Consider the following 144,179-nt stretch of genomic DNA (forward strand, 5'->3'; position numbering starts at 1 on the left):
GCTTGTGCCATAGACATAGCCTGTTTTGGATTTTCAACTTCAGCTTTTTTACAGATGGTGTTATGTTTGCATCAAGAATTTGTTGAAATTTCAATTAATCCATTCTTCCCTCTACCCGTGAAATGTTGGCTACAAGATAACCCTAAAGCATGATTGATCCAACCCCATGCTTAATGGTTGGTGACATGTCCTTTTCCTGCAATTCTGTGCCCTTTTTCCTCCAGCCATACCTTTTGATGATTGTGGCAAAAGAGTTCTATTTTAACCGCATCGATCTACAGGACTGGTTTTGATGTTCTTTTGCATACTTCTGACGATGAATTTTATGGTGAAGATGCAGGGGAGGTTTTCTTCCATGAAGGCCATATATGTGTAAAGGTACTGTCACACTAAGCGATATCGCTAGCAATATCACTATAACTTGTGACGTTATAGCGATATTGCTAGCAACATCGCTGTGTCTGATACATACCTACGACCCGCTCCCCCGCTGGTTATCGCTGATCGCACGAGAACGTCCTGGGCCGTTTCTCGTCGTCAGCTTCCTGTGGAGAGAAGGAGCGTGGACGCGGGCGGGAGGACGTCAGGATCGCCTAGTGTGACAGGTAAGTAGTGACCCCCGTCCCCAGCGGTCGCTGGTGAGATCTGCCTGTGTGGCAGCTCACTAGCGACCACTTAGCGCTGTACCAGCGATCCTGACCACGTCATATCGCTGGTCAGGATCGCTGGTACATTGCTAAGTGTGACAGTACCTTAAGTGTCTCTTAACATTAGAACAACGTACCACAACTCCAGAGTCAGCTAAATCTTTCTGAAGGTCTTTTACAGCCAAGCGGGGGTTTTGATGTGCCTCTCTAGCAATCCTACAAGAAGCGCTCACTGAAATTTTCCTGTTAACTGCCATTTCTTTATTACATTTCGAACGGAGGAAAGGGCAACTTGATAACACTGTGCTAACTTCTTATAGCCTTCTCCCACTTTGTGGGCCCTCCACCATTTTCAGAGAGCTAGGCAGCTTTTTCACAAGAACCCATCGCAGCTGTTAGAGGCTGCTTTTTATAAAGATGAGAAATTTGCATCACCTGACCTTTCCTAACAAGCTAATTAAAGTCTAAAACCACCATGGTTACTTACCGGTAGCCGGTTTTTCCGGAACCCATGACAGCACACCTGAGAGGGATCCGCCCCGCCAGGAACCTACTGAGACATAAGGGGCGGCACCTCTCCCCCGCTTCAGTTGGGTTACAGAGCATTGAGAGGATTTCCCGGTTAGTTACATGTTTAATCCAACACCACATCACTCAAAAGCACCCTACTAATTGTGCACACCCATACGGTGAAAAGGGGGGGTGGGGGGGAATACGGGTGCTGTCCTGGGTTCCGGAAAAAACGGCTACTAGTAAGTAACCATGGTGGTTTTCCCTTCACCCATGACAGCACACCTGAGAAATTTTTGGAGACTTCGAAACACCTTAGGGAGGGACCACCGCTTGCAGCACCCTTCTACCAAAGGTTAAGTCAGCAGAGGAGGATAGATTTAATCTATAGTGCTTAAAGAAGGTTGAAGGTGAGGCCCAGGTAGCGGCCTTACAAGTCTGTTCAATCGATACCTCTGCCTTTTCAACACAAGAGGTCGCCATGGCTCTGGTGGAATGAGCCTTGATGCCGTCAGGAATCGGGATAGCACTAGCTGAGTAGGCTACACTAATGGCCTCCCTAATCCATCTTGCAATAGTCCCTTTCGAAACCCCATAGCATTTCCTGGCACCCTGAAAAGCTACGAATAGGGACTGGGACCTCCTCCACTGGCTAGTGACAGATATGTATTCTAATAGAGCTCTCTTATCATCCAAACTATGGAATTTTTCCTCCCCAAAATTTTTTGGATTCTCGCTGAAGGATGGGAGGACAATCTCTTGACCCCAATGGAAATCTGATGCTACCTTAGCAAGGTCTGTTCTTAACACCACCCTATCCTGAAAAACTTGTGTATAAGGTGGATTTACCGAGAAAGCCTGTAAGTCGCTTATTCTGCGGGCCGACGTAAGGGTCACTAAAATTGTCTTTAGGGTCAGAAACTTTAGGGGTAGCTGGTGTAACGGCTCATACAGTTCCTTTGTAAGGGCCTCTAGCACTAGGTTTAAATCCCAGGGGGCTATTCTGGGTATTGGGATAGGCCTAGCTCTATGGCAGGATTTAATGAATCTGGCTACCCATGTATTTGATGCCAAGTTGCAGTTGTAGAGCGCCCCCAGTGCAGACACCTGAACTTTAAGTGTGTTCACCACTAACCCCAGCTGCAACCCTGATTGTAAAAACTCCAAGATGGCACTAATTGGGGGTTCTTTTTCTAACGACTTACCTAGGAACTGTAGGAACTTATTCCATGTTCTGCCGTAGATGTTAGTCGTCACCGGTTTCCTACTCTTTAGCAGGGTGGCCACCAACCCGGGGGAGAACCCTCTATCCATTAAAAGCGACCTTTCAAATTCCACGCCGTCAGATGGAATCCTTTGACCTGCGCGTGGAATATTGGGTCTTCAGCTAGTAGGTCCGGGATTTCTGGCAGAACCCATGGATCGCAGAGGGACATTCTTTGTAGTAGAGAAAACCAGGCCCTTTTCAGCCAAAATGGGGCTATTAGAATCACCCTGGCTTGATCGTTTCTGATCTTCTTGACAACTGTTGGGATCAGAGCCACTGGGGGGGGGAACGTACAGTGCCTACAAGTAGTATTCAACCCCCTGCAGATTTAGCAGGTTTACACATTCGGAATTAACTTGGCATTGTGACACTTGGACTGTAGATCAGCCTGGAAGTGTGAAATGCACTGCAGCAAAAAAGAATGTTATTTCTTTTTGTTTAATTTTTTTTTTAAATTGTGAAAAGTTTATTCAGGGGGTCATTTATTATTCAACCCCTCAAACCACCAGAATTCTGGTTCCCCTAAAGTATTAAGAAGTATTTCAGGCACAAAGAACAATGAGCTTCACATGTTTGGATTAATTATCTCTTTTTCCAGCCTTTTCTGACTATTTAAGACCCTCCCCAAACTTGTGAACAGCACTCATACATGGTCAACATGGGAAAGACAAAGGAGCATTCCAAGGCCATCAGAGACAAGATCGTGGAGGGTCACAAGGCTGGCAAGGGGTACAAAACCCTTTCCAAGGAGTTAGGCCTACTTGTCTCCACTGTTGGGAGCATCATCCGGCAGTGGAAGGCTTATGGAACTACTGTTAGCCTTCCACGGCCTGGACCGCCTTTGAAAGTTTCCTCCCGTGCCGAGGCCAGGCTTGTCCGAAGAGTCAAGGCTAACCCAAGGACAACAAGGAAGGAGCTCCGGGAAGATCTCATGGCAGTGGGGACATTGGTTTCAGTCAATACCATAAGTAACGTACTCCACCGCAATGGTCTCCGTTCCAGACGAGCCCGTAAGGTACCTTTACTTTCAAAGCGTCATGTCAAGGCTCGTCTACAGTTTGCTCATGATCACTTGGAGGACTGAGACAGACTGGTTCAAGGTTCTCTGGTCTGATGAGACCAAGATCGAGATCTTTGGTGCCAACCACACACGTGATGTTTGGAGACTGGATGGCACTGCATACGACCCCAAGAATACCATCCCTACAGTCAAGCATGGTGGTGGCAGCATCATACTGTGGGGCTGTTTCTCAGCCAAGGGGCCTGGCCATCTGGTCCACATCCATGGGAAGATGGATAGCACGGCCTACCTGGAGATTTTGGCCAAGAACCTCCGCTCCTCCATCAAGGATCTTAAGATGGGTCGTCATTTCATCTTCCAACAAGACAACGACCCAAAGCACACAGCCAAGAAAACCAAGGCCTGGTTCAAGAGGCAAAAAATCAAGGTGTTGGAGTGGCCTAGTCAGTCTCCTGACCTTAACCCAATTGAAAACTTGTGGAAGGAGCTCAAGATTAAAGTCCACATGAGACACCCAAAGAACCTAGATAACTTGGAGAAGATCTGCATGGAGGAGTGGGCCAAGATAACTCCAGAGACCTGTGCCGACCTGATCAGGTCTTATAAAAGACGATTATTAGCTGTAATTGCAAACAAGGGTTATTCCACAAAATATTAAACCTAGGGGTTGAATAATAATTGACCCACACTTATGTTTAAAATTTAACTGAGCAACATAACTTTTTGGTTTGTAAGATTTATGCATCTGTTAATAAATCCTGCTCTTGTGTGAAGTTTGAAGGCTCTAACTTATTTGCATCTTATCAAACCTGCGAAATCTGCAGGGGGTTGAATACTACTTGTAGGCACTGTATAAGCTAGCCTGAAGTTCCACTGAATGTGCAATGAGTCCACTGCCCATGGTTTTTCCCTCGGGTTTAGAGAGCAAAACCTTTGTTTGCCTGTTGCGCTTGTTGGCAAAGAGGTCTATTACTGGTTTCCCCAAAGCTGCGTTATTTTTTGAAAAATGGACCGATTCAACGCCCATTCTCCTTGCCTCAGGGTATTGTGGCTCAGAAAATCTGCTTCTATGTTTTCTGCCCCTTTTATGTGTAAGGCCGTCAAGGAGTGTAGGTGTTGCTCTGCTCTGCTCAGAATGTCGCTCACCACTTTCATTAGGGAGTGTGATCTTGTCCCTCCTTGGTGGTTGATGTACGCCACTGTTACCTTGTTTTTCCGACATGATGCGTACATTGCGACCCTTGAGTAGCGGAATGAAGTGGCTTAGGACCTTGTTCACTGCCCACAGTTCTCTTAGGTTGGAAGATGCCCCCATTTCTTGAGGTGTCCAGGAGCCCTGGCCTACGAGCCCCCTTAGGTGTGCCCCCCACCCTGAGGAGCTTGCATCTGTTAAAATCACATCTGTCGTCTGTCTGTCCCAAGGTAATCCTGAGGTCAGATTTGTACCATCCAACCACCAGTTGAGAGAGTCTCTGGTTTTTAAGGAAAGCTCCAGCTTTCCTTCTAAACGCCCTCTTAGCGATCTTTGTGCTGATAATATCTCCCTGGAGTTGTCGGGTGTGAAATTGAGCCCACCTGACCGCCAGAATACAGGACGTTAGGGTACCTAGTAGGGACATCACCTTTCTCAATGTCATACATGGTTGATTTCGGGCTGCCAAGGCCAGATTCTGTACTTTCTCTATTTTGGTCTCTGGGAGCAGACACGCCTGCTGTTCCGAATCTAGTATAAATCCCAGGAAGGTCTGTTTTTTTAGGGGTTGTAGTTATGATTTTTTGAAATGATCTACCCTAATTCTTGCAAGGTGTTGGTCACCAGGCTCAACTGTGCCGTGCAGTGGTCCTCTGAGCTGCCCACTATAAGGAAATCGTCCAAGTATGGTATTATGACCGTATCGTGAATCCGGAGAAAGGCTGTCACCTCCGCTATGACCTTGTGAAAACCCTCGGGGCTATGGATATGCCAAATGGAAGAGCTCTGAATTGGAAATGCCTCAGTACGCCTTGGAAATAAAGCACTACTCAAGTATTTTTGGTAATCTGGATGGATAGGGATGTGATAATATGCATCCTTTAAAATAGACTACGGCTATAAAACAATCTTGATGTAGTAGCTTTACGGCCATAGCCACTGACTCCATCTTGAAGGTCTGGTTTCTTATCCACCGATTGAGCCGTCTGAGGTTTATAATCGTCCTGAATGATTGATCCGGTTTATCAGAAAAAGGGGTGAATAGAACCCCCTTCCTTCCTGTGTGTTTGTGACTTCGTAAAGTACCCGCTATCAGGCTCAGGATCTCCGCTTCTAAGGCCAACTGTTCTTCGGTCACCTTCCTGATGGGTGTAATGACAAATACAGGTTTTGGCTGGCGAACAAAGGGGATTCTCAGGCCTTCTCTTAAGATGCCCAGGATCCAGGTATTGGAGATCTTTTCCCAGGCCTAGGAAAAGAGTGCCAATCCCCCCCCCCACTGGAATACTGGCGTCATTTGGCGATTTCGTTGAGGTGGAGGTGCCTCCACCAAACATAAATCCCTACTCTTTTTTTCCTTTTATCCTCCCATCTTCTCCTGTCGGCCGGAGGACGCCCTCTATTGAATCTTCCCCTCCGAAATAGCAGTCTTCTCTGTTCCGTCGGGAACCTGGGGAAGCCTTTTTTCCTATCGCTTGCCTTCTCCAGGATATCGTCCAAGTTCTTGCCGAATAAGAACCGACCATCGCAGGGGAGAGAGCACAATTTAGCTTTAGACTGTAGGTCACCCTGGCAGCCCTTAAGCCATAATGCGCATCTGGCAGCATTTGATAGTCCCACTGCCCTAGCTGTCAACCTCAGAGTCCGCCGAGGTATCTGCCAAAAAAGCTGCTGCCCCGTGCAAGAGATACATATCTGCTAATATCTTCTCTCTTGGGACCTCTGATGCTAGCTTCTCTTCTAACTGCTGCAGCCAGATCATGAGGGAGCGTGGCATGCAGGTGCCCGCTATCGCCGGCTTTAGTCCTCCTGCTGTCGCTTTCCACGCGTGCCTCAAATATGAGTCCGCCTTTTTGTCCAGCCGACTTTTTAGAAGACCTGGATACTGCTGCGTCTATTTTTGGGACTTTGTCCCATATCTCCGCATCCTTGTGCTCAAAGGGGTATAGTCTCTTAGAGGTGGACGGAAGGGCCCCTGATTTTTCGGGTTTCCTCCACTCTCTCTCAAGCGCCTGGACCTTCTCGTTCACTGGAAAGGTCCGTTTTTTCCTCTTGATGCCCCCCAAACATGACATCCTCTAGGATTTTAGCCGCCTTCTCTTCCTGTAGGCCCATTGTGGTTCTAATGGCCTTTAGGAGAGCATCCGTGTCTTCTACAGGGAAACATGGCTAACCCCGTGTCACTGTCTGAGGAGGATGCCTGTTCCGCATGAGACGAGGCTGATGAGGAATCAGAGAGAACTAGGGGGATTCTTCCTACTTTTCTTCCCTTTTTTCAATAGGGTCTTAATTGAACCCTCCATTTCTGACCTGAGGGCGGATATCAAATTGGCTGCGAAACTAGGAGCTTCCTCTGCCATGGTCCGCTGAATGCAAGAGGCGCAGAGATCTTTCTGCCAGTCTCTTGCTAGGGGAGTTTTACATATAGCACAGTCCCTATAATTCTTCTTGCTTCCTGCTTTTTTGGGCCTTTCCTACAGGGTAAAGCATACAACAGAGAATCCCTATTAACATAAATGCTAGCATTCACGAAGATCACTCACCACCCGTAATCAAGGGTACCGGACTCGTGCTCCGACGCAGCCTCCGTGACCTGTGCTCTCTGGACATTGAGGATTCTCCCGATCTGCGGCTGGGGCGGCTGCTGCTTGAGCGGCTTCCATGTTTGCCTGAGGGTTGTGAGGGAGGCAGAGACAGCAATCTCTCCTGCTCCGACTCCATTTTCCACCGTCTACCCCGCCGCTGGTCCTTGATTATATGCAGCCTCTGCCGGTGGTGTCTCCCCGCGACCGACCGCTTCAGAAAAGCCAGCCGGCGTCGCACCCGGCGCCATGACACCGTCGCCCTGTGCTGACGTCAGCCGGCGCACCCACAATCCGTAGCACCGCTGACGTCAGCAGCCGGAAGAAGCCTGCGTCTCTCCCCTGCCACGGGGATAGAGATGCGGCGCGCGCGAGGTGAGGGCGGCGCGGTGGGAGCTCCCCGGAGCCACCGGGATCCCACCCGCGCCCACACGAACCCGGAGCCCAGAGGAACACCGGGGACTGTGCTTCTAGGACCCGACGGCCGGCGCTACAGGTAAGTTACCTGTTCTTCCCGCGCCGGGACGGACCTGGGTCTCTTTTTTTTTTTTTCCTCTTTTTCTTTTCACCTATGACAGGCACCGCCACAGTGGGATTCCTTCCAGGACAGGAACCCAACTGAAGCGGGGGAGAGGTGCCGCCCCTTATGTCTCAGTAGGTTCCTGTCCTGGCGGGGCGGATCCCCCTCTCAGGTGTGCTGTCATGGGTGAAGGGAAAACCTTGGTCAAAGTTATCTGTGCACACAAATCTCCAAGGGTGCGTTGGCCCATTTTCCTTTTTTTAAATTTTAAAATTGAAAAAAAGTTTTTTTTCCTAAAATACAAAAGAAATGTGTCATCTTTAACTTTAGGCATTTGAGGGATCATGTAATCTTGCTTAACTGTTCACAATAACAGTAATTTTGACAACGGGTGCCAAAACTATTACATGCCACTGTCTGTACATGTATGTCATTGGTTTTGATGGCCTTATGAGTCCAGGCTGACAGCCATTTCTGTAATCTTGTTTATATAGATATTGCTGTCAGGCAATCACCCTTTTTGAAGCTTGCATATAGAATTATTTGCTAACAGTGTATTTCTGTGCTAATCAAAAATTACACATTACACTGTAGTCGCCAGATACATTCATAATCCTGCAGACTTCTGAGATTAAAGACAGACCCTGGGATATTTTTACGCTATTTGGGCATACAAAAGATAGAATTGTTCAAATAGTCATACCTATATGCCTCATATCTGGGGTCTTGTTGAGAAATCATCTTTTAATCCTGTATGTTCACATGCAGAGTCTGGAAGAAAACTCTGCCTCCGATGTTCATTTCATCTCCTCCAATCAGTGTCCCAGTGCCCTGTGACGTGTACCGGTGGCCCCGGGAATCCCGCACCTGCAGCCTGCAATAGCGCCATTGTACGTACGTATTCTCCCCTTCTATGGGCATTGGCTTCATTGCTCTTCTGCGCAGGCAAGTCACTACCATTGAAGTAAAGTAGTAAAGTAGCAGTGAATTGCCGATGCCTGCACAGAAAAACAATGAAGTCAATGACCATAGAAGGGCCGAATAGGCATGTATAATCACGCTATTACAGGGCGCAGGATTCTAGGACCAGCAGTACACTTCACAGGACACTGAGGGGAGGAGTGGTTTTACGCCAATGGACACTGGAAGCAGAGTTTTGTTCCAGGCACCACACTGTTTACATGTGGGCGGGAAAAAAAAAAAAAAAAAAAAAAAAAAAAAGAGAGCCAGACTAGGGATAGGTCATCAATATGTTATTCTCATACAACCCCTTTGGCTCTCCCAGCATTCCTTGTGACTGCATTGCTCACCTAGAATAGAAGCAGTAATTTAGGATCAGTAGAGAAAAAATAAAGCAATGCATTTATGGAATTCCTCATTTTTGTATAAAGTGTAAAAAAAAAACTGTGCTCAAAATATGAACATACGATTTAATTAGACATCTGGTAAAATCGCATGCTTTACAAATATAATCCAAATAGAAAAAAAAAAAAACTTGGTTTAAAATTAAACAGTATTAAATATAAACTGTAAAGTCATGATGTGTGCAACAGCATGAAACGCAGGGGCCCATGAGTCTTCCATCTTCTTTGAAGAAATCAAATAAAAGGGAAAAAAAATAATCTTCCATTGGAGGAAGAGGAATCAGATTGCAGGATATCAGTTCACAAATCCAAGACAATAGATTCATTTCTTTTTCTTTTTTTTCTTCTTGTCCGAGTCCATCAGTTTCTGTTTCACTTCCTCTGGGAGGGCACCAAGTTTCCTGCTTTTAGCTTTTTTTACCTTTTCTTTAATGGCATTTACATCAATCTTCGTGGAAGTCGCAACTAAAATATCACATTCATTATATTAGTTACTTGGATTCTCATATAAAGAAGCGCAATATGCAGCACATATCTCATCTAAGTGTGTATGCAGGGCAGGTGGTCAGTCAAGGCGCCCCCAAGATTGAAGAGATTGACAGTGTAAGGGATAGAACAGCATTGTGTGTCTACTGTCTCACAAGTGTAAAACAGAATTACCTACACATTATCCCCATTACAATTTTTTTCTCCCCTTTTTGCTTACCCCCCTTAGGCCGGAGTCACACTACCGTAGAATACGGCCGAATATTATGCGAGAAAACATCGCATAGCACTCGACCCAGTGTTAATCTATGGGGCAACTCACATGAGCGTTTATTCTCTCAGGTGCAATCGGCGTGCATGTAAAATCGCAGCAAGCTGCGATTGGCACCGAGACTCGGCCGTGACTCGCCAAAGCAAGCCTATGGGTGCGAGAAAAATAAATAATCGCACAGCACTCAGACCATGCAAGTGCTGTCCAATTTATTGGCACTGATGTTTTTATGGAAAAGCCAGCAATATATATTTACATAGTAAGATAGAAGAAAAGTCGGCAATTGCATCCGCAGTGTAAAATCACAGCAGGAGCCAACAGCATACAAGAGATGGATTACATACAGTAAATACACACAGAATAGGTAAACAGATGTCTGTGACAACTACAATTAGTACAGTGTGTGCAGCTTACTGTACATGTATTTAATAAAAGACTTTCTGAAAAAAATTACGAGGGCTTCCGCATAATTTCCTTAATCAGCAGAGGGAAAGTCAACGGCTGGGGGCAGATATTTATAGCCTGGGAAGGGGAAAATACCCATGTCTGCATAGCCTTTGCTTGTTATTACGGTAATTATAGGGGGACCCTGTGTCTTTTTTACGGTCCCCCATTTTAATAGCCCGTAAAGGATAATGATACAATTATCCAGGCTATAATCATCTGCCCCCAGCTGTTGGCTTTCCCTCTGCTGGTTAAGAAAATTATGCAGGAGCCCACGCCATTTTTTTCAGAAAAATAATCTTTTATTAAATACATGTACAGTATGCGGCATGCACACTGTACTAATTGTATTAGTCACAGACATCTGTTTATATGTATTTACTGTATGTAATCCATCTCTTCTATCCTGTCGGCTCCTGTTCGTGTGTGTTTTGAAGAATATTTCCTTTGAAAACAATGTGTAAAAGGCTTAGAGAATTGCTCCATGTAAAAGCTCATGTTAAAATCGCACTGCATTCAGATGTAAAAGGTGTGAAAAATAGGAATGTACTCACATGACACCTGTATTACACTCATGCAACTCTCGACAGGGAGACTCGCACCAATTTTTCATACATTTAGTGTGACTCCAGCCTTACTGACATTCACAGTACATGTATGACACAAGTCATGAGTGGGTGACTGAAGCAGACTCATGGCGTGTGCCCACCTATACACGGCAGATAATGGCTGTGGCACACAGCCACGATTTGCCCATGACTCATCCTGTTAAGAAAAACATTCTTGATCTTGGACAGCAACTTTCATAGCGCACCGGCATTGGTGCAAGTCAATTTATGTGTTGGCTGCACCGCAACGTATTTGCCGGGTGCGGATTAGTTGTTGTGATAGGCGGAGTCTGTCGAAAGACCTCCATGAATGTCATCACGGAGCACTACCACTTATGGCTGGGCTTCAAGGAAAACTGTGATTTTTGCTATATACAACAACACTTTTGCATTGCTGTATACAGTACAAGCGGTCAGGTGATCGCAGATTCAAGTACAAATACAGTGAAAAAAAATGTAAAACATTATAAAGAATATGAAAAAAAGTACGAATCACCTCCGTTTTCATTCAATTATCAAGATATTAAAAAAATACACATATCCCTGCATTCATAAAAGCCTGAGCTTATTAAAATATAAAATTAACACGGTCTGTAAAAAGAAAAAAATACTAATAGGGACACAAAAAGATAAACCGAGCTCTACGATACATGCCGGTAAAGACAGAGACAACACGTTATGCTCCACTGACAGCAAAATAAATAGAGACCCCATATTGCCAATTTACCTTCCTTTCGTTCTTTAAACGGTTTCTCCTCAGGAGGGATAAATGCTTTGTTTCGCTCTTCTTGCCTCTTAGAAACTGCTTCAGCTTGTTTTATCTGGAAACAAAACAAGAAGAGCCCGAGTCAAAAATCCATATGGCTTGGCAAACCATGCAGCGAACACTGACAGTAACATATACCTTCACATCTTGTAGTTGCTTCTTTCTCAGCTCACTTTTTCTCAGAAAGTATTCTCCACTTTCAATCTCCTTATCAATCTGTAAGCAGTTGAAAATTATCATTAATATAATAAAAGTGATCAACACCACAATTTTTATACAGTATTATATGCTGCCATCTCCTCATTATCGGCCATAGATACAGCAGCTATCCACTGCAGCTACATCATGTCAGCGAGAGAACAATGACGTCTGTTTTTAGTAGGACAGATGCTCCCCGTTAACAGATTTTTTTATGGCAAATAAGCAACCCCTTGCTAATCCTCATGCATATTTGGGAGTTGTTCAGTCACGTGGATCCATTGTAGGCTATTCAGTGTCCAAGTCAAGAAGGTTCAAAATACTTGTGTGAATGAGGTCTTCTCTTAGTCTATCTTCAGGGGTCCACCTCTCTAGAGATGAGCGAATTTGTTCGGATTTGGTTCCAAATACGATCGGATTCAAAAATTGTGTTTGCAATATTTGTTGAACACAGCCGAACAACTAGGCTAATTTTTTAGAATTCTGACACTGTCACTTTATGAGGTCATAACTCTGGAACGCTTCAACGGATCCTGGCGATTCGGAGACTATTTACTCGTGACATATTGTACTTTATGATAGTGGTAAAATGTCTTTGATATGACTTGTGTTTATTTGCGAAAAAATGGAAATTTGGTGAAAATTTTTCAATTTTCAAACTTAATTTTTATGCCCTTAAATCAGAGAGTCATAACGCAAAAACAGTTAAAAAAAAAAATAACATTTCCCACATGTCTGATTTACATCAAAATTTTGGAAACAATTTTTTTTTTTTTTTTTTTTTTTTAGGAAGTTATAAAGGTTATTAAGGGTTAAAAGTTCTTCCACCAAAATTTTCCTTTAGACCTAATTTTTTTTTACTTTCGCAAGGGTAACAGGAGAAAATGGACCATACATTTTGTTGTTTAATTTCTCCTGAGCATGCAGATATCCCATATGTACGGGAAGTCTACTGTTTGGGCGCACGGCAGGCCTCGGAAGGGAAGGAGCGCCATTTGACTTTTTGAATGTAAAATATATGGAATAATTGGCGGTTGCCATGTCGTGTTTGGAAAGCACCTGATGTGTCTAAACAGTGGAAACCCCCAACAAATGATACTATTTTGGAATCTAGACCCCTTAGGGAACTTATCTAGATGTGTATTGAGCACCCTGAACCCACAGGTGCTTCACAGAAGTTTATAACCATGGAGAAGAAAAAAAAAAAGAAAAAAAAAACACATTTTTCCCACAAAAGACTTTAGCTACAAATTTTGTATTTTCACAAAGGAAAAGGAGAAAATGGACCCCAAATTTGTGCAATTTCTCCTGAGTTCACAGATACCCCATAGGTTGTTGAAAACTACTTTTCAGGCACAGTGCAAAGCTCAGAAGGGAAGTAGCGCCATATTACAGTGCAGATTTTACTGCACTTGTTTGAGGTTGCAATGTTACATTGGCAGAGCCCGAGGTGCCAGAACAGTAGAACCACGCATAAGTGACCCCATTTTACCAATTAAACCTCACAATGAATTCATCGAGGGAACAGTGATTATATTGTCACCACAGGTGTGTCACAAACTTTTATACCATTGGGCAGTGAAAAAAAAATAATTTACCGTACATTTTTACCACCAAGATTGTGTGTTAGCCCCAAGTTTTACATTTTCACACTGGGAAATGGATAAAAGTGGCACCAGAATTTGTCCCATAATTTCTGCTGAATGTAGAAATACCCCATATGTGGCTGTACAGTACTACTGTGCCATACAGTGACAAAACATTAATTGCCTCCTGGAGCGCAGATTTTCCTAGACTAGTTTGCAGATTCCATATGAAGAGCCCCTAAGTGGTACAAAAGTAGAATCCCCCTCAAGTGACCCCATTTTGAAAATTAAAACCCTTTGGGAATTTATCTACAGGTGTAGTGACGATTTTGACATCATAGGTGTTTTCCAGAAATAGGCAGCAGTGGATGTTGCTGAGTGACAATTACAATCTGCCGTTGTAGTGACCAATATGCTGTAGGGACCAGTACATTATGCCCAGGATGTGCTTCTGGAGACACGCACCTGTAAATTAGTCAGGCTCTCATCACTACAGAAATGCCAAACATGTGGGCACTAAATGTAGTTTAGGCACACTGAGGCTCAGAAGGGAGGGGGGCATTTGCTGAATTTCTGTTGGCGGTGAGGACCCATTTCGCTTTTCTAGAGCCTTTGTATTACCAGTAACGTGGAAGCCCCCTATATTTCCGTTAACAGATGACAGACCTGAGTGGGGACATGCTTTTTTGTGGATTTAGTTGAAGCTTTTATTGGGAACATTTTACATAATGTTTCGGATCACAGGTATCTGTCACTCTACGCTGACCACTTACTTTGGGGTTTCCATCTAAATCTCTGAGTGACGTGATTCAGGTGAAACCGCTGAGGGATCTATTCACTATAATGAGGCAGCAGAGGAACTCTGGACTCCGTCTGGCCTCTGTTCAGAAGTGTCCTTTTCAGAAGTGCACAAAACTGTGGCAGACGGCACTTTTATGCGATCCAAAAAGACGGACACCCCCGGATCACAGGTGTTATGGTGCCCACAGTGCCTCTTTATATGGAATGTTCCGCCAAAGGTTCTGTCTGAATCACGTATTTCAGAGATGTACACGGAAACCCCGGTGTAAGCGCTCAGCGCAGAGCGCAGGATAAATATGCGCCAAACCTTACTGCGATCTTTGGGAGGCAGAATGAAAATATAAACAGCATGTGAAGAATTGGTTTATTTTATTTTTTACGCCGTTCCTCGTGTGGTATAAGTGATTAGGCGACTTTATTCTTTGGGTCGGTGCGATTACAGCGATACCAGATTTATATTGGGTTTTTATGTTTGGCTTCTGTCACACACTAAAAGAATCTTTTTATTGTGAAAACTAGTTTTTGCGTCACCATATTTTGAGAGCTATAAATTTTTCATATTTCAGCCAACAGTCGTGAGGTCTTGTTTTTTGCGGGATGAGTTGGCGTTTTTATTGGTACCATTTTCGGGCACATGACATTTTTTGATCGCTTTCTATTCCGATTTTTGGAAGACAGAATTAACAAAAACCAGCAATTCAGGTTTTTTTTTTTTTTTTAAATACCGTTCCTTGTGTGGTAAAATTGATAAAGCAGTTTTATTCTTTGGGTCAGTACGATTACAGCAATACCTCATTTATGTTTTTTTCTATGTTTTGGCGCTCTGACAAAATTATTTTTGCATTGCTTTATTCTGAGACCTATAACTTTTTATTTTTCTGATGGAGATGTATGGCGGCTTGTTTTTTTGCGGGACAAGATGATGTTTTCAGCGGTACCATTTTTATTTACATACATCTTTATCACGTGTTATTGCACTTTTTGTTCAGCGGTATGATGATAAAGCATTGTTTTTTGCCTCATTTTTCATTTTTGTTTTTTTACAGTGTTCACTGAAGGGGTTAACTAGTGGGACAGTTTTATAGAGCGGGTTGCAACAGAGGCAGCGATACCAAATGTGTGAACTTTTATTGTTTTTTTTAATTTAGTTACGTTTACTTCTGTATTTATTTGTAAAATATACATTTTTTTATTTATTTGGGGATTTTTTTTTTAAAGATATTCGTACATATAATATTTATTTTTTTTTACTTTATTACATTGTCCCAGTATGGGACATTACTAAATAACATCAGATCGCTGATCTGACACTGCACAGCAGAATATCAGATCAGCGATCTGACAGGCAAGGAAGGAGGCATGCCGGCGCCTGCTCTCAGCCATCTTCCCTCCAGGACCCCGTGGCCATCTTGGAGCCAGGGGTCTCCACGGAAACCATCAGAACAACACGATCGCGTCGTGTTGTTCTGGTGGGAGTACGCAGGGAGTCCCCCTCCCTGCGCGATGCTACTCTATGCCGCTGTCACTACTGACAGCTGCATCAGAGGGGTTAAATGCCTATGATCGGTGGAAGCACCGATCGCGGGCATTGCTGCGGGGTGTGAGCTGTCACTCGCACCTGATCGCCGCAGCGCTCAGTGTGAGGCCGCTGTCATCTTGGTACCGTACTAGTGCTGTTCTGGGCACAATCGCACCTCCCGCAGAGCAGTACTAGTACAGCGCATTTCGCTAAGGGGGTTAAAGAAGAACTCCCATCAAAATTTTTATCGGCTGTCTTAATATATTGCAGTAATAATATTATTTCACTGTTTTTACAATTGCTCATTTTGCCTTTCTAGTCAGTTAATGCTTCTCTTTATTAGGTCTATGACACAATTAAAAACTGACTAGCTGAATCCTTCTAAGCTCTATACTGAAACAGTCAGTTTTCCCTGCATGACTCATGAGTCACTGCAAAAGTCCCTGACAGGGAAAGGAGGGAGCAGCTGGCTCAGGTGTTAAGAAATCATAAATGTAGGGAAAGAGATGTCCTGATTCTACATAGAGCAGAGAAAAGAGAAGAAATAGCTGGGTAGAAAAGTAAAATTAGCAATTGTAAGTACACAGTGCTATGATTGCAATATATTAAAAGGGGTTGTCTGGTCCAACATGATAAGTCTGAAGTCACTCTGTGTGACTGCAGCCATGTGAATCCCCCACCCGGATTCGCCAGTCTCTCAGCACAGACCGGAGGTTATGTATGCATTACACTTATACATACTCCTGACCAGAGTCAGTACAGTGGCAGAGCCTCAACCCACGCAAATGTATAGAATGGGGCCACGCCCACTAGTCGGGTTCTGGCCGGGTGTATGTATAACGCACACCCTACGGTCTGTGCTCAGAAACCGGCGAAACCCCGCAGCGCACAGTGCGCGCGCAGGGGGGAGGAATCACAAGGCTGCAGTCACAGCACCAATGCTACAAGCAAAGATAGCTTTAACTCTACAGCCTTTGAGTGGCACAGAAGCTGACTGAATGTAGCAATCCAACCAGCTTCAGAGTAGCACTTACAAGCTCTATAGCAAAAGCTTGCAAGTACGGTAACCTCTGATCAACTACAGTAATGGAGAGTAATTTAGGCAACGAGAAGGGCACTATAAACAAAAATCCCTCCTTTATTGAAAATGAAGAGCATTTTATAATAAGGAAATTTCCAAGTGGCTTATTTTACAAGCATTTTCCAAATTTACCCATTGAAGAATAAGAAATGAACCATTTAACCCCTTTCTGCCATCTGACATACTATCCCGTCCATGGGACCCAGGCCCCTATGCCCATGGATGGGATAGTACGGCTAGCACAATCAGCGGCGCTCACGGGGGGGGATGGGGGAGTGCCGCTGATTGCGGCCGGTGGTCAGCTGATTATCACAGTGATGTCCCCCCTGGGACAGTATAATAAAGTAAAAAAAAAAAAAAAGTAAAAATTTATAAAAAAAGAAAAAAAAAAAAATTCCATAATAAATTCATTTTTTTGGAAAAAAACAAAACAAAATAAAAGTACATACATTTAGTATCGCCGCGTCCGTAACGACCCGCCCTATAAAACTGTCCCACTAGTTAACCACTTTAGCGAACCCCTTAAAAAATAAAAAACAAAACAAAAAATAATGCTTTTTTATCATACCGCCGAACAAAAAGTGCAATAACGCGCGATCAAAAACACGGATATAAATAACCAAAGTACCGCTGAAAACGTCATCTTGTCCCGCAAAAAAGGAGCTACTACACAGCATCATCAGCGAAAAAATAAAAAAAAGTTATAGCTCGCAGAATAAAGCGATGCAAAAATTATTTTTTATATAAAATTGTTTTCAGTGCATAAAAGCGCCAAAACATAAAAAAATGAGATAAATGAGGTATCGCTGTAATTGTACTGACCCGAAGAATAAAACCGCCTTATCAGTTTAACCGCACGTAGAACGGTGTAAACGCACCCCCCAAAAGAAATTCTTGAAATGCTGGTTTTTGTTCATTCTGCCTCCCAAAAATCGGAATAAAAAGCGATCAAAAAATGTCACGTGCCCGAAAATGGTACCAATAAAAACGTCAACTCGTCCCGCAAAACATAAGACCTCACATGACTCAGTGGGTCAAAATATGGAAAAATTATAGCTCTCAATATGTGGTGATTCAAAATCTTTTTACAATAATAAGCGTCTTTTAGCATGCGACAGCTGCCAAACATAAAAACCGCCATAAATAGTAAATCAAACCCCCCGTTATCACCCCCTTAGTTAGCGAAAAATAATAAAATTAAAAAAATGTATTTATTTCCATTTTCCCGTTAGGTCTAGGGTTAGGACTGAGATTAAGGTTAGGGGTGTGTTGGAGTTAGAATTGGGGGGTTTCCACTGTTTAGGCACATAAGGCGCTCTCCAAACACAACATGGCGTCTGATCTCAATTCCAGCCAATTCTGCGTTGAAAAAAAGTCAAATGGTGCTCCTTCCCTTCCAAGCTCTGCAATGCGCCCAAACAGTGTTTTACCCCCACATATCAGGTATCAGTCTACTCAGGACAAATCGCAAAACAACTTTTGGGGTCCAATTTCTCCTGTTACCCTTAGGAAAATAAAAATTTGGGGGCAAAAATATCATTTTTGTGGACAAAAAATAATATGATTTTTTAATTTCACGCCCGGGCGTTATAAACTTCTGTGGAGCACTGTGGAGTTCAAAGTGCTCACCACACATCTAGATAAGTTCCTTAGGGGGTCTAGTTTCCAAAATGGGGTCACTTGTGGGGGGTTTCCAAAGGCAACATGACACCCGCAGACCATTCCATCAAAGTCTGCATTCCAAAACGTCACCACTTCCCTTCCGAGCCTCGACGTGTTCCCATACAGTAGTTTTCTCCCCCATATGGGGCATCAGCGTACTCAGGATAAATTGGACAACAACTTTTTGGGTCCATTTTCTCCCGTTACCCTTGGGAAAATAAAAAAATTGGGGACTAAAAGATCATGTTTGTGGAAAAAATATGATTTTTTTTATTTTCACGCCCGGGCGTTATAAACTTCTGTGAAGCCCTTGGGGGTTCAAAGTTCTCACCACACATCTAGATAAGTTCCTTGGGGGGGGGGGGGGTCTAGTTTCCAAAATGGTGTCATTTGAGGGGGGTTTCCACTGTTTTGGCACATCAGGGGCTTTCCAAACGCGACATGGTGTCCGATCTCAATTCCAGCCAAAAAGTCAAATGGCGCTGCTTTCCCTTCCGAGCTCTGCAATGCACCCAAATAGTCTTTTACACTCACATATGGGGTATCAGCGTACTCAGGACAAATTGCACAATAACTTTAAAGGTCCTGTTACCCTTGGGAAAATAAAAATTGGGGGTGAAAAGATCATTTTTGTGAAAAAAAATTATGATTTTTTAATTGTACGGCTGTACGTTATAAACTTTTATGAAGCCCTTGTGGGTTCAAAGTTCTCACCACATATCTAGATAAGTTCCTTGGGGGGGTCTAGTTTCCAAAATGGGGTCACTTGTGGGGGGTTTCCACTGTTTAGGCATATCAGGGGCTCTCCAAACGTGACATGGCGTCCGATCAGAATTCCATCCAATTACTCTGTCGCCTCATTGGGGGACACAGAACCATGGTGTTATGCTGCTGTCCACTAGGAGGCGACACTATGCATAATCTGAAAAAGATTAACTATGGCTCCTCCTCTGCAGTATACACCCCTGGACGGCGTCAGCCTTCTCCAGTTTTTGCTTAGTGTCGCAATGAGGCACACCGAACCGGTTCTTCCTCTCTGTTCCACCAAAACCGCCAGACAAGGCTCGTGCCTTCCACCAAGCGGTCTCCTTTCTTCTTCAAGCAGGAGTCGTGGTACCGGTTCCCGTGAACGAACGCTTCAGAGGGTTCTACTCCAATCTATTCGTAGTCCCCAAAAAAGGAGGCAGCGTCCGGCCCATACTAGACCTAAAACAGCTCAACCAATATGTACGGGTTCGTAATTTCCGCATGGAGTCCTTTCGGTCCATTACTGCGTCCATGGAGCAGGGAGAATATCTCGCCTCCATAGATATACAAGACGCATACCTCCACATACCAATTGCTTCCGCCCATCAACGGTTTCTCAGGTTCGCGATCAACCAGGACCACTACCAGTTCGTAGCTCTCCCGTTCGGGCTTGACAGCTCCAAGAACGTTTTTTTTTAATCAGATCTTTTTTATTAAACATTCAGGAATCAATACAGAAAGAATATGACATCTTATATAGCTAGTAAAAATTACATTGAGAGCAGATATTATTTAAAGGGTAAAACTCTTCCTGTGTAAGAATAAATAAAAAGAAGAAATCTCAAAACACAGATATTTGCATAAAATTGAGCCTATAAACAACATGGCTCCACAAATAAACAAAAATCAAAATTATACATCAGTGCCTCATTTCAGCGGGAAAACCATCCCCGCCAGCCGCGCCACTCCGCATCATATTTCGCCCCCCCCGCATATCAGGTCCAATCCACCCCAGCCCCCTCCCACCGCGCCACTCAAAATCTACTTCGCCACAAAGGGCACTAGACTTTATTTTCACCCCCCAAGCATCCCCTCATCGCAAGCACAACAGCAACTGGTCCAACATCGCATCCCGTACCAGAGCGCCCGAGGGGAGACCCGGTGACTCCATCCATGGCTGCCAAATTTTGTAAAACTTTCTTAATGCATTTCTTTTTAAATAAGCCCCCCTTTCCAATCTGATGACATTTAGTTTATTTTTAAGCTCTGACAATGTTGGTGGCATAGGATCCAACCAATGATATGCAAGTATCTTTCTTGCCTGATACAGGATGCGTGCTATTCCCAGAGCCACTGCAGAGTCCGGGTCAACCCCCTCCTCCCACAAATTCAACAAACATAGACAAGGTGACGGTTGTATTGTAATATGGTATACCTGGGCTATGAGTCCCAGGGTCTGCCTCCAGAAATCCCCAATGTGCCCGCACTCCCACATAACATGCATCAAGTGGGCATCATCCTGCCCACACCTAACACATTGTGTATTGGGCCTAAGTCCCATTTTAAATAATAAGCTGGGTGTTTTATATACCCTGTGAATGAGATATATTTGCGAAAGCCGCTGGCACTCAGAAACCGCCATTTTAGGGACCTGTTCTAGAATATCGGACCACTGGTCCTCCGTCAGGGGGCCAACGTCCCGTTCCCACTTATTCTTAGCAGCAGTCAGTGGATATGTCTCCAGATGGGCAGGCAATAATCTTTTATATAATTCAGAGATAAGTCCCCTAGAAGACTCAGATGTAAGTAGCATATGTAGTGTTTGATTATGTGTCACTATCACCGGATTTGTCCTTCTCTGTTTTTCCAATGCATGTCTTAGCTGTAAGTACTGATAAAAGAAGACGTGCGGGAGGTGAAATTCTGTTCTCAATTGTTCAAAACTCTTAAGAGTATTATTTTGCAAAATTTGTGACACCAGATAAATCCCTTTATCTTCCCATCTTCCGAACCCCACCAGCTTTTGGATCTCTTGCAAATCCGGATTTCGCCACAATGGCCACAATTCCGTAGGCCCATTTATCTTCAAAAGAGACTTACCCCTATCCCACACCCTGAAAATCATAGCCAACGTGGGGTATCGTGCCCCATTTATCTGTCGTCTTCCCACCTCCAACCGGCACCCTGGATATTTCCATACCGATCCTTCCCTCACAATATCACCACCATTGTCACACGCCCCGTCTCTACCCCAACCCTTAAGATGTTGCATCTGGGAGGCCATAAAGTATATGAATGGGTTTGGCACCGCCAATCCTCCCTCCTCCTTCCCTCGCTGCAGTATCTCCAAGCGAATCCTAGCCTGTTTTTTCTTCCAAATTAATTCCCGGAATAATGTATTTATTTTTGCAAAAAAGTCCCTACAGATCCACACCGGAGAATTATGTATCAAATATAATAATTGTGGCATCATTACCATTTTGATTAAGTTAGATCTACCAATATTCGACAACGGCAGGCGACACCAAGTATGTACTTTTGCTCTAAATCGCTGCAACAGGGGCTCCAGATTCAGAGCCCGAAAATCCTTCGGGGCAGGACTAACAATTATACCCAGATACTTAAACCTCCGAACTACAGGGACCGGTATCTTCAAATCTGAGAAATCCGCCCTGGGAGAGGGTCTATCGGCATTAAAGCTGATTTGGACCAATTAATCCGAAGACCAGACCTCAGCCCAAATTCTCGAATGACCTCCATTGCCGGCAAAATCGAGGAATGTACCTTATCTAAATATAGAAGTAAATCATTCGCGTACAATGATATCCTCAACTCCACAGTTCCACATCTGAATCCCATTATTTTTCTGGACTTCCGAATTGCAACTGCCAATGGCTCCACCGCAGTAGCAAATAGCAAGGGCGAGAGCGGGCACCCCTGTCTAGTACCTCTCCCAAGAGGAAAAGACTCAGAGACCCCGCCATTAGCCCCAACCTTCGCCACCGGCGAGCCATATAACAGCCTCACCCAATTTATAAATCTGTGTCCAAAGCCCATTTTCCAAAGTACCGCCCACAAAAAACCCCACTCCAGACTATCGAACGCCTTAGCGGCGTCTAAGGACAAAATTGCTCTCCCCCCCCCCCCCCAACTCCCCAGAACTATGTTGAATCCCCAAGTATAGTTTCCTAAGGTTCATAGATGTGGCTCTGCCTGGGATAAATCCAGTCTGATCCTTCTGAATAACAGATGAGATAACTCGGGACATCCTATTGGCGAGTACCTTGGCCAATAATTTAACATCTGTTGATAATAGGGAAATCGGGCGATATGAATCCGGAACCTCTGGATCCTTTCCGGGCTTTAATATTAAAACTATCAAAGCTTCCCTCATAGATGGCGGGAGGACCCTCTGCCTTTCAGCCTCTTCAAATACCTTAAGTAGCTTAGGTAGCAGTAAGGGTGCATAGGTTTTGTAAAACTCGCCAGGCAGGCCATCCATTCCTGGAGCCTTTTCATTTTGCATCTGACCAAGCGCCTCCTCCAACTCCTCCAACAGGATGTCCCGATCCAATGAATCCCTATCGCTATCAGCCAATGCAGGGAGAGAGAGAGCATCCAGGTACTGCTCAATCTCAGTCTCCGTGAGACTGCAATCTGATGTGTATAGTCGCATATAATACCTCCTTATCTCACTCACTATGTCCGCACTGTCTGTCACAAGACCACCCGAGTCAGTTTTTAGCCTATTGATATATGAAGATCCGTCCTGTGCTCTAATGACCGTGGCCAATAAATGTCCTACTCCCTCCCCCTCTATAAAATATTTTTGTTTGAGGAAATAACGTTTATTTGCTGCCGCCGACATGAGGTTTTCCCTGAGCGACCCCTGTGCCTTCTCCAAAACTTTTTTAGTTTCCTCTGTCGGGTTGAGTATCACCGCAGCCTCCGCAACAGACACCTCCTGGATCAGACTCTGGGTGTAGCGTCTATTTTGGCTTTTCCGTGTGCATATTTCTCTAATATATAAGCCCCTGACATAGGCTTTCATGGAATCCCAGACTATGTGTGATGATGCAGAGTACTCATTAAGTTGAAAATATTCTAGAATGGCATCATGCAAAGATCCCCCTATAAGCTGGATCCAGAAGGGATTAAGCTTCCAGATAGGTCTCGATAGGGTGAGGGGTGTCCCCATGAAAGTGTGACATGTAGCGGCGAGTGATCAGATACACTTCTAGGCAGGTAGGCCACCCCTCGTTCATATGGGGTCATGAGTGTATTCCCAATGGCCAGGTCTATCCGTGACATAGCGTGGTGGGAGCTAGAGTAGCAGGAAAACTGTCTGGCTGTGGGGTTTCGGACACGCCAAAGATCTACCATACCCAGCTCCACTAACGTTCTAGCAAATGAGGTTGAGGCTGCATCTTCTGATATGTTTCCCGAATGCAACTTATCCAAATAGAGATGCAAATATGTATTAAAATCTCCTATTAGAAGAGTCGGCGCAGGGGGAAAGGAACCCAAAATAGACAAGATTCTTTTTACTGGTTCGACTGAATAGGGCGGGGGGGATGTACATGGCAACCAAAATAAATTGTATACCGTATAACGTGCAAAGCAAACATACAAATCTGCCCCCAGGGTCAACCACTGATTTAGTACATGAGAAGGGGATGGACCTGTGCACCAGCACACTGACACCCCGCGCATGGGTCGAGTACGTGGAATGATATTCATGTGAAACCCATCCCTTTCTTATCCAATGAATATTATCTTTCACCATGTGGGTCTCAGACATACACAGGATAGCCGGGAGAAATTTCTGCATATTAGTAAATATAGCACATCTCTTATTTGCATCCCCGAGCCCCCTAACATTCCACGCTACAATATTAAGTGATATCGCCATAAGAGCAGACTAAAAAATGAGAAATCGGAGCATACTCCACTCCCGAGGGAGAGAGGCAATCTCCACCATCCCTCAGTACAATGAATTGGGTGACACGGCTGACGCACATCACATCCCACAGAACAATTAGGGAATACAACAACAAACGAAAAAAACAAAGGAGGGAGAGGGAGCACTGCACACCAGTGCACAGCGCCCCTACCCCCAAACACAAGTGTAACTTGCACATTTCTCTCAAAGAGAGAATCAGGGCTAGAAAACTCGCCCAGAGTCCATGCAGGGAGAGGGGTCCACAGCTTGTCACTGTAACGAGTGTCCACAGCAATCCGGTCAGCTCCCGCCCTGAATCCGAAATGGAATGAACAGTAGTAATTATACCAGCATAGCGTCCTAGACAAAAAGGAGTAACAACACCTGGTGGCGAAAAAAGGGAGAACTTCAAGTATTCTTCCTCCTCATGGACCTCTCATTAATATCCAGCCAGGACAGCGCCATTCCCGCCGTATCAAAAAAGTGCGTTTCTCCATTCACATCAATCCGCAGTCTAGCAGGGTACATCATGGAATAGGTCACCTGTAAGTCACGTAGGCGTTTTTTAATCTCAATAAATTGCGCCCTTTTACGCTGCACCTCCAGGGAAAAATCAGGGAAAATGGAGACTTTCCTCCCATTAATAGCAAGTTCCTTAATGTCTCTGGATCTGCGCAGGATAGCATCTCTATCTTTAAAGTGTAGGAGCTTGAGCAAGATGGGACGCGGGGGTGCTCCAGGCGGGGGGGCACGCGTAGGGACCCTGTGTGCTCTCTCAATAGTAAAGAATGGGGACAAAACATCTTTACCAAAGGTGTCCATTAGCCATTTTTCAAAAAAGCCCAGTGAGTCAGTCCCCTCCGTCCTCTCCGGAACCCCCACCAGTCGCAGATTACTTCTACGGGAGCGGTTCTCTAAATCATCCACCTTGTTCAGCAGTATTGTAATATTTTGCGTGGCTTTTCCCAGCTTCCGTGTTATTGGTGGCAATTTATCCTCCGTCGCACCAACACGTTCCTCCAGTTCCCCCACCCTGGCAGTCACCCCCCGCAGCTCTTGTTTAATACAGGCCATGTCCTTGGTGACAATCTCCATTTGATTACTTAGAGTGGCCAGTGTGGTATTGCAGGAGTTAATTGCTGCGAGGATTTCTCCCAGCGTGGGCTCAGCAGTCACAGACTCCGGCTGCTCCCCATCCCCCACTCCCTCCTCCAGCACAGGCCCCTGTGTCTGCACGTGTCGGGCTGAAGGGGGGCCCAGTTTACTCACTGTTCCCTCCCTGGAGAGATGATCCTCCAGCTCCATGCTGCAGCCAGCGTCTGCCTCAGTCTGTGCACTGGGCGATCGAGCAGCAGCAGGAGGCACCCTTGCATATCCTTCCAGCCTTCCAGCTCCCATCGCTCCACTACCGGCCGACTTGTTGTTTGCTGGCGCCATCTTGGATGCAGCAGAGACGCGCCCCGGCGTCTCCTTATCTTTTTTACTGCTGCGGTTCGACATGGCCCAAGGATCCTCCGCTGTCTAGACGCCCAGGGAGATATTGCAGCCCTCCAGGTCAGTGGGACTCGTCAGCAGTGCCGGTAATCAGGATTTATTGTCGGATCCGGGCAGGAGCTCTCTCACTCCACGTCCTCCCTACATGAGGTCCAGGCCACGCCCCCCCAGCTCCAAGAACGTTTACCAAGGTCATGGCAGCTACCATGGACGTTCTACACTCCAGAGGCATTGTAGTCGTTCCATACCTGGACGACCTTCTCACCAAGGCTCCCACCTTCAAGGACTGCGAGGACAGTGTCTCTATCACAATCGACACTCTTGAGTCGCCTGGGCCGGTTAGTCAACCTACAGAAGTCATCGACTACACCGAGTCAGGCCCTGACATTCCTAGGGATGCTACTCAACACTTCCAGGGGACTGGTGCTCCTACCCAGGGACAAGACACTGGCTCTCTGTCTGGGAGTTCACATACTCCTCCGCAACCCTCCTCGATCCCTCCGGTTTGCCATGAGAGTCCTCGGCAGGATGGCAGCAGCAATGGAGGCGGTACCATTTGCCCAGTTTCACCTCAGGCCTCTCCAACTCGCCATCCTCAAATCTTGGGACAGGAACCCCTTCTCCCTCGACAGGGAATTCCGGTTGACATCGTCAACCAGGAGGTCCCTACAATGGTGGCTCAAGCCAACTTCGCTTGCAAGTGGAAAATCGTTTCTCTCAGGTCACTGGAAGGTCCTGACCACCGATACAAGCCTGACAGGTTGGGGTGCGGTACACCTACATCACAGGGCACAAGGCAAGTGGTCACCAGCGGAAATGACTTTGCCCATCAATATTCTAGAAATTCGGGCCATCTTCCTGGCACTGAGAGCCTTTCATCGCTTGCTGACAGCCTCTCACATAAGGATACAGTCGGACAATGCCACGGCGGTGGCATATGTGAATCACCAAGGCGGGACCCGCAGTGCCCAGGCGATGAGAGAAGTAGCACATAAAGAAGTCCCACTCCGAATACTGTCACAAAAAGTGTTTTTTCTGGTGGCAATCACCTCGCTGCGCAAGGTGTCTGAATTGTCAGCACTCTCCTGCAAACGGCCTTTCCTAGCTTTTCACCAGGACAAGGTGGTTCTCCGCACAGTACCATCCTTCCTTCCGAAGGTTGTGTCCACCTTCCACCTCAATGAAGAAATTTCACTGCCATCCCTTTGCCCGGTTCCGGTTCATAGAGTGGAGAAGGCTCTGCATACGCTTGATCTCGTCAGGGAAGTCTGATTCCCTTTTCCTTCTTCTGGAGGGCGTTCGCAAGGGTCTGCCGGCTTCTAACGCTACCCTTGCCAGGTGGATCAAGTCCACCATACAAGAGGCTTACAGACTTAACAATTCCCCTCTTCCGGCCGGTATCACGGCGCACTCTACGCGGGTAGTAGGGGCCTCCTGGGCCATTTGGCACCAGGCTTCGGCACAACAAGTGTGTAAAGCGGCCACTTGGACTAGCCTACACACGTTTACAAAACACTACAGTGTTCATACCCAGTCCTCAGCGGATGCGAGCCTGGGTAGACGGGTTCTGCAGGCGGCAGTGCCCCAAGTTTAGGGACCTGCTAGCACAATATTCGTCCATTGCTTCCCACCCTGGGACTGCTTTGGGACGTCCCATGGTTCTGGGTCCCCCAATGAGGCGACAGAGTAAAGGAGATTTTTGTGTACTCACCGTAAAATCTCTTTCTCTTAGCCTCTAATTGGGGGACACAGCTCCCATCCTGTTGTTACGGTTGAGTTCTCATATTGTTCTTTGAGCTCGTACATAGTAGCCTTCTTACAGGCATGATTATGTTATTTCTGTTACATTCCTCCTAATGCTTTTGCACAAAACTGGAGAAGGCTGATGCCATCCAGGGGTGTATACTGCAGAGGAGGAGCTATAGTTAATCTTTTTCAGATTATGCATAGTGTCGCCTCCTAGTGGACAGCAGCATAACACCATGGTTCTGTGTCCCCCACCAATTAGAGGCTAAGAGAAAGATTTTACGGCGAGTACAAAAAAATCTCCTTTTTGCATCGAAAAAGTCAAACGGCGCTCCTTCCCTTCTGAGCTCTGCCATGCGCCGAAACAGTGGTTCCCCCCCACATATCAGGTATCAGCGTACTCAGGAGAAATTGCACAATAACTTTTGCAGTCTAATTTTTCCTGTTACACTTAGTAAAAAAAAATTGGACCTGAAGTAATTTTTTTATGAAAAAAAGTAAAATGTTCATTTTTTTAAACATTCAAAAAATTCCTGTGAAGCACCTGAAGGGTTAATAAACTTCTTGAATGTGGTTTTGAGAACCTTGAGAGGTGCAGTTTTTAGAATGGTGTCACTTTTGGGTATTTTCTATCATATAGACCCCTCAAAGTGACTTCAAATGTGATGTGGTCCATAAAAATAAAATGGTGTTGCAAAAATGAGAAATCGCTGGTCAGCTTTTAACCCTTATAACTTCCTAACAAAAAAAAAAATTTTGGTTCCAAAATTGTGCTGATGTAAAGTAAACATGTGAAATGTTACCTTTTAAGTTTTTTGTGTGCCATATCTGTGTGATTTAAGGGCAAAAAAATTCGAAGTTGAAATATTGCGAAATTTTCAAAATTTTCGCCAAAATTTCCTTTTTTTTCACAAATAAACGCAAGTCATTTGAATGAAATTTCACCACTAACATGAAGTACTATATGTCACGAGAAAACATGTCAGAATCACCGGGATCCATGGAAGCATTTCAGAGTTATTACCTCATAAAGGGACAGTGGTCAGAATTGTAAAAATTGGCCCAGTCATGAACGTGCTAACCACCCTTGGGGGTAAAGGGGTTAAGGGATTGTCAACTCTCTGGGCATGTCTGTTTTAATAAATTATTGTATTCCACATGAACAAACAATTCTCAAATTTTTTTTCTGAGTGTCACCACTTGGTGATGTGACCCTAAACACAATGACACTGTCTGATCAGTGGTGCTGAAGTACATCTCTGTAGACACACCATTTTGACAAGGTATTAGTCCATATCTAGGAGGAATAACAGAAACAGCACAATCCAGTTTAAGATAAGATGCTTCAGAATTGTTATTTCATTGGCAATACAAGTACTTCCTAAACGGACTTGAAAATACAGCTGAAAGGTCTCTTAAGGGCCCCGTCACACCAAATGATGCACCAGCGATCCTGACAATGATACAACCTGGTCAGGATAGCTGGTGCATTGCTACATGATCGCTGGTAAGCTGCCAAACAGGCAGACACACCAGCGATCAGGACCAGCGAGGACGCTGGTATCCAAGGTAAATATCTGGTAACTAAACGCGCGCGTCGCTTAGTTACCCGCTGTGTACCTTGGATACCAATGAGTCCAAAAAACGGTCTCTAACTCTCGCCCTTCTTAAATAACAAATACCCAAAAAGCAAAGAATAAGGCGCATCACAATAGAAATAAATGCAATAAATTTTTATTAAGCTCATATAGCATATACAAAGAGAAGAAACAAACAGGTGTGACCACCACCCTGTGGGTATACACAAATACACATATGTATGGGCAACATGAAGGAGACACAATTAAGGTATAGATACTAAATATAGCCCATCAGTATCAATGTGAAATATAAGCGCAAGTTCGCAAACAGCGGCTGTAAATCTCAAGAGAGAGAGAAAATAGGCCAAAAAGTGTCAAAACTATAAATAATATATGCAAAGTTGCAGCTATAACCTCTCCCAAATTGAGACAAAACAGCCACTATAATGATGGACTACAAAAAATATAAGGTAAAGTGCCATGTGCAGTAGAATATATAGTGCATAATCATCTTCATCCCAATATAGCAGCAAAGAATAAAATACAATTATATAGCAGCCATCCAAAGCATATGTATGTGCACAAAATGGCTATGGAGGAATAGATGCACACATATATAAAAACAGTTGGTATCTGATAAGATTGCACATATAGATAAGATTGCACATATAGCTATGATTGCATCAATGCCCACGTATAAGGTGAAGTCACCCATGACCGCATATTTAGCTGCTAATATGGAGGCCCATGATCAAAAAATATAAATGGCAAACTGCCATGTGCATACCTGGGGTGGAGAAGTGCCCCGACGCGCGTTTCGCGTCAGCTTCCTCGGGGTGCAGTGTGAAAGCGGAGAAAGTATGGCCGTTAAATAGTTCCCCTGCCACTCGAAATAGGTTGCGGTGTGGCGGCGCTTCCGGTACTCGCGCCTCATACCGGAAGTCACCGGAAGATAATAGTATTTGATCTTCAGTCCTGTTCAGTCGGATATGTATATATGTGATGAAAAATAGATGAGGATTGTCTCTGATACAGGATTGTGACGTTTGTATACATCCAATCTGATTAATACAGATACAATGTTTATGCATGTTCTCTAGAAAAATCTATTTTTTTTTTTTTCTACATGATTTTTTATGTAGAAACATCACACATCTGATTGGCAAACGTCTAGTACAACTATTATCTTTCACAGCTCAAATAACAGCTTTATATATTTTTGCATCTCTTCCCTAAGATATAGGCAGGTATATTTGATTGATTCATATGGACACTCGGGTTGATCTCTGCGGGGAGCGCTTCCGGATGCTTGGCTTCTTCCTGGTTGTCATGGATGCGCGCACATCCAGCGTCACGGGTCCTGCCTCTCAGCTGACGCGTCGCTGTTTGGCCAGCCCCTGTGACGTGGGACGCGCACTCCGTGACTTCCGGTATGAGGCGCGAGTACCGGAAGCGCCGCCACACCGCAACCTATTCCGAGTGGCAGGGGAACTATTTAACGGCCATACTTTCTCCGCTTTCACACTGCCCCCCGAGGAAGCGGACGCGAAACACGAGTCGGGGCACTTCTCCACCCCAGGTATGCACATGGCAGTTTGCCATTTATATTTTTTGATCATAGGCCTCCATATTAGCGGCTAAATATGCGGTCATGGGTGACTTCACCTTATACATGGGCATTGATGCAATCATATCTATATGTGCAATCTTATCAGATACCAACTGTTTTTATATATGTGTGCATCTATTCCTCCATAGCCATTTTGTGCACATACATATGCTTTGGATGGCTGCTATATAATATGTATTTTATTCTTTGCTGCTATATTGGGATGAAGATGATTATGCACTATATATTCTACTGCACATGGCACTTTACCTTATATTTTTTGTAGTCCATCATTATAGTGGCTGTTTTGTCTCAATTTGGGAGAGGTTATAGCTGCAACTTTGCATATATTATTTATAGTGTTTACACTTTTTGGCCTATTTTCTCTCTCTCTTGAGATTTACAGCCGCTGTTTGCGAACTTGCGCTTATATTTCACATTGATACTGATGGGCTATATTTAGTATCTATACCTTAATTGTGTCTCCTTCATGTTGCCCATACATATGTGTATTTGTGTATACCCACAGGGTGGTGGTCACACCTGTTTGTTTCTTCTCTTTGTATATGCTATATGAGCTTAATAAAAATTTATTGCATTTATTTCTATTGTGATGCGCCTTATTCTTTGCTTTTTGGGTATTTGTTATTTAAGCTTAGGGTGCGCCGATCGTGCGCAGGTCGTGCGCTAGTTGCGCTTTGACCTGCGCTGCGCACTTTTGACGGTGCGCCGTGCGCGCCAAAATCGAACTTTTCGGATTTTGGCGCCCACGGCGCACCGTCATAAGTGCAAGGGGCAAGGGGCGGGCACGCCGGGCAGAGAGCCGGATCGGGGGCGGAGCTACCCCCGGCCGTGCGCGCGCTGAAAAAGCGCTAGTGTGAAACCGGCCTTATTCTGGAGTTTTGAATTTTTTCTCGCTACGCCATATAGCAATCGGGTTAATCCTTTTTTTTTTTTTATTGATAGATCGGGCGATTCTGAACGCAGCGATACCAAATGTGTGTGTTTTTTTTATTGTTTTATTTCAATTGTGGCGATTTAAAACTTAGTTTTTTTATTTTTTTAATTTTTAAACACTTTTTTTTTTATGCTTATGGCATGCTTCAATAGCCTCCATAGGAGGCTAGAAGCATGCCAAGCTTGATCGACTCTGCTACATATAGGCGATACTCCGATCGCCCATACGTAGCAGACCTACTGCATTGCTATGAGCGCCGACCACCGGGTGGCGCTCATAGCAATGTGCCGGCAACAACCATAGAGGTCTCTGAGACCTCTAGTTGTCAGGCCAACGCATCGCTGACCCCCGATCACATGACGGGGTTTGGCGATGCGCTTATTTCCGGCCGGGCGCCGGAAGTACTAGTTAAATGCCCGCTGTCCGCGTTTTACAGCTAGATTTAACTAGTTAATAGTCGCGGGTGGATCGCGATTCTGCTCGCGCCTATTGCGGGCACATTTCAGCTGTTTATAACAGCTGACATGTCGTGGCTTTGAGGTGGGCTAACCGCCAGAGCCTGCCTCAAAGCAGGGGATACTTACTGATGACGCAATAGTACGTCATCTGTAAGCAAGGGCTTAATAGATCTTGGAATAAAAATAATTTCCACAATTGGATGTGTTAAAATAAATGTTCCTATGCTGAGATAATCATATAAATGTGCCCCTGCTGTGTACTGTGTAATGGCCATGTCTGACCGTGCAGGAACATGGTCTGATCATACCACAGCTCCTGGGCAGGGGAGGACACAAAACACATTAAATTGTGAAACTTATTCAAAGATCTATCAATAAAAATGTTGATTAAAATTAACTTTGTGAGGAAACCCCTTTAATTACTGACAACTGCTTAGGATGTGCAGCGTGTTGTACCTTGCTCTCAGGCTGCGGTGGTGGGAATGGAGTATATTCTTTCTTGATCCTTTTTTTCTTTGGTTCTTTCCTCTTGCTCACATTCTTGTGCTTGAACTTAGGCAGAAACCGATCCCAGCTCTTAGATCTCAATTCGGGGTCTTTAGCCAACTCTCTTTTGATCATTAAAGCCTGAAGACATGACATAAGATGAATTATCTTTGCTGAAGAATCCTGGCAAACTGTGTGTTAAACAGGTTGTCCAATCTCAAATATACAGTAGTTAACCCAAAGGCTCAGACGTAGAAAATAAGCTGAGCTTTTATTTACCCTTACTGTGTACAGTGCTGACTCTTAACTACTGCTCCATTCTTTGTGGACAGGATAAAACAGTGAGGGTATGTGCACACGTTGCAGAAAATTTCTGCACAAAAACCTGAATCCCTTCCCAGAAACCGCACCTATTTTTCCGCGGCGGTTTGTGTGCGTTTTTTGCGCGGTTTTGATGCGTTTTTTACCGCAGCGGTTTCTAAAAGCATGGGAGAAGCCTAAACCGCGGAAAAAAACTCAAAATTAATGTGCATGCTGCGGTTTTTACCGCGATGCGGTTTTTTCGCGGTAAAAAAACGCATCAATGTGCACAAAAAGTGCAAAATGCATAGAAATGACTGTGCACCTTATTTTTAGCGGCATTTTATAGTTTTATAGTGAAAACCGCGGTAAAAACCGCTAAAAAAACGCTGTGTGTGAACACAGCCTGACAGTGCTGCAGTCAATCACTGAGCTCAGCGAAGGTAGATCAAGTTAAGTTCAATGACTGGCTGCAGACATGACATCATCACTGCAGCCCATTGCTGAACTCAGCGGCTCATGCCATCTACAATCACGAAATTAGTGATGACTTCCGTTGCTGTCGACATGATGTCACTACTTCCATCTAAGAACAACAGTCGAAGCAGCAGAGGGGCATCACTGGTCCTGGAAAGAATGAGTAAAGCCACCGTTTATTTTATGTCTGAGATAATGTACTAATATTTGAAACAGATAGTGAGTGTGACTGCACAGCACTGAAAAACTACCATCCATTTGGGCCTAGCCATATATATCATCAGTCAAAAAGTTTGACGCCTGTTTGTGCATTTGCTTTCCTTGTCCTTTTTTTTTTTTTTTTTTAGAGAGTGCACATTGTAGATTAAGACTGAAGGCATTAAAACCACAAAACTACACATATTGAAGAAACACACATGAAACAAACCAGAATGTGTTAAACCTTAGATTCCTCAAAGTAACCCCTCTTAGGGCGCAGTCAGATGGCTGTATAAAATCGGCCAGAGATCAGAACACAGAGCAAGGACTGGCTAGCTCTCCTGACCGGAGCACGACAGCTGCATATAAATACATGAAGTTGTCACATTGACCAATTTATACAGCAGTCTAGACTAGGCATACCAGTTCATTGGAAATCATTCCAGGTGACACCAGATAAGTATGCTTGACCGAATGCCTAGGGTGCGTAAGGCTGTTATCAGAGTAGAAGCGGGTACACATTGAGAAATCTAAGGTTTAACACACATCATGGTTTGGTATACATGAGGTTCTGTCTGTCTTGTTTCCTTATATGTTAATTTGTAGTTTTCCTGCCTTCAGTTTGAATCAGTGTAGATACACTGTGCACATTGCAACAAGAAAAAAAGAAAACATGGTATGAACAAGGGTGTCCTAACTTTTATCTAGTACAGTAGGTTGAGCTCACTTTTACATTACTAATGCTCAGTTTGCATTAAGAAGATTGGAAGGGTTTGGATACAGTCCTAGGAGACCTTAGAGAGCTATATACATCTCCTAAGGGCAAATGCAATCTTACTGGGCTGAAAGTTCATAAGCTCGCAAATTTGAATGTCAAAAGATTCAATCATTTCTTTTGAAAATCTATATGGAGAGTTTTATTTTAAATGTCTTCAATTCTCAGAACTGTTCCATATGATTTCAGTGTTCATTCAACGTAGTTGCTTTCAGTAAAGGGAATCAAAGTAGATTTACCTTTATGTTGTAAATGGGATGAATGTTCTTCATAGTATCCAGAACTACTTTCCTAACCTACAATAAGATTTAATTAAATTTATTAATGAACATAAGCAGAGGCAAAAAGGAGCAGACTCCAAGATCCAAACTAAAAGATACATTTATGACTTTATAGAAAATAATGGACCATCTGGATTCTACAGCCTTTATGTACAACAGTGCATAGCAAATTACAGACTGAGGTAATAGATTCATCAGTGACCTTGTCAGATAACAGAGTCTATAAACCTTAGCTTTTCCCTCCAGAACATCTACTAAGCTCATTTATCATCAGTTGAAAGTTGAACTATGATGTGGGCAGAAATCAGATTAGAACAGACCTGGGCAAAGTGCAGCCTGCGGATCACATCTGGCCCATGGACAGACAGCCAAGAGGCTGAAACAGTAGCCCACGGGCCACACCATGACCTCCCCTCCCACCGTCCATGCACCACCGCTATCTGCATCCTCAGGAGGCAGACAATGGTCAATACATTGGGGGAGTGGGGACCACCGGCCCCTTTTTCAACCAATGAGCATGTGAGAAAAATATAGTCATTGCGTCAGCTGTGCACTGGGGAGAGGCCAATGCACTGGAGACAGGAGCAAAGAAAGGGCGCTGGGGGAATGGAGCGAGGCAATTATGTGGCTTTTTTTTTTCTCCTATGGCGTATGGGATGTTTGACTGTACATAGGAGGCTATGCAGTGTCTCATATGTTATATAGGGGGGCTGTGTGAGGGCTCATATACGGTATATAGGGGGATGCCAGCATACTTAATTCTGCTCAATATTAAGTGATACTATTAATATAAAATTATAATACGAGGGGCGATCCAAAAGTAATGATAATCGGTTATTTCTATTGCACACAGAAATTAAAATAAAATGTTTTCTTCTCTCTTAGGTACCCACTAGTCGAGGAAAAAAAAATCACTTAAATAGGCCACGATTCCCGGGAGCTACATTCATTTGAATATGAACTGCCAAGGAGTGAACATCAAAATGGAAAAAAACTAGCTCAGAGCTGTCATCAAATACCTCTGCTTGAAAAAAATGTCTACCAAAGACATACACAGCGACTTGGTGGAAACATTGGGGGACTCTTCTCCTCCATATTCCACAGTTGCACGCGGTGCCAAGGAATTTAAGCTGGGAAGAACATCGACGGAAGATGAACATCGCGAAGGACGCCAATCCACGTCCCTCAATAGAGAAAACGTGAAAAAAAGTTGAAGAAGTTGTGTTGGCAGATCGAAGAGTGACTATCAGGCATGTAGCTGAGGTCACAGGGATCTCATATGGCAGTATTCAAAAAATCCTTGCAAAAGAATTGCATACGAGAAAGGTCTCCACGCGTGTTGGGTGCCAAAAATGTTAACCGACGAGCAAAAGAAGAAACGAGTTGACATTTCAATAGCAAATCTCAAAAAGTTCCAAGCAGACAAGGAGAATTTTTTGTCACTTTTTTGACCATGGATGAGACCTGGATCCACCACTTTGATCCCGAAACTAAACAACAATCGATGACATGGAAACGAGCCGACGAACCGACGCTGAAGAAATTCAAAGTGTCAAGCTCAGCAGGGAAGGTTATGGCGTCCGTTTTTTGGGACGCTGAAGGAATTATTATGGTGGACTATTTGGAGAAGGGAGCCACTATTACGGGCTCCTACTACGCAGAACAAATAAGAAGATTGCGGGAGGCTATCAAGGAGAAAAGGCGCGGCAAACTGCGGGCTGGAGTGCTGTTTCACCAAGATAACGCACCGGCTCACAAAGCTGCAGATGCCATGGCTACCATTCAAGAAGCGGGCTTTGAACTGGTGGAACACCCCCCCCTATTCGCCAGATCTAGCCCCCAGTGACTTCTTTCTCTTTCCTCGGCTCAAGGAACACCTCCGGGGCAAGAAATTTGACGACAATAGCGACGTGATAACCACTGTAGGGGAGTTTTTTGAGGGTCAAGATCAAGAATTTTTTTCGAAGGGAATTCTAAGTTTAGAAAAGAGATGGACTAAATGTATAGACTTGTTAGGAGACTGTAGAAAAAAACAGAATTTTTTGGGTTGCTTACCGTAAAATCTGTTTCTCGGAGCCTTCATTGGGGGACACAGAGACCATGGGTGTATGCTGCTGCCACTAGGAGGCTGACACTATGCACAAAAAAAGGTTAGCTCCTCCTCCGCAGTGTACACCCCACCGACCGGCAGGAAGTTCCTCAGTTAGTGAGAAAGCAGTAGGAGAAGTAACAGAATAGATTGAAAGCAGAACAAACAACTCAACTGTAACAAACCGACAAACATAAGAACAGGAGTTGTAGAACATGGGAGGGTGCTGTGTCCCCCAATGAAGGCTCCGAGAAACAGATTTTACGGTAAGCAACCCAAAAAATCCTGTTTTCTCGTTCGCCTTATTGGGGGACACAGAGACCATGGGACGTCCCAAAGCAGTCCCTGGGGTGGGAAACAAACTTCCATCAGGCCAGTGGACTCGCCACCGCAGCCTGCAGAATCCTTCTACATAGGCTGGCGTCCGCCGAAGCGTAGGTGTGGACCCTGTAGAATTTCAAAGGTGTGAACCGATGACCACGTTGCAGCATTGCAAAGCTGCAGCGCGGAAGCTCTGTGGCGCACCGCCCAGGAGGCACCCACCGCCCGGGTAGAGTGCGCTCTGATCCCTGGAGGGGCCACTCGATGCTTACCCCGGTATGCCTCCAAAATTGTCGATCTGATCCAGCGCGCAATAGTGGCCTTTGAGGCTGGGTGATGAACAGAGAGTCTGACTTCCGCAAGGAAGTCGTCCGGGCTAGATAGACTCTCAATGCCCTGACTAGGTCCAGCTTGTCCAAAGACCGCTCCCGAGGGTGAGCTGGGCTCGGGCAGAAGGATGGCAGAACAATGTCCTCATTGAGGTGAAACGAAGATACCACCTTCGGAAGAAAAGAGGGCGGAGGCCGCAGAACTACCTTGTCCTGATGAAGGACCAAAAAAAGGAGAGCGGCAAGAAAGTACCGCTAATTCCGACACGCGCCGGATGGAGGTAATGGCCACTAGAAAGGCCACTTTCCAAGAAAGGAGGGAAAGGGAAACGTCCCTGAGAGGTTCAAAAGGAGGACCCTGCAGAACCTGAAGAACCAAATTAAGATCCCAAGGATCCACGGGAGCTCGGTACGGAGGAACCGTGTGAGCCACACCCTGGAGGAAGGTTTTGACCTGGGGCCGGGAGGCCAGCGTTTTCTGAAATAAAATGGACAGTGCCGAAACTTGACCCTTCAAGGAACTGAGAGCAAGCCCCGCATCCAGCCCTGCCTGAAGAAACGCCAGAATAGAAGGGAGCGAAAAAACCAAGGGCGCGATGTCATTGGCCTCACACCAGGAGAAATAGGCTTTCCAAGTACGGTAATAGATCTTCGAAGAAGAAGGCTTTCTGGCGCGGATCATGGTATGAATTACCCGATCAGAGAATCCTGCCCGTCTCAAAACCTCGGTCTCAACAGCCACGCCGTTAAATTGAGCGACCGAGAATTGGGGTGGCAAATCGGGCCTTGAGACAGCAGATCTGCCCGTCAGGAAGCTTCCAGGGGGCGTCCGCGAATCAAGACCTTCTGGGCCAATTCGGGGCGATGAGGATGACTGGAATCCCCTCTGCTTTGATTTTCTTCAACAACTTGGGAAGAAGAGGCAGAGGAGGGAACAGGTAGGGGAGCACGAACTGTGACCAAGGGACGGCCAGAGCGTCGGCGCCCACTGCCAGAGGGTCCCGAGACCTGGACACGAATTGTGGTACTTTCCTGTTGAGGCGAGATGCCATGAGGTCTACATCCGGGGTTCCCCACCGACGGCAGAGCAGATGAAACACCTCCGGATGTAGGGACCATTACCCTGCCGCGAGACCCTCGCGGCTGAGGAAATCGGCGGCCCAGTTGTCCACGCCGGGAATGTGAACCGCGGAAATCGTTGGAACAAAGGTCTCTGCCCATTGAAGAATTCTGGACACTTCCGCCAGGGCTGAGACACTCCGTGTCCCCCCTTGGCGGTTGATATACGCCACCGCTGTGGCATTGTCTGTCTGAATCCTGACAGGCAGGCCCTTGAGGCGCCTTTCCCAGTGGACGAGAGCTAGATGGATCGCCCGTATCTCTAGGACATTGATCTGCAGAGCTGATTCCTGAGTCGACCATCGACCCTGAACAGTGTGATTGCGGAACACTGCACCCCAGCCGATGAGGCTGGCGTCCGTAGTGACAATCTGCCAGTGAACGGGAAAAGACCGCCCCAAGAGAATGAGGGGAGACGTCAACCACCAGTTGAGAGACCGCCTGATCCGGCAGGAAAGGCGAACCAGACGATCCAGAGACAGAGCCGACCTGTTCCACCTGGACAAAATGGCCTGCTGGAGTGGCCTGGCGTTAAATTGGGCAAAGGGAACTGCCTCTATCGCCGCCACCATCTTCCCCAGGACCCTCATGGCTGACCTGAGGGATGGAAATCGTGTGATCTGTAATGATCGCACGCCCTGCTGCAGGGAAAGAATCTTGTCTTGTGGGAGAAATACCCTTGACCGACGAGTGTCGAACAGAAGGCCCAGAAACACAAGGCGTTGAGTAGGGACCAGACAGGACTTTTCCCGGTTGACGATCCACCCAAAACTGGACAGGGTGTTTAGAACGATCGCCACACTTAGGCGGGCCTGTTGAAAGGAGGGGGCCTTGATCAGGATATCGTCGAGGTAAGGAAAAAGAACGAGACCTCTGATCCTCAAGAAGGCCATCAACGCCGCCATAATCTTCGTGAAGACTCTGGGAGCGGCGGCGAGCCCGAAAGGAAGCGCGACGAACTGGTAATGTTCGTGAAGAATCGCAAACCGCAGGAACTTCTGATGTCCGGGAAATATGGGCACATGTAGATAGGCATCTTGGATGTCTATGGAACCCATGAATTCCTGTTCCTCCATGGAAGCAATTACCGAGCGAACTGACTCCATCCGGAAGTGGCGAAGGCGAACTCTCTTGTTGAGTAACTTGAGATCCAAGATGGGTCGAACTGTCCCGTCCTTTTTCGGCACCACAAACAGGTTTGAATAAAACCCTGTGAAGCGTTCTGATTCGGGAACCGGCACAATCACCCTGGAACTGAGAAGAGAGGCGATGGCCGAACCGAACCCCGGGACCAAGGCCGGATCCCTCGGCGGACGGGATTGTAAGAAACGATCCCGTGGAAGAGAAATGAACTCTATTTTGTATCCTGTTGATACAACCTCTCTGACCCAAGCGTCCTCTACTGAGGCGAGCCAGATGTCGCTGAAGAAGAGAAGTCGACCTCCCAATTGGAAGGGACCCACGGGAGACCGATGGTAGTCATGCGGACGTAGACCGTCCAGATCTAGATCTGGACGGTCTTCCCTGGGAAGAGTGGGACCGCCAGGACGGAGTGGGCCTGAAGGAAACCTTCTTTCTTTCCTGACGTGCCTGTGGCCTTTGCTGGTTGGAAGGGTTTTCCGCCGTATTGAAACGGCGGAAAGTCCGACAGGGACGAAACTGACGCCTTGGAGGAGGTCTGCGAGGCTTGGAGGGGAGAAGAGAACTCGTACCTCCAGTAGCGTCCTTAATAATCTGATCCAATTGTGATCCGAAGAGACGCACTCCCTGAAAAGGCAGATTGGTCAGAGACTTTTTAGAGGACAAGTCCGCCTGCCAGGCCTTGAGCCAAATTGTACGTCGGATTGCCACGATGTTACTTGACGCCTGAACTGCGCAAGATGCGGCATCCAAGGAGGCAGAAAGCAGATAATCCCCCGCATGGGAAATCTGATTGGCGAGATCGGCCAAATGCTCTGGTCGTGCCTTATCCAGAATGCCCTGCCGAAGGTCATCTGCCCAAGTGGATATGGCCTTTGCTGCCCAAGAAGAAACAAAGACTGGACATACCGCTGCTAATGCCGCTTCGAAGGCAGATTTTGCTAGAGATTCTATGATCCTATCATTAGAATCTTTTAGCGACGCCACACCTGACAGCGGAAGGACCGTATTATTAGAAAGTCTGGACACGGGAGGGTCCACCGAGGGAGAAGCGGCCCAGTTGTCCGTGAGCTCTTTAGCAAACGGGTACAGCACGCCGAGACGCTTTCCTCTTTGAAAGCGTCTGGTCGGATCTTCTCTCTCCTTTGTAAAAATCTTTCCAAACTCAGAATGGAAGGGAAACACCCTGGATGGTGTTTCCGCCCGTCTGGACGAAACCTCCTGATCTGAGGATTTCGCAGGGGCGTCAGCGATGTCAAAGGTATGGTGAATCGCGGCAATGAGGTTTTGCACCGTAACCTTCATGTTCGCATCCTGGTCCGAATCCAGCTCTAAGACCCCTTCCGATTCCGAAAGCGCTTCGCCTGACTCGGGGGAGGAGGCCCGAGAGGGAGACTGCTGGGGACTATGGGGTGAGGTAGGACGAGGGGAGGACTCCGCCTGGAGGTCCTGCCTGGGCCTCTTGCGACTGCCGCTGGCTGGGTCAGATGGGACGTCCTGAGACGTGCTGGGTCCCGCCGAAGCTCCCAAGGGCAACTTGTCCAGAACGGCTACTAGGGACTGAGACACCTTGGTGAGGTCTGCCACTGACTGTGATTAAGAGGAGGCCCAACCCGGCATGGGGGGCTCACTCGCCCCTGGGGCTATGGATGGCTCCTGAGCGGCGTCGGGCTGGACACAGAGCGGGTACGATCAGACTTAGCGTTGGACATAGTGAAAAGAGAGGCAGTGCCGGCCGGTTGGGGGACAGAAGGCAGAGAAGGGTGTCAGTCTGCAGGTGCAGAGCTACTCACGGTCCGGTGTCCCCAAGGGCGACGCTCTCTGATCTGGCTGCAGGATGAGGCCAGGCCAATCCGGCTGAAAAAAGGCCCAGCGACCGAAATCCGGCATGGAATGAGGTCCGGCTGGCAGGCTGAGAAGATGGCGACCACCAGGGAAAGGGCGCGCTGCCAGAGGGAGAAGGGCGGAGCTCGCCGCAGAGATCCCCTTAGCACCGCCCGCTGTCCAATAGCAGGCTGGTGTGAGGCAAGGGGGCTGGGAAGGCCTAGGACGGGCGGGAGAGAAGCCCGCTTAGAAGAAAGGGGCAGGGGGCGTGGCCGCGACGCAGCGGTAGGCCCGAGATGAAGCCGGGGCCTAAATTAATAGCGCCGGCCGCCTGTCAGCAGGGGGTCGGCGCGGAAGATGCGCCGCAACACCGGGCCGCAACCCCGGGCCGCGTCCCTGCTTCCCACAGCCCGACCCGCGTCCCTGCTTCCCACAGCCCGACCCCTGTATACAACTGCCGGGATGAAGAAGAAACGGGGGGGGGCGCAGAACAAGGCCCGAAAGAAAAGGGGCCTTCATGGATGCGGCGACCGTGGGGAGAAGCGGGCGCGCAGGCCCTACCGTGGTCCCCTGGCGACCGCCTTAGGATGAAAACGCCGGGGGACCGCTAGACCGCATACTCACCCAGGCCGGGGGCCACAATAAAGGTACCTGAGAATCCCACGCTGTCTGTCGTCTTTATGGAATCCACGCCTCGTCCAACCGTCAGGCTCTGGTAGGCGAGATGGTGGGAGGCGGGGGGCAAGGACCGTCCGTATAGCTGGCACGCACCTGTGCGAGGCTCCTGGTCCTGCCGCGGAGACCTATGAGGATACGGGGTGGCAGTACACGCCGTACTCCTAGTCTCTTTGTGGGAGTACGGATGTGACTGTTCACTCCGTATCCCTCCGAAACCTGTAAAGGAACGACGCACGACGAGGTAGATAGGGGTCTAATAAAAGACCCGTGTCCACCTCCTACTGACACTAAGCTAAACTGAGGAACTTCCTGCCGGTCGGTGGGGTGTACACTGCGGAGGAGGAGCTAACCTTTTTTTGTGCATAGTGTCAGCCTCCTAGTGGCAGCAGCATACACCCATGGTCTCTGTGTCCCCCAATATGGCGAACGAGAAATAAAAATTTTTGACTATATTCATTGTGTTTATTATTGATTATCATTACTTTTGGATCGCCCCTCGTATATTAAGAGAATTAATTTCAGCTTATTGGTTTGGCCCTTCACAACAGTTACGGTCTCTCATGTGGCCCCTTGGGAAAATTAATTACCCACCCCTGGTTTAGATCGTCCAGGAAAAGACAGTGGTTATAAACCCCGTCATCACACAACTTTACTAACAGATTCATTATTATTTCATTCTGTCTCCTGCCAAATACAGCAATACAGAGACTGTAGAAGTCAAAAGGTTAAAACAGAAACTATTGCAAACATTTTCAACTCAAAATGCAAGCAGTTAAGTAAAAACATTGGCCTAAGGCTGTCTATATCTTTTAACACTTAGTATTATAATGAAAATTATCACTAAATTTTGCTGTTTGCACTTATCCAGCCCTCTTACAGTTGTTAATCAGCAGTCATCTCATTATCACAGGCATTGGCTAATAACCATTAACAAAAAAAAAAAAAAAAAAATATGTTTACCTCTTTAAGGCCATTAAAGGGCCCAAGAGCAGAGACTGTATTCCCTTGGACCATAATGTAGCAGTCTGTGAGCAGCTCCAGAGCCTGAGTAATAAAGAAAAATGAAAAGGTGTACATGAGCGGCCTCACAGCAAAAGCTGACTTTTTCTTAGGGTATGTGCCCACGATTCGTAGTTGCATACTTATGCAGTGTCAAACCTGCAGCGGCCAGCTGTTACAGGATAGTGGATGGGATTTCAAGAAATTCCATGCCCACTATGTGTCCACAGACCACCAGATGTCAACTTCTCTTGTGGACACACTAGTCTCCGCAAGATAAATTTCACCCAAACAATGTATTGGACAGAGCGATTCTACACGGTTCAGTGAACACATGCAGATTCACCTGCGTTCTATAGCCGGCAGCTGTTTGAACACAGCAAACAAGTGCTGTGTACAAAGCGCTGGCACTCCTGGATCGTGTGCACCCGGCCTTACATGTGTACACTTTAAAATTACCTTTAGAGTTGATCCCTTTGGTCCCAGAAGCCGCTGTCTCCTCTTAATAAATCTCTCCCTGTTTTGAACCAATGTTCCAATTTTAATTATATCACATGCCATGTCATCTTGGAGGATTCTCACAGCCTGAGAAAAGAGAAACGAGGAATGAGCACATCTGTATGCAGCCCACAATGCCCAGACTAACCATGAGACTCCAGATCTGAACACCTAGGAGGCTGTAAGTTTGAGTCAGTCCAGCCACTGTGAACCAGACCTTAAAATTATTGCAATAGTCAATAGAAATAAATAAAATAGATTCATCTACTTCAGCAGGACAGAACTGATCAGTTCTGCCATCGCATGTTTAGTGTCCTAGTAATCACTGTTCTTGATGTTACTGATCAAGTACAAAAAAAAAAAAATTTGAAAATGGCGCCCGCGCAGTAGCAGCTATTGGTGTGTATAGGAGATCCGATAGCTGCTATTGCGCAGGTGCCGCCAAAATCCTCCAAGATTTGTTACTATGTTACTAAGATGGCGCCGTCAGCGCAATAGCAGCTATCGGATCTCTACACACCGATAGCTGCTACTGCGCAGGCACCATTTTCAAATTGTTTTGTTTGTTTGTTTTGTTTTTGTACTTGATCAGTAACATGAAGAACAGTGATTACTAGGACACTAAGGCTGTGTGCACACGCTGCGGATTCCGCTGCGTTTCCGCAGCGGTTTTGGCCGCTGCGGACACGCAGCAGTTTTAGCTGCGGTGTACAGTACCATTCATTTGAATGGGAAAAAAAAAACGCTGTGCTGACGCTGCGGAAAAAACCGCGCGGATTTGCTGCGGTTTTGAATCCGCAGAAAGAATTGCATGTCAATTCTTTCTGCGGAAACCAATGCGGGTTCCTATCTCCACCATTGTGGAGATAGTGAATCCGCAGGACCAAACCGCAGGCAAAACCGCAGATAATCCGCAGGTCTTTGGACCTGCGGATTATCTGCGGTTTTTGCAAAATCCGTGCGGATTAATCCGCAGCGGATTCCGCAGCGTGTGCACGTACCCTAAACATGCGATTATGCTGCAGAGCAGGTGCCATGGCTGGCACTTGTCTGAAGAAGTGTTTTCTTTTTTCTTCAGTATGTGCAGATATTCATTATGTAAGCTAGGGGGCAGGTCAGTGCGGGATCAGTGACCTGTCATAAGCCATCAGTATGAATACCTAATCAGGGCACCACATGAAGACCCCCCACAGGCCACCCCAGAGCACGAGCATATCATTAACTCACAATGGAAAATAAAGATTTAACAACCACAAGACTGATTTCATTAACACAGGTATCGTTTTAATCAGTATAACAGCCAACACTGTCTGTAGGTTACTGTGAACAATCCTGCTGACAGGTTCCCTTTAACCCCTTCACGACCAATGACGCCACATAGGCGTCATGAAACCTGGTTCAAATCTGACCAGTGACGCCTATGTGGCGTCATGACTTCAAAGTCCCCCTGCGGGTCGGGTGACCGGGGTCACTGAAAGGTCACCCGACCCGCAGATACAGGGGGCTTTGTAATTCACCACAGGGGGCGTGGCTTCGCCCCCACGTGGCTACGATCGCTCTGATTGGCTGTTAAAAGTGAAACAGCCAATCAGAGCGATAGTAATATTTCATCAATGAAAATTGAGGAAATATTACAATCCAGCCATGTCCGACGCTGCTGTAGCATCGGACATGGCTGGAGACACCGATTCCACCCCCCCCCCCACCGGCGATCGCCCCCCCGCAACTGAATGACAGCGGCGATCTGCCGCCGCTGTCATCATCTGCCCCCCTCCAATTCCCTCTGCTCCCCGCCAGCCTCCGATCCCCCCCTCACCCCCCCCGGTACCTCCGGTGTCCCCCCGTCCCTCCCGGTGTCCCTCGGGTCCGGATGATGGGCGCCGCCATCTTTGAAAATGGCGGGCGCATGCGCAGTGCGCCCGCCCGAATCTGCCGGCTGCAGATTCCATTCTTTCATTTTGATCACTCTCACAGTGATCAAAATGAAAGAAAAAGTAAACAAACCCCCCGATTATCACCCCCATAGGTAGGCAGAACTAATAAAATAAAGATAATATTTTTATTTATTTTTTTCCATTAGGGTTAGGGTTGAAAAGAGGGTTAGGGTTAGGGTTGAAAAGAGGGTTAGGGTTGGGGTTGAAAAGAGGGTTAGGGTTGGGGTTGGAAAGAGGGTTAGGGTTGGGGTTGGAAAGAGGGTTAGGGTTGGGGTTGGAAAGAGGGTTAGGGTTGGAAAGAGGGTTAGGGTTGGAAAGAGGGTTAGGGTTGGAAAGAGGGTTAGGGTTGGAAAGAGGGTTAGGGTTGGAAAGAGGGTTAGGGTTGGAAAGAGGGTTAGGGTTGGAAAGAGGGTTAGGGTTGGAAAGAGGGTTAGGGTTGGAAAGAGGGTTAGGGTTGGAAAGAGGGTTAGGGTTGGAAAGAGGGTTAGGGTTGGAAAGAGGGTTAGGGTTGGAAAGAGGGTTAGGGTTGGAAAGAGGGTTAGGGTTGGAAAGAGGGTTAGGGTTGGAAAGAGGGTTAGGGTTGGAAAGAGGGTTAGGGTTGGAAAGAGGGTTAGGGTTGGAAAGAGGGTTAGGGTTGGAAAGAGGGTTAGGGTTGGAAAGAGGGTTATGGTTAGGGTTGGGATTAGGGTTCGGGGTCTGTTGGGGTTAGGGTTATGGTTAGGGTTAGGGATGTGTTGGGGTTAGGGGTGTGTTGGGGTTAGGGCTGGAGTTAGAATTGAGGGGTTTCCACTGTTTAGGCACATCAGGGGGTCACCAAACGCGATATGGTGCAACCATTGATTCCAGCCAATTTTGCGTTCAAAAAGTTAAACGGTGCTTCCTCCCTTCCAAGCCCCGACGTGTGCCCAAACAGTGGTTTACCCCAACATATGCGGTATCAGCGTACTCAGGAAAAATTGCACAACAACTTTGGGGGTCTAATTTCTCCTGGTACCCTTGGGAAAATAAAAAATTGGGGGCTAAAAAAATATTTTTGTGGAAAATTTTTTTTTTTTTTAATTTTCACGTCTCTGCGTTATAAACTTCTGTGAAGCACTTGGGGGTCCAAAGTGCTCACCATGCATCTAGATAAGTTACTTGGGAGGTCTAGTTTCCAAAATGGGGTCACTTGTGGGGGGTTTCTATTGTTTAGGCACATCAGGGGCTCTGCAAACGTAATGACGACCGCAGACCATTCCATCAAAGTCTGCATTTCAAAACGCCACTACTTCCATTCCGAGCCCTTACGTGTGCCCAAACAATAGTTCCCCCCCATATATGGGGCACCAGCGTACTCAGGACAAACTGTACAACAACTTTTGGGGTCCAATTTATCCTGCTACCCTTGTGAAAAAAAAAATTGCTGGCTAAAAATCATTTTTTTGAGGAAAAAAAAATATATTTTTTATTTTCACGTCTCTGCGTTATAAACTTCTGTGAAGCACTTGGGGGTTCAAGGTGCTTACCACACATCTAGATAATTTCCTTAGTGGGTCTAGTTTCCAAAATGGGGTCACTTGTGGGGGGGTTCCACAGTTTAGGTACATCAGGGGTTCTGCAAATGTAACATGATGCCCGCAGACCATTCCATCAAAGTCAGCATTTCATAATGTCACTACTTCCCTTCCGAGCCCTGACGTGTACCCAAACAGTGGTCCCCACCCACATATGAGGTATCAGCGTACTCAGGACAAACTGGACAACAACTTTTGAGGCCAATTTATCCTGCTACCCCTGTGAAAAAAAAATTGCTGGCTAAAAATCATTTTTTTTTTGTGGAAAAAAATTTTTTTTTTATTTTCACGGCTCTGCGTTATAAACTTCTGTGAAGCGCTTGGGGGTTCAAGGTGCTCACCACACATCTAGATAAGTTCCTTGGGGGGTCTAGTCTCCAAAATGGGGTCACTTGTGGGGGGGTTCCACAGTTTAGGTACATCAGGGGTTCTGCAAATGTAACATGATGCCCGCAGACCATTCCATCAAAGTCAGCATTTCATAATGTCACTACTTCCCTTCCGAGCCCCGACGTGTACCCAAACAGTGGTCCCCACCCACATATGAGGTATCAGCGTACTCAGGACAAACTGGACAACAACTTTTGAGGCCAATTTATCCTGCTACCCCTGTGAAAAAAAAATTGCTGGCTAAAAATCATTTTTTTTTTGTGGAAAAAATTTTTTTTTTTATTTTCACGGCTCTGCGTTATAAACTTCTGTGAAGCGCTTGGGGGTTCAAGGTGCTCACCACACATCTAGATAAGTTCCTTGGGGGGTCTAGTCTCCAAAATGGGGTCACTTGTGGGGGGGTTCCACAGTTTAGGTACATCAGGGGCTCTGCAAATGTAACATGACACCCGCAGACCATTCCATCAAAGTCAGCATTTCAAAATGTCACTACTTCCCTTCCGAGCCCCGACGTGTGCCCAAACAGTGGTTCCCCCCCACATGTGGGGTACCAGCGTACTCAGGACATACTGGACAACAAATTTTGGGGTCTAATTTATCCTGGTACCCTTGTGAAAATAAAAAATTGCGCACTAAAAAATAATTTTTTGAGGGAAAAAATTTTTTTTTTTTTTATTTTCACGGCTCTGCATCATAAACTTTTGTGAAGCACTTGAGGGTTCAAGGTGCTCACTACACATCTAGATAAGTTCCTTAGGGGGTCTAGTTTCCAAAATAGGGTCATTTGTGGGGGAGCTCCAATGTTTAGGCACACAGGGGCTCTCCAAACACAACATGGTGTCCGCTAACGATTGGAAGTAATTTGCATTTCAAAAAGTCAAATGGTGCTCCTTCCCTTCTGAGCCCTGCCGTGTGCCCAAACAGTGGTTCCCCCCCACATATGGGGTACCAGCGTACTCAGGACAAACTGGACAACAAGATTTGTGGTCCAATTTCTCCTGTTAGCCTTGTGAAAATTAAAAATAGTGTGCTAAAAATCATTTTTGAGGAGAAAAAATTATTTTTTATTTTTACTGCTCTGTGTTATAAACTTTTGTGAAGCACTTGGGGGTTCAAAGTGCTCCCTACACGTCTAGATAAGTTCCTTAGGGGGTCTAGTTTCCAAAATGGGGTCACTTGTGGGGGAGCTCCAATGTTTAGGTGCACAGGGGCTCTCCAAATGCGACATGGTGTCCGATAACGATTGGAGCTAATTTTCCATTCAAAAAGTCAAATGGTGCTCCTTGCCTTCCGGGCCATGCCGTGCACCCAAACAGTGGTTTATGACCACATATGAGGTATCTGTGCACTCAGGAGAAATTGCTCAACAAATTTTAGGATCCATTTTATCCTGTTGCCCATGTGAAAATGAAAAAACTGAGGCTAAAAGAAAATTTTTGTGAAAAAAAAGTATTTTTTTTTTTTTTACAGATCAATTTGTGAAGTACCTGGGGGTTCAAAGTGATCACTATGCATCTAGATAAGTTCCTTGGGGGGTCTAGTTTCCAAAATGGGGTCACTTGTGGAGGAGCTCCAATGTTTATGCACACAGGGGCTCTCCAAACACGACATGGCAACCGCTAAATATTCCAGCATATTTTCCATTCAAAAAGTCAAATGGCGCTCCTTCCCTTCTGAGCCGTGCCGTGCGCCCAAACAGTGGTTTATGACCACATATGAGGTATCGTTGTACTCCGGAGAAATTGCCCAACAAATTTTAGCATCCATTTTATCCTGTTTCCCATGGGAAAATGAAAAAATTGATGCGAAAAGAAAATTTTTGTTGGAAAAATTAAAATGTCCATTTTTTCTTTCCACATTGCTTTAGTTCCTGTGAAACACCTGAAGGGTTAATAATCTTCTTGAATGTAGTTTTGAGTAGCTTGAGGGGTGCAGTTTTTAGAATGGTGTAACTTTTGGGTATTTTCTGCCATATAGACCCCTCAAAGTGACTTCAAATGTGAGGTGGTCCCTAAAAAAATGGTTTTGTAAATTTTATTGTAAAAATGAGAAATCGCTGGTCAACTTTTAACCCTTAAACTTCCTAACAAAAAAATATTTTGTTTCCAAAATTGTGCTGATGTAAAGTAGACATATGGGAAATGTTATTTATTAACTATTTTGTGTCACATAACTCTCTGGTTTAACAGAATAAAAATTCAAAATTTGAAAATTGCAAAATTTTCTAAATTTTCACCAAATTTCTGATTTTTTGACAAATAAACGCAAAAATTATCAACCTATATTTACCACTAACATGAAGCCCAATATGTCACGAAAAAACAATCTCAGAATCGCTAGGATCCGTTGAAGCGTTCCTGAGTTATTACCTCATAAAGGGACACTGGTCAGAATTGCAAAAAATGGCCTGGTCATTAAGGTCAAAATAGGCTTGGTCATGAAGGGGTTAATGGTGGTGCAGCCTCAGTGGCCTTTCAGAAAAGGTGTGTATATACTGACAGACCATGTGACACAGATTGCTCACAAGTTTACTTCCTTTCACTAAACATGTGACTTAAGGCAATTGCTTGCACCACAAATGTTTAGGGCCTTCATAGCAAAAGGGTTGAATACATATGCACATGTCAATATTTATTTAGTTGATCACAAATTTAATTTATGCCTATATTTTTCTCGCTTCACCAACTTTAGACTATTTAGTGCTGATGCATCACAAAATCAATTACAAAATTATATCCCATCCCACCTCCTCCCCAACCTCACTACCACACTTACCCCATCCCTAACCCACCTCTTCAACCCATCACTAACTTCTGGTACCTTCCCTTCTGCTTTCAAACATGCCACGCTGAACTTTCCTTGCACCTCTCAACTAACTTGCTCTTTGACAATCTACAATCTGGTTTCCGCCCCATCACTCCACTGAGACAGCCCTGATCAAAAATACTAACAACTTACTTACAGCCAAAGCCAACAGACAATACTCTATACTCCTCCTTCTAAACCTGTCCTCTGCTTTCGACACAGTTGACCACTGCCTCCTACTACAGATCTTCTCTTTTGGCATCAAAGACCTCGCCCTACCCTGGATCTCCTCATACCTTTCCAACAGCTCATTCAGCATCTCCCACACTACCTCCTCATCCCACCATCTCTCTGCTGGAGTCCACCAAGTTTCTGTTCTAGGACCCCTACTCTTCTTAATCTATACACTTGGCATGCGGCAACTCATGAAGTCCCATGGATTCCAGTACCACCTGTAAGCTGATGACACTCAGATCTACTTCTCTGGCCAGACGTCACCTCTCTGCTGTCCAAAATCCCAGAGTGTCTATCAAGCCATATCCTCCTTCTCCTCCCGCTTCCTCAAACTCAATGTGGACAAATCTGAACTCATCATCTTTCTTCCGTCTCACAGATCTCCCTTACCTGATCTATCACAATTAACAACATCACGCTTTCCCCTGTATCGGAAGTCCACTGCCTCGGAGTAACTTTTGACTCTGCCCTGTCCTTCAAACTGCACATCCAAGCTTTTTCCACCTCCTGTCTTTTCCAGCTCAAAAATATTTCCAGAATCAATCCTTTCCTCAACCCTAATTTACTAAAATGCTTGTGCATGCCCTCATCTCCCGCCTCGACTATTGCAACATCCTTTTCTGTGGCCTCCCTGCTAACACCATCGCACCTCTCCAGTCCAACCTTAACTCTGGGAATCCATGCAAAGAGAAAAGGTCGCACTCATCGAGATGGAAATTTCACTGATTTATTGACATATCATGAACATGTCAAGTCGGGGGAGTGACCTAAGGAGTGCAAAGAAGGCTGACAACGGCCGTTTCGCGCTGCTCGAGCGCTTCAACGGGACCCGTTGAAGCGCTCGAGCAGCGTGAAACGGCCGTTGTCAGCCTTCTTTGCACTCCTTAAGTCACTCCCCCGACTTGACATGTTCATGATATGTCAATAAATCAGTGAAATTTCCATCTCGATGAGTGCGACCTTTTCTCTTTGCATGGATTCCCAGGATTGACTGTTTCCAGGTCTGGCACCCGAGATTCCCAGCTGCTGGGCTTCTGTATGCCGCACATCATTTGAAGTTACACGGTAACAGCGGTGCCGTCCGCTTTTTATCTTGAGTTTTGTGATCCAACCTTAACTCTGCTGCCCGACTAATCTCTCTCCTCGCTACTCCCCTCTGCAAATCTCTTCACTGGCTCCCCATTCTCTCAGGGTATCCAGTTCAAATTACTAATACTGATCTATAAAGCCATCAAAAACCTGTCTGCTCCATATATTTCCAAACTAATCTCCCGATATCTTCCCTCACAAGACCTCCTTCTCTCCTCCACACTTATTTGCGCTCCTCACCTAACTGCCTCCAAGACATCAGACTATTAACCACATTCGGATCCTTCAGACGGAACCTGAAAACCAACCTTTTCAAGAAAGCTTACAGCATGCAATGACCCCGCTGCCTCCTCACCGCTACCGCCTCACAATCTCCGGACCTGCTGCAACCCCCCAACCTACTGTCTCCTTCCCCACCATTCTGAAGAATGTAAGCTTGCAAAGGCAGGGTCCTCTCCCCTCTGTATCAGTCTGTCATTGTTAGTTTGTTTACTTTAAGTGATATCTGTAATTTGTATGTAAAGGGGGTTTTACACATAGCGATATCGCTAGCAATATTGCTAAAGCATCACCAATTTGGTGACGCAGCAGCGATATCGCTATGTGTGATACTTACCTCCGACCGGCTCCCCCGCTGTGTCGCTGATCGCGCAGCTCCATTTCTCGTCGGGCGATTCCTGCTGGCGCCCACGAGCAACGCGTGGAAGCGGGCGGGAAGACGTCAGGATCGCCGCATCTGAAAGGTAAGTAACGACCGCTGTATTGCTGCTGCATCGCTGTGAGATCTGCCTGTGTGGCAGCTCACTAGCGACCATTTAGCGATGCACCAGCGATCCTGACCAGGTCGTATCGTGGTCGGGATCGCTGGTGCATCGCTAAATGTAAAGGGGCCTTGACCCCTTCTCATGTACAGCACCGTGAAATAAATAGTGCTATATAAATAATAATTTAAACAAAGGCTGTATTGTAACAAAATAGGTAAATGCCAAGGAGAGTGAATACTTTCAAGAGCCATTGTTTATGGAATTAACTTGCTATCAATATTGGGTCCATGTCTTTTTGTATACCTTTTCATATACATATATATCTTTTTTTTTTTTTTTTTTCACGCTGTGATGCCCATGCTTACCATCTGGATTTCCAGCAGACTGCTCTGAAACATACAAGTTGCCATAGAGGATCCTCTGAATGGGTGAGAAGAAAAAAATTTTTTTTCTCCTCTTTTGCTACATAGAAATCTATTGGGGCCGCAAAAACAGCCCAAAAAAACAAGGCAAGTGTAAAAGCATCCTAATGCCACCTATTTCCTATAGGTGGCATTAGGCTGCTTTTACACTTGCCTTGTTTTTTCGGGCTGTTTTTGCAATCCTAAAAGTCAATGTCGACCCTTTAACGAGCCTTGTCGCATGACTTGGAATAAAAGTCATACCAGGTATCACACTTTGCAATGACAAAGGGCAGTACCCCGAAAAACAGTGTCTGCAAATTGAGATTTCAGTTTTGGCTTTTATTCCAAGTCATGTGACAAGGCTCATTTAAAGAGTCGATAATGACTTTGAGGATCACTACTTCCTATAGGTGGCACTAGAGTTCTAGTCCTCTTCCTATCTGAAGAGAATTTACTTTTTTGTGGAACTTTTATCATACTTATTGTGCCATCTGTTTGCTAGTATGGCATTTTTATTGTGTCTTCTGTGTTTTTTTTTTGTTATAAAAACTGACTTACTGGCGGTCATGACTTTTCAGTCTTTATAGAGCACATTATCTGAAGTCCTCTCCGTTATAAATTATATTCTTTGTCTGGAATATAATTATTCTTACAATGAGCACCATGCATAAAAACAAACAGTCTTAATACTATTGTAAATTTTACCCAGAGGAGAAAAATACTGACTGTCAACTTTCATTTTTCTAGAGCCGAATTGGAACCAAAACTGGCAATTTTACCAGTTGCCAACTTAATTTCTCTGAACAGCATTTATTAACCAGACAAAAGCTTCTTCCGGAGGTGCCCCAGAAGAAGCTGGTGGCGAAATGCGCGTCGAGGTAAAGGAACACCAGAGCACACCTCCAATGGTAGGCTCTTACCACACAGGTAAAAATTATCTTGCATAATTTACATTCCAACAAGCTCCGTAGCTGGCTGAAAATATTGCATTATTTTTGTAAGCATTTACCTTTTGATTCAGCCTTTTCTTGTCTATGTTAGGAGGTATATAACAGATCCTATTATCCTCCTGTCTCACTGTTATTAGATTTATAGATTTGCCTGCAAGTCTGCCACAGTAGTGAGGGCTCTTTGAGTGGATTTATATTTTTATATTATGGTTTGCTATTTGGCTAGGAGGAGTCAATGTACTATTATTTACCCCCTTCTTTTACACAATATATCCTTATATCCCCTTTTTGCTCTGCATCACTTAATGGCATTTCTGTCTCTGCTTTTTTATATTGTGGCTTTAATAAAATGTAATAAAAATAATCATTTTACTGCATTGTTTGGATCTCTTCTTGTTCCCCCATATCTACTTTACGTGTGGGGTTTTGTTGTTTCACAATGTGCCTTTTGCCAGAAGTACCACATAGAAGGTACTAAGACATACTATTCTCTAACTTACAGAAAAAAAGAGCCCTTATAATCATTGGAAAAAGTATCACAGCATGCAGCCAAATGTTTTCTGCTACAAAAGCCAGACTCTTAGTAATCTGTTGAATGCTGGGGTGGATTCCTTCTATACAGGGGTTGTCATGTTGGGACTACGCATTTATTACCTTCCTATAGAAGAGAGTCCATTGTTTAAGAATTATTTGTATGGGATTGCAGATTTTTTTCCTTTAATCACTAGAAAGTGTGAACAAATGATGAAGAAATGACTCACCTGTTCAAAGGGCACACTCCTGGCTAGTAATTTTATTAAGTCTCTCGCTCGTACAATAATATAAGGATCATATGTCTTTTTGGTAGTGGTAACAGTCATGCTGCCTTCAATCAAATCCAAATCTGCTTTCACAAACTGAAAACAAAGAAAATCACTTATTATTCAATGGTTGTGAAATACATATAGACTGGTGCTATTCAGACCTTTTTAAATCCTACATTATCAACTCCATTCATTGTAGGATCAGTACATTTTATAGCTCAATTGTAGATACTCTGCTTGGTGCAAATCCAGTGTCTAATTGGGATTCCCTGGGAACAACTGAGGAAATTCTGAAAGCCCAGTCTCCATCTTTACAGAATATTTGCATGTCAATTTCATCTTAAACTCTTATCATCACATATGCAAATAAGTAATTTCTAAATAAACCTTCCCAAAAAATATAGACCCTTTTGCCAAATGATCTCCAAATATGAAGCTCTAAATGCTCAAGAAATTTGTTTGAAACCTTTCATTGTTTTTTAGGTTTTTAACCCCTTCCCGACCTTTGACATACCCACTATGTCATGGTTGGGAAATACTTGGCTATTGCCGCCAGGTGTCCAGTTGCTATTACAGCTGACACCCGGCACTTACTGCCAGGAGCGGTGCGGGGGGGGGGGGGGGGAGCGAAGTCATCCCAGGAGGTCGACCGTTGCCATGATGACCCGATGTTACAATTACATCATCCGTGCTACAGAAAACCCTTTAGACCATACTTAAAGCTGGAGTCACACATAGCGACTTACCAGCGATCCAGACGTGTCAGGATCGCTGGTAAGTCGCTATGTGATCGCTGGTGAGCTGTCAAACAGACAGCTTCACCAGCGATCAGCACAGCAATGCCGAGCGCACGGCATCGCTGTCTTCGTTAGCGCTGATGCCATATCCCTGTAAAAAAATAGAATTAAAATAAAAAAATATTGTTATTCTCACCTTCCGACGTCCCACGCAGCCATCCTGCCTCTCTCCACGCTCCGGTCCCAGTAATCCTTTGCGAGAATGACCGCGAGAATGTCACGGTCTCGCGGCAGCGCGACGTCTCGCGGTCATTCGTGCAAAGGATCACTGGGACCGGGAGCATGGAGAGGCGGGATGGCTGCGTGGGACGTCGGAAGGTGAGAATAACAATATTTTTTTTTATTATTTTTTACAGCTGATCGCTGGTCTCCCGCCTGTCACACGCAGCGATGCGTGCTGGCCAACGGGAGACCAGCGACGAAAAATATGTCCAGAGGTTTCTTGCAGTGATCAGCGATACCAGCAGGGGGGCCGGTCGCTGATCGCTGTCACACACAGCGATCTCGCTGGTGAGATTGCTATTGTGTCACAAAAGTTGTGACTCAGCAGCGATCTCGCTAGCGAGATTGCTATGTGACTCCCGCTTAACAGCATGGCCTTAAAGGCTTGTGTCACTGCAGAATTGACAGCTTGTGTATTGCAATGGTTCATGACAGTGATCAGACTGCAAAAAAAAAAAAAAAAAAAAATGAAATTTCCAATAAAAAAAAAAAGGAACAAAAAAAAAATTACACACACTATTATATATAAAATTTGTACCCATAGATTTGTATTTTATGTAAAAAAAAAAATTGCTTGTTTTTGTTCGGTGAACCCGAAAAGTCCGTACCGAGCACCTATTGTTCAAGAATGGACACCGAACACAGACTTCACCAGGAAGTACGTTTTACTGTTCGGGTTCGGCTGCCCGAACACAGGGTGTTTGTCGTACCGTCATGTGCATGGCAGCGTGGTAAACACCGCTTCTTATCGGCGGTGAAATCACCCCGCCGGTCAGAGAGCTGCGGTTCCCACGCTGTCAAAAGACAGCGTGAGCACTCAGCTGTGATCGGAGGTATAAAGTTTACCTCCGAACACTGATGGGACTACAGCTCCCATCATCCGACACCTGCTGATGCTAATAACAGTGAGAGCAGGAGCGGCGGATGGGAGTATTCATCAGCCACTCTTGCACTGTAAATAATTAAAAAAAAAAAAAAACGGCTTGGTTCCCCTGTATTTTTGATAGCCAGCCAGGCAGAACTCACAGCTGGGGGATGCAACCCTTAGCTGTCAGCTTCGACAAGGCTACAGGGGACCCCACGCTTTTTTTTTTTTCTTTAAATTATTTAAATGACCGTGGGAATGCACTCCAATATATCTGCAAACAGGAAATCACTTTTTCCTTCCAACAGTCAACTTTCAATTAGCTTTATTTCAATTAAAAAAAACACATGCAATGAAAAAACGCATAAAAAACGCAGGTGACCCGCCAGTGACCTCAGATGCAAGATTTCACCTGCATCAAATCCTGAGCAAATACTGAGCCATTCATACCCTTAGAAATAAAACAAGACACAGTTTTACTTTTTTATTTAAAAATAAACATTGTGATGCTCCTCAAACGCCTAATTCCACCGAAGCCCTAGTTCTCATGTAATAAACCAAAAATAAAAAACAACAGTATACCATACCTGTTTGTTATTCTGTCTCACTCCATAATCCATGTCTGTGGAATAAACAGTTTTCAGCCTGGAAGGTGCCAAGATGCAACCGTCCAGGCTGAGAACCACTGGTGACTGAACTGCTGCAAGTGCAGCCTCAGTGACCAGTGGTGACGTCATTGATGTTACGTCCGGTCACTGAGGGCTCCATTTGCAGCCGGTCTGAACTGAGGTCAAGGCAGTTCAGCCTGGCTGGGAACGGAGCAAGTGGGATGAACTAGGTAAAGTGCCAGAATTGACACATCTTATAGATGTGCCTTTTCTGGGCAGCTGCAGGCTGCTATTCTTAGGCTAGGGGGGCAATATCCATGGCCCCATACAAGCTTGAGAATACCAGCCCCCAGCTGTCTGCAAGGCTGGTTGTCAAAAATGGGGGGACCCCACGCAGTTTTTTTAAATTAATTGAAAAAAAAAAAAAAAAACAGCGTGGGGACCCCTCTATTCTTGATAACCAGCCTTGGGAGGGTATGTACGAGTTATACATACTCCCGGTCAGAGCCCGTCCAGTGGGCGTAGCTTCGCGTCATACACTTGTATTGAGCAAGGCTGCACTCCGACTAGTGACACAGCCGTAAAGTGGGCGTGGCCGACTATAGAGGGAGCAGCCTCACCCCATACAAGTGCATGGAGAGAGGCCCAGCCCACTTAATGGGCTCTGGTCAGCAATATGTAAACATACCCGCCAATCCCGGCTCAGAAAGCATCGAATCCCTGCAGTGCACAGTGCATGCGCTGGGGGCATTCATAAGTCTGACTGCAGACTTATTGATTTGGACCAGACAAACCCTTTAATGCACATTTTGATAACCCATACATGCAAAACTCACAGGCAATTATACCATGGCAGCCGCTATGTCATTATAAAGTGCTGAAGAAACCTCCTCCTCAACTCCTTGATCCTGACGCTTCCCGTATAAGAGCGGTGACACTACAACCCTGCCATCAGTATGTAGATCTGTATTTCTGCAGTTACTTACATACTCATTCAGTGCTTTCTGGACTAGGGGCCAACACTCCTTGAGGTAAGCTTCTTTATATTTGGGGAACAGAGTGGCAAAGCTGCTCTCCTCCAGCAGCCCCTTTGGATTATCTTCTTTACTGAAAGGCTCTTCTTTCCAGCCATCAGGAACTGTAAGTAGTTCAGATTCATTCACAGCTGCGGAAAATTAAAAAAAAAAGAAATACCAGGTTACTGCTTTATGCAAGGTACATTAAAATAACAACGCAAGTAGGGTTCACCACAGACACAGGAACACAACAGATTTCCTGCTATGGAGTCTTGTGCCTATTACAAAAGTACCAATGCGAATGAAATCTCATTTACATGTGGCAGAAAAAAAATCAGCAAGGAAAATGAGAAACGCTGGACGTTACTGCGGATTGAAATGTGCAATAATTAGACATTTGCCACTGTGGATTTCACTGCAGATTTTCCATAGCGCCATACGGCGAATGGGAACGTAACTTTCCATTGCAGCCAGCAGAAACATTGTAAACCAACTCCACGCGAAACTGTGTCCAAAAGCGACAGGTCAAGCCGTAGCGGCAGCGACAGGTCGGCCGAACCGCAGGCCAAGCCGTAGCGGCAGCGACAGGTCGGCCGCATCGCAGGCCAAGCCGTAGCGGCAGCGACAGGTCGGCCGCACCGCAGGCCAAGCCGTAGCGGCAGCGACAGGTCAGCCGCACCGCAGGCCAAGCTGTAGCGGCAGCGACAGGTCGGCCGCACCGCAGGCCAAGCCGTAGCGGCAGCGACAGGTCGGCCGCACCGCAGGCCAAGCCGTACCGGCAGCGACAGGTCGGCCGAACCGCAGGCCAAGCCGTACCGGCAGCGACAGGTCGGCCGCCCCGAACCCCAGGCCAAGTCGTACCGGCAGCGACAGGTCAGCCGCCCCAAACCGCAGGCCAAGTTATACAGGCAGCGACAGGTCGAGTTGCTCTGGACTTATTTAGACACAGCGGACCCTGGGCCTGCTAATGACCCCACACATTACAGCCTACGACCATGGGGGGAGGCAAATGTGCTATATCATTGGGCCCTGTGTCCAGCACACCTGTGTGCAGTGGCAGCTCACTAGGAACCAACACTGCAGTAAATAAATGCCACGTCCGTTCACTGGCAGCACAGGGCAGGCAGTCGGGGGGCACTTGCCTGGCTTAGTTTCCCGTGGACGTTTCCTGCCGCCACCCGGCTGCGGGTGAGTAGCATCCTCCGCCATGCTGCTGAGCGCCGGCTACAACGAGCACGTGACCTAAACACGCAGGGCAGGAAGCAGCATCCAGATGTCACCGGAAGGGGCGTGGCCTCCCGCCTCCAGTTGTGGCTAAGTCCAGCAGCAACATCCACGTATCAGTGCCCCCAACCTGTCAGCCCGTCATTGTAATCGCTTCACAGCCTCAGCACAACACGGCCTCCTAGTGTCACGTTTGCAGGGGGTGAAAAGCGCCCGCCTCTTCTGGTGACATCAGATCACATGGGTGTGACGTAAACAGAGGTCCTCTACCCTATACAGCGCACGGAGAAGGCAGAGGAACTAGGACCTTTAGCCGAACACGCAGCACCTGTGCACCATGTAAATCCGTCCGCCATGTCAGGCAACAGCAGGTCAGGAACAATGGGTTCCGGACTAGAATGAAAATACATCCCTGGCACACAACCCTCAGCAGCCACATATAACGATGCTTCACCATTTCTTCTATCAGCCCTCATCACTGACAGCCACATAAATATGCAAGACCAGCTTCAAAAGGCTGAGTCAGAAGAAATGTATCCTGCAGACCAGAGCGATTCAGACATTTCTAGGAGGATAAATAGAGTAAAGGGTGACTCCAATTAATCCCTTAACCCCCGAGCCATTTTCCGTTTTTCTATTTTCGTTTTTTGCTTCCCTTCTTCCCAGAGCAATAACTTTTTTATTTTTCCGTCAATATGGCCATGTGAGGCTAGTTTCACACTTGCTTTTTTTTGCAGCGCGTTTTTCCCGCAAAAAAACGCATTGAAAAAACGCATACAAAAGCATACAACTGCTGCGTTTTTTTCAAGCATTTTTATGAGCATGCATGAAAAAAACGCAGCGTTTTTATGCGTTTGTATGCGTTTTTAGTGCGTTTTTACCGCGTTTGCGTTTTTTTCCAACATTAGGTGGCCCCTCACACTAACCCAAACCATGACTTTACTAACCCTGACCCTAACCCTAACCCTGACCCTAACCCTTAACCAAACCATACTTAACCCTAACCCAAACCCTAAACCCTAACTAACCCTGACCCTAACCCTGACCCTAACCCTTAACCAAACCATAATTAACCCTAACCCAAACCCTAAACCCTAACTAACCCTGACCCTAACCATACTTAACCCAAACCCTAACTAACCCTAACCCTTAACCAAACCATACTTAACCCTAACCCAAACCCTAACTAACCCTAACCCTGACCCTAACCCTAACCATAACCCTGACCCTAACCCTTAACCAAACCATACTTAACCCTAACCCAAACCCTAAACCCTAACTAACCCTGACCCTAACCCCAACCCTAACCCTAAACCCCCTTAACTAACCCTAACTCTAACCCAAACCCCTAAATTCCATGGTTAACAAAAAAAAACACATGTGCAAAAAAACGCATACATAAGCATGCCAATGCGCACATATGCGCACCCATAGACTTATATTGGGTGTCTTGCTGTAAAAAAACGCATTGCGCGCTCATGCGTTTTTTTGAGGCAAGTCGGATGCACAAAAAATGCAACAGGTTGCATTTTGTGCGCCCGAGCGCATACCGCAAAAAAACGCATGCGCGGTAAAACGCGTACAAACGCATGTGTATGCGCACATAAGCGCATCCCATGCAAAGTATAGGAAAAAAAACCGCATGCGCTATTTAGCGCTAAATTACCGCAAAAAAAAAGCAAATGTGAAACCAGCCTGAGCGCTTGTTTTTTGTGGGACGAGTTGTACTTTTGAAAGACACCAATGCAGTGAAATTGCAAAAAAAAGTGCAATCCCTCACTTGTTTTTTGTTTGGCTTTTCTGCTAGGTTCACTAAATGCTAAAACTGACCTGCCATTATGATTCTCCAGATCATTACGTGTTCATAGACACCAAGCATGTCTATCTGGTTTAGTTGCCTCTGGAAAAGCATCCGACCCGTCTGTACTGCTCCCTGTGAAGCTACAGCATCTTTCTGTTCTGCAGCCCGTCCGACTCGGGCCCTAAAAGCGTCCGCCCAAGCGATGAGTCGCCACATATTAGCTGCTGTTCTGGCTCACTGTACTAATGCCCAATAGCTGTGGATAAATGGGACCTTTGCTGATTAACGTTACGTGGCTGCCAAACCGTCCTGGGCCTATAGCCCATGTGGACACTTCGGGCACCCTGGCCCCATCTGAACTAACTTCCTTCTAACCTAGCCTTAACTCCCGGCAGCCCCTCCTACACTTAACCCTAACTTGCTAAGAACATACTAAAGTGCCCCCATCTAGTGTCCAAAGGGTGCACTGCACTTTCCCTATCTAAAATACAATATACCATAACATATTTACAAGAAATGGTAACACAGATAAAAGTGTGGCAATACGATTAATTCTGGGTGGTTGTACATGGCAGCATGTAGCAGTACCACCGGATTATAATAAATACACAGTAGAAAACATTAAGAATGACTACAGAAGGAAGAGCAAGGTATTATTATTATTTCACCTCCTTACATAGCGGCAATCAAATAAGCGGAATTCTGGCGTTTAAAATTTTTTTCTAGCTGCGCCATTTAGCGACCGGGTTAATTCTTTTTTTATATTGATAGAGCGGGCGATTCTGAACGCGGTGATACCAAATATGTGTATATTTGCTTTTTTATTATTTTATTTTGAAAGGGGGGTGATTTGAACTTTTTAAATTTTTTTTTTTACTTTTTACATGTTTCAATAGTATCCATGCGAGACTAGAAGCTACGGTACTTTGATCAGCTCTGCTACATACAAGCGATGATCAGATCGCCTGTGTGTAGCAGAAATGCTCACCTGCTATGAGCGCCGACCACGGGTTGGCGCTCTTAGCAATCGAGCAATGAAAACCACAGAAGTCTGCTGCAGACCTCTAGTTGCCATGCCAACCCATCGGTGCCGACGATCATATGACGGGGTCACAGATGGGCGGAGCCAGTGATGCGCTTTCTGTTAGCGCAAGTTAAATGCCACCGTCAGAGAATGACAGCAGAATTGAACTAGTTAACAGGATGGTGGATCGCGATTCTACCAGCGGCTGTTGCAGGTACATGTCAGCTGTATAGCTCAGCTGTCATGTGCCCGGAAAGGTACAGGCTCAGCGCCGGGGGCAACACCAAACAGGGATTCCAACATGTGCATATTATTATGGCACATCTCGGAAAGGGATTAATATAAAACCAGTTGGTAATCACCTCCTGCAATGGCACCATGGCAATGATGTTGGCGCAGCTATTCTCGGGATAGTGACATGACCTTTTGTGAAGGGGTGTACGGGCCCCATTGCTGTGGGCCATAAAAGAGTTCTCTTCGCCCTGTGAGGTAGCGCTGTCGTTCGGGTAGGGGATACTCACTTGGCAGCCAATAAATCACATCCGGCACAGGTTTTCCATAAAACCGAAACAGTCCATGCGGTTTATTCACACCTCATAAACCACAGCAGCAACATAAAGTTCATATACTCAGCATAGCGTTCATGACAGAGCTTCCCTCTGTTAGCAATGTCTAGTACTCAGGCTCTTCAGCCTCATCATTATCTCACCCACGTCAGGGTTTCCTCATGGCTGTTGCTCCACGCTGCAGACATCCACTCTCTCCTCTGGGACTCTCAGATGCTGGCAGCCATTACACACAGCCACTCCACAGGCTGTTAGCCAGGAGATGCTTCTCCTAGCGGGACCTTCCACACTGGACCAACCAGGTCCCTGCATTCACCCCTTGTGACTCACCCTGGCCACATTATATCGTTCATAGCCACGCCTACTGGGTCGCATGACTCTGACCTCATCACAGGTCCTTCAGGCATTTTCACACTCTTTACAACAGTGCTTTAAACACACTAGTGATGGGCAGTCCGGCTCTTTTTGGTGATCCAGCTCTCACGGCTCCGCTCACCAAAAAGAGCCGGCTCTTTTTCCACTCCTTTTGGATCCTAAATGGATCCCTATTGTATATGTGTTATGGCGTCCTAAACTCCACCCACCTACCGCATAAACCCCGCCCATTCACTAGAAACCAATTAGATTGCTTAGTGGGTGAAGTTTTGTTCCGGTGGGCGGAGTTACGTCTGCTGAACACTGGGATTTTAGGCCCAGTGAGAGCCATTCAAGGATTTTAGTGGCTCTCACTGGGGTGCCGGCTCCCATCATTCACCGCGGGGAGCCGGCTCTTTGTGTCGGATCATTCGCGACCGACACATTATTAAAACACACCCCCTGGGTGGGTTTGTAGGTAACCAGGCCTGCCCATCTCTCTAGTTACCTGGAGACTTCTCCCTTACACGTAGAAACGAAACCACAGCAGTATTACTGCTGGTCAATACATACATCAGTCTCCATCTCAAGGCCACCCACCTTGAGATACATAACGGTCCTTCATGGTTCTGCCATTCATCCTTTCTCCTAGGACATCCGCACAGCGCCCCCTAGCGGACACAGTGGTTATTACACCACAGCCTGAAACCTCTCTTTTAAACAGGAATCTGCATATGTATGGTGCTTAGAACGAGAATGTGGAAAACCACAAAAGAACTTTGCGACCAAAGATCCCATATCATTTTGTATTAATGTATCATCTTTATTAGAAAAAGGACAGAACTGGACAAATGGGGAGCATGTGCAATCAGCAAACAAAGTGCAGCAGTGCTAAACGCGCAGGACTAGCCACAGTCAGGCAAAGAACTATTGTTAAGATATTCCAATCTAATTCTAAAAGAGGCATATAATGTGTTAAATGTGCTCACAAAGACAGGTTGACAATTGTGGACTGTGACCAACAATGGAACACCAAAGCAGCTCACACTGCATATACAGTGATCATGACACTAAGTAGACATGTGCCTACCAAGTATAATCCACATGTGCTCTATGTCATATTAATCGGCTTCAATGCCAGTAACTATTATGTGCTGCTGCCACAAGGTCAACAAATTATACCAGTGAGTACATAAGACCACGGGGAGATTTTTATCTCTCCCATTGGGGAACCTATATGCTGCCCACCCAGAAGGGGTTAATACCCCAAAACAACATTACCTCCAATGATGCCTTCAGGAGACCGGGCGGTCCGCACGTTACTCCGACGCACGTTTCGGAGCGCTAGGCTCCTTCCTCAGGGGGCATAGATGGAAGGCACATAGTGCACATATTTGTATGTGCCAACCGGAAGTGCCGCGGACGCGCGCCCGCATGTCCCACTGCAGGTGGAGCCTCCTACCCGTGACGCGACCGGAAATACGTAATACGTAATCCAGCACCCGACAAGGGCGGGACTCCACACACAGAGGGAAACAGCAGGCACGCATGCGCAGCACTTGTGATGCATCGGCGGCCATATTTAGAAAGGGCAAACAACAGGGTAACCATATACAAACATATACAAATTAAAAATAGACAGAGCCAACTGTTCCAGACATTACAAGATGTAAGTGCACAAAGGTGCATAAAGAAATTTCACTACTGGGGGCATAAAATAGAGAGAGTGTAATATGCCTGTATAATGGCCGCCTTATCTCCGAGGCATGCATGTATACAAGAGTGTTGTATACATATACACTTAGTCCCCTTATCGCAAAAGACATCAATATATCACAGAAAAGGAATAGAAAGGGGGACAAAATTTCAATATACCATCAAACTTCTATGATATACCCCAGCAAAAAACAATCAATGCCCCAACAACACTGGACTATTTCCGTGCAAATGAGATAAAAACATGACTATCACCTTAATCCAACAGTCAATGACCATAAGGCCTATACAAAAACATATACATATATGCCTCTCTCTATCCACCATATCACAAACAATACATGGAATGCATGTTAAAGCAAGAGAATATATTTATTTCCCAATGTCTTCTATATCTATATATGAGCCTATGGGGCTAAAAATAAAAATAAAAAACACCATACCCCACACTAATACATATAAAGGGGGGGTGTGTGGGTAGACGGAAGAGTCCATAAAAACTGGCATCCATGGAGATTTTCGTGGCAGAACCACCTCAGCCACAGTCCGATGTCCGACCTTCTTCATTAGCCATATATAGATCACACCAGGCGCCAGGCCTAATACATCATGAAACTTCTCCCCCACTTCTTCCATGGATGATGAAAGATGACCTGGAATTCTTCCGCCAAAAAGACAAGAGTAGTGGATGTAGATGTCTAAGAGCGGCTCCAATCAATAAACACTAATAACAAACTAAGACAAAAAGCCAAAATTAAAACCAATAAAAACAAAAAACCCGCCACACACATGTGTGCCCAGGCATAGTCCCAAAGCGGACGAGCGTGTTCACAGGAATGGAATATATGACAAACTTTAATTTAACCCATTGGGATGCACCGTATTTAAAGTCCAAATCCACCGCGTCTCTTTCTAAGCTTGGCGTTGGGATATTCTCCCACCCCGGATCCCCATGTCTACCACATCAATACCCTTAACCTTCAGGCCACTGCAGTCACAGTTATGATGTATCTTGAAATGCCTGGGTAGTGTTTTAAGTAGATGCACCTCTTCTTCATTGGCTGCGGCTTGTATGCCTAAAACATGCTCTCTGATCCTGACCATCAATTGTCGGGTGGTGAACCCTATATAGATCAAGGAACAGGGGCATGTGGCATAGTATATGACATTAAGGGACATACAATTGATGTTTTTGACAATCTTAAATTGTTTCTGTCCCGAAGAGTCCAAAAAGGTGTCGTCTTTGATCATATTCACACATGCCACACAGTGGCCACAAGCCGCACTATCACCCCTTCTATTCCGGGCCAGATCATCCAAAAAAGTTTTAGGGGGGTCCCCAATATAGTGACTACGTACTAGGTGGTCTCGTAAATTCCTAGCCCTTCTAAAGGTAATTTGGGGTTTATCCGGGATAATCCAAGCTAAAATAGGTGCAGCCACGTTGATCAACTGTGTGCCCCGACCCTGCACCCGGGGACCAAAAACACTTACACATTTTACGCATTACTTTAAGTCTGTAACTTACGTCTATAAGCAGGAAGATTTGCTACAAGAAGAAGATATTCTACTGTACCTCTGGAAAGACTCTAGTAGTTGTGGGGTTTTTTGAGTTATGAAGAACTGATAAGTTTTCCTGTTACAGTGAAACCAAGGTTTTTGTTATAAAGTTTATTGTTGCACTAAAATGCATGTTTATCGGATGTTACAATACTTTCATGATTATTTAGTGCCCGAGGTTTGTACAGGGGGCAGGGAGAATAGTACTCTATTTCTGGTACCTCAACATCTACCCCGGTACATATTTTGCAGTCATTCGGGTTTCCACCGATATATTTACTGGTCTGCCAATTTACCTTTGATGGAAGTCTATCTTGGAGTTCCGATGTGACCTATGGGGGGAAGTGTTGTATGGACCCCATAGATTTGCTATAGACATTGGGTTCTTCCCTCACTTAGCGCCCCACTGCAACTTACATGTTGCTCAGTTACCAGTCTACACCCCGTACTGGGGAGGTGTAGACGCTGGTGTCACACCCCGCTGTTTGGGAATTGTGACTATAAAAGCACTTTGTTTCAAACTAGACTTTGACCTGTATTATTTTATAAAATATATATGGTGGCAAACGCCGGGGACGGCTCTGTTTAAACCAGGGGGTATATGTAGTGACCAGAAAAACCATTACTAATATATGATTGCATTTGTGTCAACGGTTTTCTGTTTTGCCTTGGGAGGAGGTAAATTACTTATTATGCTGCCCACTCCTGCCTTGTTTTGGTATTACAACTTGTAGTACTATGCTGCCCTCTTCTGCCTTAGTTTGGCATTAGAACTTGTTTTTCTGATTGGAAAATAAGTGGCAGATGAAGGTGGTGTGGGAGACTGAAAACGTGTAGTTACCTGCGGTCTTGGTGGTGAGAGGAGGCAGGAAATTGAGGCTCCTCGTCTAGGACAAGCAGTTAATAAAAAGCACCTTTTTCTTGGAGTGTCCCGCGTTTACAGCAACAAAGTGCTGAGACAAGCGAAGGAGCTGCAGAGCTGCGCAGCAGATTATCTGGATACTCCAATCCTATTAAGGTCAGCTAATTCTCCCCCTTCACGCAGCACAGTGAGTTATATCAAAAGTTACTACCATCCTCCCAAGGCCGGGACCAAGAAAAGGCGTTTACTAACACAATGTTTAAGGAAAATTGTATCTATTATCCATGACTGTTTTATGGAAAAACATAAGAATTGTTTCAAGCCTTCAGTAAAATTCATCTTTCAAGTTTGCACGGGATCTCTGGTGTATGGTTCTTTCCTCCGCGGCCTTATACCTTGCAGGCATCAACATAACCCTCAGTCTCATATATCCATAAACTCACCATTTTATAATTGCCATCTAACCTGGGGATTGTTAGAGCCAACGGAGTCACCGTGACTGTACCACCCTCAGAGGTACTAGACCCTGCATCCCACAAGGCGGTGCGACAATTAAAATGGCGTCCACGAACAGGATTTACCTTCTGTGCCTGCATGTAGTCTAATTGTTTACTAAGACTGTGTTGACAGAGCTCACTACTCTAAAAGTAACACTCAAAATGGCAGATGAAAGTAAAAATGAGCATCTCATTTTTTCTTTTCTGATAAAGCCTCCACTGCATTTATGCCTCTCACCATGCCATATTATTTGGGAGCTCCCTGGATGCCACATTATAATGGGGAAACCAACACATTACAAGACTTTAGAGAAAAAAATGACTGCATTGTTTCACCTGTACCCCATTATCAACAACCAAAAAGTGGAAATCCTAAGTGGCTAACTTCAAGGTGCAGCTTTAAGAGAAATCAAGTCATGGCCCAAAGTGCAGAAAAGGACTATAGAACAAATCCTGGAACGGTTAGAAAGCATATTTGAGGTTCGCTCCGCAGCAGAGTTAAAAATGCATTTTTTTTTTAAAAAACAAGACGTTAATGAGTCACTAAGAGACTATGCTTTATCCTTGCAAGAAGCTTGGAGGGCTATAATACATGTGGAGGCCCGGGTTACAGATGAAGTCTTGAAAGAGCAGTTTATTGAACGGGCTGCCATGGAAACCCTACGCAGTCAGCTAAAAATGTTAGCGCTCCAGCATGCAGATAGCTCCCTCCAGGAATTCAAAGAACTTGCTATTCGGATTTTAGGGAGAGAATTTCTCCCAGTGGCTAAAAAACTTGAACTATCTACCTTTGCCAGTGATACAACAGTTCAATTGTCGCATAATTTTCCAAGAAGTAATGTCCTGCTGTCGCAAGCCACCCAAATGCAGGGACCAAATACTAATGCTATGGTAGAATTAAAGAAACAGATGGTGGAGTTAGCTAGCGGACTAGCCGAGGTCTGCAAGAAGATAGACAAGCTAGAGAGCCCACGACTAGAATCTACGCCAAGAACCCAAATGGAATTCCCTGCTGACCGCACTAGCCAGGTATATCAAACCCCATCAGGGAAAAGATCCACCGACTGCTTTGACAAGCAGAGTGGACCAATCTGCAGATATTGTCATCGAGCTGGACATTTGGAACGTCAATGTTGGCGCTTAAAAGAGCAACCCCCGAGGAGGACAGACGGTAGGTCCCGAAAATGTTACTTGTTTCTCCAGATATGTTGGACCCCGTCCAGAAGTGACCATTCGCATTAATGGAGTTCCATTTACCGCACTGTTAGACACTGGTTCTCAGGTCACCACCACAACCAAATACACCTTTGAAAGACATTGGGACCCTAACCTACTTATGCAACCTCCAGATCAGTGGTTAGATATCATAGCCACTAATGCACAGTCTGTATCTATAACAGGGTATTGTGAACCTACCATTTGTGCAGTAGAAACCCAACTTCCACAACAGGGAATTCTGGTTGTAAATGTCCCAGAAAAGCCAGACACATCTGTAATTCTAGGCATTAACGCTCTGTGCAACTGTTATGGCGAAATGTTAGAGGCTTTTCACAAATCAGTACCTACTGCTTCACAAGAACAGCAAAGAGCTTTGTAGAGAACTATCAAAGTGTTGTCAGCAAAGCAGCAGTTCAGTAATCCTAAAGGTGAGATCTGCCGTGCCCGTATATGTGATGTACGTTGTTATGATTGGGTCACCGAGGAGGAAAGCAAGACCAAGCTAAGCCACAGAAAACCAGAGAGGTTGTTAACTAAGCGGACTGCAGACCCCTGATCCTATCACAACAACTAGCAGTAGCCGTGGAGCGTACCTACGATGATCCTAGACGCCTCGACACAGCCATAGAACTAAATAAGCCTAAAGCAAGAAAGGAGAAATCTAAACTGCCCCAGAGCAGACCCCAAAGGAATAGATAGCCCCCCAAACAAAATATTGTCGGTGAGACAAGATGAAAATATAAACGCGGGTAGGAAAATAGACTGAGCAAACGATGGGGCTCACACTACTTAGACAGGACAGGAAAGGAAAGACTCTGTCTGCAATCACGTAAAAACCCTGCAAAAAATGCCCAACACGTCTGATAGAAAAATACTGAAGTCACTAGACTTCGCCCACTATATCAGCACTCTGGTATATTCTGAAAACAGAGCAAAAAGAGGCCAATCTAATAAGGGACAAAAAGCAAACTGGCACAATCAGTAACATAAGGATGGAAATTCAGCACAGCCCCAGCCGGAGCTGGCTGACCACACAAAACTGAAATAGACAAAACCAGATCAAATGTAAACAATAGCAAAAGAACACTTAGCTGAGCATGCAGGGACTGAGCTGGAAACTAAGACCTCAGGAGGTAGGAAAGATCACCAGCAGGGATAGAGGGAGTCGGCTGTCTTAAATCCAGTCAGAAACTCCAGATCTCCAGTCATCCTCCTCATTATAAGGTGGCAGGCCTCTGTTAATTAGATCAGCTCCATTACCTCCAGTAACCACCAGAGGGAGCCCAGAAAGAGAACCCGTGACCCCTCTGTCAATATAACCAGCTCCACCACCTTCACTAGTAACCAGAGGTAGGCCAGAAAGCGAATTTACAACAGTACGTCCTGTCATTTTGCAACCCAACACTGAAACTATGCTGTGGTGTCATGCTCGACAGGGGATCCAAGGTCAAGACTATCATGCCCTAGTTGAATCCCTACCCATGGCAGAGCATCTTATGCTTATGACCGCAAGGAGTCTTGTTACGGTATCTGCAGGAAAAGTACCAAATCGTATGTTAAACCTAGGTGACACTGCAGTGGAACTGAGAAGGTACTATCCTGTAGCTAAATTATCCATCATTTCCTACTAGGATGTAGTGAGTCCAACTCAAAACAAAGCTCAACAGGCGACTCAAGTAGTAGAGGGGGACAGTGTAGCTCCATAAGCCCCGTGGTGATATGACATACATATAGGAGAGGTAACCACCCCATCTAAACAAATCGATGAAGTACTGAAGCTTGCTCGAGACTTCCATCAAGCTTTTAGCAAACATCCTATGGATTATGGTAAAGCGCGGGAGATAAAGCATACCATCCCCACGGGTTCTCATCCTCCCTTTAAAGAGCGGTACCGACCCATTCCACCGGCCATGTATCAGCCTGTCAAAATAATGATGCAAGAAATGAAAGATGCTCGAGTAATTCGCGAAAGTCACAGTCCCTGGGCTGCACCTTTAGTTTTGGTGAAGAAAAAAATAAGTCAGTATCCGATTCTGCGTGGACTACCGCAAGATAAACAGCATTACCCATAAAGACGCATATCCATTACCGCGCATCGAAGAGTCACTAACAGCTCTGGGGTCTGCTGCATATTTCTCCACCTTAGATTTAACAAGTGGGTACTGGCAAGTGCCTATGTCGGAGGAAGATCGTGAGAAAACAGCGTTTACCTCCCCAATGGGCCTCTTTGAATTCAATGACGTGCCTTTTGGACTCTGCAATGCCCCAGGAACTTTTCAAAGGCTAATGGAACGTTGTATGGGCCACAAAAACTTTGAAACTGTTTTGCTTTATCTAGACGATGTCAAAATCTTATGAGGATCACTTACAGCACCTGGCAGAAGTTCTCTAGATTCTCATCAAACACGGCCTCAAAGTCAAACCTTCAAAGTGTCACTTACTGTGTTGTGGTAGGCCTGGAAATATCCTGCACATCTTTTGGCAATGTTCCAAAATTGTTCCTTTTTGGAGAAATGTTTCAAACCTTATTGATCTTATCCTAGGAACACAACTTATTTTGTCTCCTCGTCTGGCCCTTCTCTCCCTGGACGCTGATACAATTTATCCTATTAACAGACTATTGATTATGCATATTTTATTAGTCTCTAAATACAATATCGCTTTCCTTTGGAAAAACCCAAAACCCCCGCAAATTAATGACATTATAGACAAAATTAGTCTTCATCATTCCTTTGAACTAAAATTTGCAAATATGCATGATCAATTTGCCAAATATGCCAGGAAATGGTCCAGATGGCTGGAGTTGTTTACTTAAGGCTGCAACCGGAGTGCACCTGCCTAAAGGCCCCGTCACACTAATAATAATAATAATCTTTATTTATATAGCACCAACATATTCCTCAGTGCTTTACAGTTTAACAGTTTCAAAACACAAGTCATAAGTAACAACATTAACAATACAATAATTAAATCAAAATAAGACGAAATAAGATGACCCTTCTCGTGAGAGCTTACAATCTACAATGAGGTGGGGGAGATACAGAGGACAGGGGTGTATTTACAATGGTGTATTTATAGTGATGATCCAGCCATCTTGAGGGAGTGAAAGATGGATGGAGATAGTGAATGGGCTACACACGCACCCTAACACATAGAATGACTTTGATTAGTGAACGTGATAAGCCGCTCTGAACAAATGTGTTTTGAGGGAGCGCCTAAAACTGTGCAAATTGTGGTTAGTCCTAATTTCTTGGGGTAGAGCATTCCAGAGGATAGGAGCTGCACGGGAGAAGTCTTGGAGTCGGAAGTGGGAGGTACGGATTAGTGCAGAGGTTAGTCGAAAGTCGTTTGCAGAGTGCAGCGATCGGCTAGGCCGATAGACAGAAATGAGGGAGGAGATGTAGGGGGGTGCCGCACCGTGGAGAGCTTTGCGGGTGAAAACAAGTACTTTGAAGTGGATCCTATAATGAATGGGCAGCCAGTTTAATGACTGACGAAGAGCGGACACGTCCGAGTACCGATTAGCCAGATGGACAACCCTGGCTGCTGCATTAAGTATGGACTGGAGAGGGGATAGTCGAGTGATGGGGAGGCCAATTAATAGAGCGTTGCAGTAATCCAGCCGGGAGTGGATCAATGCTACAGTGAGGGTTTTTGTCGTCTCCATGGTGAGAAAAGGGCGGTGTTGTGAACTCATTTTCTGCTCCACCAGTTGAGAGTTCTCCTTCCATTCTCCCTCTGGTGGTGACAGGAGGTAGTGAGGTTGGTTTAATTGGTAGTGATCTGCCATCTGATGAGGAGGATAACGATTGGATCTCTGGAGTATCAGACTGGATATAAGACAGCCGACGCCCTATCCTGGTGCTGGTGATTCAGTCTGCTTCTCAGGTCTTGGACTTCAGCTCTGTTCCAGTCTTCTCAAGTTAAGTTTGTTTTTGCTATTGTTCACACTTGCTCTTGTTGGTCAATTCAGTTTTTTGTGGTCAGCCAGCCCCTGCTGGGGTTGTGCTGAATTTCCACTCCTATTTATCTGTATTTGCCTTTTGGTCCCTTATTAGATTGGCCTCTTTTTGCTCTGTCTCAGAATATTTCAGAGTGCTGATATAGTGGAAGAAGTCTAGTGACTTCAGGGTTAATTTTGCTATCAGAAGTGTTGGACATTATTTTGGTAGGGTTTTTGGCAGATTGCAGACAGTGTCTTTCCTTTCCTGTCCTTTCTAGTTAGTCGGGCCCCATCGTTTGCTCAGCCTATTTTTCTGCCTTTGTTTGTGTTTTCATCTTGTTTCACCATCAATACATGTGGGGCTGTCTTTCCTTTGGGGTCTGCTCTGGGGCAGTTAGTTTTTCTCTTTTCCTGCTTTAGGCTTATGTAGCTCTCCGGTTGTGACGAGGTGTCTAGGATCATCGTAGGTACGCTCCACGACTGCTGCTAGTTGTGTGGTAAGATCAGGGATCTGCAATCTGCATAGTTACCAACCACTCTGGTTTTCTGAGACTTGGCTTGTGCTGTTTTTTCCTCCTCGGTGACCCATTCATAACAGGCAGATTCTAGAGATGTTCTTTAGGTGTAAGCGGCAAGAGCGGGCAAGAGATTGTATATGGGATATGAAGGAGAGATTGGTGTGAAACATAACACCCAGACAGCGCGCCTGCGGCCGGGGTGTTATTGTGGTGCCACTCACGGAGAGGGAAATGTCAGATTTAGGGAGGTTAGTAGACGGCGGGAGCAGAAGAAGTTCGCTAGCAATATCGCTATTACGTCACTGGTTTTGTGACGCAGCAGTGATATCGCTAGCGATATCGCTATGTGTGATACTTACCTCCGAACGGCTCCCCCGCTGGTTATCGCTGGTCGCACGAGAACGGCCTGGGCCGTTTCTCATTGTCAGCTTCCTGCTGGGATTCCTGCTGTGGAGACGAGCGACGAGTGGACATGGGCGGGAGGACATCAGGATCGTCTGACAGGTAAGTAGCGACCCCCGACCGCTGCTATGTCGCTGGTGAGATCCGCCTGTGTGGCAGCTCACTAGCAACCACTTAGCGATGCACCAGCGATCCATATCGTTGTCGGGATCGCTGGTGCATCGCTAAGTGTGACAGTACCTTAAGACCCCTTGGGTCTGGGTCTTTTGGTTGGTATAGATTTAATAGGTTATATGCTTATATACCTACCTTTGCTAGAGTTCATTTTACAATGTGTTTCTACATTAACATGTTTCAGTCTCATGTTATCTTTACATTTGGACTTTGTTTTCCTTCATTTTTTCCTTCCTTCCCTTTACCTCTCACCTCCCCCCCCTTAACCCCCTTCTTTCCTCCCCCTTATTTTCCCAATTTATTGAAAAACCAATAAAAGTTTTGAAAACAAAGTGTCACTTACTGCAGACCCAAGTACGCTATCTAGGACATAATGTGAGTGCTGAAGGAGTGAGACCTGATCCGGCCAAGACTGCTGTGGTCATGGATTGGCCCACACCTACTATCTTGAAGGAAGTCCAGAGTTTCTTAGGATTTACGGGCTACTATAGACGCTTTATTCGTAACTATGCTCAAATTGTTGCACCATTGCAAGAACTTTTACGTGGTCACCCAAAAAAGGAAGGAAAAAGATCTTTTATCAGTCATTGGACGGAAGAGCAGGAAGTTGCCTTCCAGCATCTCAAGAAAAAGCTTACCACTCCACCTATTCTAGCTTACACGGATTATAATAAGCCTTTCCGTCTTTACACCAATGCCAGTCTAAAGGGGCTAGGAGCAGTCCTAAGCCAGATGCAAGATGGAAAAGAGCGAGTAATCGCTTTTGCTAGCAGATCTCTTAAAGGAGCGGAACGGAATGATCAAAATTACAATTCTTTTAAACTAGAGTTTCTTGCTCTCGTGTGGGCCGTTACGGTGCGATTCAAGAACTATCTAGCTGCCTCTCCATTTATCGCCTACACTGACAACAATCCTCTTGCTCATTTGAGCACAGCTAGATTGGGAGCTTTAGAGCAGAGATGGGCCTCAAGACTAGCTAACTATGATTTTATCATCAAGTATCGTTCTGGGAAGTTCAATGAAAATGCCGATGACTTGTCCTGATTACCAATCGCTTCAGATCCCCTGCCAGATGAAGATCACTGGGAGGAAGTGGAGATGCTGAACTTTTATGCCCGATTTGCTCAACAAAATGTGGCCAGTGCCCTTTGGTAGGAGACTTCCGCCTCCCAATCCTAGGGAGCTAGTTCAGACCCTCCGCTAGAGGAAACTAGATGGATACAAGTACAGACTGAATGTAGAGTTATTGCAGAAATTTTGGAATTCCTAATCACTGGAAAACCTCCCGGGAGAATTCGCAGAGGCGATGCTGATCCTGAATTGATTCGTCTGTGGAGACAGCGAAAGCGGTTCTTTGTGAAGAAAGGGTTGCTGTATCGCAGTAGCGTGGATCCCATCACAGGTAGTCGTCTCCATCAAATTGTGATCCCAAGGAGAGATGTAGACATGGTTCTCACTGCCTATCATGATCAGTCTGGTCACTTTGGAGAGCAAAAGACAGAAGCCACAGTCCGTAGACGATTCTATTGGATTGGCATGAGGGGAGACATTGAAAAATGGTGCCAAGAATGTCACACATGTGTGACTAGGAAAGCTGTGAAAGCTGATTAGAAAGCACCACTGCGTCCGATTGTGAGTCAACGTCCATTAGAAATGGTAGCCATTGATCATCTGAAGGTAGAACCCAGCAGGACAGGCCATAGCTATGTCTTAACCATCATTGATCACTTCACCAAATTTGTAGTGGCCATCCCTGTGAAGGATTTAACTGCCCAGACTACCGGTGCTATCCTCTGGAAAGCCTTCTGGCTACCTTATGGATGCCCGGAGAAGATTTTGACCGATCTAGGTCCCGCCTTTGAATCACAACTCTTCCAAGAATTGTGCAAGTACTACAATTGTAAGAAGCTCAGGACTACAGCATACCACTCGCAGTGCAATGGGCTTTGCGAGAAGATGAATCAAACCATCCCGAACTTGCTAAGAGCTATTCCAGCTCACAGAAAGGCTGACTGGCCAACACTACTCCCAGAGCTCATCTATGTGTATAATCATACCCCGCAATGTTCTACGGGTTACACCCTTTATTATCTGATGTTTGGACGCCAAGGTAAACTACCCGCTGACCTTGCTCTAGGAGTGACTGTCTCCGATGAAATTAATCCTCTGTCTCCTACTGAGTGGGTGAGCAATCATCAAAGACGCCTAGTGGAAGCCTAAGAAATTGTGGATACCCGTATGGAAAAAGCTCGCAAAAGACAGCAACATGATTTTGATAAACAAGTGAAAGCTACACCTTTACATGTAGGTGATAAGATCTGGTTGAGAAACTATCATCGTACAGGAAAGCTTGATACACAATGGGAGAGGCAGCCTTACATCATCCAAGATATCCCATACCCGGGGAATGACCTTTAATTGTATCCAGCGAGATACTCATCAACCCAAGGTTGTTCACAGAAATCGACTAAAATTCTGTAAGTCAGAATACCTCCATCCTGATTCAACACCTGAGGACGAGTTATTTGAGTGCGAACCTTTTCCGGAGTCCAAAAGATTTCACAGTTCATCTTTTCCAGAATTCGATATCAATGATCCGTTATCTTGGTGTTTTGGTTCTGTGATGCCTACCTTTGGACAAAGACAGACGACTCCTAATCAAGAGTTGCCCCTTGCAAGAACAACTAACCTCAGAACTGACCCTGCAGAGATATATCCTGACTCTATGGAGGAATTCACTCTGGTTCGACGCTCTCAAAGGGTCAACAAAGGTCAGTTACCAGCTAGATATCTGGACTAAAATTGTAGAATGAACTGCACGCTTTTTTTCCCACTATTTCTAGAAAAGACTACATTCTTCCCCTGTTAAGCACAGAGACATTACTGTGACTTTTCCTCAGTTTGTTAGAGAATTTTTAGTAAATTTTTGTTGGTTCTAACATGTTATGCCCCTTCTTATTGAAACACCGGGACTACTTTATGCTTAAAAAAAAAAAAAGGTGCAGCCACGTTGATCAACTGTGTGCCCCGACCCTGCACCCGGGGACCAAAAACACTTACACATTTTACGCATTACTTTAAGTCTGTTACTTACGTCTATAAGCAGGAAGATTTGCTACAAGAAGAAGATATTCTACTGTACCTCTGGAAAGACTCTAGCAGTTGTGGGGTTTTTTGAGTTATGAAGAACTGATAAGTTTTCCTGTTACAGTGAAACCAAGGTTTTTGTTATAAATAGTGTTGAGCATTCCGATACCGCAAATATCGGGTATCGGCCGATACTTGCTGTATCGGAATTCCGATACCGACTTCCGATATTTTTTCAATATCGGAATTCGGCATCGGAATCGGAAGTTCAAAGTTGATTGACGGCCTGACATCATCATGATGCGCGGTGTGTGCGCATCATGATGCGCCGTCATTTCGGGCCTTCCGGGGGTCTCTGCCGGCCTGCCGGGGGGCTGTGTGGACTGCCCGGGGTCGGTACCGGCCTGCCGGGGGGCTGTGCTGGCCTGCCGGTGGTCTGTGCACCCTGTGGGGGTCCGTACCGGCCTGCCGGGGGGCTGTGCCGGCCTGCCGGTGGTCTGTGCACCCTGTGGGGGTCTGTACCGGCCTGCCGGGGGGCTGTGCCGGCCTGCCGGGGGGCTGTGCTGATGTCCGGGGGTCTGTGCAAGCATCGTCCGATGGGACTACAAGTCCCATCTGGCGATGCCTGCTACCATGACAGTGATTGACACATTAGCCAATGATGGGACAGTAGTAGTCCCATCATCCGGCTAATGTGTTAAATGTTAAAAAAAAAAAATACTACCTACATGCTACATACATACTACATGCTACATACATACTACATATATACTACATGCATGCTACATACATACTACATGCTACATACATACTACATATATACTACATGCATGCTACATACATACTACATGCTACATACATACTACATGCTACATACTACATACATGCTACATACATGCTACATACATACTGCATGCTACATACATACTACATACATACTGCATGCTACATACATACTACATACATACTACATACATACTACATGCATGCTACATGCATGCTACATACATACTGCATGCTACATACATACTACATACATACTACATACATACTACATGCATGCTACATACATACTACATGCTACATACATACCACATACATACTACATGCATACTACATGCATACTACATACATACTACATGCATGCTACATACATACTACATGCTACATACATACCACATACATACTACATACATACTACATGCTACATACATACTACATATATACTACATGCATGCTACATACATACTACATACATACCACATACATGCTACATGCTACATACATACTACATATATACTACATGCATGCTACATACATACTGCATGCTACATGCATGCTACATACATACTACATACATACTACATACAATACATTCATACAATACATACATAGACATACAGTACATATAACATAGAGTAACATACTTACCAATACTTGTCACATTGTTCCCCGAAGCCATTGTCTTTTCCGGAATAAATATTAACATAACAAACCACAAAAATACTCACCCACGATCCGAAGCAGTCCACGAGTGTGTCCCACGACGATCTTGGGTAGAGAACTGCAGCATCAGATGATGCTGCCGTTCTCTACGGGCTGCAGGAATCCAATGACGGAAGGTAGGTATCCTTCCGCACTGTATTCCTCCGCCACTTAAAAAAAAAAAAAGTCCCTAGTCTCACTTTATGCCATTGCTGTGTGGGAATTTCCCACGCAGCAATGGCATAAAGTGAGACTAGGGACTTTTTTTTTTTTAAGTGGCGGAGGAATACAGTGCGGAAGGATACCTACCTTCCGTCATTGGATTCCTGCAGCCCGTAGAGAACGGCAGCATCATCTGATGCTGCAGTTCTCTACCCAAGATCGTCGTGGGACACACTCGTGGACTGCTTCGGATCGTGGGTGAGTATTTTTGTGGTTTGTTATGTTAATATTTATTCCGGAAAAGACAATGGCTTCGGGGAACAATGTGACAAGTATTGGTAAGTATGTTACTCTATGTTATATGTACTGTATGTCTATGTATGTATTGTATGAATGTATTGTATGTATGTAGTATATATGTGGTATGTATGTAGCATGTAGTATGTATGTAGTATGTATGTAGCATGCATGTAGCATGCAGTATGTATGTAGCATGCATGTAGTATATATGTAGTATGTATGTAGCATGTAGCATGTATGTAGTATGTATGTGGTATGTATGTAGCATGTAGTATGTATGTAGCATGCATGTAGTATATATGTAGTATGTATGTAGCATGTAGTATGTATGTAGCATGCATGTAGCATGCATGTAGCATGCATGTAGCATGCATGTAGCATGCATGTAGTATGTATGTAGTATGTATGTAGCATGCATGTAGTATGTATGTAGTATGTATGTAGTATGTATGTAGTATGTATGTGGTATGTATGTTGCATGTAGCATGTATGTAGCATGCATGTAGTATGTATGTAGTATGTATGTAGTATGTATGTAGCATGCAGTATGTATGTAGCATGCATGTAGCATGCATGTAGTATGTATGTAGTATGTATGTAGCATGCAGTATGTATGTAGTATGTATGTAGCATGCAGTATGTATGTAGCATGTATGTAGTATGTAGCATGTAGTATGTAGCATGTAGTATGTATGTAGCATGCATGTAGTATATATGTAGTATGTATGTAGCATGTAGTATGTATGTAGCATGTAGTATGTATGTAGCATGCATGTAGTATATATGTAGTATGTATGTAGCATGTAGCATGTATGTAGTATGTATGTGGTATGTATGTAGCATGTAGTATGTATGTAGCATGCATGTAGTATATATGTAGTATGTATGTAGCATGTAGTATGTATGTAGTATGTATGTGGTATGTATGTAGCATGTAGTATGTATGTAGCATGCATGTAGCATGCATGTAGTATGTATGTAGCATGCATGTAGTATGTATGTAAAATGTATGTAGTATGTATGTAGCATGCATGTAGTATGTATGTAGTATGTATGTGGTATGTATGTAGCATGTAGCATGCATGTAGCATGCATGTAGCATGCATGTAGTATGTATGTAGTATGTATGTAGTATGTATGTAGCATGCAGTATGTATGTAGCATGCATGTAGTATGTATGTAGTATGTATGTAGCATGCAGTATGTATGTAGTATGTATGTAGCATGCAGTATGTATGTAGCATGTATGTAGCATGTATGTAGTATGTAGCATGTAGTATGTATGTAGCATGCATGTAGTATATATGTAGTATGTATGTAGCATGTAGTATGTATGTAGCATGTAGTATGTATGTAGCATGCATGTAGTATGTATGTAGTATTTTTTTTTTTTTTTTTTTTTTTTAACATTTAACACATTAGCCGGATGATGGGACTACTACTGTCCCATCATTGGCTAATGTGTCAATCACTGTCATGGTAGCAGGCATCGCCCGATGGGACTTGTAGTCCCATCGGACGATGCCTGCACAGACCCCCGAAGCCTGCACAGACCACCGGCAGGCCGGCACAGCCCCCCGGAGCCTGCACAGACCACCGGCAGGCCGGCACAGCCCCCCGGCAGGCCGGCACAGACCACCGGCAGGCCGGCACAGACCACCGGCAGGCCGGCACAGACCACCGGAGCCTGCACAGACCCCCTGGCAGGCCGGCACAGCCCCCCGAAAGGCCCGTACAGACCCCAGAGAGGCTGTACAAGGCAAAAACAGGGTTTTTCTTATTCCGATACCGGAAGTCCCATAGACTTGAATGGGACTTCCGGTATCGGAATCGGCGATACCGATACTTTTTTTAAAGATCGGCCGATCCATTCCGATCCGATACTTTGAAGTATCGGACGGTATCGCTCAACTCTAGTTATAAAGTTTATTGTTGCACTAAAATGCATGTTTATCGGATGTTACAATACTTTCATGATTATTTAGTGCCCCAGGTTTGTACAGGGGGCAGGGAGAATAGTACTCTATTTCTGGTACCTCAACATCTACCTCGGTACATATTTTGCAGTCATTCGGGTTTCCACCGATATATTTACAGGTCTGCCAATTTACCTTTGATGGAAGTCTATCTTGGAGTTCCGATGTGACCTATGGGGGGAAGTATTGTATGGACCCCATAGATTTGCTATAGACATTGGGTTCTTCCCTCACTTAGCGCCCCACTGCAACTTACATGTTGCTCAGTTACCAGTCTACACCCCGTACTGGGGAGGTGTAGACGCTGGTGTCACACCCCGCTGTTTGGGAATTGTGACTATAAAAGCACTTTGTTTCAAACTAGACTTTGACCTGTATTATTTTATAAAATATATATGGTGGCAAACGCCGGGGACGGCTCTGTTTAAACGAGGGGGTATATGTAGTGACCAGAAAAACCATTACTAATATATGATTACATTTGTGTCAGCGGTTTTCTGTTTTGCCTTGGGAGGAGGTAAATTACTTATTATGCTGCCCACTCCTGCCTTGTTTTGGTATTACAACTTGTAGTACTATGCTGCCCTCTTCTGCCTTAGTTTGGCATTAGAACTTGTTTTTCTGATTGGAAAATAAGTGGCAGTTGAAGGTGGTGTGGGAGACAGAAAACGTGTAGTTACCTGCGGTCTTGGTGGTGAGAGGAGGCAGGAAATTGAGGCTCCTCGTCTAGGACAAGCAGTTAATAAAAAAGCACCTTTTTCTTGGAGTGTCCCGCGTTTACAGCAACAAAGTGCTGAGACAAGCGAAGGAGCTGCGCAGCAGATTATCTGGATACTCCAATCCGATTAAGGTCAGCTAATTCTCCCCCTTCACGCAGCACAGTGAGTTATATCAAAAGTTACTACCATCCTCCCAAGGCCGGGACCGAAAAAAAGTGTTTACTAACACAATGTTTAAGGAAAATTGTATCTGTTATCCATGACTGTTTTAACTGTTTTTTGGAAAAACATAAGAATTGTTTCAAGCCTTCAGTAAAATTCATCGTTCAAGTTTGCACGGGACCTCCAGTGTATGCTTCTTTCCTCCGTGGCCTCATACCTTGCAGGCATCAACATAACCCTCAGTCTCATATATCTGTAAACTCCCCCTTTTATAATTGCCACCTAACCTAGGGATTGTTAGAGCCAGCGTAGTCACCATGACTGAACCACCCTCCGAGGTACTAGGCCCTGCATCCCACAAGGCGGTGCAACAGTAATACCAATGCAAGCCCCCAGCCAATCAGAGGCCTGCACTTGACATCTGCATGCTGGCGCATGACACTGCTGTATCTAGGTTTTCTGGCACCCGGGGCAAGAACTCAGTTTGGCTCTCACTCCCCCACCCCCCAAGCACATATGGCAAGTGTACACGTGCCAATGAGCTGCTCTTCCTAATTCAATGTTCACTGTAAAACAGAGAAGCAGGAAGAGAAGCTCGTTGTCACATGACCGTAAGTATGAAAATCGCATGAGTGATGCGACCATGCGATTACTGCTGGAACCTGCAGAGCTGAATCCTGACAGTGAGAATATTACATGCTGTTAGGATTGTTATGCTAAAGAGCTTCTTTTTATAATTAAAGGGCTTGTCCAGGTTGGAGATGAAAGTCTTCAGTCACTATAAGCCACTGCAGCTTCTGATTTCTCACAGCGCATGCACTGCACACTTTTAGAATTCTCCCTTGCACAAATATCTGATTTGTATACTTCTGTCCATATTCTATCTAGATGTGTTTAGCCTCGCTCAATTTATTTTCATTGAGTGAGGCCACACATGTCTAGTCGGCACGTGACTGTATGTATGCAAATGGCCAGCACGAGAGAATCCTGACAGCGTGCTGTGATCACTGTGAAAATTCAGAAGTCTGCAGTCACATAGAATGCTGCAGGCTCAGCACAAACTTGGACAACCCCTTTAATGCTACTAATAAATAAAAATATGAGAATTAGTCTGTGGCACCCCTGAGGCTCAGTCGTCACAGAGGTACTGCACCTCCTCCTGAGACATGGTACCCCACCATCCAGGTAAGGTGGAGACTCCCAACCACGCTCCAACACCTGCACCCCACACCTCAGAGTAGTGTAGCAAAGCACCATCGGCAGCTCCCTGCTTGGAGTGTAGCAAAGCACCCATTGGTGGCTCCCTGCTTGGAACACGAAACGTGCTGGGAGGTGGGTGGAGTTAGTTTATATTACAAAGAGCGGGAAGAGTTTAGGGATTCAGTCATTCAGTCACTGGGAGTGAGTGAGGATGCAGAAGGACAGAGAGTGAGACAGAGAAGATCCCCGGGAGCGGGATGGATGAAGGAAGTGCTGCTGCAGGCCACAGTGACCTGGGTTTGCTGGCACAGGAAAGAGACATAGAAAGGAAACCTGATTGTTCCATAGAAAGAAAGGATTAGTACGGAACATGAGGAGTAAAGGAGAACAGAGGACGTGGGTTAGAGGAGAATCCTTCCTAGAAGTTCTAAACGCAAGGCCGGGGCCCGGTCCCCGAGGTTGTATGGATACTAATGATCCTGCAGCAGACACCGGAGGAGTAGAAGTTAACAATACTTTATTCCCACATCAGATTTGGGGGCACAACAGCAACTGAATAGTGAGCCGGGACTAGGAAGCAAGGAGTCCCCGAAGCAGGCTACAGCTGTCTGCCGTACAAGGAAAGTTCATAAGAACATTGGACAGGAGGAACTCCAGTGTAACTTAGTACTGGGAGTACTTCATATATAGGCGCTATAAGAGGAGACGTTCAGAAAGGCACATGTTGGCGGAGTGTTGGAAAGGAGTATTCCATCTGGCCTGGAGGTTGACTGAGTCCCTGACCCGGAGGACACAGCACGGAGGCAGGCATCGGTTTGCACAACAGACTGTGAGTAAAGCTTTGGAACTACATGCTTTGGTGTCCTCTACTTATTCCTGCGCCAACACGCCCGGCACTGCTACATCCTGGTGCCCGACATTGCCTCACCTACGCCTTCCCTTTGCTTCTATATCTACACTGCCCTGGGACTACAGCTCCACCTGTGGTGAGCTATAACATCTTTGCTGCGTCATACCACCAGTCCCAGAGGATCTGCATGCAGCGTCGGCTTAACATCTCCCTTGCCGAACACCACAGGTGGCGTCACGAACTATTCATTTAATCCACTACATTGCACCATTCAAATCCCCCTTTTTACATTGGGTGCCCAGGGCCACGGACCGGGTCACCGCTGCTGTGACATTCCCATCTGAGAGACCGGCCCGGTACCGAGTACCCCGCAGCCCTGGGGGGGGTGTCCCATGTCAGTCTCACAAAAAAATTTAACATGCAGGAACCTTATAGATGACTTTGTCTCTGGAGTCATTCTCTTTCTTTTCTTCTTCATCTTGTCCAGCACGGTCATTATAATGCTCCTGAATGAAAATATTTCTCTTTCTTTTCTTCTTTATCTTGTCCAGCAGTGTCATTATAATGCTCCTGAATGAAAATATTTGCTCTACACTGAGCCCCTGAATAAATAATTGGCTTGTTACACTAAATACCGCCATCGCAGTAAATCTCCAGGCTAATTACACTAAATACCCCATCACAGTAAATCTCCCCCAGGCCCGTTACACTAAATACCCCATCACAGTAAGTCTCCTCCCAGGCCCGTTACACTAAATAACTTATCACAGTAAATCTCCCCAAGGCCTGATACACTAAATACCTCCCGTTACACTAAATCTTCCCCAGGCCCATTACACTAAATACCTTCCGTTTCACTAAATCTTCCCCAGGCCCGTTACACTAAATACGTCCCGTTACACTAAATCTTCCCCAGGCCCATTACACTAAATACCTTCTGTTTCAGTTAATCTTCCCCAGGCCTGTTACTTTAAATACCTCCCATTACCCTAAATCTTCCTCAGGCCCATTACACTAAATACCTTCCGTTTCACTAAATCTTCCCCAGGCCCGTTACACTAAATACCCCATCACAGTAAGTCTCCTCCCAGGTCCGTTACACTAAATACCCTATCACAGTAAATCTCCCCAAGGCCTGTTACACTAAATACCTCCCGTTACACTAAATCTTCCCCAGGCCCGTTACACTAAATACCTCCCGTTACACTAAATATTCCCCAGGCCCGTTACACTAAATACCCCATCACAGTAAGTCTCCTCCCAGGTCCGTTACACTAAATACCCTATCACAGTAAATCTCCCCAAGGCCTGTTACACTAAATACCTCCCGTTACACTAAATCTTCCCCAGCCCCGTTACACTAAATATCTCCCGTTGCACTAAATCTTCCCCAGGACCGTTACACTAAATACCCCATCATAGTAAATCTCCCCCAGGTCCATTACACTAAATATCCCCATCACAGTAAATCCCCCCTGGCCCGTTACACTAAATACCTCCCGTTACACTAAATCTTCCCTAAGCCCATTACACTAAATACCCCCATCACAGTAAATCTTCCACAGGCCCGTTACAGTAAATCTCCCCCCCACACAGTAAATACCTCCCAGGCAGTAAATACCACCAAGGCAGTAAATACCTCCCCCACACACAGAGTAAATACGCCCGACACAGTAAATACCTCCCCCCATGGCAGTAAATACCTCACCCACACAGTAAATGCTTCCCCCCACAGTAAATACTTCATCTCACAGTAAATAACTCACCCACACAAAAAATACCACCCCCACGACAGGTAAATACCTTCATACACATGGTAAATACACCCACATTAAATACCTACACACACAGTAATACCCCGCACAGTAAATACCCCCCACACACAGTAATCACACCTACCTCCCCAATCTTCGGTGTCTTCAGCTCTTGAGCACTTACCACTAGAGTTGAGCATTCCGATACCGCAAGTATCGGGTATCGGCCAATACTTGCTGTATCGGAATTCCGATACCGACATCCGATATTTTTTCAATATCGGGCATCGGAATCGGAAGTTCAAAGTTGATTGACAGCCGAAATTACATCATCATGATGCGCGGTGTGTGCGCATCATGATGCGCCGTCATTTCGGGCCTTCCGGGGGTCTCTGCCGGCCTGCCGGGGGGCTGTGCCGGCCTGCCGGTGGGCTGTGCGGACTGCCTGGGGTCTGTACCGGCCTGCCGGGGGGCTGTGCCGGCCTGCCGGTGGTCTGTGCACCCTGTGGGGGTCTGTACCGGCCTGCCGGGGGGCTGTGCCGGCCTGCCGGGGGGCTGTGCACCCTGTGGGGGTCTGTACCGGCCTGCCGGGGGGCTGTGCTGATGTCCGGGGGTCTGTGCAGGTATCGTCCGATGGGACTACAAGTCCCATCGGGCGATGCCTGCTACCATGACAGTGATTGACACATTAGCCAATGATGGGACAGTAGTAGTCCCATCATCCGGCTAATGTGTTAAATGTTAAAAAAAAAAAAAATACTACATACATACTACATGCATGCTACATACATACCACATATATACTACATGCATGCTACATACATACTACATGCTACATACATACTACATGCTACATACATACTACATACACTCACTGGCCACTTTATTAGGTACACCTGTCCAACTGTGTGTTAAGACTTAATTTCTAATCAGCCAATCACATGGCGGCAACTCAGTGCATTTAGGCATGTAGACATGGTCAAGACAATCTCCTGCAGTTCAAACCGAGCATCAGTATGGGGAAGAAAGGTGATTTGAGTGCCTTTGAACGTGGCATGATTGTTGGTGCCAGAAGGGCTGGTCTGAGAATTTCAGAAACTGCTGATCTACTGGGATTTTCACGCACAACCATCTCTAGGGTTTACAGAGAATGGTCCGAAAAAGAAAAAAAATCCAGTGAGCGGCAGTTCTGTGGCCGGAAATGCCATGTTGATGCCAGAGGTCAGAGGAGAATGGGCAGACTGTTTCGAGCTGATAGAAAGGCAACAGTGACTCAAATTGCCACCCGTTACAACCAAGGTAGGCAGAAGAGCATCTCTGAACGCACAGTGCGTCGAACTTTGAGGCAGATGGGCTACAGCAGCAGAAGACCACACTGGGTACCACTCCTCTCAGCTAAGAACAGGAAACTGAGGCTACAATTTGCACAAGCTCATCGAAATTGGACAGTAGAAGATTGGAAAAACGTTGCCTGGTCTGATGAGTCTCGATTTCTGCTGCGACATTCGGATGGTAGGGTCAGAATTTGGCGTAAACAACATGAAAGCATGGATCCATTCTGCCTTGTATCAACGGTTCAGGCTGGTGGTGGTGGTGTCATGGTGTGGGGAATTTTTTCTGGGCACTCTTTGGGCCCCTTGGTACCAATTGAGCATCGTTGCAACGCCACAGCCTACCTGAGTATTGTTGCTGACCATGTCCATCCCTTTATGACCACAATGTACCCAACATCTGATGGCTACTTTCAGCAGGATAATGCGCCATGTCATAAAGCTCGAATCATCTCAGATTGGTTTCTTGAACATGACAATGAGTTTACTGTACTCAAATGGCCTCCTCAGTCACCAGATCTCAATCCAATAGAGCATCTTTGGGATGTGGTGGAACGGGAGATTCGCATCAGGGATGTGCAGCCGACAAATCTGCGCCAACTGTGTGATGCCATCATGTCAATATGGTCCAAAATCTCTGAGGAATGCTTCCAGCACCTTGTTGAATCTCTGCCACGAAGAATTGAGGCAGTTCTGAAGGCAAAAGGGGGTCCAACCCCTTACTAGCATGGTGTACCTAATAAAGTGGCCAGTGAGTGTATATGCTACATGCATGCTACATGCATGCTACATATAACATAGAGTAACATACTTACCAATACTTGTCACATTGTTCCCCGAAGCCATTGTCTTTTACAGAATAAATATTAACATAACAAACCACAAAAATACTCACCCACGATCCGAAGCAGTCCACGAGTGTGTCCCACGACGATCTTGGGTAGAGAACTGCAGCATCAGCTGATGCTGCCGCTCTCTACGGGCTGCAGGAATCCAATGACGGAAGGTAGGTATCCTTCCGCACTGTATTCCTCCGCCACTTAAAAAAAAAAAAAAGTCCCTAGTCTCACTTTATGGTAAAATTCCCACACAGCTTTTACCATAAAGTGAGACTAGGGACTTTTTTTTTTTTAAGTGGCGGAGGAATACAGTGCGGAAGGACTGCTTCGGATCGTGGGTGAGTATTTTTGTGGTTTGTTATGTTAATATTTATTCCGTAAAAGACAATGGCTTCGGGGAACAATGTGACAAGTATTGGTAAGTATGTTACTCTATGTTATATGTACTGTATGTCTATGTATGTCTTGTATGAATGTATTGTATGTAGCATGCATGTAGTATGTATGTAGTATGTATGTAGCATGTATGTAGTATGTATGTAGCATGTAGTATGTATGTAGCATGTATGTAGTATGTATGTAGCATGTAGTATGTATGTAGCATGCAAGTAGTATATATGTAGTATGTATGTAGCATGTATGTATGTAGTATGTATGTAGCATGCATGCAGTATGTATGTAGCATGCATGTAGTATATATGTAGTATGTATGTAGTATGTATGTAGCATGTAGTATGTATGATGCATATATGTAGTATGTATGTAGCATGTAGTATGTATGATGCATATATGTAGTATGTATGTAGCATGTAGTATGTATGATGCATATATGTAGTATGTATGTAGCATGTAGTATGTATGTAGTATGTATGTAGCATGTATGTAGTATGTATGTAGCATGTAGTATGTATGTAGCATGCATGTAGTATATATGTAGTATGTATGTAGCATGTAGTATGTATGTAGCATGCATGTAGTATGTATGTATGTAGTATTTTTTTTTTTTTTTTTACATTTAACACATTAGCCGGATGATGGGACTACTACTGTCCCATCATTGGCTAATGTGTCAATCACTGTCATGGTAGCAGGCATCGCCCGATGGGACTTGTAGTCCCATCGGACGATGCCTGCACAGACTCCCGGACATCAGCACAGCCCCCCGGCAGGCCGGCACAGCCCCCCGGCAGGCCGGTACAGACCCCCACAGGCTGCACAGACCACGGCAGGCCGGCACAGACCCCGGGCAGTCCGCACAGCCCACCGGCAGGCCGGCACAGCCCCCCGGCAGGCCGGCAGAGACCCCCGGAAGGCCCGTACAGACCCCCGAGAGGCTGTACAAGGGCAGGAAAGGGTTTTTCCAATTCCGATACCGGAAGTCTCATAGACTTGAATGGGACTTCCGGTATCGGCATCGGCGATACCGATACTTTTTTTAAAGATCGGCCGATCCATTCCGATCCGATATTTTGAAGTATCGGACGGTATCGCTCAACTCTACTTACCACCAATGTGCGCCTCTGAGCGCCGGCAAGTGATGTCAGCAGCATGATCATATGACCTGATCACGCTGCTGTAGTCACTCTGACCTGGAGGTCAGAGCTTCAGTTGTACTCATGTCTGAAAGCTAGGCAAAACTGACAACTGTGGGCTGCAACCCTAAGCTGTCAGCTTCAGCAAGGCTAGTTATCAAGAATAGAGCAGTCACCACTCTGTTTTGTAATTATTTAAATAAATAATTTTAAAAAAGGTCGGGGGTTTCCCCATTTTTGCCAACCAGCCTTGCTAAAGCAGACAGCTAGGCGTTGGTATTTTCAGGCTGGGGCCATAGATATTGCACCCCCACCTAAAAGTAGCAGCCCGCAGCCGCCTAGAAAAGGCAAATTTATTAGATGTGCCAATTCTGGTGCTTTGGCTGGATTGTTCCACTTGCCCTGTGGTGGTGGAAAGTGGGGTTCATATTTGTGGGGGTTGATGTCACCTTTGTATTGTCTTGTGGCATCAAGCCCACAGTTCTGTAATGGAGAGGCGTCTATAAGACACCTATCCATTACTAATCCTATAGTTGTATGGTAAATAAAGACACAGCCAGAATAAAGTATTTTATTAGAAATAAAACAAAACACACTTTTTAATTTTTATTTAAAAATAACAAACAGTTCTTTTCACCTAATGCCCATTCCATTGAATTCCTCGTCTATTGTAATAAAACAGGTTATCAAAAATCCAGGAGAACTCACGCTGTCTTTTTTATGTATTTATAGCACAGGCCACGGCTGATGAATTGTCCCATCAGATATTGCCTGCTCTCACTGTTATCAGTTTGGTATCATTCATATGTCATCAGTGTGCAAGTGTGCAGGACGTTTTGCGGCCCATGCTGCTGTTAAAAACCGGACATGTTAGCCGCTAGCGTGTTTTGCCCACAGACACACACACACGGTCCATGGAAACACACTGAGACCCCCAGACCCGATGAGAGTGGGGGAGCTGAGAACCCAGTTGTTCAGTCATATACAAGGGAAAGGGGAGACGGTCACCCAGTACATGAACGTCCTTCAGGAATTATAAACGACCATCGAGCGGAAGGACGGAGTAGGTGTGGGACCCATTGACATCACCCTACGTGACCTTTTAGCGACCGGCTCTCCTACTATAAAGAATACTGCCCCCGCGGCTACTATGCCGTGGCGGTCATCGCGTACCTTGAAGGACATGACCCCCCATAAAGGGGAAGAGGACTCCTGGGTCCCGGGCATCCAGGATACTCGGGGCCCAGGGCCAGTTAAAGCATCTCAGGGGATTTCCCAGCTGTGGAGTTCCTTGCTGTTGGCGGAAACATTGGCCGTCAGGAGATGTCCCAGAGCACCACTGGAGAAACGGACAACCAGGACTGCTGTGTGCCATTGCACAGCTTGGGGACTGTTCTACGTCCCCTCGGGGTAAAATATCCCTACTCCTGACATGGCGGGGGTGCATGGGGGGTGCTTTCCTCAAAGGAAGGGGGAGCGCTAATGTTTATGCTTTGGTTTAAAAATGTTGAGAGTGGAAAAAAAAGTTTAAAATGTTATACGTATTAAAAAGTAGTATGTGTTGAAAGAATGTATAGTTATTGTAAAATGTTAAAAATAAGAGAATGTTCAACAGGTCCCGGGTACTGGAGTAAGAAAAAATGCTTACCATGACTGATCTGAGCTGAAGGTGCAAGAAAGTGTAGAGAATTGAAACAGACCGTGGTCCATAGATCAGATCCTGAGTATCAAAAATACCCCAAAATGAAAGAGGGAAGTTTGCGGTGATCTGGTAGGCCTGAGCCTCGGTCGTGGCACTCCAAATTTAAAAAATGGTGTTGAAATTGAGAAACGTGGGAGGAACATGCCCATTGAGAAGTTCGGGTGGTCCTATCCCAACCAGAAGGAATTGTTATAGAGGCATACGCGCCAGCGAGTAGCCATAAACTACTCGGAGCATGATTGCTCCTGGTTCTGTTTGGCTCCCCGTGTATCATGGGCTTTGCATAACGACCAGTCAGACAACAGAAAGTGGGGAAGCTTGAGAAGGGAAAAGTAAGGTCAAGAGATTGTCAAGGACGACAATGGTAAAAGGAAGGGAGTATGTAGGGAAGGGGACTGACCTATGGACCTGTCTGCAGCAGGAAGAGACAGAGAGGAAGAACTCCGGGAAAGACTGGAAGGAAAAACAGTCAGGAGGGTGTCCCTGACAGGAGAGCTGCAGGACAGAGGAAGCCTGGGGGTACCAGACGTATGGACTCAGACAGGTCAAGCGCTGTGGTGGTGGGCCTAAGGCAGCCACAGTGAGTCACGAGGGACATCACTGTAAAGGACAGAGAAGAATGTGAAAGGTACCTGGGCGTAGAAGCTGTTGTGCTGCTGTTCTGCTGCTGTGGTCATCGGGAGGACAGCCAATAAAGAGGACCTGTTGAACGCACATCGGTTTCTGTCTCCGGTTTGTTCGCGGCGAAAAAGGGACCACCGCCCAGTCGGCACACGTACCTACACGAATACGGGAAATTTTATAACAGTAGTGCAGAGAACTGTGAGAAACTTTCTATAGAAGATTGATATTCCTATATATACCAGTGTGAGTGGCATTGCTATATAACAGTTTATAAGGACTGTAAACAAGTTGATTCTCATTCATGACATTTTTTACACATTTCCAATCATGCCAATGTGAACTTGAATTCCTGGAGACATTTTTATTCTATTTATTTTTATTTATTTATTTTACTCATTTATATAGCGCCATTAATTCCACAGCGCTTTACAGACATTATTGGCACTGTCCCCGATGGGGCTCACAATCTAAAACCCCTATCAGTATGTCTTTGGAATGTGGGAGGAAACCGGAGTACCCAGAGGAAACCCACGCAAACACGAGGAGAACATACAAACTCCTTGCAGATGTTGTCCTTGATGGGATTTGAACCCAGGAGTCTCTATGTTCTCATGTTTGCGTGGGTTTCCTCCGGGTACTCAGGTTTCCGCCCACATTCCAAAGACATACTGATAGGGAATTTAGATTGTGAGCCCCATCAGGTACAGTGCCAAAGCTGCAGTGCTAACCACTGAGCCTCTATCATGAGTGAACTAATAATAGTTAGTAGGGAATTACTGGCTGAAGTTTTTGCTTTCATTTCTATGTAAATACTTTTATGCCCAAAAAGTCAAAAGTATTGTAAGAGGGACATCTTTATTGGTTAACCAGAAAACGTATATTGCCAAGCCTTCATAGCACAGAGGCTCCTTCATCAGGCAAGTCTATTTGACAAAGGAGCCTCTGTGCCCTGAAGGCTTGGCAATATAATTTTTCTGGCTAACCAATAAAGATATCACTCCTAGAATACCTTTGTCTTTTTGGCTATAAAAGTATTTCCATAGGTACCACAATATAATAATGTTGTATTTTCATTTCTTAATGTTATTTCACTAGAATTACCACTAGATGGAGCCATACCCATTCTTGTAGCATTCACACTAAATATTTTTTCTAAAGAGCAAGAGTATTCCTCATTTTATGGAGTATTTTTTAGCCAATTAATAGTAAATTAACTGTAAGCAGGTAAAGGTAATATTAAAAACTCAGAATTACATTTTATGGCTAATGACGCTTTGGGATCCAATCACACATTCATGTCTTAATGTACAGGTGACATAAATCTGTTTGTATGCGATGCTCTATTAATCAAAATCATTTGTTTCATCATCACCGCATTCCAAAGGCCATTATATGTCCATTAAAATGCAAAGTAAGTTTGAATAAAATCACTAACATCACATAGTATATCATTTCACTTGCTGCCCTGCAGTAATGAATAGGAAGACTTAAGGGAAAAGCAGGCACATCCACTTATAAAAATGGTGTCCTTTATTGTAGATCCATTAAAATCAGTTCTGTTGGCTCATAAAGACATTTCTGACGCGTTTCTGGTGCTTCAAAATGCCCTTAGTCATAGAGATATTGTCAATGCTATGTCAGAAACAAAACCACGATCAACCAGTCAGAAAGAATCAGGCATAATATATTCCATTATCATATACCATACTTCATCTTATATACATATCATTAATGTAATTGCATTGTGGCTTTTTGGGAATTCCTTCTGTTTGGCTGTATGTATTCGTTGTAAGGATCCAATACATTTCTCTTACGAACACCTTCTGTTGCCCGTCTCCACCCCAGGACAAGTGACCTTTTCAATCCCATAACAATTACCTTTATGTATTTCTGTAAAATGTTTTGGTCACTCACGAATATGTGCTGTTATTTTTATTAATATTATACTAGCTTGGCCCGTGCGAAATTTTCGCACATTGGTCGTCGGGGGCGCAGGCAATTTCAAAAAAAGCAAGCTGGTCAAATGTAAATATATTTCATGAGATGATGAACACAGACAGGTATTTATATATGTAGATTGGTAATACAATAAATTGGTTTGATAAGTAGAGGCCAAAAAATGTCTTCCAGTTGAGGTGCCACCTGCAGGTCATTGTTTCTTTCTGCAGGTTTATGAAAATGAATGTTTAAACTGTATTTTGTGATCAAATCATGGATGTGTGGTTTGTTTGTCTATTTTCTTGCTGAAGGGGCAAGTTTACCTTTCAAATGGTGTATCATGTGTGTGGGGCGAAGTAATCAGCGAAAAAGCAGTGCATGTTTGCAAATGTGTTTGCACATATGACTCACCATTTGTGTGTGTGGGGCGAAGTAATCACCGAAAAAGCAGTGCATATATACAAATGTGTTTGCATATGTGACTCACCTGTAGTGAAGTGTGCAATCCTTCAATGTGCCTGAAAGAGGCTGGGCAAGCACTTAAGCAAGCTGGAAAGACCCCAAGGCAAATATTTGGATTTGTTTGTGATGTCTGTAAGCAGCTTTGTGGCAGTGTGCTTTGAGGTAGTGTGGTGCCACCTGCAGGTCATTTTTCCTTACTGCAGGTTTATGAACATTATTGTTTAAACTGTATTTTGTGATCAAATCGTGGATGTGCGGATTCTTTAGCTATTTTCTTGCTGAAGGGGGCAAGTTTACCTTTCAAATGGTGTATCATTTGTGTGTCTGGGTGGAGTATGAATGGAGATACAAAGTAATCACTGAAAACAGTGATTAGAAATAATAGAATAGATACAGTATGTGTGCAGATATTCTTTTCTTTAATCTCCTTGTTGTGCATCCAATATAGCATAAATTACATTCTGTGCATTCCATGCAATAAACAATGTGATCAGAATCGCAATTCCTAAACACCCTTATGTCATATTCCCTACCATCTGACAGGGCTATAGATTTCTTCTTTTTAATAAATGGTTATATACTGTATTTTTTCTACGCAAGTGTGAAAACCTTTTTGTGATAGCCAGGTGCGCTTGTCATTTTTACATTCTGTGTGTAAACTAGGGAGAATTATATTTCCCAAGGCATTACCTTTCCTAGCCACTATTCTATACCCATCTTCCAAAATTTTAGTAATAAAGTGTCTTGATATAAAATGAGAATGTATTTATTAACAATTCTTTTTATAACTTTATATTTTTAACTAAATAGGGTACTGAAAGTAGATATTGCATTGTCATCTAAATTAATTTTTTGGGGATTTTTGGCATCCCTGAGTAAATGTTCTCGTTTTTTATCCATAAGTTTTTTTTTAAAGAATTGCAAATTGTAATATCCCTATTTTTATAAGATCTATTATTTAATCTTTTTTAACCCCTTCACGACTATAGATGTATTTATGCGTCATGGAAGGGAAGAAGTTCCCGAACGATGAAGTATTGGTGCGTCATAGGGTTTAGTTCACTTCTGAGCAGCCAATCACAGCTATTTCAGTGTGTCAGGCAATGAAATTGTCTGAAAAACTGAATTCCAGCTATGATCAGTGCTATAACTGCAGGTGCCAGGGAACTGCGGTGTCAGCAGCTCCACCTGATGTCTGATTGCACCAATCAGTGGGCAGTTTGACCCCACAGTGCACTTCCTCATTCTAACTTGGAGATGTTGCAGAGCGGTCACTTTTTTTCTGCTGTGTATCTGCTGGGCCTTGTAGTGCAACAGACTCCTGGAAGCATGTGCCATGACTGCTGCTGCTGCTGTTGCTGAAAGAAGAGAGATGTTCCTGATCCATTCTTGTCCCCTGCTTTTTCCTAATCCACTCCTTCCCCCCCCCCCATCTGCCACTGAGCCCTAATCAGTACTTGATTACTCAGTTTTTGGCAGTAATTTTCTTGTGCGTGCGTCCTGCAGCCACCGAGCACTGATCAGTAGAGTTGAGCGAAACGGGTCGAACAATTTCAAAAGTCGCCGACTTTTGGCAAAGTCGGGTTTCATGAAACGAAACCCGACCCTAGGATGAGGTCGGCCACGAGGTCGGCGACTTACGCGCCAAAGTCGCGTTTCAAAAGTATGTTTAGCGCTCTTTTTCAGCCAATCAGAATCCACAGACACTGTGGGCAACGTGATGACATAGGCAGGGGTCGCCACCATCTTTGAGAAGGGCATGCAAGTGATTGGCTTGCTTTGGTGGGCATCACAGGGGTTATAAAAGGGCGTGCACGCCGACCGCCATCTTACTTTTGCCGATCTTAGCATAGGGAGAGGTTGCTGAGTCTGTAGGGAGAGCGTTAGGCAGGGAAGAAGACAAAAAAACTGCTTCTGCTGCTAGCGATTTTGCCTGTGCAACACACCAGTCACTGTGTGTGTAGTGCAAGGGGAGGCTAGATTGTGGTGGATCAGCGGTGTTGGTTGTTAGGCTGCCTTCTAAGGCTTCCTGACAGCTGCATTGCTGTTTCCCCACTGCTCTGCAAACTGCTTTTTTAAAAGCAATCCCAATTTTTTTTTTGTCCTGCTAAGGTACTGAGCGTGCATTTATTCACACCATACAGCGGTGTACGCTCCTCACACAGTACCGTGTAACGGCTGTTATCACAGCCACAGTGAAGCTATCTGTGTGTCACTGTGGAAGGATAAGTGGAGGACTTGTTCCGTTCTTACAGACCTACACTCTAGGGAGATTCCTATTCTGCCCAATTCTACAATTCACTTTTTTCACACCTGTGCCATCGAGCCTGTGACATAGCGCTCTGATATTCAGTGGGCCTCACACAATCCAAAAGTGTCCAGTGTCCACAAGTGTCTGCAGAAATTTAAAATCTCCCTTATCCTTTAGTCACTTTTTTCACACCTGCTGCATCGAGCCTGTGACATAGCGCTCTGATATTCATTGGGCCTCACACAATCCAAAAGTGTCCAGTGTCCACAAGTGTCTGCAGAAATTCAAAATCTCCCTTATCCTGTAGTCACTTTTTTCACACCTGTGCCATCGAGCCTGTGACATAGCGCTGTGATATTCAGTGGGCCTCACACAATCCAAGTGTCCAGTGTCCACAAGTGTCTGCAGAAATTTAAAATCTCCCTTATCCTGTAGTCACTTTTTTCACACCTGTGCCATCGAGCCTGTGACATAGCGCTGTGATATTCAGTGGGCCTCACACAATCCAAGTGTCCAGTGTCCACAAGTGTCTGCAGAAATTCAAAATCTCCCAGAAATTCAAAATCTCCCTTATCCTGTAGTCACTTTTTTCACACCTGTGCCATCGAGCCTGTGACATAACACTGTGATATTCAGTGGGCCTCACACAATCCAAGTGTCCAGTGTCCACAAATGTCTGCAGAAATTCAAAATCTCCCTTATCCTGTAGTCACTTTTTTCACACCTGTGCCATTGAGCCTGTGACATAACGCTGTGATATTCAGTGGGCCTCACACAATCCAAGTGTCCACAAGTGTCTGCAGAAAATCTAACTCTCCCTTGTCCTGTAGTCACTTTTTTCACACCTGTGCCATCGAGCCTGTGACATAGCACTGTGATATTCAGTGGGCCTCACACAATCCAAGTGTCCAGTGTCCACAAGTGTCTGCAGAAATTCAAAATCTCCCAGAAATTCAAAATCTCCCTTATCCTGTAGTCACTTTTTTCACATCTGTGCCATCGAGCCTGTGACATAGCGCTGTGATATTCAGTGGGCCTCACACAATCCAAGTGTCCACAAGTGTCTGCAGAAATTCAAAATCTCCCTTATCCTGTAGTCACTTTTTTCACACCTGTGCCATCGAGCCTGTGACATAGCACTGTGATATTCAGTGGGCCTCACACAATCCAAGTGTCCAGTGTCCACAAGTGTCTGCAGAAATTCAAAATCTCCCAGAAATTCAAAATCTCCCTTATCCTGTAGTCACTTTTTTCACACCTGTGCCATCGAGCCTGTGACATAGCGCTGTGATATTCAGTGGGCCTCACACAATCCAAGTGTCCAGTGTCCACAAGTGTCTGCAGAAAATCTAAATCTCCCCTGTCCTATAGACACCTTGTACCTTGTTTTACATTACTATATAGTTTGTAGGATTTTGTCTACATTTCTACCAAAAATGAGGAAGGCTGGTGGAAGAGGCCGTGGAATTGGGCGGGGGTTGGCAGCTGGTAATGATGGTGTTGGTGGTGGATCTGATGGTAGTGGCAAAAGCAAAATAGGACCGAATGCAGGAGGTGTTGAGCCTGCGTCATCGTCTGGCTCCATAAGGCTTCGAAGGATTAGTTGTCTAGGAGTTGGCAAACCGCTTTTAACGCCAGAGCATCAGGAAAAAGTTTTTTCTTACATTGCTGACTCAGCCTCCAGCTCTATCGCCTCCTCTTCTGAAGTTGTAAAAAGTAAAAGCACTGAGCCGTCATTGGAGGCTCATGTTCATGAACCACACCTTTCCTTGTGTCCTTCACCACAACCAAGATTGAAGGATGACGTAGGCCATACTACTGATTACTCCATGGAGCTGTTTTCACATACCATGCCTGGATTATCAAATGAAATGGTGAATTACCCAGGCCAAGATGAATCTGACATGGAGTGCACTGATGCACAGCCGCTGATAGATGATTCTGCTGGTACATTCACTCCTTGCACTACATTGTCCTCGCAGTGTACAGAGCCAGATTCTGACCCTGATGAGACTCAGGTGCCCCTTCCCGCACACTATACCACCATACACGGTGACACAGAGGAAGGTGCACATGACATTGAAGAGGAGGTGATGGATGACCCAGTTGTTGACCCAGTTTGGCATCCATTGGGGGAAGAGGGTGCTGCTTCCAATAGCTCAGATGAGGAGCATCCACAGCAGACATCAACATCGCAACAGCTGTTATCTGGCAGGCCCGGAGCACTCCAAAGACAGGTTCCAAAAATCAAAAGAGTTGCTGGACAGCTTGTCCAGAGGGTCAAAAGATCACAGCGTGCTAGGCCGCAAAATGTCTGCTAAAGTAGGAAGAGTGCAGTGTGGCACTTTTTTGAACAAAATCCTCATGATCAGGCCAAGGTTATCTGTAAGAAGTGCGCAAAGACCTTTAGCCGAGGGAAAAATCTGAAAAATTTGAATACCAGTTGCATGCTTAGACATTTAATCAGCATGCACTTGCAAGCGTGGACACAACACCAAACCTCAAGTGCCACATGTGCAACTGATCACAAAGAAGGTAGTCAGCAACGCTACATTGTTTCCCCCACTGTAAGCCCACCGGTTAGCACAGCAGCAAATGTTGAGGTGTCGTTGCAAGGCCACAGCAGTCAGGGAATCCCACTGTTATATCAACGAAATACTGAATCTAGGCCATCAGAAAGAACACCAACTCCATCACCATCATCAACCCTCTCTCAGTCCGCCCTGTCCACCGCTACTTCCACCATATGCAGCTCTCAAGTCCAGCTCACCCTCCCAGACACTATGAGTAGGTCAAGAAAGTACTCAGTCTCTCATCCGCGTACACTGGGTTTGAACGCCCACATTGCCAAACTAATCTCGTTTGAGATGATGCCCTATCAGTTGGTGGAAAGCGCAGCTTTCCACGAACTCATGGCCTATGCAGTACCACGCTATGACCTACCCAGTCGCCACTTCTCTCGCAAAGCCATCCCAGCCCTCCACCATCATGTGAAAGACCGCATTGTCCATGCACTCAAGCAGTCAGTGAGTGGAAAGGTGCACCTCACAACTGATGCATGGTCCAGTCGGCATGGCCAGGGCCGTTACGTGTCCATCACTGCGCACTGGGTTAATGTGGTGGATGCAGGGTCCACAGGGGACAGCGGTGGTGGGACAGTGCTGCCTAGCACACGGTATAGGAAACAGTTGGCTGTAGGCGTTCCACCCTCCTCCTCCTCCTCCTCCAGAAGCGAAAGCTCGTCCACAGAGCGCAGTCGTACGAGCACTCCATCTGCAGCTGCCACTGTTGCACACGAGGTGTCCCCCTATCGAGCAGCTAGTGGAAAGCGTCAGCAGGCTGTGTTGCAGATGATGTGTTTGGGCGACAGACAGGCAAGGTAGTTAGTGATAACGGCCGGAATTTTGTGGCAGCCATAGCCCTTTCAAAACTCAGACACATACCTTGCTTGGCTCACACCTTGTACCTGGTGGTGCAGTGCTTCCTCAAAAATTATCCGGAGTTAACAGCCCTGCTCCATAAGGTGCGAAGACTGTGCGCGCACATCCGCCGGTTGCCTTTACACTCCGTTCGTATGCAGAAGCTGCAGCGATTGCTCCACCTTCCCAACCACCGCCTCATTATCGACATTGCAACAAGGTGGAACTCCACCCTGCACATGGTGGAGCGGCTGTGCGAGCAGAGGCAGGCCATAATGCATTTGTGGGAGGATACACGGCCAGGCACTTTGAGAGCAGACATGGAGTTGACAGGTGTGCAGTGGTCGAAGCTGAAAGACCTGTGTTTTGAGGAATGCACACGGCTGGTAAGCGCAGACGACGCCATCCTAAGCATGAGCATCCCACTTATGCGTCTGCTCATGCAAACTTTGACGCACCTTAAGGAGCAGGCATCTGCAGCCAATGTTGATGAGGAGGAAGAGGTGGAGGGAATCCTTGATGACATTCAGCCATTGTCTGCTCAGGGACCTCTCCTGGACGAGTTGGAGGAAGAAGAGGAGGAGGATGATGATGGGGATGATTACTTAGGGGAGGAGGATGCTTCTCGTGGGGCAAGTGAAAATGTGGCGTGGCAAGGTCTGGTACAGGGTTTGTGCGTGACTGGAGGGATGTGGATTTGCCAGAAAGTGCTCCTCCAACCAGCACTCGCAGTGCATCATTGACACCGGGAACATTGGCCCACATGTCAGATTATGCCTTGCGGATCCTATAAAGGGACCCCCGCATTGCCAAAATGATGAACGATGACGACTACTGATTGGCCAGCATCCTGGATCCACGCTATAAAGGCAAATTACAAAACATCATGCCACAGGAGAACCTTGACCTAATATTGGCTAATAAACAAGCAACTCTGGTAAATCGGTTGCTTGAGGCATTCCCAGCAAACAGCAGCGGTGATGGTTCTCATACGAGCCGTACGGGCCGGGGGCAGCTTGGCAGAGGTGTTCATGGTGCACACTGCAGAAGTGGCGTTGGAGACAGGGGTTTCATGACAATGTTGTGGACTGATTTTTCAAGTACCGCTCACACAACTGGTAATACAGCATCGATGGAAAGTGACAGGAGACAGCAGTTGTCAACTATGGTTACAAACTACTTTTCCTCCCATATCGATGTTCTCCCACACAGGTCATTCCCCTTTGACTATTGGGCTGCTAAACTGGACACCTGGCCTGAATTGGCACAATATGCCTTACAGGAGCTCGCTTGCCCAGCTGCAAGTGTGCTATCGGAAAGAGTCTTCAGTGCAGCTGGATCAATCCTGACAGAAAAAAGGACCCGTCTGTCAACCCAAAATGTGGATGATCTAACCTTCATTAAAATGAACCATGCATGGGTTTCCAAGGATTTTGTCCCACCTTCCCCTGATGACACATAGGGTGACAGAAAAATGGCTTGCTTTGGTCCACCTCTTCCTGGGACTTGACCTATTTCGCCTTTTGCATCAGCTGAATGTCCAACATCAACATATGCCACTTTCTAAAACTCCCTAACTGTGCTGCCTCCCCCCCCCATGGCCGGGGTCACCACCTAGCGCACGACACCGTGCGAGTGCCGTTGCCCTGGACAGGTGGGTAGGCCGACTCTTGGGCACGGGCACTGGCACAGGGTCCCTCATAGTGCAATCAAGTGTCTCTGACGGTGGTGGTGCACACCCGCCGTCAGACACACCGCCGTACTATGAGGGGCCCAGTGCCAGTACCGACGCCCACGAGTGGGCCCCCCTTGCTTGGGCAGGGCCCCAGCATTTGCAATCTTTACCTCTCCCTGCTCCTCCGCTGTGTAGTCTGGGCCGTCAAATCCATACTGTGCCTGACACCGTCTGAGCCTGCCTCCTGATGTATAGACATATCTTTTGAATGTGTACGCTATCCATACATGTTATCCGGGGATACGGTACCCTTTCTCACCTTTGTGCAATCACTTGCAAGCCATACTGGGCCTTACACCGTCTGAGCCTGCCTCCTGATGTATAGACATATCTTTTGAATGTGTACTCTATCCATACATGTTATCCGGGGATACGGTACCCTTTCTCACCTTTGTGCAATCACTTGCAAGCCATACTGGGCCTTACACCATCTGAGCCTGCCTCCTGATGTATAGACATATCTTTTGAATGTGTACGCTATCCATACATGTTATCTGGGGATACGGTACCCTTTCTCACCTTTGTGTAATCACTTGCAAGCCATACTGGGCCTTACACCGTCTGAGCCTGCCTCCTGATGTATAGACATATCTTTTGAATGTGTATGCTATCCATACATGTTATCCGGGGATACGGTACCCTTTCTCACCTTTGTGCAATCACGTGCAAGCCATACTGGGCCTAACACCGTCTGAGCCTGCCTCCTGATGTATAGACATATCTTTTGAATGTGTACGCTATCCATACATGTTATCCGGGGATACGATACCCTTTCTCACCTTTGTGCAATCACTTGCAAGCCATACTGGGCCTTACACCGTCTGAGCCTGCCTCCTGATGTATAGACATATCTTTTGAATGTGTACGCTATTCTTACATGTTATCCGGGGATACGGTACCCTTTCTAACCTTTGTGCAATCACGTGCAAGCCATACTGGGCCTAACACCGTCTGAGCCTGCCTCCTGATGTATAGACATATCTTTTGAATGTTTATGCTATCCATACATGTTATCCGGGGATACGGTACCCTTTCTCACCTTTGTGCAATCATGTGTAACCCATACTGGGCGTGAGAACGGCTGGCGAGCTGTTAAGCAAGCTACAGCACCTGTGGTTTGCACACGTAAGTTTTTCATTTTTTTCAGGAATGACGGTTAGGCCTAATTCCGGAACTGCGGTTGACCTGCACTTACTGGGAAATCATCGTTCGCGAGTAATAATTGTAATCAGTGATCCCCATCACTAACGTTGTTCAGCAGGTTATCTGCACCTGTAAGCGACAAACGCTGGCCTTTTCAGTGTAGCGCACATGCAGCCACGGACATGTAAGGGCATGACACACCAGTTATTGGCCAATCTCATGTGCCAGAGCCTCACGTGTCCCTCTAGTAAGCCGGACTCGGACCGCGGGGCATGACGGAGTCTCGTTCGTTAACGGAATTAAGCTTGCAATGTGTGCATCTGTTCTGTAGCTGGCATGGTTGAGGTTGCCCGTGTTGAGTCAAATTACGCCGTAGGCTCCACTCCTGGTGGTGCCCTTCTGGACATTCCTTTAAGGTTCAGCTTTGCAACCATACTGCCCACGTAAAACAAACACTTTGCCTTCATGAACGCTGTTTGGAGGGTCATGACTCGTGGGAATAACGCCGCCCAATCAGTTAACCTGCTAGAGAGATCCTTCGTTGCTCCCAAGCATGACATCACACTCCCTAGGAGGAAGGTAATGCCACTGTGGCGACCGTACTCCTGGGGGCGACACAAGTGCACAGATGCCCAGCCACTGCTTGATGAATCTGCTGGTACATTGACCCAGACCACTACATTCCCCTCGCACGCTACCCGGCCTGAATCTGACCCTGATGAAACTCAGGTTACCCTTCCCATATACAGTTCCATCTTACACGGTGACAAAGAGGAAGCTGCAGATGAAAGTGCAGGTTCGGCCCACCCGCCATCAGACACACCACCGTACTATCAGGGGCCCTGTGCCAGTGCCGTTGCCAATGAGTGGGCCCCCCCTGCTTGCTCAGGATCACAGCACTTGCAAGGTTGAAATACTGTGCAGTGAGATGGAAGATGGGGACGACGAGGAGTCCAGACTAGTACAGGGATTCCCTAGCGAGGAGACTTATTTGATTGTTTTCAATGTTGGGACAGCAATTTTTGGGGAGCACTATACTCTGGAGAATGATAGATGGGGCCCACCATACACTGGAACATTCCAAAGGTGGACATCAGACACTGGAGCAGCATTTACAGGGCCCATTATACACTAGAGCATTAGAAATGGGGCCCATTATGTTTGGAGCATTATTTGGGCCCATAAGACAGTGGAGCTTCATCCATGGGGACCAACATATACTGTAGCATTATGTGGAGCTCATCATATACTGTTTCAAACATTATATGGGACCAATGATTCTGCATGGAGAAATAGATGGGCCTCGTCATGAGATGTAAAAAGTGAAGTATTTTTCATTGTACTATACCGCTATTTCTCTGCCGTATCGGAGCATGATGAGTTGTGGTATTATGTGTTAAAGGGGCGCTCTTTCGCCCAGGGCACATGAAAACCTGGAGCCAGCCCTACCCCCCCACAACTTTAGCCAAATAACCCCCATTTTTCAGTGCGTAACTTGTATTATGAAGTTAATTAAGGTTGACCAGCTTAAGTAAGAAGAATTGATGCTTTTGGCATTCAAATGAGTACTGTAGGTGTGTTTCCTGTCCTCCTCTCACTGCCAACTTTTATTCCCCATTGACTTACATTGGGTTTCGTGTTTCGGGACGACCCCGACTTTTCCCTATAATCGGCCGATCTTGCTCGACCCGACTTTTGGAAAAGTCGGGTTTCACGAAACGAAACTCGACCATAAAAAACCAAAAGTCGCTCAACTCTACTGATCAGTGATGCACATCACTATAGATGAACGAACTTTTTCGGAAAACGTTCACCAAGAGTCAAGGGGAAGAGTCTTGAGATCATTTGCATATTCCCAGTGCCTTCTGGGATAAGTGAAGAGTCTCCGCGAGCTCAACGATCACTGGGTTTTGGCCGTTGCAGCTGAAAAGAGGAAATCGGAAAACCAGGGGAAGAGTCTTGAGGAGATCATTTGCATATTCCCAGTGCCTTCTGGGATAAGTGAAGAGTCTCCGCGAGCTCAACGATCACTGGGTTTTGGCCGTTGCAGCTGAAAAGAGGAAATTGGAAAACCAGGGGAAGAGTCTTGAGGAGATCATTTGCATATTCCCAGTGCCTTCTGGGATAAGTGAAGAGTCTCCGTGAGCTCAACGATCACTGGGTTTTGGCCGTTGCAGCTGAAAAGAGGAAATTGGAAAACCAGGGGAAGAGTCTTGAGGAGATCATTTGCATATTCCCAGTGCCTTCTGGGATAAGTAAAGAGTCTCCGCGAGCTCAACGATCACTGGGTTTTGGCCGTTGCAGCTGAAAAGAGGAAATTGGAAAACCAGGGGAAGAGTCTTGAGGAGATCATTTGCATATTCCCAGTGCCTTCTGGGATAAGTGAAGAGTCTCCGCGAGCTCAACGATCACTGGGTTTTGGCCATTGCAGCTGAAAAGAGGAAATCGGAAAAACCGCGCGCCGAAATTTGGCTCATCTTTCATCGTTTTTAAGAAATCTCAAGATGGAAGAGGCCAGGAGCCATTTGGTGAGCTGCATTTCTTGCTACATGTTCACAGATTTACCAGTGGAAAAGCCAAACTTCACATGCCACAAATGCAAGCTTGTGTCCCTGTTGGAGGAAAAGTTGCAAAATCTCGAAGAGAGGTTAGCTACGTTGAAGATCATTAAGGAAGGTGAAGAGTTCTTGGACAGAGCAGAATTATCTCTTCATGTTACAGAAAGAGAAGAAATTCGAAGTGCACCTGAAGAAACAGAGGAATGGAGACATGTGACCCAGAGAAGCAGGAGGATCAGGAGGCAGTCAGCACCCATACTGCTCAGAAACCAGTACCAGGCTCTAACGCAGGAAAACGATGAAGAAATACATCAGGATAAGACTTTGCCAACAAACAGCAACCTTGTACGCCCTCAGAGTCCTCCTGGATGGAGAAAGAAAAATGTTGTGAAGAAGAAACGGAGAGTGGTGGTCATGGGGGATTCCCTGCTGAGAGGAACAGAGGCCGCTATCTGCAGACCGGATATGACTACAAGAGAAATGTGCTGTCTTCCAGGTGCAAAAATTAAAGATGTGTCTGACAGGATATCAGGACTCTTCAGACCTACAGATGACTACCCATTCCTGCTACTACATGTGGGGACAAATGACACCGCAAGAAACGACCTGGAAATCATCTGCAGAGACTTTGAAGACTTAGGCAAGAAAGTGAAAGAACTGGGAGCGCAGGTGGTCTTCTCTTCCATCCTCCCAGTGGATGGCCATGGAACAAGGAGGTGGAATAAGATTCTGCAGGTGAACAACTGGCTACGTCGATGGTGCCGTCAGCAACGATTTGGATTTCTGGATCACGGAGTGAACTACTTATACGATGGACTACTTGCTAGAGATGGGGTGCACCTTACGAAGACTGGAAAGCATGTATTTGGAAGTCGCCTTGCTACACTTGTAAGGAGAGCTTTAAACTAGAACAACATGGGAAGGGAAGCAAAAGACCAGAAAAAGCCATACACCTGACAAATGCTATTGAGAACTCTGCTATTAGAAGTGGAAAGGAAGAACAAAGACGAAAGAATCTAATTAATAAAAATATTGGAGAAAGAGAAACCAATCACAAACTAAAATGTTTCTATACTAATGCACAAAGCATGGGCAACAAACAAGGAGAATTGGAACTACTAACACAGGAACAGAAATATGATGTAATTGGAATCACTGAAACTTGGTGGGACAATACACATGATTGGAATACAAGACTAGAAGGATACAACTTATTTGCAAGAAACAGACTTGATAAACGAGGAGGGGGTGTCGCATTGTATGTTCGAAACGCGTATATCTGCACAGAGATTGAAGCTTCAGAGACTGGGAGTTCTGTGGAAACTGTTTGGGTAAGAATACAAGGACAGAACAATGGAAAGGACACCATTGTAGGCATTTACTACAGGCCACCTGTGCAAGCTGAAGATATAGATTTACTCTTTATGCATCAGATGGCCAAGTTCTCCAAAAAATATGACATAGTTGTCATGGGAGATTTCAACTATCCAGACATTTGTTGGGAATCTCTCTCAGGCAAAACTAACAGGTCAAGGAAATTCTTATCCTCTCTTGCTGACAACTTTATCTTCCAAAAGGTAAGGGAGAAAACAAGGGGGACTGCTACCTTGGATCTAATCCTTATAAACAGGGAGGAAATGGTTGAGGAGGTAAAAGTGGCTGGGACCCTAGGAGGTAGCGACCATGCTATTTTAGAATTTTGGATTACTAGAGGTGGAAGACCTGTGAAGACTCAGACGTCAAGGTTAGATTTCAGAAAGGCAGATTTTAAGGGATTCAGAAAGAGAATTGGAGGGATCCAATGGCTGGATATCCTTAAAGACAAAAATGTCCAGGAAGGATGGGAAATCTTGAAAAATGAAATTCTCAAAGCACAGTTGTTAACAATTCCGAAAAGAGGGAAGAATAGGAAGCATTTAAGGAAACCAGGATGGATGAACACAGAACTTAAGCACATGCTAAAAAGGAAGAAAAAAATGTTTATAAAATGGAAAGAGGGAGACATATCTAAAGAAGAATATAATGCTGTCTGCAGAACCTGCAGGGCACAAATCAGATTAGCTAAAGCTGAAAATGAACTGAGGCTTGCAAGAGATGTCAAAAGCAATAATAAAGGATTTTGGGGATATGTCAAAAGTAAAAGAAAAGTCAAAGATGCTATAGGATTTTTACAGGATGAAAATGATGAAATGGTAAGACAGGATGTTGAGAAGGCTGAACTTTTAAATTCCTATTTTGCATCTGTTTTCTCTCAGAAAGGAAATGCAACATCAACTGTTATTCACTGTCCTATTAAGGGAATAGAAGAATCCAGGATATCTATAAACAGAAAAATAGTGAGGAAACACTTAGCTAACCTAAATGAATTCAAGTCTCCAGGTCCAGATGAATTACACCCCAGAGTACTGAAGGAGATAGCAGAAGAAATTTTTGAACCCCTCTCCATAATCTTTGAAAATTCTTGGAGAACAGGAGAAGTGCCAGAAGACTGGAGAAGAGCAAATGTTGTTCCTATCTTCAAAAAGGGGAAGAAGGTGGACCCAGGCAACTATAGGCCGGTGAGTCTGACTTCTATACCAGGAAAGATCTTTGAACAAATTATTAAACAACATGTATGTCAATACCTGGATAAGAATGAAGTGATTAAACAGAGTCAGCATGGGTTTCTAACTAATAAGTCATGTCAGACTAACTTAATTTCCTTCTATGACGGTATCACTGATTGGGTGGATCAAGGAAATGCTGTAGATATAGTATATCTTGACTTCAGCAAAGCATTTGACAAAGTCTCTCATACAATCCTTATTGAAAAAATGACTAAGTATGGAATGGACAAGGCAACTGTTAGGTGGATTCATAACTGGCTTAGTGATCGGACCCAAAGAGTGGTCGTAAATGGCTGCACATCCAGTTGGAAGAATGTCTCAAGTGGGGTACCACAGGGCTCTGTCCTGGGCCCTGTATTGTTCAACATCTTTATCAACGATTTAGATGAAGGAATTGAGGGTAAACTGATTAAATTTGCTGATGACACAAAGCTAGGAGGGATAGCTAATACTAGAGAAGAGAGAGAGAGGATTCAAAAAGATTTAAATAAACTGGAGAAGTGGGCAGCAACTAACAGAATGGTTTTTAACAGGGAGAAATGCAAAGTACTACATCTGGGCAATAAAAATGAAAAAAGCATATATAGAATGGGAGGAATAGGGCTAAGTGACAGCACATGTGAAAAAGACTTGGGTATACTAATAGATCACAGACTGAATATGAGTCAACAGTGTGATGCAGCAGCAAAAAAGGCAAATGCAATTCTAGGATGTATTAACAGAAGCATACAGTCTAGATCACGTGAAGTCATTATTTCCCTCTACTCCTCTTTGGTCAGACCTCATCTGGAATATTGTGTCCAGTTTTGGGCACCACATTTTAAAAAAGACATCAACAAACTGGAGCAAGTTCAGAAAAGAGCGACCAGAATGGTGACCGGTCTGCAAACCCTGTCTTATGAGGAAAGGTTGCAGGATTTGGGAATGTTTAGTTTGCAAAAGAGAAGACTGAGAGGAGACTTAATAGCTATCTACAAATATCTAAAGGGCTGTCACATTGTAGAAGGATCAACTTTATTCTCATTTGCACAAGGAAAGACTAGAAGCAATGGGATGAAACTGAATGGGAAGAGACACAGATTAGATATTAGAAAAAACTTTTTGACAGTTAGAGTGATCAATGAGTGGAACAGGCTGCCACGAGAAGTGGTGAGTTCTCCTTCAATGGAAGTCTTCAAACAGAGGCTGGACAGACATCTGACTGGGATGATTTAGCGAATCCTGCTTTGAGCAGGGGGTTGGACCAGATGGCCCTTCCAACTCTACGATTCTATGATTCTATGATTCAATCTCAAATTTGGCACGAACATAGCTCATTCAGATTCGTGTTCAGATTCTCGAGCATTTTCCCTCAATGTCGGCAAAATTTGGGCAAAGTTTGGTATATTATCGCGATTCCACTAATGCTTTGGTTTGGAATGTGACTAGGATGGTGGTGCTCTATGATGAGCGGCATTGGGGACGTGTTTGATGAGGGGAGGCACCAGTCCACATTTCATAATCAAAATTGTTTGTGCTAATATAGTAGTGCAGGCAGGAAGTCACATTTACTGATCAAAATTGTTTGTGTTAATATTGTGGTGCAGGCAGAAGACCACATTCCCTAACCAAAATTGTTTGTGCTAATACTGTGGTGCAGGCACAAGTTCACATTTCATAATCAAAATTGTTTGGGCAATACTGTGGTGCAGGCACAAGCCCACATTTCATATTTAAAATTGTTTGGGCTAATACTGTGGTGTGTGCAGATACCAGGCCATACCGTATATACTCGAATATAAGCCGAGATTTTCAGCCCAAAAAATTGGGCTGAAAGTCCCGCTCTCATCTTATATTCGAGTCATATACAAAGGGGGTCAGAGGGGGAGGGGGGCGGGGGTGTCAGGTCATACTTACCCATCCTGATGCTGTGTCTTGAGCCCCCAGCTTCTCCCCGTGCTCTCTCTTCCTGCCTTCAGCGGTCACGTGGTGCCGCTCATTAAAAGTCATGAATATGCGCATATTCATGAGTTTTAATGAGTGGTACCACATGACCGCTGAAGGCAGGAAGAGAGAGCACGGGGAGAAGCTGGGGGCTCAAGAGACAGCGTCAGGACGGGTAAGTACAGCGATACTCACCTGTCCTGCGTCCATGGCTGCTTGCTGCTGTCTGTCATCGGTCAGTGACTTCAGACAGCAGAGGGCGCGGTGACGTGGTTAGTGAGCGCCGCGCCCCCTGCAGTCTGAACGTCACTGACTGATGACGTGGCAGATATCGGTGAGCAGCCATGGATGCAGGACAGGTGAGTATCTCAGGTGCCAGCAGTGACACCGGCACCTGACACCCAGCGACGGAGAGGTGAGTATGTCTTTTTTTTTATTTTTACATGCAGCAGCAGCATGGGGGCAGCATATGGGGGAACAATCTATGGAGCTTCTTATGGGGGCAGCATATGGGGGAATAATCTGGAGCTTCTTCTGGGGTCAGCATATGGGGGAACAATCTATGGAGCTTCTTATGGGGGCAGCATATGGGGGAATAATCTGGAGCTTCTTCTGGGGTCAGCATATGGGGTAACAATCTATGGAGCTTCTTATGGGGGGCAGCATATGGGGGAACAATCTATGGAGCTTCTTATGAGGTCAGCATATGGGGGAACAATCTATGGAGCATTTCCCACCCTAGGCTTATACTCGAGTCAATAAGTTGTCCCAGTTTTTTGTGGCAAAATTAGGGGGGTCGGCTTATACTCGGGTCGGCTTATACTCAAGTATATACGGTACTTCATATTCTAAATAGGTTGGGCTAATACTGTGGTGCAGGAACCTGTCCACAGTTCATAATATAAATCTTTTGTGCCAGAGGCAGCTAGGGGCTTTGCTCGGGGGGGGGGGGGGGGGGGCAAAACATCTGAGTGGGCCCCTACCCAGGTAACCCTGATTACAACTACAGTGGCACAAACTATTTGTCGACATAGGGGAACCTCAGCCAATGACCATGATATTACTGAAAATAAATCTCTATGAAAAAACAACACTGTTATTACCGCCTTATGGTGCTAGATACCACTACTGCAGAACATATAGAAGATTACAGTGCAGTTATAAATAGTGACTTACAGAGAACATTCTTTTTGATGGAAACGCTCACTTTTCTCATCTTTTCCATCTTGCCCAGGCCAACCCGACAACTTCTCCAACCAGGACTCAGCTGTAGATAGATATTACAACAAAGACACATATAATTTCTCACATTTCCAGCACTGTTCCCATGTATTCTCTGCCTGCATATCCTCCTCATCCTACTGATACCTCAATACTGACGCGTCTGCCATATGTGTCCCTATTAATGCACCTGCTGTACAAAAACAGGTCTCCTCTTACTGCCCCACATAGTAATGCCACCACTGTGCCCCTGTGAAAACAGTCATGAATAAACTTGAGTAGCTCCAGCTGCGTAAAATTCTTCTTTTGTTTAAATCATGTTAAAATCAAATAAATGAACAGACTCTCCACATAATAGCCTCACGCCTAGTAAAGGCTACGCGTTTCGACCTGTGCGGTCTTTATCAAAGCCCCTTACTACCCCACATAGTAATGCCACCACTATGCCCCTGTGAAAACAGTGTCCACATTTGGTCCCTAGAAAGAAATAATGTCACCTTTGACAGTCACAAAACACTGAGTGCCCATATAACAATAATGCTTCTTAAGTGGCCACTTAAAATTCTAATAGCTCCCACATTAGCCTCAATACTACAGTATACAGTATATTGGCCCTCACACTTTATATTAGCCTCTACAGTAGTCTCCACATTGTATGATGGCCCTTAAACTATAGAATGTTACCCATATTAGCTCTCACATTGTATAAAGGCCCCACAGTAGTCCCCATACTTCATATTGGCTCCCACACTGTATGAGGGCCTCTCACAGTAGTCCCCATATTAGCCCCCAAGCTGTATAATGGCCCCAACAGTAGTCCTCACACTGTACATTGGCACCCACATTAGCTCCCATGCTGTATAATGGCCCCCACACTATATGAGGGCCCCCTGAAATTGTATTCACATTGGACTAGTTGCTTTGTGAATAAAATGTAATTCTTGTTGCATTCCTCTCGAGTGCTGATTTCTACTTACCGTATATTAACATTTAATAATATCAACTGAGTCGCCTCATGTACAGTAATAATGTCCCCTGAGTCCCCGCATGTACACCCCATGTACTGTAATAATGGTCCCAGTATCGGTGATATGAGCAGGCGGTCATGTGACCGCAGGTATACAACTTGCACTCATGTGTTGACTACACTCTTTCGGTTTCTCTCAATCCTTTTTTATTGAAAGACGACAAACGTATCTAGGCGGCACGTGCAAATAGCATACATGAGCTTGCATGACCGCCTGATCGCAGCTGATGGGAGTCATGGCAGGAGGCACACTGCACCTTGTCATGATATGGCAGTCTGCAGTCACATAGATTGACTGCAGACTTTTATTCCATGTCTGGACTACACCTTTAAAAGAAGCCTGACAGGTGATAAAGGACGCTCATGGTTTGTGTAGCATGCATCAGCCCCGGCTGTAGTATCTCACCAGGTATGAATGTCTCTGCAAAGCTGTGGCGTTTGAGAGAAAAATATACTTTTAATAGCTGCTGGGGAGCAAGCGGCGCTGTGAACTAGTCCTACAGACAGGTCCCTGGCGACTTCTCCCCGCCCGCTGACAGTGCGGTGCTGTGCACTAGTCCTACAGTCAGGTCCCTGGCAGCTTCTCACCGCCGCCCGGGACCTGTGTGTAGGACTAGTGCACAGCACCGCACTGTCTGCGGGCGGGGAGAAACCGTCAGGGACCTGTCTGTAGGACTAGTGCACAGAGCCGATTGCTCCCCAGCAGCTATTAAAAGTATGTTTTTCTCTGAATCAAGGCAACTTTATAGAGCCAAACATACCTGGCGAGAGACTACAGCCGGGGCTGACACATGCTGCACAAACCATGAGCGTCCTGTATCACCTGTCAGGCTCCCTTTAATAACTTTATTATAATATTAATGTTACATATTATAACAGTCTTGCATATAACACAGCTCATGCCATGGTTACTGTATGGGAGCTTGTTATACTCACAGGCTGGGCTTATAATAAGACCCCGGCTGTAAGAATAATAAGCCCCCTACCTCCCCATCAGCCCCCCAAACAGCATGTATTAGATGTGATGGAGTTAATAACACTAAACTGTTATGAACGGGTCACCGAGGAGGATGGCAGGAACAGGCTAAACCACCAGGAAACCAGAGAGGTTGGTAACTCAGTGGACTGCAGACCCCTGATCCTAACAACACAACTAGCAGTAGCCATGGAGCGTTCCTACGATGCCCTAGATGCCTCGGCACAGCCGGAGAACTAACTAAGCCTAAAGCCAGAAAGGTGAAGCAGAAAATAGACTGAGCAAATGGTGGGGCCCAAGCTGTCTAGATAGGACAGGACAGAAAAGATACTGTCTGCAATCACGCAAAAAACGTGAAAAATCCAGCACATCTGATATACAAAAAACCTGAGGCCACACGACCTCACCCCCGCTAGATCAGCACTCTGGTGTGAACTGGAAGCAAAGCAAAAGATACTAATATAACAGGGGACTGAGCAAACTGACACAAGCTGTAACATATGGAGCGGGGCCCAGCGCTGCCCCCAGCAGGGCGTACGCTGAACCCTCGCAACAAAGCAGAAAGCAAAAAAAAAAGGCACAACCAGATTAGATGCAAAGGATTAGCAAAAGAATCACTTAACTGAACCATGCAAATCAGGCAGGAGACAGATGAACTCAAAATGCACAAGGAGGAAATCACCAGCAACCACTAAGGGAAGTCTGCTCACTCATATGCTCCCAGTCAGTAATCCCAGATTCCCAATCATTGTTGTCAGGTGGCAAACTTCCATCAAACTGGCCAGCTCCACTACTCCCAGTAACCACCAGAGATAGCTCCGGCTCAGAAATCCGAGCAAGGGAATTCACAACACCAAACACTGTAATAATAAGTATACTAATAAGGTCCTCCCTCCACTACCCCTTCAGTTCCCACCCTGCCCCTGCCTCTCACCCCACAGTGACCATTGCATACCTGAATATAGTAAGCCTAATAAATTTTGGCCACGGTCTGATGAAGTTTGCAGGCAGGTGGTTTATGGATGGCACCTACAATTTCTGATCAAAGTGCTGCAGGTGCAGAGCATATGATGAGGTCAGACATGGCCAGGCAGTGTCTGAGATAACTGTAATGTGGGCACTAGAGCCCAGGGGAGCTCCAGCGTGCATAAACCAGAGCACACAGGAAGCCTGCAGCATTGACAGCTGAGTAGGTCAGAAACTTATCAGCCTACCTCTGGCCGCACACTACATTGCACAGAGACTCTGCCACAATGCTAGTAAGGATGCAGCATCTCAGGAAGATAGGGGAGCAAGCAATCTGTTGTGCTCTCCCTGAGGACAGAAGCGACTATTGCTCCGAGTGGGCCCCTTCATGGGACCGGGCCGGGGGCGATGGCCCCCTATGCCCCCCAGTAGCTATGCTACTGTTTTGTGCTAATTCTGAGGTTTAGCCACCAGTCCAAATTTCATAATCAAAATAGTTTGGGCTAATAATGTAATGCAGGGACCAGACCGCATATCGTAATATAAATCATTTGGGCTAATACTGCCGTGAAGGCACCAGACCATATATCAATATAAATCCTTTTTACTAATACTGTGGTGCAGGCACCAGTCCACATTTCATAATCAAAATAGTTTGGGCTAATACTGTGGTTCAGGCACTAGTCCACATTTCATATTCAATCATTTTGGCTAATACTGTGGTGCAGGCATCAGGGACAGTCATAAGCAATCGTTCGGGCTAATACTGTGGTGCAGGCACCACGCCACATTTCATAATGTAAAACGTGAGGCTAATACTGTGGTGCAGGCACCAGTCCACATTTCCTAATCAAAAGCATTTGGGCTAATACTGCAATGCAGGCAGGAGGCCACATTTCCTAATCAAAATTGTTTGGGCTAATACTGCGATGCAGGCACCATGTAACATTTCATAATTTAAAACGTTTGGGCTATTACTGTGGTGCAGACACCAGTCCACATTTCATAATCAAAATTATTTGGGCTAATACTGTGGTTCAGGCACTAGTCCACATTTCATAATCAATCATTTTGGCTAATACTGTAGTGCAGGCACCAGGGACATTCATAAGCAATCGTTTGGGCTAATACTGTGGTGCAGGCACCAGGCCACATTTCATAATCAAATTGTTTGTGCTAACACTGTGAATTGTGGCCTTGTGCCTGCAGCACAGTATTAACCCAAATGATTTAGATTATGGAATTTGGACTGGTGCCTACACCAGTCCAAATTCCATAATCAAAATCATTTGGGTTAATACTGTGCTGCAGGCACAAGGCCACAATTCATAATCAAAATGGTTTGGGCTAATACTGTGGTGCAGGCATCAGGCTACATTTCCTTAATTTAAATCCTATGTGCTAATACTGTGGTGCAGACAGAAGGCCACATTTCAAAATCAAAACCGTTTGGGCTAATACTGTAGCGCAGACAGGAGGCCACATTTCCTAATACAAAATCATTTGTGGTAATATTGTGGTGCAGGCATAAGGCTACATTTCCTTATCATGATCATTTGGGCTAATACTGTGGTGCAGGCAGGAGGCCACATTTCCTAATCAAAATCGTTTGTACTAATATTGTAGTTCAGCTTGGAGTCCACATTTTAGAATCTAAAACCTTTGTGCAGATTGTGTGGTCCAGCCAGCAGTATACAATTAAGTAGCTAAATCCTTTGTGCTAATTGTGTTGTCTATTAAGGAAGGGTTCCCCAACTCCAGTCCTCAAGGCCCATGTCATGATCACGTGTGTCAGGACGCAGATGATGCCGCAAGGCGAACCCATAACACACGTGACCCTGGATACACCGCCTCCAGTGGGGCGCATTTAAATAATAAAAGGGGGGAACCTGGGTAACTTTAACAATGGCGGGCCCTGCAATAGGGAAAAGGGAATTGGAGACCTCCTGAGCCTCCCTGAGCCAGTGTCCCTGCACTCCTAACGTTCCCTATGCCGGTTTCGCACCGGGCGCCGCACGCGTACCTCAACGCCCTTGCTCACCCTGAACCTAAACCCTCACTAGGGAATGGGTCGGTGCGGAGACTAATCCCACCACTGCACTAATAACACACATGAGGAAAGAGACAATACAGGGGAAACACCACTTAGCTTTGCTCTGTTGCGTGCGCTCCTAGCAACAGAGCCCTCCACCTGAGTGCATCTTCTCCTCCACCTGGATCCATCACCATTACAGGATCCTTCACCTTAGTGCAGCCTTGGAGCAGAGTCCAACACCAGTTGCAGCTGCTTAGAACCAGAGTCCCAAGGATGAGTTCAGCTGCTAACACGAAGTCGAGCATGCTTGAGTCCAGCTCAGCGGCCAAGTCCCACATGGTGAGTGCCACTCTCCATAGTCGCCACTCCACCAGCCCATGCAGACACTTCCCGCTGACACCATCACTGCGACTCCACCACGCCATGCCAGCCCTTCGTCCAGACACCATAGCTGAAACACATCCCCCCTGGCTAAGCTGCGCAGGACTCCTCACCAGCTCCATCCTTCATCCAGGCTCTCCAAAAACAGAATGAACACACTCTCACAATATCACAGGCAGTGATTGCACACCTCTAGCACACCTTTATAGGGTGTCACACCTAATACCTAATTAAGTGCACAAAAACCCAAAGTGCAATACCACAACCACCACCGGGGACAGTCAAAACACCTTTGAACTTAACCAAAGTAAAAAAAGTTCACTTTGTGCTTTTAATACCGCCAGATCCAACACTGGATCATGACAGTACCCCCTCCTTAATGAGGGGCCTCTGGACCCTCAAGACCACCCCTAATTAGGGAAACACCTACAGCGGGGACGCCCAGATCCTGAGTTCACCCCACCATTACCTGACACTTCAGGTTCATGACAAACACCGCTGGTATTGGCAATACATGTTCATTTTGGAGGCACCACTCATCTCCACAGCGCCGACCTGGGGAACGAGTTTATGTATGTGTATGTTTGTTTGTTATGAGCTGATCAGACTCCACAACACATTTCCAAGATGTTTTTTGGTGGCACACATACACGCTCGTTCACACACAGGTCCGGACCTGAACGTTTATTACACACATTCGTTTGTCATTTTTTGGTGAACTCACTCTGGACTTGACAACAGAGGCGTCCCCCTGTGTCACCACACTCACACCCCCACTATTCACCAAGGGACACCACCCTCCAACCCTTTCACCATGAGGACTGCGCCTCCTAGGGTTGGTTAATGGCGAGGGTAGAGATTTGTCCCTACTCCCCCGCAGCACACCTGCTGCACACACCAGGAGGAGAAGGGGACCGGGAAATGGAGGAAATCTACTCTCGCTGGTCGCCTCCACACGACCAGGAGGGCGGCTTCTTCAATGGCATAGAAGATATGGCGTAAAACCCCACGGACTATCACACCAGTCAGCTCACCACAGGGGCGTACCCCTTCACCTCGGGGAATACCAGGCAGCTCCGTTGGTCACCATTCCTCCCACCTGCCTGGGTGCGCCCGCATGCATGAACCAGTCCCGCTCCCCAGCAGTGACTCTAGGTGGCTTTAGTACCAGAGCCGCAAGAATATGGAGGAAAATATATATATATATACTCGCTGGTCGCCTCCACACGACCAGGAGGGGCGGCATCAAAGATTTGGCATGAGCCCCGCGGACTATTCACCAATCTGCTCACTACAGGGACGTACCCCTTCACCTCGGGGAATACCAGGCAGCTCCGTGGGGCACCATTCCTCCCACCTGCCTGGGTGCGTCCCCTGTAAGAGCAAGTCCCGCTCCCCAGCAGCGACTACACACCTAGTCTGCTCACCACAGGGATGTACCCCTTCACCTCGGGGAATACCAGGCAGCTCCGTGGGGCACCATTCCTCCCACCTGCCTGGGTGCGCCCGCATGCATGAACCAGTCCCGCTCCCCAGCAGCGACTCTAGGGGGCTTTAGTACCAGAGCCGCAAGAATATGGAGGAAAATATATATATACTCGCTGGTCGCCTCCACACGACCAGGAGGGGCGGCATCAAAGATTTGGCATGAGCCCCGCGGACTATTCACCAATCTGCTCACTACAGGGACGTACCCCTTCACCTCGGGGAATACCAGGCAGCTCCGTGGGGCACCATTCCTCCCACCTGCCCGGGTGTGTCCCCTGTAAGAGCAAGTCCCGCTCCCCAGCAGCGACTACACACCTAGTCTGCTCACCACAGGGATGTACCCCTTCACCTCGGGGAATACCAGGCAGCTCCGTGGGGCACCATTCCTCCCACCTGCCTGGGTACCTCCCCGTGCGAGAGCAAGTCCCGCTCCCCAGCAGCGACTCTAGGGGCTTTTGCCAGACCGCAGCCGCCATTTTTTTTTTTTTTCCTCTGGTTATCTGAGCAGAGGCCCCAGACCGTGATAACTGCTGCTGCAGCGGCTCTAAACACCTTGCCGCTCCCCACTCACATCAGTGAGGCCCGGCAGCAATTACTCAGCGGTCTCCACATGGCCAAAACTCACCAGAAAAAAAAAACAAAAAACTGTGTGGCCTGTGATAATTTCATGATCACGTGTGTCAGGACGCAGATGATGCCGCAAGGTGAACCCATAACACACGTGACCCTGGATACACCGCCTCCAGTGGGGCGCATTTAAATAATAAAAACGTGCAGGTGGATACGCCGCCTCCACCTGGCGAATTTAGGTATTACACGTTATACATACAATAATCAAATAATAAAGGGGGAACCTGGGAAACTTTAACAATGGTGGGCCCTGCAATAGGGAAAAGGGAATTGGAGACCTCCTGAGCTCCCCTGAGCCAGTGTCCCTGCACTCCTAACGTTCCCTATGCCGGTTTCGCACCGGGCGCCGCACGCGTACCTCAACGCCCTTGCTCACCCTGAACCTTACCCCTCACTAGGGAATGGGTCGGTGCGGAGACTAATCCCACCACTGCACTAATAACACACATGAGGAAAGAGACAATACAGGGGAAACACCACTTAGCTTTGCTCTGTTGCGTGCGCTCCTAGCAACAGAGCCCTCCACCTGAGTGCATCTTTTCCTCCACCTGGATCCATCACCATTACAGGATCCTTCACCTTAGTGCAGCCTTGGAGCAGAGTCCAACACCAGTTGCAGCTGCTTAGAACCAGAGTCCCAAGGATGAGTTCAGCTGCTGACACGAAGTCGAGCATGCTTGAGTCCAGCTCAGCGGCCAAGTCCCACATGGTGAGTGCCACTCTCCATAGTCGCCACTCCACCAGCCCATGCAGACACTTCCCGCTGACACCATCACTGCGACTCCACCACGCCATGCCAGCCCTTCGTCCAGACACCATAGCTGAAACACATCCCCCCTGGCTAAGCTGCGCAGGACTCCTCACCAGCTCCATCCTTCATCCAGGCTCTCCAAAAACAGAATGAACACACTCTCACAATATCACAGGCAGTGATTTCACACCTCTAGCACACCTTTATAGGGTGTCACACCTAATACCTAATTAAGTGCACAAAAACCCAAAGTGCAATACCACAACCACCACCGGGGACAGTCAAAACACCTTTGAACTTAACCAAAGTAAAAAAAGTTCACTTTGTGCTTTTAATACCGCCAGATCCAACACTGGATCATGACAGCCCACCAACAGGTCATGTTTTCAGGATTTCCCTTGTATTGTACAGGTGATGCAATTATCACCTTGGCAATACTAAGGAAATCCTGAAAACATGACCTGTTGGTGGGCCTTGAGGACTGGAGTTGGGGAACCCTGCATTAAGGAGTCCACATTTCAGCATCTAAATATTTTTTGCTATTTCTGTGATCCAGCCACATTATCTTAGCAAATAAATACAGATTGTTAATTTACTGACAGGTGACTGACAGATGTGTGCCTGGGGTTGTTAAACAGCTGGTTAAAAGAAAGAAAGGGTACATCCAACATGAGTGGGAAAAAGTGAGATCGTGGTGGAAAGGAGAGTAGGATTGGTGTTTGTGGTATACATGGGTTAGGTGATAATGTTACTGAAAGAGCTACTGAACAAACACAGGTTTGTCGTATCCAAAGACAACTGACAACTTCTGTTACTGGACGGTCTACTCAACTACATTTCTTTGGCAGCTGCACAGCGGTACGCATTGTAGATGAGGGCCATAAAGAGCATGTGCTCAAGTGGATGGCAAGTGCTGCATTAAGTGGCCTCTCCTTCTCTTCCTCCACCTTTACTTCACACACAGTACTTTCCTCAGAGGTGGCACCCCAGTTACCCTTGTTTCACATCAGGTTACAACTCTCCGACCACCCAACTGACCCTAAGTACAAATAATATTATTGCACAGCATGGAAGCATGGGACAGAGTTTGGACCAGCATTTCTTGGTTAATCAATGATCAGTAACAGGTGGATGAGTTACAGGTGTAGGCCTGGTGCTCTAAGAGCCCTGCCAAATTCAGACAACACACATGAAGGAGACCCAACATGGAGTCCAAACATTTCCAAAAATTAGATTCAGACACCATTAAAGTGACATCAAATTCCCCAGAATAGAAATAGTATGATGGGGCTCTGACACCCCTTCAACTATAAGCAACCCACCAGATGGAGATACAACTTGGAGTCTCCACATTTCAAGAAATTGTTAGTAACATCAGCAGCAGTAGCAACAGCAGTGTCATGTTTGGACACGGGTAAGTCCAGCGGACAACACAACATACCCCAATGACGGGATGGATAAGGGAGAGGAAGGCCCTAACAGTAGGGAGCGAGGGAAGGGACACCTCCTGACTCCAACCTGTGCCTGTCCCCAAGCTCTCCTAATGACCTATGCAGGTCGTTCTCCCTGCCGCCGTCACGTGCCTAGTCCCTGATTATCACATCAATATACCCTGGCTAGTGCACTTGTCAGCAAGGACGCCTGCCTCACCACTGCAGATGGTAAAACACAAGGAAAGTGAGAAACACAGGACAGATAAAGATAAGGGTATCTATACTCAACAACTGGCTCTGCCGCAGAGCTCTAAGTAGCAGAGGATATGGCACCAGGAATCCAAACTCCACAGCAGCAGCAGCTACATCACTGACACCAGAGTGCTCTTAACTCCAGGCTGGTCTGCAAAGAATTACTCTATTATGGACAGTAAGCAGATGTGCCATGTGGTTATTTAAATGATGGTGGGAGGTGGCCACCACCCACATCACCTGACCAGCCAAAAAGCAGAAGCCAGCAAGAATATTGACATTAATCCTTGCTTGCCCAAAAGGAAAAAAGCAACATTTAAATTATAGCAGAACCAGAGCTGCCACAAATCCAAAAAATGAATTGTGACAAGCAGGCACAGAAACCACGACAAAGGTGTCACAGACTGGAATAACGCAAGCTCAATGCAGCACAATAAAATCTACACGATCACCTTGTCTGCAAAGTCTCCAACTGGAGTGCAAAAGTTATTGGAGATCCATGACTTGTTCATTTTGATGAAAGTTAGGCTGTCTACATAAAAAACATAAACCAGCAATTAAGGAATTTTTTTTTATGCCATTCTGTGTGTGGTAAAATTGATAAGTCAGTTTAATTCTTCGGGTCAGTACTATTACAGGGATACTACATTTATGTTGTTTTTATGCTTTGCCGCTTTTACACAACAAAAACTATTTTATTGAAAACATAATTATTTTTGTATCACTTTATTCTGAGAGCTATAACTTTTTTATTTTTCTGCTGATGGAGCTGTCACAATGGCAACGATCAGGCCCCCGCAGTAACGTCATTGCGGGGGTTCTGACTGGAGGGCAGATGGGGCTCCCTACCGCTTCCATCTAAATGCTGTGATTAGTGTTGGGCATTCCGATACTGCAAATATCGGGTATCGGCCGGTAATCGCTGTATCGGAATTCCGATACCGAGTACTGATATTTTTTCAATATCAGATATCGGAATCGGAAGTTCCCATAATGCAATGAGCCACTGTTGTGGCTCTAATTGGCTGCCGAAATGACGTCATCATGATGCGCGGTCTGTGCGCATCATGATGCGCCGTCAGTTCGAGCCTTCCGGGGGGGTCTGTGCCGACTGCCCGGGGGTCTGTACCGGCCTGCCGGGGGTCTGTGCCGACTGCCCGGGGTTCTGTGCGGACTGCTGGGGGTCTGTACCGGCCTGCCAGGGGGCTGTGCCGGCCTGCCGGTGGTCTGTGCTGACTGCCCGGGGGTCTGTGCCGACTGCCGGGGGTCTATACCGGCCTGCCGGGGGGCTGTGCCGGCCTGTCGGTGGTCTGTGCCGACTGTCCGGGGGTCTGTGCAGGCTGCGGGGGTCTGTGCAGGCATCGTCCGATGCGACTACAAGTCCCATCAGGCGATGCCTGCTACCATGACGGTGATTGACACATTAGCCAATGATGGGACAGTAGTAGTCCCATCATCCGGCTAATGTGTTGAATGTAAAAAAAAACCATAGTACATACAGTTGTGGCCAAAAGTATTGACACCCCTGCAATTCTGTCAGATAATACTCAGTTTCTTCCTGAAAATGATTGCAAACACAAATTCTTTGGTATTGTTATCGTCATTTAATTTGTCTTAAATGAAAAAACACAAAAGGGAATGAAGCAAAAAGCAAAACATTGATCATTTCACACAAAACTCCAAAAATGGGCCAGACAAAAGTATTGGCACCCTCAGCCTAATACTTGGTTGCACAACTTTTAGCCAAAATAACTGTGACCAACCGCTTCCGGTAACCATCAATGAATTTCTTACAATGCTTTGCTGGAATATTAGACCATTCTTCTTTGGCAAACTGCTCCAGGTCCCTGATATTTGAAGGGTGCCTTCTCCAAACTGCCATTTTTAGATCTCTCCACAGGTGTTCTATGGGATTCAGTTCTGGACTCATTGCTGGCCACCTTAGAAGTCTCCAGAGCTTTCTCTCAAACCATTTTCTAGTGCTTTTTGAAGTGTGTTTTGGGTCATTGGCCTGCTGGAAGACCCATGACCTCTGAGGGAGACCCAACTTTCTCACACTGGGCCCTACATTATGCTACAAAATTTGTTGGTAGTCTTCAGACTTCATAATGCCATGCACACGGTCAAGCAGTCCAGTGCCAGAGGCAGCAAAGCAACCCCAAAACATCAGGGAACCTCCACCATGTTTGACTGTAGGGACCGTGTTCTTTTCTTTGAATGCCTCTTTTTTTCTCCTGTAAACTCGATGTTGATGCCTTTGCCCAAAAAGCTCTACTTTAGTATAGTGTAGTATATATGTTGTATGTATGTATGTTGCATGCATGTAGTATATATGTGGTATATATGTAGTATGTATGTTGCATGCAGTATATATGTATGCTGCATGCATGTAGTATATATGTGGTATATATGTAGTATGCATGTTGCATGCATGTAGTATATATGTTGTATATATTGTGAGAATCATGTGGGAATAGTGGATGAGGGCAGGTATATCTCGCCCAGATTCCTTTCCTATGTGGCCTAGTCTGGTCAGTATCGCACCTGCTTACTAATGGATAATGTGAGGTGGATATAAAAGGATGCCAGGTGGTTGTGTGAGTGTCTCAGCCTGGGAACACAGAGAGCCTGTCTGTGTGAGAGGCACACGTGAGTGGAAGCAGTGCCCACGGCAACTGTGGTTTGGCTGGACGGGAGAAGCCCGCCAGTTGGTAGTTAGGTTGTCCATTGTTTAGTTAGTGCCGGACAGGCAAGGATTTGTTTTATGTTTTATTTCCTTTTGCATTGCTTTCACCGTTAATAAACCTGACCCAGGGTCAGTTATACACGAATCCCAGCTCTGCGCCTGTGTTTCATGCTGAACGCACGTGACCTTTGACCCAGCAAAGGCGATCCCGGAGTGTTTTATCACATTGTGGTGGAGAACACGGGCATCACGTTGCAAGCATGAGCATGGAGGACGTGGTGAAAGCGCTGGTACAGTCCACCGCCGTCCAGCAAGAAGCTAATCGGGTGATGATGGCCCAGCTGAAGGAGTTGGTGGACATGACAGCTACCGATCGTTCGCTTCTCCAGCAGGTGGCGCAGCGCCTGGCAAGCCTACAGGAGGTTAACCTGGAAGCCGAGTCGAGCGTGATTCACGTGAGTCGGTACTGGCAGAAGATGACGACCGAAGATGACGTCGAGGCATACCTGACCACGTTTGAACGGACGGCGGTGCGAGAAAAATGGCCGAAGGCACGATGGGCCGGCCTGATTGCCCCGTTTCTTTCCGGTGAGGCCCAAAAGGCTTATTATGACTTAGAGCCTGAAGCTGCGCAGGACTTTGACAAACTGAAAGCCGAGATCTTGGCCCGGCTGGGAGTGACGACCGCTGTCCGTGCACAGAGAGTGCATCAATGGACTTATCAGCCGGATAAACCACCGCGGTCACAGATGTTCGACCTGATTCACGTGATGAAGAAGTGGCTACAACCCGAGGTGCTGACAGCGCCAGAGATAATCCAGAGAGTCGTCATGGACAAGTACCTGAGAGCTCTACCGCCAGCCCTGAGGAAGTGGGTAAGCCATGGAAATCCTACGACGGCAGATCAACTGGTGGATCTGGTTGAACGTTACTCCGTGGCGGAAGGACTCCGAGACGACGCTACCCCACCTCGTTCTTCATCATCTCCACGTGGAACTGGTAAGACTGTTCCAGGGAGTAGGGGAGATGGAAAAATCCCTAAGACAGTGGGGGAGGAAAACGGGACTGCCAGCACTGTGAGGCCGAGAGTAACAAACTATGGTCTAAGCAAGGGGCCCGTTAGGTGTTTCCGCTGCCAAGAGATGGGACATATTGCTGCGAACTGTCCGGTCACTACTGAACCCATGCAGTGCGACGTCACAGACTCTAAAAACCGCATGTCTATGGTTGCACGGGTAGTGAGTGTGAATGCCGGTCAAAAAGATGTGGAAAAACATTTGTGTGATTTAACTGTTGATGGCAAAAATGTGGTGGCATTGTTAGACTCGGGAAGTGTGGTGACTCTGGTGAAGGCCAGTCTGGTGTCAGCCCCGACTGGACCATCAGACAAATTTTTTGTAACGTGTGTGCATGGAGACACCTGTTCGTACCTCACCGCGGTCATATGCATTACTACTTCCTATGGGTCTGTGCAACATAAAGTGGGACTCGTCCCGGCGTTATTGCATGATGTTATCCTGGGCCGGGATTTTCCCCACTTCTGGCAATTGTGGGAGAATCAGTTGATGCCCTCGGGTAATAGTGTACATGATTCTTCTCCCAGGGCGCGTGTGGGTCCCGAACCCCTGGAAGAGGTCTCCCCGGAAGACTCGGGGGAAGAGTCTGCTGGAAATGACCTACAGTTCCCGTTTTCAGTCATGGCGGGTGATACGGAGGAGACCGGGGAAGAGGAGGAGGCCGACAGCCGTCCACCTCCCCGTTTGCCGGATTTGGAAGTTCAGAAAGATGACTTCCAATGCGAGCAAATAAAGGATCCTACCCTTTCTCAGGCTAGGACAAATGTAAAAGTGATAAATGGGGTACCCGTTGAACCTGGCTCTAGGCTGGCATATCCTTAAATGGTTCTGGAGAATGATTTACTCTATCAGATAGAGAAAAAGGGGGAAGATACGGTGCAACTATTAGTCGTGACAAAAGCCTACCGGCGGCAGGTGCTGGACCTGGCCCACGGACATGTGATGGGAGGTCACCTGGGAGTCCAGAAAACCACCGAAAGGATATTACACTGTTTTGTTTGGCCAGGCATGCATCACGATATTCGTGTATATTGTGAGTCTTGTCCTGACTGCCAAGCCTCTGCACCTAAGCCCCGGTTCTGTAGCCCTTTGGTACCGCTACCTATTATTGAAGTCCCGTTTGAGAGGATTGGGATGGATTTAGTTGGGCCCCTTCCACGGTCTGCACATGGACACCAACATATCCTGGTCATCTTGGATTATGCCACTCGTTACCCGGAGGCCATCCCTTTGCGTAACACGGCCACCAAGACGATTGCCAAGGAACTGGTGCATGTGTTTAGTCGGGTCGGTATACCAAAACAGATACTCACCGACCAGGGGACCCCCTTTATGTCCAGGATAATGAAGGAGCTCTGCCGATTGTTACAAATCGAACCGTTACGCACGTCCGTGTATCACCCTCAAACAGACGGGTTGGTTGAACGGTTCAATAAAACTCTGAAGCAGATGCTGAGAAAGGTGATAGACAAGGATGGGAAGAACTGGGACTATTTACTTCCGTATTTGCTTTTTGCCATCAGGGAAATGCCCCAGTCTTCCACGGGATTCTCGCCTTTCGAGTTATTGTACGCCCGACGTCCTCGCGGACTGTTAGACGTGGCAAAAGAAACCTGGGAGGGTCAGGTCACTCCGTTTAAAACAGTGATAGATCACGTCACACAAATGCAGGACCGTATTGCGGCTGTTATGCCTATCGTCAAAGAACACATGATACAGGCTCAAGGAGCCCAAAAAAGAATCTATGATAGGGGCGCCAAGATCCGTACGTTTGCACCCGGAGATAGGGTGTTGATCCTGGTCCCCACGGTGGACAGTAAGTTCCTGGCAAAGTGGCAGGGCCCCTTTGAGATCAAGGAAAGAGTTGGTGAAGTAAACTACAAAGTATACCAGGCAGGTAAACGGAAACCTGAACAGATTTATCATGTAAATCTGATAAAGCCCTAGAAGGATCGGTCTGCCTTGTCAGCGGAGCTGGCCCGTCCTGTCTGCTCGCATACCGTACCGGAGGTACTGGTTGCAGAGACTCTCTCGGAGCGGCAAAAGACGGAAGTCAGGCAGTTTCTACTTCACAACCAAAAGTTTTTCTCAGAAAAACCCGGGCAGACTATGCTAATGAAACATGACATCGTAACAGGACCTGGTGTCACAGTTCACGTAAAGCCCTACCGAATCCCGGAAGCGCGCCGTGAAGCCGTTTCCTGAGAAGTGAAGGCAATGTTAGAGTTAGGAGTCATTGAGGAATCGCACAGTGCGTGGTCCAGCCCGATTGTGCTAATTCCTAAACCGGACGGCACCATCCGGTTCTGCAATGACTTCAGGAAACTGAATGCGGTCTCAAAATTTGATGCCTACCCCATGCCCCGGGTCGACGAGTTAATAGATCGGTTAGGAAAAGCCCGGTATATTACGACCCTAGACCTAACAAAGGGGTATTGGCAGATCCCTCTGGTGGAGGCTGCCAGAGAAAAGACAGCATTTGCTACGCCGGAAGGTTTATTTCAGTATGTGTATATGCCGTTTGGACTGCACGGGGCACCGGCGACCTTTCAGAGACTGATGGATCGAGTCTTGAGGCCACATAGGCGGTATGCTTCGGCCTATTTGGATGACATTGTCATTTACAGCTTGGACTGGGAGACTCATCTCCAGAAAGTACAAGCTGTGATTGACGACCTGTGGGAGGCAGGTCTAACCGCGAACCCCAAGAAATGTCACATCGGGCTAGAAGAAGCCCGGTATTTGGGGTATGTAATTGGGAGGGGTGTTGTTAAACCCCAGGTTGATAAGATTCAGGCGGTTCAGGACTGGCCACAATCTGTCAACAAGAAGCAGGTGCAAGCCTTCCTGGGGATCGCCGGCTATTATCGCCGGTTCATACCCAATTTTGCAGCCATCGCTACCCCCCTGACGGATCTTACAAAAGGGAAAGACTCCGTCATGATTAAATGGAGTTTAGCGGCTGAAGAAGACTTCCATAGCCTAAAACGGGCACTTTGCTCTCAGCCCGTATTGGTGACTCCGGACTTCCGCAGCGAGTTTGTGGTACAAACGGATGCCTCTGATACCGGTATCGGGGCCGTACTCTCACAAGTGAGGGACGGAGTGGAACACCCAGTCCTCTATCTCAGCAGGAAGCTGAATAAACACGAGCAAAGGTATGCAGTCGTAGAAAAAGAGTGCCTCGCCATTAAGTGGGCTCTAGAGGCCCTCAAATATTACCTGGTGGGCCGAAAGTTCAGGCTGATCACTGACCATGCCCCTCTCAAGTGGATGCACTTGAACAAGGAACGGAATAGCCGGGTGACCCGGTGGTTCCTTGCCCTGCAGGCCTACACTTTTACGGTGGAGCACCGCCCAGGGGTACAGATGGGAAATGCAGATGCCCTGTCCCGAGTGCACTGTTTGGCGGGCGTCATTGCTCGACCGGAGTGGTCTGAGCAGAGGGGGGGGATATGTGAGAATCATGTGGGAATAGTGGATGAGGGCAGGTATATCTCGCCCAGATTCCTTTCCTATGTGGCCTAGTCTGGTCAGTATCGCACCTGCTTACTAATGGATAATGGGAGGTGGATATAAAAGGATGCCAGGTGGTTGTGTGAGTGTCTCAGCCTGGGAACACAGAGAGCCTGTCTGTGTGAGAGGCACACGTGAGTGGAAGCAGTGCCCACGGCAACTGTGGTTTGGCTGGACGGGAGAAGCCCGCCAGTTGGTAGTTAGGTTGTCCATTGTTTAGTTAGTGCCGGACAGGCAAGGATTTGTTTTATGTTTTATTTCCTTTTGCATTGCTTTCACCGTTAATAAACCTGACCCTGGGTCAGTTATACACGAATCCCAGCTCTGCGCCTGAGTTTCATGCTGAACGCACGTGACCTTTGACCCCAGCAAAGGCGATCCCGGAGTGTTTTATCACAATATGTATGTTGCATGCATGTGGTATATATGTAGTATGCATGTAGTATATATGTGGTATATATGTAGTATGTATGTACAGTGGGGAAAAAAAGTATTTAGTCAGTCAGCAATAGTGCAAGTTCCACCACTTAAAAAGATGAGAGGCGTCTGTAATTTACATCATAGGTAGACCTCAACTATGGGAGACAAACTGAGAAAAAAAAATCCAGAAAATCACATTGTCTGTTTTTTTTTCAATTTATTTGCATATTATGGTGGAAAATAAGTATTTGGTCAGAAACAAAATTTCATCTCAATACTTTGTGATATATCCTTTGTTGGCAATGACAGAGGTCAAACGTTTTCTGTAAGTCTTCACAAGGTTGCCACACACTGTTGTTGTTATGTTGGCCCATTCCTCCATGCAGATCTCCTCTAGAGCAGAGATGTTTTTGGCTTTTCGCTTGGCAACACGGACTTTCAACTCCCTCCAAAGGTTTTCTATAGGGTTGAGATCTGGAGACTGGCTAGGCCACTCCAGGACCTTGAAATGCTTCTTACGAAGCCACTCCTTCGTTGCCCTGGCGGTGTGCTTTGGATCATTGTCATGTTGAAAGACCCAGCCACGTTTCATCTTCAATGCCCTTGCTGATGGAAGGAGGTTTGCACTCAAAATCTCAAGATACATGGCCCCATTCATTCTTTCATGTACCCGGATCAGTCATCCTGGCCCCTTTGCAGAGAAACAGTCCCAAAGCATGATGTTTCCACCACCATGCTTTACAGTAGGTATGGTGTTTGATGGATGCAACTCAGTATTCTTTTTCCTCCAAACACGACAAGTTGTGTTTCTACCAAACAGTTCCAGTTTGGTTTCATCAGACCATAGGACATTCTCCCAAAACTCCTCTGGATCATCCAAATGCTCTCTAGCAAACTTCAGACGGGCCCGGACATGTACAGGCTTAAGCAGTGGGACACGTCTGGCACTGCAGGATCTGAGTCCATGGTGGTGTAGTGTGTTACTTATGGTAGGCCTTGTTACATTGGTCCCAGCTCTCTGCAGTTCATTCACTAGGTCCCCCCGCGTGTTTCTGGGATTTTTGCTCACCGTTCTTGTGATCATTCTGACCCACGGGGTGGGATTTTGCGTGGAGCACCAGATCGAGGGAGATTATCAGTGGTCTTGTATGTCTTCCATTTTCTAATTATTGCTCCCACAGTTGATTTCTTCACTCCAAGCTGGTTGGCTATTGCAGATTCAGTCTTCCCAGCCTGGTGCAGGGCTACAATTTTGTTTCTGGTGTCCTTTGACAGCTCTTTGGTCTTCACCATAGTGGAGTTTGGAGTCAGACTGTTTGAGGGTGTGCACAGGTGTCTTTTTATACTGATAACAAGTTTAAACAGGTGCCATTACTACAGGTAATGAGTGGAGGAAAGAGGAGACTCTTAAAGAAGAAGTTACAGGTCTGTGAGAGCCAGAAATCTTGATTGCTTGTTTCTGACCAAATACTTATTTTCCACCATAATATGCAAATAAAATGAAAAAAAAAACAGACAATGTGATTTTCTGGATTTTTTCTTCTCAGTTTGTCTCCCATAGTTGAGGTCTACCTATGATGTAAATTACAGACGCCTCTCATCTTTTTAAGTGGTGGAACTTGCACTATTGCTGACTGACTAAATACTTTTTTTCCCCACTGTATGTATGTTGCATGCATGTAGTATATATGTAGTATATTTGTATGTTGCATGTATGTAGTATATATGTGGTATACACTCACTGGCCACTTTATTAGGTACACCATGCTAGTAAGGGGTTGGACCCCCTTTTGCCTTCAGAACTGCCTCAATTCTTCGTGGCAGAGATTCAACAAGGTGCTGGAAGCATTCCTCAGAGATTTTGGACCATATTGACATGATGGCATCACACAGTTGGCGCAGATTTGTCGGCTGCACATCCCTGATGCGAATCTCCCGTTCCACCACATCCCAAAGATGCTCTATTGGATTGAGATCTGGTGACTGAGGAGGCCATTTGAGTACAGTAAACTCATTGTCATGTTCAAGAAACCAATCTGAGATGATTCGAGCTTTATGACATGGCGCATTATCCTGCTGAAAGTAGCCATCAGATGTTGGGTACATTGTGGTCATAAAGGGATGGACATGGTCAGCAACAATACTCAGGTAGGCTGTGGCGTTGCAACGATGCTCAATTGGTACCAAGGGGCCCAAAGAGTGCCCAGAAAAAATTCCCCACACCATGACACCACCACCACCAGCCTGAACCGTTGATACAAGGCAGGATGGATCCATGCTTTCATGTTGTTTACGCCAAATTCTGACCCTACCATCCGAATGTCGCAGCAGAAATCGAGACTCATCAGACCAGGCAACGTTTTTCCAATCTTCTACTATCCAATTTCGATGAGCTTGTGCAAATTGTAGCCTCAGTTTCCTGTTCTTAGCTGAGAGGAGTGGTACCCAGTGTGGTCTTCTGCTGCTGTAGCCCATCTGCCTCAAAGTTCGACGCACTGTGCGTTCAGAGATGCTCTTCTGCCTACCTTGGTTGTAACGGGTGGCAATTTGAGTCACTGTTGCCTTTCTATCAGCTCGAACCAGTCTGCCCATTCTCCTCTGACCTCTGGCATCAACATGGCATTTCCGGCCACAGAACTGCCGCTCACTGGATTTTTTTTCTTTTTCGGACCATTCTCTGTAAACCCTAGAGATGGTTGTGCGTGAAAATCCCAGTAGATCAGCAGTTTCTGAAATTCTCAGACCAGCCCTTCTGGCACCAACAATCATGCCACGTTCAAAGGCACTCAAATCACCTTTCTTCCCCATACTGATGCTCGGTTTGAACTGCAGGAGATTGTCTTGACCATGTCTACATGCCTAAATGCACTGAGTTGCCGCCATGTGATTGGCTGATTAGAAATTAAGTCTTAACACACAGTTGGACAGGTGTACCTAATAAAGTGGCCAGTGAGTGTATATGTAGTATGCATGTTGCATGCATGTAGTATATATGTTGTATATATGTATGTTGCATGCATGTGGTATATATGTAGTATGCCTGTAGTATGTATGTTGCATGCATGTAGTATATATGTAGTATGTATGTTGCATGTAGTATATATGTAGTATGTATGTTGCATGTATTATATATGTTGTATATATGTATGTTGCATGCATGTAGTATATATGTTGTATATATGTAGTATGCATGTTGCATGTAGTATATATGTTGTATGTATGTTGCATGCATGTAGTATATATGTGGTATATATGTAGTATGCATGTTGCATGCATGTTGTATATATGTAGCATGTATTTTGCATGCATGTAGTATATATGTAGTATGCATGTTGCATGTAGTATATATGTAGTATATATGTATGTTGCATGCATGTAGTATATATGTGGCATATATGTAGTATGCATGTTGCATGTATGTAGTATATATGTTGTATATGTATGTTGCATGGATGTAGTATATATGTGGTATATATGTAGTATGCATGTTGCATGCATGTAGTATATATGATGTATGTATGTTGCATGCATGTAGTATATACAGTATGTGGTATATATGTAGCATGCATGTTGCATGCATGTAGTATATATGTTGTATATATGTATGTTGCATGCATGTGGTATATATGTAGTATGCATGTAGTATGTATGTAGTATGTATGTAGTATGTATGTTGCATGCATGTAGTATATATGTAGTATGTATGTTGCATGTAGTATATACGTAGTATATATGTATGTTGCATGCATGTAGTATATATGTGGTATATATGTAGTATGCATGTAATATATATGTAGTATATATGTATGTAGTATATATGTTGTATATATGTATGTTGCATGCATGTGGTGTATATGTAGTATGCATGTAGTATATATGTGGTATATATGTAGTATGCATGTTGCATGCATGTAGTATATATTGTTATGATGAGTCACCGAAGGAGGAAAAAACAAAATACCAGCTAAGTTCAGAAAAACCAGAGAGGTTGGCAGCTATCGGATTGCAGACCCCTGGACCTATCCACAACAACTAGCTGTAGCCGTGGGGGGTTCCTACGGTGCCCTAGACCCCTCGATCACAGCCAGAGAACTAGATAGCCTAAAGACAGAAAGGGGAAAAACTAAACTGCCCCAGAGCAGACCCCAAAGCAATAGGCAGCCCCCAACATATAATGACGGTGAAGCAAGATGAAAACACTAACACAGATAGAAAGATAGGTTGAGCAAATGATAGGGCCCAAGCTAACTACATAGGACAGGATAGGAAAGCTGCTGTCTGCCATCCGCAAAAACCCTATCAAAATGAGCCAACCGACTGATAGGAAAAACAGGCCCTGAAGTCGCTAGGCTTCAAAAGACTATATCAGCACTCAGGTATATTCTGAAGACAGAGCAAAAGATCAACAGATCAGAGACAAAAATGGAATTCAGCTCACCCCCGGCCGGGGATGGCAGAACTCCCAAAAAACAAGGCAAAACAAAAAACAAAACAGAAGAGTACAAAGCAGAGCAGAAAAACTTAGCTTTGAGATGCAGGAATCAGACTGGTCTCCAAGAATCCAGCAGGAAAATCACCAGCCAGGAAGAAGGGCGTCGGCAGCCTTATATCCAGTCCTCAATTCCAGCCACCCAGTCATCATCTAGCTGCCCAGGTGTCTGATAATCAGCCTCACTACCTTCCTTCACCAGAGGAGGGAGTTCATCAGACCTCAATAGTGAAGGGAAAAATGAACTCACAACAGTACCTCCCCCTTGAGGAGGGGTCACCGAACCCTCATCCATGCCACCAGGGCGATCCGGGTGAGCCCGATGAAAGGCATGCACCAATCTTTCAGCATGAACATCAGAGGCAGAGACCCAGGAATTATCCTCCTGACCATAACCCTTCCACTTAACCAAATACTGGAGTCTCCGTCTAGCCAGACGGGAATCCAATATCTTCTCTACCTCATATTCCATGTTACCTTCAACCAATAAAGGGTCAGGAGGTGCCACCACAGGAACTACTGGTTCAACAAACCTTTTCAACAAGGACTTATGAAACACATTATGAATTTTAAATGTGACAGGAAGAGCCAACCGAAAAGAGACCGGATTAATAATCTCCAAAATCTTGTAAGGTCCAATAAATCTAGGCTTAAACTTAGGAGAAGCCACCTTCATAGCGATATTTTTTGATGACAACCAAACCAGATCATCCACCTTAAACTGGGGACCAACGGTCCTAAGACGGTTGGAAAACCGCTGGGCCTTTTCCTGGGAGAGAGACAATTTATCCACTACTTGGTCCCAGATCTGGTGCATTTTCTCCACCACAGTGTCAACACCTGGGCAGGCAGAAGGCTCCACCTGCCCTGAAGAAAATCGAGGGTGAAAACCAAAGTTACAAAAAAAAGGTGACATCAAAGTGGCAGAACTAGCTCTATTATTTAAAGCAAATTCGGCCAAGGGCAAAAATGAAACCCAATCATCCTGATCGGCAGAAATAAAACATCTCAAATACGACTCCAAAGTCTGGTTTGTTCTCTCCGTCTGCCCATTGGTCTGAGGGTGAAACGCAGAGGAGAAGGACAACTGAATTCCCAGCTTGGAACAGAAAGTCCTCCAAAATCTAGACACAAACTGAACTCCTCTGTCAGATACAATGTTCTCAGGAATTCCGTGCAAGCGAACCACCTGTTGCAAAAACAAGGGCACCAACTCAGAGGAAGATGGCAACTTAGGGAGTGGTACAAGATGGACCATCTTAGAGAATCTATCACAAATCACCCAAATAACAGTCATTCTCTGAGAGACAGGCATATCAGAGATAAAATCCATTGAAATATGGGTCCATGGCCTCCTGGGTACCGGCAAAGGCATCAACAAGCCACTAGAGCAAGAACAAGGTTTAGACCGGGAGCAAGTCCCACAGGACTGCACAAAATTCCTGACATCGCGAGACAAGGCGGGCCACCAAAAAGACCGACTCACCAGATCTCTAGTACCAAAAATACCTGGATGACCAGCCAATGCAGAGCAATGAACTTCAGACATCACTCTCTTCCTCCACTGGTCAGGAACATACAACTTTCCACTGGGACAACGCTCAGGTTTGTCCTCCTGAAACTCTTCCAGAGCACGTCTCAAATCGGGCAAGATGGCAGAAAGAACTACCCCCTCGCCTAAGATGGTAGCAGGCTTAGTCACAACAGGAGAGTCAGCAAGGAAACTCCTAGAGAGGGCGTCTGCCTTGACATTCTTAGTGCCCGGAAGAAAAGAGACCACAAAATCAAAACGTGTGAAAAACAAGGCCCACCTAGCCTGTCTAGGATTCAAGCGCTTGGCCGACTCCAGGTAAATCAAATTCTTGTGGTCAGTAAGGATCACGACTTGGTGTTTGGCTCCCTCCAACCAATGTCTCCACTCCTCAAATGCCCATTTCATGGCCAACAGTTCCCGATTCCCCACATCATAGTTACGTTCGGATGGGGAGAACTTTCGGGAAAAGAAAGCACAAGGATTCATTTTAGATGTCACAGGATCTTTTTGGGACAACACCGCTCCTGCACCAATCTCAGAAGCGTCCACCTCCACCTGAAACGGGAGTGAGACATCAGGTTGTCGCAAAACCGGAGCAGAAGTGAATCTTCGCTTCAGCTCCTGAAAGGAAGAAACAGCCTCCGGAGACCAATTCAGCACATCACCACCCCTCCCAGTCAAATCCGTCAATGGCTTGGCAATACCAGAAAAATTAGCTATAAATTTCCGATAAAAATTAGCAAAACCCAAAAACTTCTGGAGGGCCTTCAAAGAAGTGGGCTGAACCCAATCATAAATGGCCTGTACCTTGGCCGGGTCCATTTCAATAGTTGACGGAGACAAAATAAATCCCAAAAATGAAATCCTCTGTACTCCAAAAAGGCATTTCGATCTTTTGACATACAGGGAATTCTCCCTCAAGATCCGGAACACAGTCCGAATATGTCCCACATGAGAATCCCAATCCTTGGAGAAGATCAAAATATCATCCAGATAGATAATCAAAAATTTATCCACAAAGTCTCGGAAAATATCGTTCATGAAGCACTGGAAGACAGAAGGGGCATTAGTGAGCCCAAAAGGCATCACCAGGTACTCAAAATGTCCCTCCGGAGTATTAAACGCCGTCTTCCATTCATCCCCATGCTTAATGCGAATAAGATTATACGCCCCCTGAGGTCAAGCTTGGTAAACCAGCAAGCACCTTTAACTCTGGAGAATAGATCAGAAATCAGGGGTAACAGATACTGATATTTAACAGTAATTTTGTTGAGGGCACGATAGTCAACACAAGGCCTTAATGAACCATCCTTTTTAGCCACGAAAAAAAACCCAGCACCTAAGGGTGAAGAGGATGGTCTAATATGACCCTTCTCCAATGCCTTCTTAATATAGGATCGCATAGCCTCGTGCTCGGGTACAGATAAATTGAAAAGCCGACCCTTGGGGAATTTACACCCCGGGTTCAGCTCAATTGCACAGTCATAACTCCTATGAGGAGGCAAAGACGCAGACTCATTCTCACTAAATACATCATAAAAGTCAGCCAAATAGTCAGGAACATCATGCGACTGGGGAGAGGTGGAGAAAACAGGAGCATCACTAAGGGCACACCGACAACCCCAACTCACCACAGACAAAGATTTCCAATCCTGAACTGGATTATGGATTTGCAACCAGGGAAACCCCAGAACAATGGTATCATGCAAATTATGCAACACCAAAAATCTGCAATTTTCTTGATGGTCTGGGGCAACCCACATTACCACCTGGGTCCAAAACTGAGGTTTATTCTTCGCCAAAGGAGTAGCATCAATACCCCTCAAAGGGATAGGTGTTCGCAGAGGTGTCATAGGAAATCCACAACGTTTAGCAAAATCCAAGTCCATCAGGTTAAGAGCTGCTCCTGAATCCACAAAAGCCTTGGCGGAAAATGTGGACAGGGAGCAGATCAGAGTAATTGCCAGAAGAAACTTAGGTTGAACACCACCCACAGAAAACGTGTGTGCACAACGTTTCTCTCGTTTAGGGCAGACAGAAATAATATGCGAGGCATCTCCACAAAAAAAACACAGCTTATTATGCCTTCTGAACTCCTGACGTTGCGCCCTAGACAAAACTCTATCACATTGCATAGGTTCAGACATTTGTTCAACAGGTGGCAACATCTCTCGTGTAGTTTTGCGTTCACGTAAACGCCGATCCACCTGAATGGCTAATGACATAGAGTCGTCAAGACCAGAGGGAACAGGAAATCCCACCATAGTATCTTTTACAGTTTCTGACAAACCCTTCCGAAAGAGGGCTGCCAAGGCACCATCATTCCAGGTAGTAAGGACCGCCCACTTTTGGAATTTTTGACAGTACAACTCTGCCGAATCCCGACCCTGGCTTAATGCCAACAGCGTCTTTTCAGCCTGATCAATAGCATTAGGTTCATCATACAACAACCCCAAGGCCTGAAAAGATGCGTTCACATTAGTCAGAATAGGATCATCAGGTTTCAAAGAAAACGCCCAATCCTGGGGATCACCGTGCAGCAAAGAGATGTCAATTTTAACCTGCTGCGCGGAGTTCCCCGACGAGTTAGGCTTCAAGGCAAAAAATAATTTACAATTATTCTTGAAATTCATCCGGAGTGGGAATCTTTGGTTCAGCTGCATGTGAATGAGCAAGATAGGCGGAAATTCCCCGCACTTCAGCAGCGAGCTGCTCCACACGATCAGACAATTGCTTCATCTCCATTGAGAGAAAAATTCCCCCTACGGCCTCAGAGATATAGAGGAAAAAATATGCACACACAAAAAAAAAAAATTCTGACCCCTTTTTTTTTTTTTTTACAATTCTCTCCTGCTATTGAGTACCCTAGGATCTGCGGTATGGCTTGTGGTTCTGTTATGATGAGTCACCAAAGGAGGAAAAAACAAAATACCAGCTAAGTCCAGAAAAACCAGAGAGGTTGGCAGCTATCGGATTGCAGACCCCTGGACCTATCCACAACAACTAGCAGTAGCCGTGGGGGGTTTTTACGGTGCCCTAGACCCCTCGATCACAGCCAGAGAACTAGATAGCCTAAAGACAGAAAGGGGAGAAACTAAACTGCCCCAGAGCAGACCCCAAAGCAATAGGCAGCGCCCAACATATAATGACGGTGAAGCAAGATGAAAACACTAACACAGATAGAAAGATAGGTTGAGCAAATGATAGGGCCCAAGCTAACTACATAGGACAGGATAGGAAAGCTGCTGTCTGCCATCCGCAAAAACCCTATCAAAATGAGCCAACCGACTGATAGGAAAAACAGGCCCTGAAGTGCTAGGCTTCAAAAGACTATATCAGCACTCAGGTATATTCTGAAGACAGAGCAAAAGATCAACAGATCAGAGACAAAAATGGAATTCAGCTCACCCCCGGCCGGGGATGGCAGAACTCCCAAAAAACAAGGCAAAACAAAAAACAAAACAGAAGAGTACAAAGCAGAGCAGAAAAACTTAGCTTTGAGATGCAGGAATCAGACTGGTCTCCAAGAATCCAGCAGGAAAATCACTAGCCAGGAAGAAGGGCGTCGGCAGCCTTATATTCTGTCCTCAATTCCAGCCACCAAGTCATCATCTAGCTGCCCAGGTGTCTGATAATCAGCCTCACTACCTTCCTTCACCAGAGGAGGGAGTTCATCAGACCTCAATAGTGAAGGGAAAAATGAACTCACAACAATATATGTAGTATATAAGTAGTATGTATGTATGTTGCATGTATGTAGCATGTATGTAGTATGTATGTAGTATGTTTTTTTTTTTTGTACTTTCAACACATTAGCCGGATGATGGGACTACTACTGTCCCATCATTGGCTAATGTGTCAATCACCGTCATTGTAGCAGGCATCGCCCGATGGGACTTGTAGTCCCATCAGACGATCCTGCACAGACCCCCGCAGCCTGCACAAACCCCCGGACAGTCGGTACAGACCACCGGCAGGCCGGCACAGACCCCTGCAGCCTGCACAGACCCCCGGACAGTCGGTACAGACCACCGGCAGGCCGGCACAGCCCCCCGGCAGGCCGTCACAGACCCCCGCAGCCTGCACAGACCCCCGGACAGTCGGTACAGACCACCGGCAGGCCGGCACAGACCCCCGCAGCCTGCACAGACCCCCGGACAGTCGGTACAGACCACCGGCAGGCCGGCACAGCCCCCTGGCAGGCCGGTACAGACCCCCGGCAGTCCGCACAGACCCCCGGGCAGTCGACACAGACCCCCGGAAGGTCCGTACACCCCCCCCGAGAGGCTGTACAAGGACAGAAAAGGGTTTTTCTTATTCCGATACCAGAAGTCCCATAGACTTGAATGGGACTTCGGGTATCGGAATCGGCGATACCCGATACTTTTTTCGCATCGGGCCGATACTATCCGATCCGATATTTTAGGGTATCGGATGGTATCGCTCAACACTAGCTGTGATCGATATCGATTGCAGCATTTAGGAGTTTAAACTGCCAACTGCCAATAATGCAGTGCGGGCACGGCTCCTGTAAATGAGTCTTGGGTGTCAGCTATGATATTACCTGAATACCCAGCGGCGTTCACGCGCTCACAACTTCTGCGCTCGCAGAATTGCCTGGACATGCCCTGTACATCCAAAGTCAGGAAGCGATTAAATCTAAAATGTATTAAATTTGTTCCTTGCTGCTCTGAACCTAAGCACAACCCTGAAGAGGGAAACTATAGCCTGGTTGTGCTACTCTGTGTATGCCAGAAGTAAAAAATTGTACCTGTCATGTGCTTGGGAAAACCAGGTGATATGTATCTTAGTGCGTTACCCAGGGAAGGCGTCTCCCTGGCCTATGAAAATGGCGAATGGTGGCAGGAAAAAAGTATGGGGTGGTTGTGTGAACTAGCTGAGAGGCACTCATTGTCAGATTATTGAGATACAAGAGCTTCTCAAAAAATTAGAATATCTTCAAAAAGTTAATTTATTTCAGTTCTTCAATGCAAAAAGTGAAACTCATATATTATATAGAGCCATTACAAACAGAGTGATCTATTTCAAGTGTTTATTTCTGTTAATGTTGATGATTATGGCTTACAGCCAATGACAACCCAAAAGTGATTATCTCAGTAAAATAGAATAATTAACAAAAAACACCTGCAAAGGTTTCCTAAGCGTTTAAAAAGGTCCCTTAGTCTGTTTCGGTAGCTCCACAATTATAGGAAGACAGCTGACTTGACAGATGTTCAGAAGGCAGTCATTGACACACTACACAAGGAGGGTAAGCCACAAAAGGTCATTGCTAAAGAAGCTGGCTGTTCACAGAGTGCTGTATCCAAGCATATTAATGGAAAGTTGACTGGAAGGAAAAAGTGTGGTAGAAAAAGGTGCACAAGCAACCGGGATAACTGCAGCCTTGAAAGAAATGTTAAGAAAAGGCCATTCAAAAATTTGGGGGCGATTCACAATGAGTGGACTGCTGCTAGAGTCATTGCTTCAAGACCCACCACACATAGATGTATCCAGGACATGTGTGGAACCCCTGAGGGTCCAGTCACCACAGAGGTACTGCACCTCAGCCAGAGGTGTGGTACTCCGCTCTTGGGTACACACTAGCACCAACAGGAGAAGTCTCAGAAGACTAGAGAAGAGCAAATGTTGTTCCTATCTTCTAAAAGGGGAAGAAGGTGGACCCAGGCAACTATAGGCCGGTGAGTCTGACTTCTATACCAGGAAAGATCTTTTAACAAATTATTAAACAACATGTATGTCAGTACCTGGATAAGAATGAAGTGATTAAACAGAGTCAGCATGGGTTTGTAACTAATAAGTCATGTCAGACTAACTTAATTTCCTTCTATGACGGAATCACTGATTGGGTGGATCAAGGAAATGCTGTAGATATAGTATATCTTGACTTCAGCAAAGCATTCGACAAAGTATCTCACACAATCCTTATTGAAAAAATGGCTAAGTATGGAATGGACAAGGCGACTGTTAGGTGGATTCATAACTGGCTTAGTGATCGGACCCAAAGAGTGGTCGAAAATGGCTGCACATCCAGTTGGAAGAATGTCTCAAGTGGGGTACCACAGGGCTCTGTCCTGGGCCCTGTATTGTTCAACATCTTTATCAACAATTTAGATGAAGGAATTGAGGGTAATCTGATTAAATTTGCTGATGACACAAAGCTAGGAGGGATAGCTAATACTAGAGAAGAGAGAGAGAGGATTCAAAAAGATATAAATAAACTGGAGAAGTGGGCAGCAACTAACAAAATGGTTTTTAACAGGGAAAAATGCAAAGTACTACATCTGGGCAATAAAAATGAAAAAAGCATATACAGAATGGGAGGAATAGGCTTAAGCAACAGCACATGTGAAAAAGACTTGGGTATACTAATAGATCACAGACTGAATATGAGTCAACAGTGTGATGCAGCAGCAAAAAAGGCAAATGCAATTCTAGGATGTATTAACAGAAGCATACAGTCTAGATCACGTGAAGTCATTATTTCCCTCTACTCCTCTTTGGTCAGACCTCATCTGGAATATTGTGTCCAGTTTTGGGCACTGCATTTTAAAAAAGACATCAACAAACTGGAGCAAGTTCAGAAAAGAGCAACCAGAATGGTGACCGGTCAGCAAACCCTGTCTTATGAGGAAAGGTTGCAGGATTTGGGATTGTTTAGTTTGCAAAAGAGAAGACTGAGAGGAGACTTAATAGCTGTCTACAAATATCTAAAGGGCTGTCACATTGTAGAAGGATCAACTTTATTCTCATTTGCACAAGGAAAGACTAGAAGCAATGGGATGAAACTGAATGGGAGGAGACTCAGATTAGATATTAGAAAAAACTTTTTGACAGTTAGAGTGATCAATGAGTGGAACAGGCTGCCACGAGAAGTGGTGAGTTCTCCTTCAATGGAAGCCTTCAAACAGAGGCTGGACAGACATCTGACTTGGATGATTTAGTGAATCCTGCTTTGAGCAGGGGGTTGGACCAGATGGCCCAGGAGGTCCCTTCCAACTCTACGATTCTATTATTCTATGAAACACTAGACCTCTCCGGGCCTGGGAAGAGATGGATAGAGGGTGTGAGTGGAGGAAGTAGAAAAGGGGAGGAGTCAGACTTAGTGACAGTTGTGAGAGGAGAAGTCAGTTAGTGCCGAGGACTGGAGCAGTGAGGAGCCTGTCCCTAGACTGAACTAGAGAAGAAGGAGAAGTGAACAGAAGGGGTCCTAGGGGCACGGGAAGTGAGGAATCCACCCGTGGCACCCGAATCCACGCTGAGTTTATTCAGATGGAAGGACCTGGTCGCACTAGGGGACCGGCCCCAAACTAGTGGAGAAACTGAGAACTCAGTTAGCTAACCAGAGGCTGCAGTATCTGCATGTGCTGCAGCCACTCCATGCACATTCGCTGAAAAGGCAGCCAGATAGGATCAAGAGGACTAAGAGTACGTCGCCCGACAGGATCTGAGGCTGCTGGCTCGGAACAGTGTGTGAAGGCACAGGGCAGGAGAGGAGGGAGCCAGCGCAGTGAGATGGCCAGGGAAGGAACATCTGAATGGGGTTCTCACATGGTGTACCCCAAATTACTTGAGAGCAGTCTGGACCACCAACCCGGAGGACACAGCACCCCTGCTGGGAATGTAACTGGAGAACTGTGAGTAAACGTGTGGAAACTGCACTCTGCTGTGTCCTTGGATTTATTTACTGTGTCACCTGCCTTGCACCAAAACTACCATTATCATCACTTACACCTATAACTGCCCTGGGGCCTAGCTCTCCCTGTGGAGAACTGTAACAACTCTGCTGCATAACCAACAGCCCCAGCAGTCTCTTTTGCAGCGTCGGCTATCACCTTCATTGCCGAACACCACGGGTGGCATCACAAATTATTCCCCAGCTTTATTCCCCAAAATCATCGTTATTTTCATTGCATGCCCAGGGCCACGGGCCGGTTCACCGCTGCTGTGACATCCCCTTTAAGAACTGAATGGCCTGGTACCGAGTAACCCCCGGCCCTAGCGGGTGTTGCAATTTTAGCATCACGAACAGGATCTACTGACCCATAAATCAGGTCTTATGCACCCAGAGACAAAACTAAAGGAATGGCGTAGCTTCCCATTGTGGGCTGGGTTACTGAAAGGCGTGAAAATCATGCCTGCCCACTGTGAATGTTTCTATGCGATCAGAACATGGCTGTTAGCCAGGAGGATCAGCCTCCTGGCCTGGGATGGCAGGAAAAGAGAAAGAAGGAACTGCCCATGAAGGAGAGAGCAGAAACAGCTCGTGGGCACTGCAGAGGACCCAGCAACCAACATGGCGAGCAGTGGTTACCCGAAGCGTGGGGTGGAAGCGGTGGACTCCCCCAGCCAGCGGGATGAGAACTAAGACCAACTGCCTGCCATGGACCCGGAGTTCCTTGGAGCAGAGGTGGAGGAGCTGAGCCGCCAGCTCCTGCAGTCACAGATCACTGCCGAGTCGGCGTGGAAGGAAGCCTTGTTGAAGAGAGTGTGCGGGCGGCCTCGCGACCAGTATCCCTGACCCCAGCGGAGGAGGAGGCCGGCACCGGAGAAACAACAGTTGCAGGTACTGTGACCAACCCTGCTCCGGGGACTGAGGAGACCCTGGTAGGCCCACTGAAACCCTCCTGTCCGCTCTCAAACCGGGCCAGGCATGCGAAAATCTAGCCTGGGACCGGACATCAGACACCAGGGACCAACATGAGGAGGAAGAGCGCAAAGCCCTGGAGGACAGGAACAGGCAGGCCAAGACCCAGGCCCACAATGCTAGACATGCAGACCGGAGTCCGCTGAGGCAGGGTACCGTAGTGGCCTTCAAGCTAAAAAAAAAGGATGGGGGTTCATTAAGGAACCCGGTATGGTCTCAAAAATTTTTGTCACCCAGCGGGATGTTGAGGAACACCTTCGGGAAGGACACCATGACCTTTACCCGGGAGACCAAGTCACTTACACCCGGCATATAGGTGTAAAAGGGTAATATGCCCTCCATGTAAAAAAATGTGAGAGGGGGCACGTGGGACCCAGACCAGCGGTTGCCAGTCCAGAAAGACAATCAGAAGCCTCAACACCAGTGGCTGCACCGGTCCTTGCAGTTCCAGTGCGACCAAAAATGTGCACCCAGGCTACCCAGACCCCGGTGGTAGGACACAATGCCATTGTGTTACCTGGAGTGGCAAAGGAACCAGAAATTCCCCGGCCAGGAGGTTGCAGGCCTGAGGACCTGCCCTGGAGGAAGAAGTAGGATGACAGAACCAAAAATGTAAATAGTTAAGTTAAGTTAACCTTGTTAGGTTTCGTTAATACAAAGACAATGTGGCCATGGAAAATGGATGGCCAGAACTTTCCCTGTACATAGGTAGCACACTACACCTTACAATAGACCACAGAACAAAAACTCTCTGGCGCGGCCGAAAAGTGGTCCAACAAGTTAACCAGTTATGCCCTGTAGCTACGCCCTGGGCCAACGTTGGGGGTTTGAGACGGGTCCTCCACATTGCACTTAGTAAAAGGAGAACACCTTGGTTCAGGATTTTACTGAACCCTGTTGAACTTGATAAGAAAAGTTTTTATTAATAGTAAAGCTATATTTCAGATTTCTAGAAAGGTTATTTATAGTAAAGCTAAATTGTATAAGTCTAGAATATTTTCTAACAATA

The 144,179-nt window shown here is 45.9% G+C and overlaps 1 protein-coding gene across 4 annotated transcripts; it reads right to left on the reverse strand.

Annotated features, from left to right (window-relative positions):
* Window positions 1-9,149: 9,149 nt before the first annotated feature.
* Window positions 9,150-116,374, reverse strand: KRR1 (KRR1 small subunit processome component homolog). Of its 4 annotated transcripts, none has more exons than XM_073559995.1 (11): window positions 116,344-116,374; window positions 91,598-91,744; window positions 57,978-58,156; window positions 54,458-54,592; window positions 43,535-43,660; window positions 43,037-43,120; window positions 34,535-34,591; window positions 32,516-32,686; window positions 11,817-11,894; window positions 11,640-11,733; window positions 9,150-9,568 (listed from the first exon to the last, which is right to left on the reverse strand). In XM_073559995.1, the coding sequence occupies exons 1-11, from the start codon at window positions 116,357-116,359 to the stop codon at window positions 9,426-9,428; spliced, it is 1,230 nt and encodes a 409-aa protein (XP_073416096.1). In that variant the 5' UTR covers window positions 116,360-116,374; the 3' UTR covers window positions 9,150-9,425. The 4 variants fall into 4 exon arrangements, with proteins under 4 accessions (XP_073416096.1, XP_073416095.1, XP_073416097.1 ...); XM_073559994.1 differs by lacking the exon at window positions 116,344-116,374 and adding an exon at window positions 110,801-110,864; XM_073559996.1 differs by lacking the exons at window positions 91,598-91,744; window positions 116,344-116,374 and adding an exon at window positions 59,560-59,602.
* Window positions 116,375-144,179: the final 27,805 nt, after the last annotated feature.

This window comes from Dendrobates tinctorius, unplaced genomic scaffold (genome assembly GCF_039654945.1).
Source record: "Dendrobates tinctorius isolate UK_male_01 unplaced genomic scaffold, ASM3965494v1 ptg000290l, whole genome shotgun sequence".
Classification (NCBI taxonomy): domain Eukaryota; kingdom Metazoa; phylum Chordata; class Amphibia; order Anura; family Dendrobatidae; genus Dendrobates; species Dendrobates tinctorius.

Bases quoted from the DNA above. Each gene is read 5' to 3' on its own strand.
- KRR1 (XM_073559994.1), bottom strand. From the start codon at position 110,849: ATGGAAAAGATGAGAAAAGTGAGCGTTTCCATCAAAAAGAATGTTCTC. The intron at 54,593-57,977 runs GTAAGTAACTGC...CTTTGTTTTCAG, and splicing joins AGAAAGCACTGAATGAGTAT to TTTGTGAAAGCAGATTTGGA. The intron at 43,121-43,534 runs GTAATTTTAAAG...TTTATTACTCAG, and splicing joins CAAAGGGATCAACTCTAAAG to GCTCTGGAGCTGCTCACAGA.